Source organism: Tetrao urogallus (genome assembly GCF_951394365.1).
Source record: "Tetrao urogallus genome assembly, chromosome: 5".
Classification (NCBI taxonomy): Eukaryota; Metazoa; Chordata; class Aves; order Galliformes; family Phasianidae; genus Tetrao; species Tetrao urogallus.
Window position 1 is genome coordinate 45,045,564 of NC_136818.1, and position 144,179 is coordinate 45,189,742.

The 144,179-nt window shown below is 42.2% G+C and overlaps 6 protein-coding genes across 6 annotated transcripts; 2 read left to right on the plus strand and 4 right to left on the minus strand.

Moving 5' to 3' along the window:
• Nucleotides 1-5,982: 5,982 nt before the first annotated feature.
• LOC306946304 (neurotrypsin-like) lies at nucleotides 5,983-20,091 on the minus strand (the record flags this gene model as incomplete). The annotated part of the gene is made up of 15 exons (XM_079535300.1): nucleotides 5,983-6,293; nucleotides 8,105-8,385; nucleotides 8,916-9,038; nucleotides 9,208-9,286; nucleotides 9,826-10,031; nucleotides 10,209-10,350; nucleotides 11,100-11,299; nucleotides 11,973-12,114; nucleotides 12,371-12,549; nucleotides 13,297-13,444; nucleotides 13,966-14,141; nucleotides 14,823-14,946; nucleotides 15,838-16,074; nucleotides 17,884-17,929; nucleotides 20,020-20,091. 15 exons carry the CDS (start codon nucleotides 20,089-20,091, stop codon nucleotides 5,983-5,985), a joined length of 2,466 nt encoding a protein of 821 aa, XP_079391426.1.
• A 6,001-nt stretch (nucleotides 20,092-26,092) lies between these two features.
• CHCHD1 (coiled-coil-helix-coiled-coil-helix domain containing 1) lies at nucleotides 26,093-28,170 on the minus strand (the record flags this gene model as incomplete). The annotated part of the gene is made up of 3 exons (XM_079535974.1): nucleotides 26,093-26,206; nucleotides 27,189-27,307; nucleotides 28,029-28,170. 3 exons carry the CDS (start codon nucleotides 28,168-28,170, stop codon nucleotides 26,093-26,095), a joined length of 375 nt encoding a protein of 124 aa, XP_079392100.1.
• A 7,755-nt stretch (nucleotides 28,171-35,925) lies between these two features.
• FUT11 (fucosyltransferase 11) lies at nucleotides 35,926-43,757 on the minus strand (the record flags this gene model as incomplete). The annotated part of the gene is made up of 3 exons (XM_079536218.1): nucleotides 35,926-36,073; nucleotides 41,181-41,806; nucleotides 43,014-43,757. 3 exons carry the CDS (start codon nucleotides 43,755-43,757, stop codon nucleotides 35,926-35,928), a joined length of 1,518 nt encoding a protein of 505 aa, XP_079392344.1.
• Nucleotides 43,758-46,293: 2,536 nt separating this feature from the next.
• Nucleotides 46,294-72,598, minus strand: SEC24C (SEC24 homolog C, COPII coat complex component; the record flags this gene model as incomplete). The annotated part of the gene is made up of 23 exons (XM_079535440.1): nucleotides 46,294-46,434; nucleotides 46,850-46,939; nucleotides 47,372-47,563; nucleotides 48,198-48,377; nucleotides 48,710-48,828; nucleotides 49,265-49,403; nucleotides 49,874-50,019; nucleotides 50,314-50,410; nucleotides 50,774-50,944; nucleotides 51,413-51,529; nucleotides 52,900-52,993; nucleotides 54,040-54,231; nucleotides 54,463-54,587; nucleotides 55,655-55,770; nucleotides 57,264-57,402; nucleotides 60,060-60,187; nucleotides 61,369-61,480; nucleotides 64,410-64,537; nucleotides 65,226-65,675; nucleotides 66,247-66,425; nucleotides 67,386-67,521; nucleotides 69,365-69,454; nucleotides 72,424-72,598. 23 exons carry the CDS (start codon nucleotides 72,596-72,598, stop codon nucleotides 46,294-46,296), a joined length of 3,456 nt encoding a protein of 1,151 aa, XP_079391566.1.
• A 9,536-nt stretch (nucleotides 72,599-82,134) lies between these two features.
• On the plus strand, nucleotides 82,135-112,100 carry SYNPO2L (synaptopodin 2 like; the record flags this gene model as incomplete). The annotated part of the gene is made up of 4 exons (XM_079535640.1): nucleotides 82,135-82,239; nucleotides 94,129-94,280; nucleotides 96,414-97,075; nucleotides 109,771-112,100. 4 exons carry the CDS (start codon nucleotides 82,135-82,137, stop codon nucleotides 112,098-112,100), a joined length of 3,249 nt encoding a protein of 1,082 aa, XP_079391766.1.
• Nucleotides 112,101-123,342: 11,242 nt separating this feature from the next.
• Nucleotides 123,343-136,072, plus strand: MYOZ1 (myozenin 1; the record flags this gene model as incomplete). The annotated part of the gene is made up of 5 exons (XM_079536605.1): nucleotides 123,343-123,418; nucleotides 124,671-124,852; nucleotides 133,148-133,382; nucleotides 134,510-134,666; nucleotides 135,512-136,072. 5 exons carry the CDS (start codon nucleotides 123,343-123,345, stop codon nucleotides 135,741-135,743), a joined length of 882 nt encoding a protein of 293 aa, XP_079392731.1. The 3' UTR covers nucleotides 135,744-136,072.
• Between the last annotated feature and the right edge of the window lie 8,107 nt (nucleotides 136,073-144,179).

A 144,179-nucleotide genomic window follows, 5' to 3' on the forward strand; every position in this document is an offset into this window, starting at 1 on the left:
CCTTCTGATTTCCTTCTTCAGTTTCAAAATCCAAAGCCAACTACCCTACAGCTGTCAGTCTACTGTGAGTAAGCTAACTGTACTCTGCTTGAGGTCTGTTCACAATATGAAAGCAGCAGTCAAGTACTTCAGTACAAAATAAGAGACCTGACAGATTTGTAATCTTAACTTCAGTTTCAACTTTGTTTCTTTCCCAAGCATTACCTGCTTTGGAGCTTACTTGGTGAAACAGTGCCTAAGACCACTAAAACGCCCTTAACTCAGCTTTGCCCACTGATATGTTCACGCCAGACACTCTTGCAAAACCTCAGCCATGAGCTCTCAGCTTCACACAAGCAGAAGCAGAAACATGTAGGTGTAGAAACCTCAAAGTCAAACAGGAAGCAAGGGAGGTGTTAACCACAAGCTGCGCTCTCTTTAGCAAGTGCACGTAGGTTCCCAACAGGAGACTGGAGACAGCATGCACAAGAAATTGTATACTATAATATTTTGTACCTGCAGCCATCACCACATCAAACCCCAGACTAACCCTAACAACTTAAAAAGTCACTGGAGCAGTCAGTGGGTTGCTTTTCTAAACAGACCTTTTATACAGTAATGCAATTTCAGCTTTGGAGGGGAGGAAGAAAACAGTGTTCTCACATCAGTGTCTCAATCAGATTATGTTTCATTCCTCCTGGTTCTTATTCAAAATTTGGCTTTGGTCCTTCACTCAGTGACACATGAATCCTAGCATCAAATGAGACAAAATCATGCTGAACAAGTTCATTCAAAAGTAGTGTGTAAAGATCAACAACAACAATGAACTAGGAAACTGATATATCAAATCCTGTTTGTTTTGAGCATGAGTTCATCTGTAGGTGCCCTCTGCCTGTCCCAAATGGCCACAAAATGTGGCATTTGAAGAACTGTTGTGTTGCATTTTAATGGTAGCTAATAGGATAACTGACTCTGTAACATTCTTTCACATATTAAAGCTCCTCTAGAAATAACATTAATACAAAAATTTAATTAGCATAATTCATTGCTGAAAAAAAATCCTAAAACCTGCCCTTGGAACAGGTTCCTATACTAAAAATAAGACAGAACCCCACACAGTCACAGCACAATTAATTTATTAGCATATCTTGTGAGTCATTGGTTTTGATCCAGGGGACATGACAGTTTTGGCACTAGACTGATTTCAGAGCTACTCAGGCCCCTGTTAGTAGAAAGGGTTTTTAATAGGACTGAGTGGGCTGAACAAATGTTCCTTCTTGAAGTGGGGAATTAAATATTTTCTTGAATAAGTAAAAACACAGCCCAAGCCCTTGCTCCAGGTCACAGTGCCTCATCCCACCGGGAGCAGTTCCAGGCTGGTTACCATCAGTGACCATTCTATTCCCATGCCCACAATTTCTAGCTGCAAGGAACTCCCAGAAAAGCTAGCAAGAAGATGTTATGTTTTGCACTGCAGTTCAGCTACTAATAACCTTCCTCTTATATACATAAAAATGTGTCTTTCAGTGGTTGATGGATCACAACAGTTACTTCGGGGATGAAGAGTCTTCAGGATATTGGCTTCAGAAAATAAGGCAGACAGACATAAAGCAAACCCTGTTTTCCTATCCCTGAGACAGCAAATACTCATGTTCCTAGTTCCTAACCAATCCCTCCGCTAATACCTTTGAGGAACTGATTTGTTATTCTCTGCTACAGAGGTACAAGGATTACAGGAGTAATTGAAATCCTGTTCAGGTTCATAAATAGCTGCCCAATTAATTACACCATGGAAACATAATTCTTATAAATCATCTGAAAAGCATTCAGCTACAGGAAATGGATAAGTCTTTAATCCAGCTTCAACTGGCCAAAGCCTGGACTGGTGTCAAGAAAGGGCTGATGAGAGTACCCATGTAGCCCCTAGAGGGCAGGAAGGCACTAGCACTGGGTCCGCCTTTGTAGAGCACCGGGGTATTCTTGTAGGAAGAGGGCTAACAGGAGCCATGTTAGGTGCTCCTTAGACACTCTATCTAACAAATGCTCCCCAGTCACAGAGGCACTGTTTTTCATTCAACCAACATGCACCACACTACTGCAGGAACTTGTCTTACAAAGCATCCCCATAGTGCATCGCAGATGCCAGTAACTGAACTATCAGTTCCTGGAAGGGAGGAATGGGCATTAGCCTCAACCAGACAACGAATGCTGCTAAGGACTCATCAGGTACCCCCTGCCCAGAGTCACATTCTGTTCCACAGATATACCTACAGCAGCTGGCTGTGCTTGAAGGGGCTGCTGCAGCTGCCAGACACTGGGTGAATCAACCTTGGTTGGTTTTTACCTTGCTGTAGGAGGGCTGCCACTAAAACCACACCAGCAAGTTCAAAGCTAGCATACATACATAATACACACACAGCACTGAACACTTACAGCATTGCCTACTATTGAAAATACTGAAAGTAATCAGCAGATGGCACATCTTCCCCTCACAAACTGTTTTCAGTTCTGCTTACCAAAGCTTAAAGACCCAGCAGAAAGAGAAGGCGTGGACAGACAGCTCGTATGTTATCAGGTACCTAGGCAGTTTGGAATGAAGAGAGACAGAGAAGTCACAGTTTTCAAAAGACTGTTTGTAGCGTAATGGACAAGAGTATAAAGCAAGGGCTCTCATTTCCTCTCATAGTTGAGAACCCAAGGATAGATGGGATTCAGTAAAAACAAAAGGCAATGCATTCAGGATCTATAAAAAGACAATTGTACTGTGGAGAATGAAATTATATTGGTTCTCATTGTCAGAAAATACTGAGGCTGTAGAGCTTAGTTGGATTAAATAAGAGATTAAACATTTATGTGAAAGACGAAGGATGTTTACAATATTTTTTTTTTTTTTTTTTTTTTTTTTTTTTTTTTAAAGTTTGGGTTATAAACATTGATACTTCAGAAAAGAAAAAATCATGAAAGTATAGCACATAGTGTTTGAACAGTACCTGGAGGGACAAGTACTAGTACTTTTAATTTGAACAGTGATAGCAATGCAAGTAATTAACATAAATGGTCCAAGAACAAGATTTCCCAGAAAAAAAGAAAAAGGCTGCTAAAACTTGTTCAGTACAAACGCACACGCACTGTGCTTTGACATGTCTGCTGCTGGCCAACGTTAGGTACAAAATACGATTTTGGAGTGGCTGAGTGCTGGTCTTCTGATCAGATAATTCCAGTAATCCCCTGTGGCAAAGCATGTGAGTTTGGTTTGGGCCACAAAGAGGAACAGTGATGTTCTGAACAGGTTAGGACAACTCACAAGTGTGTTTGCAGGTTTGCTTAGCACAAGTAAGTGTAAAACTAGGTGAGGTACTTCCTCCCTTCCTCCTAGCTCACTCAGGACTCACAGAATGTTAAGCACTGTGATTCTCACAGCTTTCATGGTGACAAAATACAGGGGAAATATTTTGAATTGGAACATGGGAATCACAGAATGCTGTGCCAGGTCTGTGTCTCACTTACGCTGCATAGGCATTTTTTCTAACTCCTGAATGGCAACAAGTTAAGTAGGCTTAGGGAAAAAACCTTCAATCCTTTCTATATTTCTAAGCCTGTTGGGGTTATGAGTATAAGCTAGAAGTTCAAACCAGGTTAAACTAGAGGCGTGACAGCACTGTGTTTGAGCTGATGTAGCATTCAGGCTTGGGGGAGGCTGAAAGTGAAAACTAAATCCCTCCCCATTTCCCAAACAGGTACTGTTACTGCCACTCTGGAATAGAGAGGTCTGTAACATAATTGTCCTCGGTTCTCCTCTCATTTTAACTCCTAAGAGAAAACCAGCAGTCTAGCCTGCAGCTTGTGCCTTAGGGACTCTCCGCCAGCAGCCATGGACAGCACAGGCAGCACGGAGCCAAGCACAGCACTGCAAGGACCAAGCCTAGCTCTTCAAATAGAGTCATCAACACAAGCACACTGCAGACATTCAGCCCTCAAGAAGGGGCACTAACAGATCAGGTCTGTCTCAAAGGGCAATTTGCAGGTGTTCTAACATTGCATGTTTCAAAGATTCCTTTAATTCTTTAAAAAAAAAAAGTTTCCACGTACGATTTTCAAAGTCCATTAGAGCACTTGTAAGCCAACTGTACAGTAATCACTGGAGAAGGTAAATTAACTGTTCAGTTTAGCAAAAATCAGACACCTGTGCAGGTCAACACTTTTAGATTAAGCTGCTTTGTAGAAGAGAAATTAAAACTTCTGGCAGTCACTGCTTGTTTAACTCAAGGCAATTTCTAATACACTATCACTACTTGTCCTGTCATATGACATAGCTAATCCACAGGTTGTGCTGTCTTCCATTCTTGCCTTGATAATTCCCAGGTACCAAACAGCTCAGTGCCTTGAGCACAGACCTTGCAGTCAGCAGGCTAGTGTGTGTGACTGAGTGAATCCAAAACATGCACATTTGGCAAAAGTTCCATATGTGTCAGACTGTATTATTACTCCATGTTTGGATCATTGGTTGTGCACCAAGGCTGCTCATGAACAGACCTGTCTTCTCTCTGGCTTGGCTACACGTATACAGAACACACCACTGTGAGCTGCACAACTGTTAACACACTTAGCTCTTCTGCTTTTGTGTTTTTCTCCCTACTCAAAAATAATCAATTAACCTAGAAAGTAATTAAGGCCTCGGAGGAGGAAATTACGTCCATTTGTTTGAATGAGAGAAGGAAGAAACTGAAGTGTTCAATAACACTTGTATTCTCTCAGTATTATTTATGTCCCGGTTGAGAAGGTCTGACCCTAAAACAGTAGTAGCTTGATGGCACTGCTTGCAGACCCTTAAGTCAAGCCAACCCAATTCCACTGAGATGAATGAAAAGAGAAACATAAAAAGAAGAGAGAAACTGTTGTACAAAGGCTGCATATACTCCAGGAATGCAGGAAACTGCCTTGCACCTCAAGAGAACTACTCACTCTAGTGTTTGTTTGGTGTCTACACTCCAGAGTATTTCCATGCTTCACAGGAGGACTATGAACACAGAGATACTAAAGGCTAAGATCACAAAGGGCAGTTAATAATAATGATGAATAAAATATCAAGATAAAGTCCCTGCAGTACTGTTAAACTATGAATCAACACCTGAACACTTAACGCTATATTTGGATTTAAAGAAAAGTAATGGTGTCTATTCCAGTCACAGTGAAGTCACATTTTTAAGTCATTCACAGTAATCATGAGAGCAAGAAAGCTATTGTCTCTTAAAAACGAAGATTTACTCTCACACAAACAATTGATTCCAGGAGACGCTGCTTTATGGAGAAACAAAAAACAAACCACAGAAGAACCACAATTTTGAGAAAGCAGCAATAAAGCCGTAGCATCTGACCAGAAATGTGTGGCACAAGGATTACAGCTGGAAGGACAACCACCTCTTAGCAGGGACAGACATTTTAGAATCTAATATTCAGAAGAGAAAAGGTTCCCCCTAGAGTCATATCAGGGGAAAAAAAAAAGGCCAATTTTTAGCCTGCTCCTCAGCTCAGGTCAAATCTTCTCATTTCTGGAATGGAAGAGAGACATGTTACGAAAAAGTATGCCAGAGCTTGCAGCAACTTACAAGCATCTCACCTGTCTTTGCAGTGATTTTCAAGTGTGTGAACATACAAAAACTGGTGAACAGATTTACAGAGACAGGCATATCTTCATTTCTACCATTTCCGTGTGTTGGGACCAAAGAAATAAGCACTGATTGCATTACAGGACTCAAACTTGTTGTCAGAGCAACACAGGCTAATTTGTCCTACCAGTGTGCACTTGCTTTGTCTACTCAGAGATTAAGAACTAAAGTGAGACCAAAGAATCAACCATAGCTGTTTTTCTCCCAGTTCTATGTTAAATTACTTTCCCAGTGTCCAAAAGAAAACATACATTTCCACCATTCCCAGGCCAGAAGCCACAGCTTTCAGCTGCTGCAGGGAGAAGGACAAGTTGAAGTTCCTGGGGCTCAGACATTTTCATTTTAGCTTGGTCACTTTCTTGATCCAGGGTACGTATCTGCTGACCTTTGTGTACACACCAGGGGAATCCTTCCGACCACACCCGTAACCCCAGGAAGTGATTCCCAAAATGATCCAGCGTCCATTTGACTTCTGGCACATGAGTGGCCCTCCGCTGTCACCCTGGCAGCTGTCCACTCGTTTATCTTCAGAGAGGTTCCCAGCACAAATCATGCGATTCGTGAACTTCTGTCCATAACGGACCTCACAGTCTTCCCGTGGCAGAAGAGGCACCACCCCCTGCAGTAGTGTTCTTGAATAAGATTTCCCTGGAACAGAACAGACCAGCTAAACCAATTCACATACAGACAACAGCAGCAGCCTAGAGCAACAGTTCTCTGCACAAAAATGGATACTTGTACATTTCACATCAAGATTGTGGCACAGAATTAGGCCAAACTCAGCATCTCTGAACGACCAGAACTTCAGAGAACTGCAAAACCAGACCACAAAAAAGAGCTGTAACATCAAAGAAGCAGGGAAGAGGTTGGAGAAAGGGGATAGATCAAAGGATGAGTCTTACTCCTGGTTCTGCCAACGAATAACTTGAACTTTGTTCAGCTTATTTCACCTCTTTGAGCCTTCATTTCTTTCTCTCTAAAATGACAGTGTTTTCACAAAGGAATAAATGAAGTAACATTTGTGAAATTCTCAATCCTCAGAGAAGTTTTGGAACACGTTTCAGAAGCATCCAAATATTATTCAAAGGGAGCTTACCTCATCTTTGGCCAGACTTATTTCTATTTGCTCAAATTTTGGTTACCATAGACTTGATCAGAATTTAAGGCTCGTTTCTTAGAGTGCAAACTTCTGGTGCTCAAGATTTAAAGTAATTTATGGACTTACAGTAAGTTCACAAGGTAGTTGTTAACTCATTGAGAAAGATGGGTTTGGTGTGTGGGAGAGATTCTAGCTGTTAAGTACCAGCATAACTTAAAGGAATTACATGACTAAATTACTCCTTGATCCTCTGCAGACACCCCAAAGTGACATGTGCACCTGGTATAACTGACTTCAAAGGCAAATCTGTATTTTCAATCAAACACTTGAGTAACAGCTAGAGAAACAGCTGGAAAGGATGGCTAAGTCCAAAAACAACAGAAAACTCCTGGGGCTATTTGTGTTTTGGCAGCAAGTCTTTCTGAACATATGGATTTTCTCCAGTCACAGCAGCCCAGAAAGGCCTCCTTTCCTTAAGCCCTGCTTTGCATCTATGAACCCCAAGTGGGAAAGGACTGCACAACTGGTCACAGCGTCTTACTTAGAGTTCAAAGCTGTCCCCAGACTAATGCATCCATGTCAGAACTGCACCAAGCCCAGCATTTTAAAACATTGCCTTGACAGTGTTAACAATTTAGTCATTAATACTTTCTAGAATATTCTCTCCTCCCTTTAACCTAGAAGTTTCAGAGTAATGTTGTGCAAAACGGCATGTACGGCAGGTTCTCAAAGCTTGTGCAGAAACCAATGTCAGAGCCCAGCTGTCCCTGGAACAATATCCAGGGAGATTCATCACAGTGGCTGGACTTCCAAGAAAGGTCACCTACTGTACAGAAAGTGCACTTTGTCTCAGCTCACTACCTAGGCACATGCTCTTTACAAGCAAGATTTATGAGGAACACTCCTTCCACTGCAAAGCCCTCACTTTACTACTGTGATCTATAAAGAAGGCAGGAGACCATGGAAACATGGGGACCTTCCTGAACAATATACAGATTTTGTGCACCAGCTCTGCATATGCAATGTCTCTGTTGTGGGCAAACATGCATGTAGAAAGGGGAGAGATGGAGAGAACTGTGATGAGCTGGCAGCTTTCCTCTCCCTCACAACTTCAGAAGATTGCTATGGCAACCAAAACTTCCATCATGGACAGGCTTCAAGACAACCTTAACATCAGAAGAAAACAGTGGCACAAAAATTGCTTTATTTCCTGTTCCTTGACACCATGCACTTGGCAGAAATAATAGGAGCATTAAAAACATGGCCTTGAATTGAACAGACGTAAAATAATTGTGCATATAGATTCCTCAGTCCAGATTCTCCCCATCCCTATCTTGCTCCTAAGACCTTTGTCACTTACCTGTGTCTCCCCAACCAGAGATGATGCAGGCTTGCCTGTTTATGTCAGACTTCTCTTTCTTATCAGGAAGGCAGATAGGCAGAACGTGGCTGTTGAAGGAGAGACAATGCCCCTCTCTGCCTCGCATTCGGACCAGGGCAATGTCATTATCGTTGCTGCCAGCCCAGTAGTTCCTGTGGAGGACAATCCGCTCCACAGGCAGCTCTCTCTCAAACTCATCCTTCACAGCTGTGTGGTAGTCACCTACCCGCAGCAGGTAGCGTCGCACATCAACACCAAACCTAGAGAAAAAGACATGCAATACCTTGATATTTCTACTAACAGAGAATTAGACTCATGCAAGTCTCAACTGCTTTGAGACTCAACCCACAAACTTATAAAGAAGTACCAGCTACAGGACTGTGGGATCTCTTCCCACAGATGTGATAATGCCAGCTGTTACAGTCACTGTTTACCATGCACAGTGCTTCTTTCTATAGAAAGGGTTACAACAGTTGTAACGGGCTCATGGCTTTTTCTTTTCACATTTCCTTAAAGTACTGGGAGATGATTCTATGATTAATAGCAAAATGATGGTTCCCTTTAAGGTGTAAAACTTCAAAGTTAAGAGGGCAGGTATAAGCAGCGAGGGATAACGTAAGCCTAAATTGAGTCATCCCCATAAGTGCTCCAAAATCACACACATCATAACCTGAAGGTCTTGGTTTAGAAACTTTGTTCATGTGTTTCCATTGGGTTGGGAGAACAACCTCATTTGAGGTTATCTTCTTTGTCTTTGAGAATCCCGTAGAGCTCCCACTTACAAACACACCTTTTGAAGCAGTGGGCTGCAGTCACTACCCAGCAACTGCTGATCAGTGTTGCCCCACAGAGCAGACGGGTATCTCTCTGGAAACCCTTCAACCGTAGCGAGGCCTGCCATGGCCAACCACCTCTGAAGAAGAAACAGAAGAACAGTAAGCATCACATACATGGGAGTTGTTGCTTTTCCCGTTCACTCTGCCCTATCTGAGCTCAGCTGACAAGCATTCTTCCCTAGACAGACCATTGGTTCAAATGAAGTTAGGAAAGCTGGAACCTGTTCTGCCTTTCTCAGCAATTACCTGAGAGACTTGTTTCCACCTATGATCCTTTTCTTGCGACGATGAAGCAGGCGCATGCCACACACACTGGACTCTGGACCTGCACAGTAAAGTTAGCACAGTTGGATAGACACCTTCAGCTTAAGTATCAACAACTGCTGTCACAGAGCCAAGATATCCCTCCTGTCCCCTGAAGGCATTAATCCTCCTGGTAGTTGACTGCATTGTGTTGTGCAAAGGAATTTATATAAGATTTGTTCCCAATGGTTTCCACAGTTTTAGTGGAGGAGCTTACCTCCAGAATCTGTAGTCCTATGGCAAGAATTGGCTCTACAGCTTTCCTCAGTGCTCCAAAGCCCAAAGTTTGCTTATAGTTACTGCTCTAAGGAAGAGTATAATGATATGACTCAAGGGAAGTTCTGCAGGCTCAAAGACCTGACGTGGCTAGAGCTCCTCTGACTAGTCTAGACTAGAAGAGACAGTGAAAACAAAGGAAGAGTAACCAGGAGCTGCAAGAGAGAACATGCTTATTTTGTAGTTAAAGTTTCAACCGAAAAAGATAAAAACTACAGTGAAAAAGCATGCAGAAATCCTAAACCTTGAGCCCCAGATTTCTGTGTAGAAGAAAGGGCACATCACCTGTTCTCCTGATATCCTGGACCTTCTCTTCCACATAGTCACAAATCACACCAGCATCTTCACTGTGCCAGCAACTGTGAATCCCAGTGTCAGGTCTGACACATTGCCCCAGAGCGTGCTCTGTGCCTCTACATTCTATACTGTCCAGATGGATGGGCCCTTGGCCTTCACCAAAATAAGCCATTGCCCTGGCTTTTGCTGCACCACTGCAATGAGAGAGAGAATGGCTAATGTGCATTAAGCAAGAGGCAGGTGAAACTGATGCACCAGCATGTTTTAAAGAGAAATTTCAAGGGAAATGAATCTCCCAGAAACAGGTTCAGAAAGAAGATTCCTCCTGAGAGCAATTTGTATTTATAAGATGCATGTACCAGTCATCTTACCTGAAGCCCAGTTGCCTGCAAACTACTGTAGCATCTCTGTCTGTCCAGCCATCATCACAGATGCTGCCCCACTGCCCATTCAGGAATACTTCAACCCGTCCCTCCTTGGTGCTTTCTCCATCCACCAGCCGCACAGGAGGTCCTGTGAAAGAAAAAACACAGGGGTTGCTGCAAGCAAAAATATCAAAGAGCATGAGGTGCCCAGAACTTAGTTTTTATAGGAAAAACTGAGGAGATGAGGAGGAGGTGAGAAGGAGAAGAGTGGTGATCTATTTGACCGCTATGTCCCTCATTTCATTGCCTTGCAAAATTGGTGCATATTAATTTATTAAATACACACTGGAAATCATTAGATCATATTTCTGAAAGCTAAGTAAAGAGGAGAACAAGAGCAGAAAGAAAGTTATTAGCTGCTGAGCCAAGAACGGACAAGCTTAAACATGCCTTGGAAATAAATCCATTCAATTATAAAAACTATTACATTATTCTAGGCAAGAAAAGTGCTCTACATCCAGGAAAAACAACAAAAAAATTGGATGGTGTATATTTGAATTAAAAAAAGAAAAAAAAAAAAAAAAAAAAAAAAGATGACAAATTGGAAAGTTTCCTGCAATAGAGAAAACAGTACCAGGCCTCATATAAACAAAGAGACCATCAACATCGTTCTCTTCAATCTCCATCTCTGTACAGGTCTGGCTGTACATCTTGAAGAACCACAGTTCCATGGCTCTGCCCCAAAACATCCAGGGCTTATTCCTATGAATCCTTCTCAAAAAGCAGTTCTAATCGAGGCAGCAGAGGGAAAGATCCCACATCTGCCAAAGTTTCCAAAGTATCAGACCAGAAAGTGATGTTTTCCCTCTGTCCAGAGCAAGGCACAAGTTAAGTTACCGAGGCTGCCAGTGACTGTGTTGCTCTCAGGGGAACAGTGGACTCCCACGTCCTCAGCGTGTGAGCAGTCGTGCTGCCCCCAGTTGCTATGGGGACAGTCCAGGAGGGAGAGCTCTGTGCCCACACAAGCCACATCATCCAGCAAGATAAAGCCTTGGCCAGCAGCATAGTCTGCTTCAGAGGCCAGAGTAGCAGGCCCACTAGAGGGAAGAAAGAGAACGTTAGCATCAAAGTCATTGTAACTCACTAATCCCACAGAGGGTCCCAAACTCAAACCAAAAGGAAAACTCACCTGGAGACATCTGCTGTGGCACTGGTGGTCTCTCTACTCAGCTACTCAGTGATACACTGGACAGCAGCCAATCAGCTGGCACACCTCACCAACTTCAGCTTTCATAGAGACCATTAAGAAATCCCTACCACTACTCTTTCTTGTTCTAATGGTCTTCCTTCAAGTACCAAAGCAGGTGATATAGGTTAGCAGCAGTGCAGACAGCTGATACTGTTTAGCAGGTGATAAAGCTTAGAGCAGACAGGGTGGTAGTGCTGAGCTGATACATCTCAAAATTTAAGAAATAATAAGAAAAAATTCTAACTTTGGTGGGGGATTCATTAAGACAGTACTAAGCCTGTTATCTACTTTCAAAACAGGTCAAAGCAAGAAATAATTAAGACAGATACATATATTAATTTTTTCCTGGGAAAGGATGTGGACACCTATTATTCTTTCCTGAATGAAACTGCGTAATGGTAATGACAAAGTACTGAAGGAAGTACTGAAGGAAGTAACGTCCAGCCCATACCAGTAAAGGGACATAGAATCTAAACCTTGAAATTAGGAAGTACAGATACTACAAATGCTCTCAGTCCTACCTGAAGCCCAGCTGCCTGCAGACCACCTGGGCACTGAGATCTGTCCAGCCATCATCACATACTGTGCCCCAGTCTCCATTGTAATAAACTTCTACCCTGCCTTCGCTGGGGCTGCGACCACCAGTCAGCCTTACAGTGCCCTCTGCAAGGGGTAGGAGAAGGAAAGATCAGCACTCAGACAGGGAGAGAATAAACAGCCTAAGCCCCACTGCTGAAAACTCTCTACAGCCCATGACAGGAAGAAACCAAAGACAGTTACCTAAGGATACTAAAAAAACGAACATACCTCAGTCTGTCCATACCTCAGCATTTCCACCTTGTCTGGCTCTGATTCATTTCCACCTACGTAATACAGGAGCAAGGCTGCATCTGACTGGCACAGAACTGTAAGTACATACCTGTGAAAGGGTCACAGGAAACGCCAGCATCTTCAATATGGTCACAGTTTTGTTGTCCCCAGTCACTCTTCTTGCATTGGTCGAGTGAGAGTTCATTGCCTGAGCACTCCACTTCATCTAGCAGGATGGGGCCAGATCCCTGACCATAGTGAGCCCACGACAAGGCTTTTGGGTTCCCACTGCAAGAGATGCATGAAAATTCAGTAAGGAAGGTCACAGTCTGATGCTCTTGGATTCTGTGTTTCCCAGAGTCTCTCCTACACTAATCCTTCCATAGCTTATCTGTATTTCTTACACAGTGGTGTTGTCGTCAACTGTTAACCAATATATCTCACTGGAAAGTTCTTTAATATGATTTGAGGACAATGATGTCTCAATCTCAGTGAAAGGCAAAACTCCCAAAGTAGGAAGGATCTCAAGCCTAACTCAGCTATTTTGAGCAATTATGCAGAATTGATTTAGTGTACAATAGTTCCTTGCATTAAGTGTCAGATAGCACAGAGAATGAGGTGCTCTCTTGCTTTCCTCCTGAATGAAGAGGATAAAGACAATCAGTGAAACTGAAGGTGTTTAAATTTAAACAAATAAAAGACTGCAATTAACCAGTGGAAGTCACTGCAAATTAGCACTGCAGCCATGAATACATGCATTATACAAGCATGTAAAAATAATGAACAGGGATAAACACAAACAAACGTTGGATAGGATTAAAACAACTCTTTTTTACACAGCATAAACCCATAAAACTGACTGACCTAATTAAGTACAAAATCCCATGACAAGATGTTCAGTCTGGAATTATCTTCCCCAAGATTTTCTTACCCTTCCATAGAAAGGAATGGTGCTATATGGTGAAGACAGATGCTCTCACATTCTTTATTCAGACTACTTCTATTACTACTTCATGTGAACAGTACGGAAAGTACCTGAGTCCCAGCTGCCTACAAACTACTTCAGCATCACGGTCATCCCATTGGTCATCACAGATGGTACCCCACTTGCCATCATGGTATACCTCCACCCGTCCTTCAAAGCTCTCCTTTCCCCCAACTAAACGCAATGGAGCACCTACACCTGTGTTTCAAAAAAGGAAAAAAGAATAAAACAGAACAAGATAGGGACAAAGCACATACAGCAGTTAAGGACATAGAGCTATTCACCAGCCAGAGCCACTTCTGGGACTCTCTTGTTCCATTCTACCATTTCCTCCCCTCCAAACTCTCTAGACAATGACTGCAAGCCACAGCAGGAGGTGCCACTAGTCCAGGGATGGCTCTTTAACTGGCTGCTACAATGACCAGGACTTTGCTGCCTGTGAACAAAAACCTGTTTTGAATGAAAAGGGATGTGGTCATAAGCAACAGCATCTTTCAGTGATTTTGGAAGTACGCTGAGTACTTGGGATTGGGAAAAAAAATGATTTTCCACTGGAAGGAAAGCAATCACCATCACAGCAAGTGAAAAAAGAATATGTTCCAATGATTTACTCTCCACACAGCATCATGATCTCAGATTTAATATCTTATCAGCAACACTAGATTCCAAGCGAACTAGGCACAAGTAAAAAGGGAGTTAACCTCCCTTTGGAGATTTACCTTCTGGAGGGACACATGTTACCATGGCGCTTCCCTGGTTACAAGTTCCTGACACAGCTTCCTGATAGCCACACTGCAAGAGGGTTTTTTCATCCCCATGGCAGTTTGCTGACTGCAGGTGCAGGGGAATAGGCCACAGTCCAGGACGATTCTTCTTCCCAGCTGTGCCAATCTCACTGGTGTGGAGAATGCAACAGAATGATGAAACTGTTGTACTGCTTAACTCACACTTGTTTTCCAGCCCAATTGTGGCATTTCATGTCTTGTGAGCCCAATTAATTGTGAGAGCTTAAAGGGATAGCCATTTCCAGTCTAAGCAAGCAAGCACGTAGTACTATCCCACCATGTAATACATGCTATCTTCCCTGCAGCAGAGTTGATCTGGTCAGAAATGGTACCCTCATTGGAGAGTGATAAACAAAGCCTTCAACAGATTGTAACATGGCCATCACATCTAAACATCTGAATCAAATTCTTCCTTCTCTGTGGACCTAATCTCTTTTTCTTTGGAAGACTGAAGGCCAAATAAGAGATTCCCAAAGAGGGTTCACAGTTACAACATTTTCTAAAAGATCAGTACAGTAATACTAAAACAATAATATTAAAAATTGAATCACTCAGCACAGCATTGAACATCAAGATTTAGAAACTACCGTTCCTGCAAATGCTGACTGGGGTTAGGCATAGCCATGGAAAGAACACATGTGTGAAGGACCCTAGCAAGTGGGAAGTCAGCCTACAGGACAAACTCCTCTCCTACAGCCTACATATTACTCCAGAAGGACAGTAATTAATGAGGCTGTTCTCTCAAAGAACCTATGAACACGTAACACTTCAAGCCACACTGAGGTTCTCACCTGAGACCTAGCTGCCTGCAGACAACACTGGCATCCCAGTCAGTCCAGAGGTCAGCACAGATGGTACCCCAGAGTCCACCAAAGTACAGCTCCACACTGCTATCTTCAGCCAACCGCACAGCACCTTCCAGGCAAAAAAAAAAAAAAAAAAAGAAAAGAAAAAGAAAAAGAAAAAAAGACATTTCAGATGAGCAAGTCTTGGACTTCTGAGTGTAGCTGAGCTGAATTGGACCCAATTCCTCATATCCTGTTTCATGGTGCTTTCACTGACTTGCATGAAGTAGTGTAAGGGTGTGGTAGGCACACAGCACACCCATGCTTGTTGTAGCCTTCACTTTAATGAAGCTAACTTTGAACTTTGAAGTACTTTGAATAATACTTGCACTGTTGAAGGAAGATATTTGTTGTCTCATTTATTATCCATTCTGCAAAACGCAGTTAAAGTCGGCAGATGAGGACAAACAGTGCACAAATCAGTGCACTGAGAGCTTCCTTGCATGCCTCAAAATAAGCAGCAGTCTTTGTTTTGGCACTGCAAGGAATTCTAAAGGAAGCTTAGGACCCACTTTGCAACAGAAGATTTACAAATCTAATCACAGAAGATTTTTCTGTATTTGACCTGTTACAATTACATGAGCAGAGTTCTGATATGAAGACTTAAGGAGTTGGAGTGGGTTGTTTTCCGCATAACTTAAACTGCTTTCAAAATAACCTAAGTTAACAAAAAAAAAAAAAAAAAAAAAAAAAAAAGAATTCTCCATGTATGAGAATAAAAGTATCTATAAAAGACATGGCTATAGCAACTTAAATCCACCCCCTAGTACATACAGATGTTTTATCCCCACACAGCCTAGCTTTTAGTCCTAATTCTTTAGACAAACTGGGACACTTACTGCACTGTTCTTCTTTCACAGGTTGTCCTAACTGCTACTTACTGGTCTGTGCAGCATCATTTCTGGCCTTAACCCCTTAAGACAGAGTAGCCCAGGCTCTGGCAGATAGGAAACAGTCTTACCTTGGTTACAGTCACAGTTAGCCCAGCTGATGGCCCCTGATGCAAGTCGGAAGAAGCACCAGGGTGTAGTTCCCCCATCTGGGTTTCTGCAGTGGTTGTGGTTCCCTAAGCCACGGTCTGGGTACTGCTGGACATAATCAGGGAACTCTGCCCAGTTCAGGCACTCTGCCCCAGCCTCAGTGACAGCCAACGAGCCATTGTAGTACCCAAGAGGTCCGATGCCACACCCACTGGACGCTGGACACAGAAAGAAAGCTGTTAGCTATACTTAAGGCATCACACATGGAGGATCAGACAACACCAGATGTATGAGCTCATCTCCTGAACCACCTTTTATGTCTACAGTCTTGAAGCTCTTCTTGAGACCCCACCTGGAATACTGCATCCAGTTCTGGGACCCCCAGAACAAGAAGAACAATGAGCGGGTCCAGAGGAAGGCCACAAAGATGATCAGTAGGCTGGAGCACTTCCCCTGCAGGGACAGGCTGAGAGAACTGGGGCTCTTCAGCCTGGAGAAGAGAAGGCACTGGGGGACCTTATAGCAGCCTTCCACTACATGAAGGCCTACAGGAGATCTGGGGAGGGACTTTTCATAAGGGCGTGTAGTGATAGGACAAGGGGAAATAGCTTTAAGCTGGAAGAGGGTAGATTTAGACTAGATATCGGGAAGAAATTCTTCACTGTGATGGTGTGAGATCCTGGAACAGGTTGCCCAGAGAGGTTGTAGATGCCCCTCTTTGGAGGTACTCAAGGCCAGGCTAGATGGGGCTTTGAGCAACTTTGTCTAGAAGGAGATGTCCCTGCCTATAGCAGGGGGGTTGGAACTCGATGGTCTTGAAGGTCCTTTCAACCCAAACCATTCTATGATTCTATGATTATTTTCAGAGCAGCTTAGGAAAAAAAAGTGTTCTGAAGATAATGAATTGCTTGGATCTTTAAAATGTGTTAATTGGACTCAAACACAAACAGTTTGAACTGGTTCTCATTGCCAGTAATTTCAATAGACATATGCCCTTATTCTGGCTTGCTTTTGAGCCTGGCACAGACTTTTCCCCTTTTCTACCTCCTTTGGTACCTGAATATGATGCTCTTAAATTTGATTCTAAGATCTTCAAAAGATTAATTCCCTGTCTTAATTGATTGAGACAGAGAAGAGTGGAAAATTGGGTGTAATTTAATTCTGTAAATCAGAAAGATGGAAAATGGCATTGTCATTCACTGTATGTATGCCTTTATACACATTAGTGTATCACCTCACCTGTCTGAACTTTTCTTTCCTTTGGAAAGGAAAGGCAACCAGTTTCAAGGTAGAGCACAGATGCCAGTGTTCCAGGCCAGTGTCTATACAAAAATCTCATGCAAAGAAATCCCAACATTTAATTCAATATTGTCTTAATAGAGAAAAAAAAAAAAAAACAAAAACAACAACTTCTCCAGTCATGACTCTGAAATAAGAAATAGGGAAACTAGAACAAGATTCTGTGTGAGGGTGTGTTTTTTAAGAATGTATAAAATGGATAAACTAAAAAAAAAAAAAAAAAGGATAACAGTTATAGCTCCATTCACAAAAAAAAATCAGAAAAATTCTTCTGCTATAAAGGCACGTATGATAAACAGCAGAGACAAATGACAGCTGAATATTAGCCACAAGGTACAAAAGTGACAAGCAATTACAGTTAGCTCAGTTAGATGCCTGGAAAACACACTGTGCTCTTTGGATTACCTGCGAGCGTAAGAGGGGAGAACACAAGAATTCAGTACTTACTAGGTGGAATGAGCATGCAAAAGAAGACTAGGGCAGAAATAGAGATGAAAGAAAAAGAACGGGGGAGGAACAGAGAAGTGCAAGAGTATTAGACATGATGAAGAGAAAGCAGTTTGGCCATGTTGCTAAAGGAGATAAACATTGAGGCATACAGGATAAAAGAAATGATGGAAAGAAGGGAAGAAAGCCAGAGAGCAGTGGTTCATCGTACCTGTGGTCTCAGATCACCACTGCAGGAAAGAATCTGCCTGATGACTGAATTAATAACTTCTTGTTCTTACCTGCACTCTGCAAATGGTTTTGGCTGGGCTGGGATCCCAGGAGAGCCTGGGAAAAGAAACAGAGCAAAAGCAGAGATATTATCCAATGAAATAAACATGGGCATGTCCTGAAAGCAGCTCGGCCTTTTGCTGCTTTAGGCAAACACACCCTGGTAACCAGCCTCTTCCCTGCTCTCTCCATTGCTCTTCTTCAAACCCAATCACAGCTCTGCCCACTGACAATAAAATGTATAATTGCTGGCCTGCAGAGATTTACCCTTGATCTAAGCACATAACAGGGCTCTGCTTGTTCTTTTCAAGGTTTCAGCCCCAATGCTCTCAGCGAATAAAATCTGACTCCAGAGTGAGATCTCTATGGAAAGAAAAGTCGGAAAAAAAAAAATCACTGTTATTAGTAAGGAAAAATAATGAATAGCTATTCACTCCCCCTCCATGCAAAGAATAAGCAATCCATGACCACAGGAGCAAACACAGCTCTGATGGGATGATGCCCCTAGTGTTCCGTGTTAAGATAGTATTAAACATCCATGTACCAAGTGGAAAACAACTGAAGAAGAAAATCTAGCATGGCTTTTTGAGGATTTTGTTTTTAAATGTATGACTGTACAAGATTTCATATGAGACTATTATCCAAATCATATTAAGTAGCTAAGAACAAAGAATATGAAATAAAGCCCTCATTCTAGCATCTTGTCCATCCCCAAAATTACATTTCCTCTTGTAGGCAGTGTTTTTGGTGGTTATAACTTGACTGCTGGTTGAGAGATAGGGATCTCCACTTCAACACAGTGCATGGTACGCAGGCAGGTGCAAGATCTTCACTGATCCAGAGTAGAAAGAAGAAACTACATGCTTTTGCTAGCTTCACGTAGTTTGTTTCATTTCTAAATACAGCCAGATATATATGAACAAAGAGTTTTAATTCACAGAGCAGAGGTGCGCAAATGAAGAGAATTAGCTACAGAAATGGCTCTGTTTTTCTTCAAAATGCACTAAATTTTGCTTCTCTCAGCCTCAGCTCTCCCTGAAAGACTTTCAGAATTAAACTGAACCCACTTCTGGAATAAGCAGGGATAGTCCCCATAGATACCAGACAAGAACGACACCTATTCATGGCTGATTTAATTTACAGATGAAAATTATATATAATGGTCAGCAGGTGTTCAGAGCTATGGCCAAGCTTCACCATCATCCTCTGGAAGTCAGAATATGACATTGCATACTGAAGATGAATTCCTGACACAGTTCAGAAAGAGCAAGTCAGAGCTCAGGTGCAAATGTACAAGAGGAAGCATAGATAAAACAGCAATTAACTGACAAACCATCTTCAGCCAAAAATCCACCTGTCTGCATGTATCCAGCTGCTCTGTAAACCAACAATGCTGAAGGACGCACGTGAGGATCTCAAAGCACTTTGCAAAGAGAGGAAAGTGAGCTTAGTGACACTTTTGTGACTGCCCAAGATAATACACAGGACAGGTGAGTCACAACCCAAATCCCCTAACTTCTGTGCTCCAGTGTGCACTTATACACACTTGTGAGCTAACATGAGAAAGAGGGATGGGTTGCTATAATAACTGGCCATATGAGACACTGAGCATACTCTTCCTGGAGACTGAGCATAAATGGCAGAACTCCAGTCCAAGTAATATGCTTCCCTTCTAACGAAAAGCTAGTTGCTGCCAGTTCCTGTAGCAGTTTCCAGAACCCCCCAGCAGTCACCATCAACACCACAAAATTTTAGTGCAACTGCCCATGCTGCAGTCGCTGCCCCAGCTCTATGGCTATAAATGGTATCTGCCCACAACAGCAATAGGGATCACCAGTCCATTGGTGAAGAAAAGAAACAAAGAATCTCTCATGCCAGGGTCACCGCAGTGCTTGAGTAACGTGGGGAACCTGAGCCAAAGCATCTGCAAGCCCTTGTGCATCCTGCTTTGTTTCCATTTATGAATTTCATATGCACAAGGAAATAAATCCCTCCCCAAGCCCCCAAGCCTTCCCAGAGACCACAGCTGCCTAGATACTTCTGAAAACATATTCAGTAAGAACACAATCCACTCACAATTAGGATATTAATATATATATAAAAATCTAGGTGACTTTTTACAAATAGAAGAATATTAGTTTTCTTACCTCCCTGCATCTGAGACATGGTAACAGACTCGAGAGCTCTACCAACAGCCTAAGTACTCTGGGGATCTTCATCCTTCCTGTATGAAGTGGGCAGCAGCTTCAAGCTTCACAGTCTCATTCTGCCGCTGGGCTCAGCTGCTGCCTCCTCTTCTCACTCTCCAGCTCAATTTCCCAGCGAGCTGGGTGCTTGCCACTTGGAGGGAGAGGGATGCCTCTTTCATTTCTGTGTGGGGAAAGGGATGAAAGGGATCAAAGTTCCCAACAGCATCTTATAATCTCACTTTCCCCGTCCCCTCCCCACCTCCTCTCCTTGATTCTTCTGTTCAGAAAGGGAAAAAGAAGGGGATAGAAGGGAGATCATGTCCCCAGAATCTATCACCTTTAAAACCAGCAGGAGGCAAGCGCAGACGGGCAGGGCGCAGCCCTCAGCCTGCTCCCGCACCTCCGCTGTCCCCTCCCTTTTGCTCGCTGTCCCAGCCTCTCTCTTGGCTCTAGGTACGCATCTCTCCTGACCGCCAGCATCCGCCTCCCCACCACCGTCCGCCCGGCAGCCCGGCCAGCCGCTCTCTCCTCTCCTGAAATTCCTTCTTTCCACAGCTGACTCTTCCTTCTCTCTTCTTTAGCACAAAAGATGTAGCAGTAAAAAGGATCTGGGGCTTCCTTCTGCAACAGCTCCAGCAGCAAAACTGAAAAAGGAAACGGCTTGTGCACGCACGCTCGCCAGAGATTATACTTGTTGGAAGGAATCTGGACTTTATCCTCCCACCGCTGCCTCCTTGATTAGCTGCTTGCAGCTTCCTGAGGTCACACTCTCCTTAGATTTGAACTCAGGTAAATGGGGCCTAGAAAACTACGTTAAGGAGCTTCCAGATTTCCAAGGAAAAATCAACTCTCAGGGGAGCATTCCCACTTCTCAGCCCTGCATCTTGCTATCCGGGGTATTGCCTCTTTACCCGTCAAGTGTTTCTTTGACCTTGGGGCGGTAACATTTTCATTTGACTGGCTGGGGCAATTTTCAGAGTTGAAAAATTATTGTATTGCTGTCAATTAATCCTTAAGCACTTTGGTGGGCTGTTTCTGTTTTTTGTTTTGTTTTGTTTGTTTTTAAGCTAGTTCATTTTGAATTTACTGCTCCTTTACAAAAAATACAGCAAACACTTTAAACATTAATCAAACCTAAGGAGGAGACTTGGTCAATTTCAAATTGTTTAATTTTGGAAATTTCTCACATTTCCTACACTGCTCTGCAGCTCAGTCTAATGAGCATTTACTACATTTATATTCTGATTATGGAGGGATTAACCCTTAGCATCCTGCAGCATGAACTAGTCACCTTAAGAAATGAGCTCATTCCTGGCCAAGCTTGCTGAGAAGCATTTTCAAAGAGACTTTCAGCATAAAAACAAGAAACAGGCTGATACAAATCCAATGGCTTGACAAAAAGCCTTTTTTTCCTTTCTCACTTATTGCCCATTAGTCACTTCACATGACAGCTTTGTGTTGCCTCATCTTTAGTCACTCATCAAATGCAATGAAATTCCACTACATCTGGATCCTTTACAGGAGTCACTAAGTGGTAGGAGGGAGCGGTTTGAGAGGATTCGTACCACACTGCATTCTGGACGTGATGGATTTGGCCAAGAATTACACTCAGTTAATTAGAAGCAAATCTCCTATATCCCTGTAGCACAGGAGGCAGATGATCAGGCCAGGTGGACATGGAAATAGCTTAGAAGCTACAGCATTCTCTAACTCTCAGGTGGCACAGGCAAAAAGGAGCGAAACAAAAAGCAAAGATGGAAATGTGTTGGAATTTTCTAATCACTTACTCCAGTGAAAACATAAGGAAAGAATGTACTGGAAACAATAACAGAAAAACCACTAGCATTCAGAGGACTCTATCCCTGACTGAGGACTACAGATGTTGTTGATGCTCCTTCTTAACTCCTAAAATGCTCACCTACTCAGCTCTTTAGGACTAGAAAAGAACAGCTCAATTCAACCTCTATCTGACATGTACTGGTAGGGTTTATAGCCTCTAGCAAAAGTCTGTACTGGATTTCTCTCACAGTAGCTTCCCTCTCTTAAGTCAAGGCTTTCCTAGGTATTTTAAAATGATTTACTGAAAAGGAAAACAGCATCAAAAGCAACAGCTGCTCAAGTTTGGGATTCAGCTTCTTGATGGAAGCCAATATATATTTGCAACAGACTTTGTTGTCTTTGCAACAGTCTCCTCTGTGGCAAGTCTGCAATTACTTCCTACTTGCTAAGACCTCCCCCTGGTTTTTGGGCACATGGAAGGACATTTCCCTGAGACAGAGACATTCAAAAAGAGCTTCTCTTACTATACTTCTCACTTCCTCCTTACCCACTTGCTCATATTCTGCTGCAATTCAAAGATCAAGAGTTGCCTACACCAAAGGATTTTTGCTACTTATCATAGTTCTACTGGTAGTTATTCTGGCAACAGCCCCTCTTGGACTGTTTCGGCTTAAACAACTTCCAAGATATCACAAGCTAAATTAGCTTTGTCTGTGTGTTTCAGATTGACTAAGAAGGAAATTACTCCAATATAACTACAGCACTAGAAACATGTTTTAAGTTATCTCTAGATACATGACATATTTAGAACTTCCCTGCGTGTGCTTATTCTTATTATTATGAAACAACTGTAATTATCCAAGTCCACTATTTAACACATATTACCTCCTCACCCTGATATAAACGTAGTTGAACAATAATAACAGTCTACAATTCCCAACAGAGTCTCTCTCTGTCCTATTTTTTTCCAGATTATTCTTTATAGACACTTACAAACCAAAAGTACGGCCTTCTAAAATAAGCTTGCTTCTGAGGAATTAAACTTACTACACCTGAACTGGCAGGACTACTTTTCCTTTAAACAAAACAAACAAACAAACAAAATAGTTGCCAGTAGCCATGCCTTCCCAGTAAAAGATATATCTCCATCTCTCTAGGCTAAGAAGTAAGGAAGTAATTCTGCTCATCACATTCAGAACAAGAAAGATCCACGTCAGTGCCAAGACGGACTTGGAGCCAAGAACTAGACCTTAGTGCTTTTGCTATTCTCTTAGCTCCGTTTCCTCAGCAGAGAATGCAGGACAATGTATTAGCTGTCAGCTTCTAATCTCTTAACTATAAGTCCTTCAGAAGGGGTGGTCCTTTGCTTTCTCATGTGACCATTATGATCTGTGTTTAGGGCGGTTCTTTTTGGAGCCAGGAGTTGGACTCCATGATCCTTATGGGTCCTGTCCAACTCAGGATATTCTGTGATTCTGTGTTTTTATCAAGAAAGTCACCTAAACGCAGATGCTACAGGCCAGCCTTTTATTCATGCACCTACTGAATGCTTGTTGGTAGCCTATAGAGATTGCTAATCTTGATCAGCTTTGTTTGCAGGCTACTAATAACAAAAGCACAGTAAATCTATTTCAAATTGTTAACTAACTTAATTGCAGATTGGAAAAATGTTTACAAATAGTAAAGGAACAACTCTTACTCTGTCCCTCTAGGGGCATCAAGTATGCAGATGTTGAAGGTTATCTACCAGAGAAACTAACAGATGGCTCATTTCCAAGAGGAGTATTAGGGAGCAAAGGGGTGCTAAAAAAAATTCGGGACAATCACAGCTGTTGTGGAAATCTAAATAAACAACAAAAGTCAATAAAGCTTCCTCTGGGAGCCTAGAAGCTACACGAGCTAAAAAGCTATTAAACCATCTTTTTTAACCTCTTTTAATGTTAGTCAAAATGACTAACCACATGGATGAAATGTAAGGTATGTCTTTATATCTAAGTATTTGTTAATAATGTCTGAGAATTTCCTACCCTTAGGTAGATACATTGAAGTCTGAAGTTCAGGAAAATATAGAAAAATCAGTGCTTCCTCCATAAAAGGTCTTCAGCGAAAGCCTAAGAAGAAAGGTAGTTAACAGCAATCACACACAGTGCTGGTAAAACACTCAAGCTATAAGGTGCATGAACAAGATCAAGGAATTCCAGCAGATTTGCTTAAATCCTATAAATCCTGCTTAGGAGAGTAGAACATCTAGTCCGCTTTGTGTAATTCTTTCCCCATCGTGCAATCACATACAGATCTCTGCAGCAATGTTCTTATACCGTGAGCTCAACACCAGCAGAAACAGAACCCAGACTTCTTTTGTGCCCCAACAACAGTACTGTGGAGTGGCAAAAGCCCTGAACTCACAAAGGACATTGCCATCTATATATGAACTAGTAATGGAATGACCCCCCAGTATAAATTACATCATGGAACACGACATAAGCTTAACATGAGATGAGGAAACTGCAGCAACTCAAATTGCCAAGGACAATCAGTACTGGGAGGCCTTTTTGGTTACAGCATGGGATTCCCAACCAAAAGTGCAGCTAGAGTTCTTCTAAAAGAAATACTGTAAAACTTTCAGAGTATACTGTATACTTTTCAGAGTATATCTGAAAAACATTCTCTTTCCTCCGTTCCACATCCAAACAAACACACTCCTTAAAACTGTCAGGAAAAACAGTAACTGAACTCAGGAAGCTCTCTATGAAGTAGTTAAGATCCAAGAATAAGCTGCCTACATTCATGAGAATTGAGAAGAATTTCAAAAGTAAAAATACAACAAAGTTGTTATTCTCTTGCAATCTTTTACACAATGACAGTCCTTCAAAGACTCTAGAATGATACATTTAGCACAGCACAGCTCCCAGCGGAAGAGCTGCAAAGCTATGTTTGATATTGTAAATTTTAATACAAAGAAAACTCATCAATATAAGAGAATGTAGAATTCATTCAGTTCTTTACTCCCAGCTTAGCTCACCTCTTTCAGAAATAAAGAATAAGCAAAGATGCCCACAGAGGGCATCTTTTGAATTGGAAATGCAAAACGTTACATACAGAAGCGTGTTCCCAAACTCAGGTGCAAACAGAATATTCTTACTCATCCCAGCTCCCATCTCTGAAGGACTCCTTCATGCCACAACAGGAACAATAGAATAAGTTACCTTGTGGGATAACTCATCAATGAGCATTTAAATAAACTATACAATCTTACACAGTCACAGTCTGCAAGTACCACTCTTTATCTTGATCTTTGCTTTGTCTTTATGCTCCAAAGACTTAGTGACATATATGATTATATTGTTTGTTCTCTGCAGAACTGCACTTTTCTTGCTATATATTTTAACCAGTTAGGTACTGGTCCTAAAACAGGAACCTACCTGCAGTTCTGTGCTACTCTACTGAAAGTTAACAAATCAAAACTAACAGTTCATTACACAGTTTCAGTACCACTACTTTCTTGAACTTTCTTCCCACCTTTTTTTTTTTGTTTAACTGAAACAATGGAACATTCTGCTGTAGAATCTGATTCACCCATGCCAAACAACAGTCTTGCATCATTTTATCTTTGTACAGGCAACCTATTTATCTGCCATGGCACCATACTCTTCTCACCTGCAAATCAGGGGGTTTAAAACCCTTCCCAATGCACTGTGCATTATCAAAGTATTTTCCTGGAAATTTCTTCCTCATTCCACAGCCTTCTTGCACATGAACAAGAATTTCAAAAATGTCAAGAGGAACCAAGTTGTGTATACATACATGCAGGAGTACAAGTCATTAAATTATTATCAATTTTAAGTTGGCTCAGTGTCTGGGTCTGAACACTTATTGACAGCAGCTAATAAGTTAAGCAGAAAGATTATAAACCAAAGAAAAGTCACCCTTAGCTTAGAAAACAGGTTTACACACATTCCTAGAAGATTTTATTTCACGGTGAGTACATTACTCCACACAGTGGCTGGTTGGACAATTCACTGCAAAAATCCTAAGAGCACAAGATCCAAGAACCTCATGAACAAACTCAGCCAACAATCAAGATGGAATTTTTTTTTTTCCACTCTGGAAATAAAATATGAAGTCGTAATCCACCCAGCAGTGTTTACAGACAGACATCACTAGACATTAAACGTTCATAAACCCTTTTTTCATTTATTTTCCAAAAACGCCAACTTTAACTGCTTGTCCACAGTCCCTTTAGCAAAGCACATTACACATAACGTGTAATATTAGGAAACCTCCTCAGCAGGCTGTTCACTTTGCTTGAAGGCATGTTTCCCTTGAGTGACAGAGTGTATTCGTCCTTTTTTTCCTTGCGCTCCTTCTGAAACAGAAAAAGAAAACTAAGAATATTACCTGTTTTTTTGTTGAATTGGCTCTGTAAAGACTAATAATAATTCTACTGAAATGCTTATCTGAAAAGAATGCTATTTCTTCAAGCAACATTCATAATAGCAGTTGGCTAAATAGTCGCAAGGCTTCTAAGAACTGCACTAGGCTTCTTTAAATGGTGAAATCAATGAGACAGACATGTGAGGATGATCTCTCCACATTTTCACTTAGCAATATTATAAGCCTTTAAATCAATATAATATAAATTTGTTTCGTTTTTATGTTCTTTTTTTAAATTGCTTTCATTATAATCTACCAAATAAAGCATGGACAGTTTCTCATTTATGCTGTCAAACGCAACAGTAAAAAGATACTTTATTAAATGACAATACTATTACTGAAAAGACTGAAAATCTGCCAACAGTTCAAGGACAAGTTCAGTACACGTACCTACCTTTAGACAGTTTTTGAAACTGACTTCATTTCAAACTTATTGCATGAGGTGAAAACTCAATATGGCTTTAGTAAATAAATCACAGCTTTATGTCACAGCTCTAAATTGTATTCTCCTTCATTCAGAACTTTCATGACGTATGGAGAAGAGCATGTTTACTGCTGCTGAAACTTTAGAGATTAAAAACTGGAGCAAATTAAGAGAAATGGCCTAGATTAGAACTGACTAACAGCAACAAAGCTCTACTTTTAGAATGTGAACACCAAAAGCACTACATGTGATTACTGGTTCAGGTCTAATTATAACATACAGGACACCTGGTCCCTTCCCACATTTCTTTACTGAAATTCTAAATACAAACAGAAGGGACTGTGTACCTGATGTACATCACCCTGAATTTCTCAAAGCACAAATCAAATTATTCACACAACACTGTTATGTTGGCACAAAGAAAATGACTGAAGGTTTCTCCGCCTTCCCTACTATTGGACTTTAAGAACACAAAAGAGATTATCATTACTTCTGCCTTTGCCACGCAGTCATAGAACGTCTGGATCTCCTCAGCACAAGCTTTATCATTGAAGTCATTCTGTTTCCAGCAGGCCATCATTACTGACATCTCTGTAAGACAGGTTGCCTCTAGAAGGGAAAGACAGGTCTATAAAAGCTGAAGTATCTGAGATTTCATGCCAACAGCCTCCACAGCACACAGAGTTCCCAACAGAATTTTAAGATGGTATAGAGGCACGTGAGAAGGAACAACAGAGAGGAGGACATCGTCACTGCTTGGTTTAGAGAAGAAAACTCCTACCAGAAGGCTTTGCCCCATCAGAGCCATCTGGTTGTTACATTTTGACATAGCATTTACCTTAAGAATTTACACAAAGATTATCATAAAATATAGATTTAGGGCTGAAGTACGGGAAAATGCGCTTTTTAGAAGAACTCACGCACTAATTACACAGCACAAATTAGGTCCCCTTGCCTGCTGGATGCCTCTGGTCTCATCCCACGTGCAAAGGCGCTGCTAACCAATTACTGCAGACGTTTTCTTTCGCTGTGTGTTTGTTTTTTTTGTTTTTTTTTGTTTTCCCTCCACATTTTCCGTGTACTCGGCAAACACCTCCTTGCTGTATAGCAAAATTCAGGAGGTCCCCAGGAGCTCCGTTCAGAACACAAGGTTCTTCCGAGCACGCACTTGTCCTTGCCGTCACTGCCACGGCCACTCCGCAGCGCGAGACCCCACGGGGCGACGCGGCAGCTCTGAGGGGCAAGGCGGGAAAGTCCACCGCCGGGGCTCAACCTCACGGAGCCTCGGGACGCTGCCATCCCGACCGACGGCCCGGTGCCGGCAACTCACCTCCCGCCAGCTCTCGGCGGTTCGCCACCTTGTTGGCCAGCACCAGCGGCCGGGTGGGGCGGATGGCCGGCGGCCGCTTCCTCTGCCGCCACTGCCCGGAGATCCATCGGCTCACCCAGGCCGGGTAAACGGGCGCCGCCATGTTCTTTGCGACAGGCCGTAGGGCGAGCCGGCCCGGGCGCCGCTCACGTGACCCGCCCGCGAGCACGGCAGAGCCCAGCGGGAGCGCGCCGCCCTACAGCTGGCCGGCTGAGCTGCAATCTCCGTCTCGCAGCACCATTCTGCTTCCCAGTCTGTGAAACTTAACATTTCACACAAAAACCCGAGCAGTCTTTGACCTACTCAGGGAGATGGAGACACTGGGCTTCTCGTTATCTTGGTTTAAATGGAACCACACCAACGCCAGAAAGTTTTCTGCGCCATTAACAGATTTTGCTGCAGCTGTATATATGTACATACATACATACATACATACATATATATATATATATATACACACACACACGTATATGTATGTATATATTGAATATATTCTGGCTTATCTGACCATAATTGTGTTATTTTTAAGCCAATATTTTCTTACAGTCCAATTTAAAAATAGGAGAAAACACATTCAAGTAAATAAAAGATTTCTTATGGTCCTCTTTTAGGAAAAATAAAACCCCATCTCCTTTGACTCAGTCTGTGACAGTTCTGAAGCAATTCACTAAGGGGTGTTTCTCTGCTTCCATGCTTTTCGGTGGGACAGAAAGCAGCCATCTCCCTAGCTCGTGTGGCGGAGAACTACAGGCAGATGCCTCCGAATGTGCCTGGGGGCTCACAGCCCAACACTGCAGTTCAACACACACAGGTGACACTTCAGAACAGCAGCCTCTGCGAGGTTCAGCTGCTCGTGTTTTTGCCTCTCCTGCTTACATCTCCGATTGCCATTTTTCTCTGCTGCATTTGACTGCTGCAATTACTAAGCCAGCTGAGAAACTGAACTGCAGTCATTGTAAATCACACTTGCTTTTTACAAATTACATTAGCTAATGGTGGCAGCACCTTCAGGTACCTTCACCTTCAAAAGCTAATCTCTCTTAAACAATTCCAAGAAAAATGGAGGGGGGGACTGCAGAAGAAAAAGGCAAACTACACAAGGAGAATTTTAATACCTTCCTGCCCCATCTATTGCTCTCTGCATTATAAACTACTTTTTTCTCTTGGCATTCAGCCTCAGATTGGAGCATCAGCCTATGAAATTTCCAAGCAGACAGAATAATGTACGTGATGGCGTCTGCACACACTATGCAACATATTAGAAGCAAGGAACAAGCATTTGTTTTAATGGAGAATGTGCAACTACAGGATAGGTTTGTTACTCAATAGCTGAGTCTGCCTGTAGCCTGTGTTTTGTACAAAAGGATGGGGCAGAAGTTCTGATTTTTCAGGGGAAGTCAGAAGCCCAGTTCCCTCAACAAACCCCACAGACGTCTCACTATGAATTCTGAACACACATCGATAAAGAGCACATGAAATTCAAACTGCACTTCTAACTTCTTTTTTAAATGAATACCATTAAAAGTTAAATCCTACCCTGCGTTTCAGCTGTGTTCAGTGTCAAAACCAAAATCAGCCAGAGATGAACTATCACCACTAGAACTGGAAAAGAAACCTATCACAAATGGAACAACAGCCAGTTACAATGCTGCAATAAATGCTACACTGTAATTATGTTCAATGCTAAAAATGCTGCAGTAAGATTCATCCTTAAAATGAGATTCCTGTATTAAATATCTTCTTAAGAGATAACAAATTATATCATAGATCTTTCTCTTTCTTGAGACCATCTAAAACTTCCAGGTACTTTTCAAAAGACAATTACAAATCAGATGTGCTGGAAGAAATGAATAGAGTCAACAGTGTCTTTCTGAACTGCTTGGATCCAGCTTTTCTCAAGTAAATTCTAACATATTCACCCAACTTTATCCTGAGTGCCCTAATTCTTCCCATACAACCTCACAATGCTCTTGCCTCTGGCTATTTATTCTCGGCTGTCTCACCCTGATCTCCTTAACCTCAATGTTAGCTGTCCTAGGGCATATCAGTTTAATTGGAGATGCCTTAAAAGACATTCCCGCTTTAACTAGCAGTACAGTTAACCATTTTGTGAACATTAGAATCAGTTCAGACTTACTCCCCTCTGCTGGACACTGTGCTTGGATGGTAGAAGCACTTAGTGCATTCATGAGCACAAAGTCAGAGGCAATTTCTTAGGTCACTGTCCTAACATTATAGTGTTAGCCTACCTTATCCTGAGCTATCTTAACCGTATCAGCCTCCCTGAATTATTCTGTTTACCTAAATAGATCTGAGCTGCCATCCCTAATCCCTAATTCTCAGACCTATTCAATTTCAGTCCATTCTATGACAAATTACCTGATGTCTCCTTACTTGTTCAGAGATGTTTCTAAACATCGTGGTCTGTTTTGATCCATTCCGAGATCCCCCAGATCATTTTTAGCTGAGCTGCTTCAGCATTAGATGAGTCTTTTCTGCAGGAAGAGCACATAGAATACAAATTAAGATGCCAGACCCATCAGGGCTCCAGAACAAACCCTGCAGTTCCACTCCTCTCCACTCTTCCTAATCCATCTGCAAGGCCATGTATCTCTCGCTGCCAGCTTAGAGACACTGAATCATAAGAGAAGCGCACTCTGTTAAAACTTGACACAGGCTTTGGCTCAGCTGGTCCTATCACTAAAAGGATTTTGTCTCTGATTAATTTTGACTTGTCAGTAGAGGTCTCTGGGCAGAACGAAGGAGGGTACCTTCCTGAATATTTCTGATTAATGCAACTTCTTAGGAGGTGCCTGGAAATCTATCAACAATCTTAATTAAATTCAACCAAATAGATGACAACTAATTATTCAGGGAGTGGCTCTTTTGGGACGATAGGTGAAGCGTGAGTCTGCAAAGATGTTACGGGGGGCAGATGGCCACTTGTCTAACATAGCAAAGCCTGTTTAAACAGTGATGTCCCTGACAGTGTTCCAATTCAATTTATACTCCTTCCAGCCCTGCAGGAGTTATTTTTTCCTTCACCACCTATTGTTTGCCAAAACAGTTAAAACTACTCTCTGTCAAGGTGTTACAGAACTTTTGCTGTGATTCTCCAGATGCTGCTCTTTGCAGACAGAAAGACTCTCTTTCCTTTTTCTCCTCAAACACATCCACTGTCACCTGGTTCTTCAAGTGTTTCATTCTACTTATCATTACAGACCCAGAGATCATTAGCTCTGTTTTAGAATTCTTAACTGGAAATTACTACAGTGACAGAAATAAAAAAAATTTCTCTTTTCATTTGCAAAAATCAATATTTGGTATCAAATTATTATTCTCCACTGAGGCTATTTTATTAGAAATTGCAATCCTTCTGAAAGAACAGAAAACACAGATTACCAGTTTAACAAATGAAATACCCAGCTTCTTCCTGAAAAAATCAAGCAGCACCTGCTACCAGTTTTGGCAGGAGAAAGATAACTTCATCTTGTCCAACACAATGAAATGGATTGCTGGATTTTTAACCTTCAATCAGACATTTCTTTCCCTCACCTCTCAGGGACCATAAATTATCCCAATTTTTCAAGTCAATTCTGAGACGCAGCATTAATAGAATCTACTACGGTTTCATATATACACAGTTATGAGGACAAGCTATCTATTTTTAGAACATTAATGCTAATGAATAAAGCTGTCTTGACAGCTCTGAAATCCTCCCTCTAGTCACACAGTAAACAGGAAAACGCATGACAAGCAGGGAAGTGACTCACACTGGCTAGTAGAGGACTGCCAAAGGGTGCACACAGGTAATTTTTTTATCACTTTAGTATTTGATATCATTTGCTAAAATTCCCAAATAGGCTCGGTTGTGGTTTTGTGATTATGGGCACCTGTGCACTAAGAACGGGGTTAACAAAAGATGGCTGTATACAGTGTTTGTGATAAGTATCATGCAAGCCCTTCCAGCAGTCACAACATGAGTGATGACATTCAGCCTCTATTTAGCTGGTTTAGATATAAAGCAGAGAAGTAAGAAATCCACTGCCAAGAAACCTACATGAACAGATACCTTTCTCCAAAGTATGAATAACTGCTGCAGTGACCTTCCTCCTTGCCTGCATTCATGTATTTGCGTTAGTAGAAAGACAACTAGGATTGTGAATTGATTTCACTTTGGATAACGGTGGCAGTAGACTTTGGACATTAAAGAGCAATCCCCTCAAAATGAATTACTGTCTAAATTAATCTCAAATTCTTTGTTACTGGTAAAAGAACTCAGCCTTGAAAACACCCATTCTCAGAAAGAATACTTTGACAAGACAGGAGGAAAATAAAAGCAGAATAAATTACACCAAAAAGTATATAAAAAATAGACTATCAGTTATAAATATTTTAGCTATAAGGGAGTGTTTGTAGAGCGATGGGTATTCTTGTTCCAGAGCTGGTGTAAGCTACAAGCAAATTGGACAGTGACAAGATGCATATGCCCTTCAAAGCTTTAAGACCCAGCTTCTCCTCCGAACAGTTGAAGAAAATGAAAGCAAAGTGTTGGTGAGGGTCAACATTTTTCTGTTCACAGGACTGGATGTTATCAAGGTCAGCCAGCAGCCTGGAACAGAACTACAATCACAACTCTTCAGCCAGCTGGGAAGATAACTGCTCCTCCTGCCCCTGAGGAGCTTGCCTGGTAGCTACAGAACTTCATACCACACACTGGAACAACCATTTCAGCCCTAGCACAATGTACACAACAAGTGAAACAGATACAGTGTGTTGACGTACATAAGCACACCGATTACAAAGCAGATGCATTAATTGTGACATACAGGAGAAGATACAGGGAGCACAATCTAACACTGCAGGTACAAGAGAAACTCTGGTATCTGAAGATACAAGAGAAACACAAGGTTTGGGGTGAATATCTTGGCTTCACTCTGTGCAGAGTGGTACCTGGTGCTCATTACCTTTTGAGAAACTCATCATTTGTGAGACTGAAAAAAAACACAGCTGTATCTAGGAAGACACTAAGAGCTTGGAAGAGAGAGCTATTGAAACTGCCTTAGCTAACAAACTTAAAGTTGTATTTTGAAAACTTTAGAAAAAACCCACAAAGAATATTTGTGATAAAGTTAGTTTCATACCTGTGCTACCTTCTCACCTGTGTTAATAAAGGATATGGTGATCAAGAAGTCAAAAATACTCATATTTGGCAACAGTCATGAAACTCAAACACCCTTTTGTACTATATATACACAGGGAAAAAAACACAAAATAAACTTGTTGGACTGGTGGATGTAATATACTGAGTAAAGATAAAAAATAATGGTGAAGGAATGCTTGGTTTCAAACTAGAAAATCCATATAGAGGGTCCTAAAGATTAAATTTTTACTAGCTACTCAAGTTTGTACCACCAGATCTTCAATTCTATTGTCAGTTGACAAAGACATGCTCATTTTGCTGTGCAGAAAGGTGAAGTGGGGAGTTAGGACCTCACTAATCAAGAATTAAGCAAGTGCTATGACACACGTGCTCGCATTGGTACTTAGTGATTATTACTGCAAGGACAATACATAATGTATATCATGTCCAATTTTACTAATGGCAGATAAATTATTAAAAAATAATAAAATACCTAGGCTTGGCAATACATCCCCCACTTCTAGAAATTCTACTTAAAATAAAGAATAAAATAGCAAAAAGCAGAATGTGCTAGCATGTGGACCTTACTTTTACATTTAGTATTAGAAGCAAACTCAGAATTTCTCCTGCCTACCCCAACAAAACTTGGATAAGAAAGGTTTTTGAAATATAGCTAATTAAGAAGACAGTCAATGAGGACCAACTGCTTTTCTATACAGATACATGAAATGAAGAGAATCTCAAGTAACTGAATAAATTAATTCAGACAATTTATTTAAATCTCTTTTAGCAGTTCAGCAGAAGTTCATATTCCAAGCTAAAGCAGTCTTAGTTCTCTTTATTTACTTCTCAAGCACACTGTGATCACTTCAATTCTGAATATACAGATCTATATCTTAATCTGAATTGAATAATCCACTTGAAAAAATAATTCAGATACATCCCTGTAGCCCAAATACCTGGAAAGAAAGGAATGTATACTGGTGAACGCATTTTAGCTGAAGAGCCACTTGTTACTTTATTACAGGAGAAAAAAAAAGACTTGTACAAAAAGTTAGGTGAGATCAGTGTGTTGCATATGCATTTTCCATACCCACAAGAATGCAGAGATTAATTGCGGGTCTTTGTTCACAATGCCCGGATTTTTACACTACAGCATTACTGTATCACCTCAGAAGCAAACACTGAGATGAGTGTCATCACTTATAAGAATATTATAGCCATAATATACCCAGAATACTATGAATTGGAATTTGAGAAAAAAATGAGACTACCTGATCCATACGCAGCTTAACAATAGATGACGACTTATCAGATCGTGGATTTAGTCCTGTTCCCAAACTGTCGAAATAGGCTTCTGGCTTGTCCCAGCAACACCTGGACTGCCTTACAAAATGAAATCACCTCAAAGATCCAATGATCTACCTTTGGCATAGATACATCCTGGCTATTTATCCAGTAGTTATTTCCAAAGAGAGAGGAGAAGTGAGAAATAGCATCAGACTGTTAGAAACATCACTGAAGTGTGTGGCCTGTGCTTTTAAACCCCTCAGACAAGAAAAACCAGTCTCCTTCCAATCCAAGATAAATTATTTCAGGAAGGTACCAGCATGGCAGGTGATGGCACATTTTATTTATCTAATTAAGAGATACAGGTTATGCAGCAAAGATGATTTATATGTGATCACTTACTTTGAGGAACTCCAGTCACAGACCAGGATCCTACTGCATTAAGATTAGGTACAGATACAAAGCCACCTCCGTGTTCCCCATTCTGATCATCCATCTCAGCACAAAAAGACTGCAAGGTTCATCTCCAAACTAGAGGAAGCACTGGAAGAGCACCACCATTAAAATGTATTTGTCTTTGCAGAAAGATGCAGATACTCAAGAAGAACAAATCAAAGGCCTTTGAATCGCACTGAGAAATCAATCAGTCAAGATTATTGTCGGATTTTAAGGTTTTACAGAAGCTTAAAAGAAACAAAGCTGCTCATTCTACCCTGGTTCTGCACAATACCAGGCAATACTCTGTTGTTAAATATCTGGTTCAAAGCTGTGAATTCAACAATCTAGACTCTTGTCCCATTTGTATGTGTCACCTGGAAAGTTAGCGTAAGAGAAAAATGAGGCAGAGTAAGTGACCTGCCTATAGCTGTTCAGTTATCCTGAGAAGGAGGAACGTTTGAGGCACATTCACTTGGAGAGAAGAGACTTTATTGCTGCAATTTCATAAGGCACAACTGCTCTCCACAGATATAAGTCTTCTTCAGAATTCATTCACTGGAAAAGCTATTTGTTAATATCAGGTAAAAGTATAACTTAATGAGGAGAGCATGTGGTAAGATATAAAAAAACAAGTGTTTTGAATATAAAAAAAGTTCCTGAAATAACTTAGGGCATTTGAGCAGAGTCTGAAATACATTCCTTCGAAATCAAGGAAGCCACATGGAAGCAACACCAAACGCAAAATTCCTCTTCTGCTCCTCCTGCATGTCAGGAGGAGCTTCACACCACAGAGCTGAAATTCAAATACAAGATTCAGTTGCTAACATCTCCACAGCTGAAACCACAGCAGAGGATCACTCACTTCATGCACCAGAAAAACAGTCTGCAAGAGTTTCTTCTATTTGAAGGCAAATATCTGGAGAGAAGTAAGAATTCTCAGTCACAACTTTCAATGCAATTTTCAAACCAAGCTCTTACAGGGATGGATCAGTGTTGCCTGGTCCTCTTGAGAAAAATCTCTTGCATATAATCCCAAAATCTTCCCTGATGTGACTCATTGTGATGAATCATAGCAGTGAGGGCCTCACCCTGATCAAGGCTTTGCCAATAGTCCTGAAGCCACATCTCTTTCCAACTGAAACAAATGAAGAAAAAAAGAGACATCATTTAAAAAAACAAAAACAAAACCAACACAAATGTGTCTGAGCTCTAACAGCATTAATATTTGTTTTTCCCTTTCATCTAAGGGGAAAACAGTTCCAGAGATGGTCATGACAATGTATGCTGTTTCTGTGCCGTTGTGCTCCAACCCACCTGAAGTAACTTGCTATGAAAATTCTCCATGGAAAGCAAGCTTGCTATTACCTTCAGACCACTTCAGAAATATCAGCATGTGAATAGCATTAGTCAGAGAGACTAAATCATGAACTGTGAGGAATAAAACCTGCTATTAAAATAAAATCCTGTAGTCCTCATACAACTTTAAGAGTAGCCTTCCATGGCCAGAATGTGTGCTACAGATATCAAGGTATCAATCTTTTCAGACAAGCCATTAAACATGTACAGAATTCCTGTTAGTTAGAACAGGGAATGCATGACAAGAGAGAGCAATGCTGACATCCCCCAGCTGGCTCTACTCTTTTCCTCCAGACCATTTTCAGTGCACCCATTCTCAACCTTCTTACTGCACACACAGCACACCAATTTCCTTCCCATTCACATTAAGGCAGACTATGTCTCTCATTTCTGTTGTATTGAGGTGTGGCAACAATTCGTTCAGCTAGTAACTACTATCCTTCTTTCCTGACAGACTGATTACCTCTTTTGTACTACAGCTGCTACCCAGCCCCATCAAATCAGCACAAATTCCGTACAGACCAAATGTGAGGCTCTTTTTAATCTGCTCCCATGAGTGCTTCTCCCTCGCAGACAGAAGCGCAGTACTTCGACGTTCACTCTCGACATCATACATTAAAGCCAGCATGACTGCATTGCCCAGAAACAGATCTCAGCCACTATTCCAGGAAAAGCATATGAAATGCAGAACACGTTACAAGCACTTTCATTCTGAAGCAGCATAAAAGTTGTATTCCATGAGAATTTGGTTTTTGTAGTTAACAGAATCATCTGTGGTGGGACATTTCTGCTCAAAATTAATTTGATTTTAATTTGATTGCAATATGAAGGATCACAGAGGCTTACTTTTGCATACAAAAACATCTGCCTACAGGTTCCTTGGTAAAATGAAGCACTTGGACACACTGTGAGACCGCTCGGCTTCACCACTCAACTCTTTAACCTTTGCTCAAGGAGCGCCAATGTGAGTTACATGTTTTTTGCAGCACTGAGTGAGGGCACCCATTAGTGAGTACCCTCACCCAGGCACAAGGCCAAGAGGCAGTGGGCAACAGAAAGTGACTGTTCTGTGGCTGAATTCTATCACAACACTAAGAGAAATCCCAGTATCCAAACAAACGTTTTGTCAAGCACATTAAACAAGAATGTTTTTGTATTTCTCTTTTCATACCATTCTTACTGTTTCCTACTGTTTTTAAAGAAACAAGATGCACTCTCATTCTATAACTTGGACAAAAACTGGCACACCAGGATGAACACAATTGCAGAAATCCCCTGAAACTACCAACTACATACACCTGGAATGTTACTACCACAAGCTAAGGATCCACCTTTAATCCTGGCTGGTTACACACATCTACTGCAAGAAATACCTTGCACTGTATGTGTGGCAAATCTGATACGCTTCTCAACTGTTTTTCTTGGTCCTAAACAAACTGTGACATCGCCATAAAATAAAAGTAGTAAAACCATGACAATTTCAAAATCTTATTGAAGACACACTGGCTTTTCTCTTCTTGAAAAGATCAAAGGAAAAAAAATATATATATAACCCCCCTCCCCCCCCCACACAACCACAGATTAAAACTGTTCAGGTGACTGGAAAGGTATTATAACACAGCCTTCTTGTATTTATCCTGTTAAAACCCCACTTCCTATTTGGGAAATGACTTTATGTTGTGGAAATAAACAAAACATTTCTCTTCACAAAGGTGAGAGAATTGAGACACAACAATGCAGTGATAATAATAACTGTAGATTCCAGTTCCTACCAAACATGTTTTCATCACGAGGAGCGCTGCAACTCCTGTCTTCTGCACAAAGCAGACTGGAGTTCTATACAGTACACTATATGGGGACTATATACTATACAGTGACTGACTTCATCCCAACACTCAGAGCTAAAGGACAGCAAAACAAAGATTCAGTGATGTGCTCTGGCTACAAACACTTGTTAGAGATATTCAGTCAACTCAGCACATTTGTCAATACAAAAAACTGGCACCTGTGAATAAGATTTAGAGCACACACATGTGCACAGCATAACCATGTAATAGGATTCTAACTCCACAATATGGAGACTTGATCTGGGTCTGTTGTTTGGTGTTCCCGAAGCTGCCAGAGCCCACAGAACATTCACAGTCAGACCTTCTATGTTGCATACCTTTTGCCATTTATATCCCTGCACTGTTTTTCCACAGTGGTGTTTTGTAAAGAAATAAATTAATAATTGATGGCTCAGTAGATGGTTCTCTAAATTGACTGAGTCGTTGTCAAAATATTCCTGCAGAATTCCTGACAAAAAAATAAACATTACCTGAACACGTTCTGGTAGCAATTTTGAATTTCTGTTGTGTTATTTGTAGTGATCATCTTACATTTTGGAGATACCAACAGTGAAAGCTTGGATGTTTATGGGACAGAAACCACAGTGCTTCACTGGAAATCCTCTTAATTAAGCCCCAGGTGTACATATATGTATCTTCTAAAGCAGATTGCAGATAATGGACAAGTTTCCCTGGTACAATATTTTGGAGACACCATTAAGCAGTGGGAGAATACCACGTTTCTGCAAGATATGGCAACTTCCCTGGGTTGCAGCTGTAGTTTGGGTTATCTCTACAAAACTCCGTGCTCATGAGCACTGCACAGGAAGTTGAAGAATTTAATGTGCATTAAGTGGCGTAGGCACCCCATGCTGTGTCTTCAAACTTATTTCTTTGCTGCCATCTGCTGCTCAAGTATAAGAAGATTTATGAAGAAGAGAACGCTGACACACACAGACTAGGATACTACAGAGCACATGATAAGAGAAAAGCACATTTTGCTATCAGGACTGATAAATCAACTAACCTCAAGAAAGCAAAGGACTACAAAGACAGGTCTGTTTTACATACCAGCATAACTTTTCTATTGTTCAACACAAGAATTAATTGCATCATGAAAAATGTTCCTTAGTGACATGCATGACAAGTTCTGTGGGATAGGGATATCCTAAAGAAACTGAACTACCTCAGCTTATTTTTCTTTCTTTATTTCAGCTGGCCATTTTCAAAAGCCCCCAAACATAGGAAGAAATAGCTCCCTGCCCTTTCTTCTAGTTACAGTGGACAGGTAACCTTACAAAAAAATTTTTAGAGCTTCAAAGCTACACAGAATTCAGTTTTAGGTTATAGACTATTTGAAAATTTGTATTTTCAACTCTGTTTCCTCTAGTATTTCCTCCTAAGTATTCAAGTCCTCAGTCTAGGAAATTATTAAGAAAGCTCTAAACTGATATAACTTACGATAGAGTATACTAACAACTTCCTTCTGGACAGTGTATCAGATCTTTTTAGTATTTTCATTAATCCTACAGTGTGACTAACATCAGCACGTTGCAGTGTTGCAACTGGCTGTCTGATGGCTCAGAATTGCAGACATTTGAATATATCCCTAGAAGGAAATCGTAGCAGACCACGCGGAGAACAATGACAAACATGGAAGAATGCAAGTATGCTACGCTAGCAATATGAACTACAAAGAGCACAGGTTTTAGGAACTGCAACAACCCTTCCATCCAACAGCTGACACTTCAAACACTGTCCATGGCAAAATCGAGGTTTGGGAACCCAAACACTGACTTGTTTTGTACCAAGTCAGTACAAGCACTAAGGATTAAGCACACCATGAAAACAAAACCAGAATCTTTCTTTCCTGTCAAAATTAGTTTCCTCTGCGTTGGTGTCCTTATCCCTGTCTGACAACCTTCAGGGCAGCTCCAGGGCTCACTGCAACAGTGGCAGATTCCAACAAATGTACCAATCCCTGCATAGAAGGACAAAAAGCACAGAATCTATTTTGTGCTGCAGGGCCCCTCTCCTGAATAAATGAGATTGTGTCCTTCAGCATAGGCCAAAATTTTGTTCCGATGCCACAAAATATCTTGTGAAGTACAATGGGTGAGCCATACTTCTGCTTTAAAAGAAGTCAACAGGAGTGAATGAGGCCCACGCTAAACACTGTAGCAACTCTATTCTTCAGGTATTAATTCAAAAGGAGATACAGAGCTTCTCCCAAACACAGGCTAGCAAGTGGATCTCTGTACAGGAGGGATGTGGCGATGCTGGAGTGGATCCAGAGGAGAGCCATGAAGATGCTCAGAGGGCTGGCTGAAGCACCTCTCCTATGAAGAAAGGTTGAGTGAGCTGGCCTTATTTAGCTTGCAGAAGAGAAGGCTCTGAGAAGACCTCACTTCCAGCCTTCTAGTACTTGAGGGGAACTTACAAGCAGGAGGAGGACCAACTTTTCAGAAGGTCTGACAGTGACAGGAGAAGAAGGAATGGCTTTAAACTAAAAGAGGGGAGATTTAGTTTAGATGTTAGGAAAAAATTCTTTACTCAGAGGGCGATGAAGCACTGGCAGACTGACCAGAGAGCTGTGGATGCCCCATCTCTAGAGGCATTCAAGGACAGCTGGATGGGGCCCTGAGCAGCCCAACCTGGTGGTTGGCACTGGGTGATAACTAATGTCCCCTCCAAACTAAGCCATTCTCAGTGCACTGCACTGAATAACACTCTCCCTGCAAACAAGTAAAGAGAATAAGGAAAAGGTAGACAAAAGAGAAACAAATTGCCCAAGGTCACAGAGCATCAAAACATATTATTGTGTGTCTCTCAACCACTAACCAGCACCACCGGCCAAGCTTTTTCTTCAGCCTCAGTGTTACACAATATTAGCAGAACTGCCATAGCACCCACAAGGCATAATATGAAGTATAACTGGAAATGTACTAATAGATGCTTTAAGTATCAAATATTATTACTTATATATTATATATAATATATATTACAATATATATTATTTAAAGCTTTTCTGCTTCAAGAAGTATTGTACTGGTAAGTTACCTGTCTTCCCCAGGGAGGTCTTCAATACTTCCAAACCCAGGGGTTGGCATAGGGCATCCCATGTGCTGGAAATGAGCTATGTGAGGTGCAGGAGCTGGAGTTTTCCCACCAGACTTTTTGTGCTCCTGCTCCGCTCTGACCCGGGCGTTCTCCCTGTCACAGACGAAACACTCGAAGCCATTCAGGTAATTGGGCAAAGTCATGTCATTCACACCCCACTCCCGCCTCTCCAAGCTCTCTAGCAAGAACTGGTTTTTGATGCCATCAAGGTTTTTATACTCTAGGTACTTCATGTATTCCTCTCCATTCTTGTCAAGGAAATCAAGATACTTTGCCAGCTCTTGGGGGCTCTCAAAGTCATCGATAAGAATGATGGAGAGGTTGTTTGGCATCCAGTCCCGCACGGCTGGGGAGCCTCGGTACACTGGGACAGCACCCAAATGCATTGGACGCCACAGCTTCTCTGTCATGTAGTCATTACATATGGCATTCTCCAAGGCCAGGTGGAACTTGTACCTGGCGATAAAAGCCATGAATTCGGGATCTTCTGCAGTGGCTGTTGAAGTGTCTCTCAGTCGCTCGCTGGGAAGCTCCCGGTTATGAAGGCATTTTCCATAGGAGTCAACCTATAAAATAACCAAAATAACAAGTCATCTACACAAAGTGATTTTTTTGCCTGGAGCTCATAGTCCTCCTAAAATTCCTAACTTTAATCAGTTCCTAACTACCTCAGTTGAGCCTCGCTTTACTCCCAACTTCATTCCATCTAGATGACTCCCAGATTTCCACTTCTCTTATAACAGCTTTAGTCATAAACTGAACACTCAGTTCCAAAAGCAGCATAAACTACAAGTAAGGCAGAGGACAGGAGAAACAAGATTTTACAGGAAAAAAAAAAAAACAACAACAAACGTATTTATTAGAGAACTAAGGAGAAACTAAGAGTTAAGAAAGGGCATTCAGCTTCCTCCATGTTGGTTTAAAAGTCATATTTCTACGTCACAGGGAGCAGATCTTTTCCAAACAATGATTTCACACAGCTTCCAGTCTCAGCAGTTTGGCAAAACTTTCCACTTGTTAGACTGAAAAAAATGATGGATGAAGGGAGCTGGAAGAGTACTGTGGAAAAACAAAGAGCACACTTGATCCAGGGTCTGCTTCGTGCTTTGACTATACAGAGGCAGGTTTCTAAAAAGATTTTGCCTTTGCTTTGTTACTTAACAAACAATGAACTTGCATAAGAAATTAATCACTGCTAATAGAAACAGCAGAATCAACTCAGAAGAAAACGTTTCTAAGATTTCCCCTATCGACCATCCTTTAGCTTTTAAGAAAAGAAAGCACTAAATTTGTTTCCACCCCATAGAAGCGGAGCTGTTTCAATTTGTGAAGCTGCTCTCCACAGGCGGTGCCCCAGCTGAGCCAACCGGCACAGGCACAGCAGAGCCCCACCACAAGGCAGACGAGGAGCAGACTCTCAAAACACGGCAAACTCCTTACTGCACGCCCATTCTTGTAAGTGGGAGCAAGGCTCGCCAATGGACTCGCAGCCTTCGTTCCCTCCCGCTCACCTAAAGCTCTAGATTGCAGCAGCGCACAGCGCTCGGTCCGCAAGATCTATGCAGGCTCGGCACAACTTTCTGCCGATCGCAAGCCGGCCAACCCCGCAGCGCCCAGCAGCTCCTACCGGCAGGCAGCTAGCCTTTCTGTCCGGCCTGCCGCTCCCCATTACGACTCACGTCTCGGCAGAACCGAGGACAAACGCGCCCCGTTAACGGAGCGGCTCGGCCAGGCGGGCCCGGCTCCCGCAGCGCCCCGCGCCGCCGCACGCACCTGGATGTACTTCATGAGCTCCCGCACGTAGCGGTCCCGGTCCGAGGGCACGTCGCAGTGGGACTGCACGTAGAGCACCGGCCCGTAGCCCCGCCGCCGCCACTCGTCCTTCTCGGCCAGGGGCAGCGCCGGGCCCCGCAGGTAACCCGCGCCGGGCAGCCACTGCAGAGTCAGCGGGTAGTCCGACTCGCGGCGGAAGGTGGCCGTGTAGTTGAAGAGGCGGATGCCGGGCAGGTGCGAGAGGAGGAAGTTGTTCATGGGCGACTCCTCGTGGAAGAGCGCCCACGTCTGGTGGGGCAGGCGGGGCAGCGGCGCCTCGTAGGCGCGGAAGTCGGTGCCGTAGAAGATGAGCGCCTTGGTGCGGCGGTGCCGCGCCGCCCGCCGGCTGCGCGTGACGAGGCAGGAGCCCCGCGGGCAGTCGATGCGCTCCGTGTCGCCGGGGAAGTGCGGGAAGAGGCTGCCGCTCCACCACAGCAGGATGGGCAGCGCCTCGTCGCCCCGCGCGTCGTCGTTGCCCGGCCCGCGGTACGACGCCGCGGCCGCGAAGGCCGGAACCGGCGGGACGGCGGTCTGCGCCCAGCCCTCCGCCCCACACGGCGTCCCCGCGTCCCCCGGCCCGGGCTCTCCGTCTCCTTCCCCCTCCCCCGCGGCGGCCCGGCTCCCCGCGCCCCACGCCAGCGCCAGCGTCACCCAGAGGCAAGCGGGCCGCCGCCGCGCCGGGCGGCCCGGCCCTCCGCCTCCCATGCCCCGCCGCTCGGCCCGCGCCGGCCGCCCCGCCGCCAGGAAACGGCTGCGCCGGGCCCGCCCTCGGGCGGCGCTGCTTGAGGAGGCGCGCGGGCGGCGGCCGCCGGGGCAGGGGGAGGGCGGGGAGGAGAGCGGGGAGGCGCCGCGCGTCTGCGCTCTGACGTGAGCAGAACGCACGTCCTCTCTCCCTCCAGCGCAGCGAGCGGGCCGAGCTCGGCTCCGTCCTGCCGGAGACGGAAGCGGGACTCCTTCCCGGCGGAGCCGCTGTTCTGAATGAGCTCACGTGTAGCTGCTCTCCTGCACGAGCCTGGAAATAACGCCTTTGGTATAGAAATGAAAGGAAAGAGGGTACTGGCAGACCGCTCGCTGCAAAATGCAAGTTCTGAAATAAAAAAAACCTCGCTGAGATCAAACAGCGCCTTTTGGGCATTTGCTCTCGTTGAATTTCTTATCGCCCTTCGCAAGAAAGAAAGGTTTTCTCCGCAGAAAAACAGGTTATGAAGGAGCACCCGGCCAGACTGCAGCCCTTCCCCTCTCCTCCCTCCCGCAAAATACAGGGTTTGGAAAAATAAGCAGTGTTTATTTACTAACAATGACATAAAATACATCTTAATATATTTTTATTTCTTTACAAATTAAAAGATGCATTGGAAAAAAACAAGTGAAGAAAATGAAAGGTTCATTTTACGATCTCATTTTCACCCCCCACGCCCCTCAGTATTAACACTAGAAATTAGTATCTGTGGAAAGTGTGGAAAGTTGTGGTTGCTGAGCCTTATATTCCTGGGAAGATTTTCCCCATGTGGTTAAAAATCCTCTAGCTCTTTTGGTTGGAGGCAATGCATGGAATAAAACGCCAGCCACATTCATACAAAAACAAGGAAGGTTTTGTCAACTACTTTGTCAGAGTTTCTCCATACTCCCTTTTCTATGCAGTGATGGGAGGGAAGACAAATCAGCAGCGTCGTAAGAAAAATGGATTTATATACATGCTACAGGATATGGAACTAAAACCACAGCCAGATATTTTTCTGATCCCAATAAGAACTTTTCTCTGAAGCGTCAAGCCCAGACAATAACTCATCTAACCACCCACAATTTTTCCTCCCCCTTGTAGTGCTCAAACTCCAGGGAAGTTTAAGAACACTTGTTAAGTGCCCAAACTGCTACACAATCCCCCTTCCCATAGTGAAGGATCAAAGCCCTTAAAATTCTGAATCTGATTTGCACTTGCTCCTTCTTCACAGAATTCTTCTCAACCATCCCCGCAGAATGGAGTGGCAGAGTGGCCAACGTGGATGGACTCGTGTCTGAGGTATTTTAGTTTAACAAATAGGCTTATAAAAAGGATTTGTGCAAGCTGATAGGTAGAATGGAAAGCAGGTATAAACATCCAGTGATGAAACTTCACTACTGCCAAAACCCTTCCCAGTAACTGAAATCAGGTACTTGCAATACCTAATACAGGGCAGTCTAAACCTCAGTTTTTGTCCCCTGTTCCTTGTAATCCAGGGCACGAAGCTGTCTCAAATCTGGGTCAGTAGAAATCATACTCCTGCTTGTCTGCTATGAATTACAACAGTGTGGCCCAAAGTGGCCAGTTCCTTATCATCCAGCTCCCACACAGCCCCAAATCACCTTGTAACAGTATTTTCTGCTCAACTTTCAGAGGATTTTGCTCTCACTGCCATCTGGATAGATTCTTCTGCAGAAGAAGAGAGGCTACAGAACATGGACTGAGTGGGATATTATCACAGGGCTGTGAAATGAGAAAGAAAGGAGTCACCACTCATACCAACAAGAAGCACTAACTACCCCTGTGCTGTTCAGAAGCTGTTGATAGTTACTGAATTATTACTTCCTCCAGTGCAGATCAACTTACAGTACAGGGAAGAAAGCAGAAATAAATCTGTCCTGCTGCCTACTGGCTTTCTATGCTTTTTTTTGGGGGGGGAAGATTTCTGGTTCAGACAAATACGATACACTTGTGCTCTGCAATGTCATTTTTCCTCTACAAAGAGAAAGGAAATGTTTGGCTGCTTCAGCTCCCATCGCCCAACCTGCCTCTTGCCCTCCCAACCTGCGCACCCTCTGTACAGTAGGAGCATGCCCACGCGCCCATACAAACACACAGCAACTACTAGAAATTTTGAAGTTATCGCTTTTTCACCCAATGTTGAATCATGTACAGTGAACTGAAAAAAAAACTACATTCATTACAACGGGATTAGCGAGCATGGGGCGGGGGGTGAACTCCTGCCAAGCACAGGAAACAATTTAGATACAAGTAAAAGACCTGGTATCAAAGGCCCTTTTTTTTTTTTTTTTTTTTTTTTTAGCCCTCACCAGGAAAAAGAATTCATCTCTCATATGGGACCAGGAGAGGTTGAAAGGATTTCTGCGTATGTCATGTGTATTAAAAATTATGGAATTGTACAGATTTCTATGTTGTCCTTTTTGAGGGCGCTGGACCTTCCGATCAGATCATTAGAGAAGACTGAAATGTCACTGCTGAGTTCCAGCACCACTCCCTCCTCTAGCTCAGTAGCTGCCGAATCTCCTTGTGCATGTGACACAGGAAGTCCACATATGAAGCCCCCCCAGTTAGGCTCTTATCCTCCACCAGAAAATGTTTGAAGAGCATTTCCAGCTTATCTTCTTGCTTCACAATTATTAACTGCCAACAAAAACACGATAGTTAGCACAATTCATGCTCTTGGGAAAAAAAAAAAAAAAGCTAGATAGCTCAAAATACAACCAAGACAACTAGAAACACAGCAAATAGACCTTCTGTGCTTTCACTTTCATACTTGTGTTAAGTCTCAGTCATATTTATAAAGAAAACTTCACATACGTAGTTTGTGGAGAAGTATTAGATTGAAAATCGTTAGCTTTAGAGCTATGGTAAGCATGAACTCTAAAACTAATACCAGATTTTTTTTTTCAGATCCTTGAAAAAACATGTAAGTTTGAATCACAGTTGTTAAGACTGTGGTCAGCATTAGGTTTTACATCAACAGGATTAGCATCACCTGCTTTGCCAGGAGTAAAAGAGGTGAATAAGAGCTGTGAATAATGATCAGCATTTTTACCTTCATGTATCGGGATCTCTGCAGGTGAAGCATGTCAATAATAGACCGTACTTTCTTTGAAAAGGGGTTTTCCAGGACAGGCAGGGTACTCTGGAATGGAAGATATCCAATCCCCGTTAGTCAGGTGGAGAAATATAACAGCATTAAACAAAACCAGCAAAAACAAAAACAACACAGCAGGACTGGCATATTATTTAACATTACAAATATATTTACTGTCACAATTTCCTTGACTTCAGCTATTACAAAAGGAAATGTCACATGGTATCAAAACTAAAGATTGATTATTTTTGTATCAGCTGTTCTCCTTATCACCAATGGCAATGTGGCTTGCCAGATTAAGCTAGGCAAAAGGAAGTGTATATGCTCAGACTGGATGTCTCCACTACTTTCATACACCCAATGCTTCTCATTGTTATTAACACAAAAAAGTTAAAATTATTTTCTCAACTTGCTTTCTCAACGTTTCAACTACTGGGCGACTATCACAGACAGCATCTCCCACAGTGCCACCCAGCTCACCAAGGTGTTGCTAATCTGACTGAAGGATGACACTCCAAAGAGGTTCTGGATCAGGCCTTGCTGCACGTTCACTCCCACCCACACAAAGATGTTCAGCCCATTCTCCAGCAGGTAGATGTCACCCTTGGAGAGACGTTCCTCTGAGTTTCGGATTGCTGCCGGTAAGGAGTCACTGTCAACATCTGCTTTGGTCTGTTTTAGAGTGAAAAAATCAGAGTTATAAAACAAAAACATTTAGGAAGTCTGGAAAATTTCTGTCACAAGATCCTAGTGGTTTTTTAATGTTTATAACACTGCAGTAGCTGTGACTGAAGTATCATCTTTCTTGACTAGTTTTCTTATTGAACAAGACACTGGTAAGAGACTACTGGTTAACCAAAGAAAACAGAAGTTGCTCTGAAAGTAATCTCTAGTTTCAATACTGCTTCCTGGAGCATTAATGTAATTAGTATTTAGTGTTATTTCAACAACTACAATACTGGAAAGCGAGAATAGTAAGAGAAATTTCCCTGCAACAACTAAAATTACAGCAAGATTACAAAAAGCCTTACAATTTAAAAAAAAAAAAAAAAAAGCTACCACAGATTTAAAAGATTTTTCCATGCCACTGGTTACGTGCTCACAGCTCAGAGCAAATCCTCCAACCAATTCACAAGAGGCAGAAATACAGCTATCACTGAGTGAAATTAACCCAAGTATCTCAATGGATGCCAGATCCCAAATACCTCTCAAATGGCTTTCCACTGATAAAACACAAATGCCAGTCATTGGGACAAGTCAAGACAACAGTGAATCTCAAGTGTTACGAATGTCTCAAAAGACTCACCAGGGGCAAAAGCCTGGGATAAAAGAAGACATTTGTTTCTGCCACGTCCATGGATGTGACTAACTGACGAATGTAGGCACGGTCATCTGTTGTGACCTCTGGACCAGGCTGAAGGACGTCACTCTTCAACACACAATTCAAGTAGACAGGAAGCAGCTTCATGCATTCAGGAAGAATCAGCTACAAGTCACAAGCATACAGAAGTTGTTCAGCTGTCTTGCTGAGTAAGCTTATGCCTGACAAAACAAGCCTAGAGTGAACCAACAGTATGGCACAAATGCGAGAATAGAAAACTGACAATCTATATACAATATGGACCTGCAAAAGTAACATAACTGGAGCAAGTAGTGCTTTCTGAGCTCCAGAAAATTGTCCAACAAGCCATTCTCAATCATAGTTTCACTTGTACTCTCCCTTTCTATTTTTTTGAACAGGCAAAATAATCAAGGAATCTGCTAAAATCACATTTTAGTATCTGAGTCCATGGTTCAAATTAAAGCATCAGAGTTTACCTGGCCAGCAGAAGATGGACTAGCACAGTTTTTTCGATAGCAAGCCAGGATCTGGGCACACTGATTTATCAGTGAATCTCGTACAGCCTTTACTGGGCTATTCAGAACTCCACGATATGCTGCAGAGAAAGGAGAAATAAATGGGACAGTTACGAAATGACTGCTGACAAACAGTTAAAAAAAAACCAACACTATTTCCACAAAGTAAGTCTAAACAACTATTGTTTATAGTTTGGGAGTAGTTCAAGTACAAACAGGTGAAGCATATTTTTGGACAAATGGTCCAAAAATAAACAATTATGAATTCAGACAGCTTTCTATACAAAGCTCTAAAAATATAAGTAACAAGTTGTAAGATAAGGCTACACCTTCTACTTGAAACTCTTGTCCTAAGCAACAATATTATCTTCACAGCTTTGTGCTCTTTCTCCTAAGTGGCTGAAGTATGAAGATTGCTCCCTGACACTTGATTCACAAAGACTGAACAGGTGTCACTGAATGACAATTTGAACAGCAGTTAAAGCTTAGGATTCTTGTTAACATATCTATTCTTACCATATTTAGCCAAGTAATTTATAAGTGTGTCTGTCTCGCAGTTTCGATAGAGGTCAGCAAGCTGTGTACAACAGTTCAGTGAGAGGTTGTGAATCCGGAGTCGCCGCTGTCCTGCACAGCTTGTATATAGCAGAGCACACTGTATGAGACAAAAACACCAGGGTATAGGAAAATGAGACACTGTTACAATAAGCTAGGCAGGGCTTGAGCATACTTCTTTAAAAATTAAGACTCAGATGCTTTAATAAGCAAGAAAATTACGTAGAGGATTTGCACAATAAGCTAAAAGCATCTGCTAAGAATCAGCATCAATGAAAGATAACAAGTGGCAAGCATTTTTAATCATAGAAACTTGTCTTGGAAAACAGTCTGTGGATTGAAGCTTTTGAGGTCATCCTAAGGCCATATATCCTGAAAATTTAGGGGAACATTAATGGACAGAAACAATGAACAGTTCCTTGAGGGAATGTCAGTTTCAAAGCAACAGTCGTCCTCTTCAATTGGCACACTACCAACTTAGGCTTTGGTTCTGGCCTTGGCACACTTCTGATAAGAATTCTGAATTAGTTCCCTTCCTTTTTCTAGAAAGCCTTCTGCCCTCCACCTCACCTGGAGGAGCGCACCACTGTCTTCACTCAGTTTGTCATCATGCTTGAATTCAACTGTGATTGTTTTGTCACAGTCCAAGCCTGCCATCTCCACATCAGTTGTGTTGCTCATATAAAAAGCTCCAAAAAAGTCAGTTGCTCGAATGCCTACAAAAAAAGGATACACAGAAGTATATAAATAAGTTGTACTTTTCAGCAGAATAACAAGACAGCCTCTGAAATCCTGAAAATCCCATCATCAGGAAAACAACAAATTATCTCAAGAGGCTTCAGCAGGAATCTTTTTTCAGTCTTTACAAAATGTTAAAATGACAAAGCTTTAAGAGAACTTTTTGCATAGCATAGTCTCAGAAAGTCTTAAATAAGGGCAAAAACTGTTACTTCCCATATGGTATGCTTTAAGTGGTTAATTTATTAAAACTTACTCATGCTAACACCCACCTGTGCTTGTACGTACTCTCATCACAGCATCAAACCCCACTTCTTTCTGGACATCTCTTCTTAAGTCATTCAGGAACCTATCTTGGTCTGTCTCAAGCTACAACATGATAAATAATTCAAGTTTCACCATAAATCAGAGCCGCTATGTAAACTACAAAGTAATTTTTAAAAAGGCATCACTGCAGGAGTACTTGAAAAAAAAAAAAAAAAAAAAAAAAAAACAGTCAGCACGCTGTGCTTAGCCCTACTGCTATATTATCATGCTAGAAGTTAACAGAATAACTTGTTGTTCTTCATACATTCTTTGTGTAAAGGCAAAGCTAACAATCTTTCGGCAAGATTCCTGCACCACTTTGGAGATGAAGTGTTACTTCAATTTCTTCTTCACTATGGTTTACACCACAAAGAATAGTAACTTTTATTCAGACCAAATATCAGTCTGATTCAACAGGGCTCTTACCTGGAAATACGCATACTTATAAATGGAGCCTCCTGTCTGGTAAGTTACTACACCTAATGTTGCCACATCCAAATACTGGTTTGGAAACAGGAACAGATCCACACAACAGCCCTGGGCTACACAGTCCTTGGCCAAATTGTTGTAGAAGCTTGTCTGAGGTTGAAACAAAGCCTAAGAAAACAAGTCAGAGACAATACAAAAAGTTTATGGTTAAAGAAAAAGAAAAGTATATGGGGTGGGGGTTATAATCACAATCAAAACAATCTTATGCTAAGTCTCACTTAAGGAAACTCAGAGTTATATGAAAGTCTTCCTAAGTCTGCCTTCGAAAAACAATGAAATGTCATGAAAATTACTTCACACGTTGCTTTAATCCTGAATTCTGTTCACTTTAACACACCTGTAGTATTTTATCCTGTATAATAAACTAGGACATACCTTTTCTTCTTGTACCAGAGCTGTCTACATATCTCTGATTGAGAGCAGAAGATAAAAGCAGAATGTAGAAAGATAATAGCTTTGATGGTTACATTATATGCTAGCCCCTTCTCATTCTTTCAATGAGATGTCAGGTTAATTTTATCCCATGTAAAGTACAATGTAGAACTGTACCATAAGCATCATGCAAGTCATTGTTACCTTCTCCTTATCTGTGTTGATCAGTTTCTTATCATCTCTGTTCTTTAACTTCCCTGGGGCCTCTGCAATGGGCAGAGAGGTGTGGAAAATGAAGAGCTTGCCAGCACACTCAGCTGCCTGTAGAAAAGAGGGGGTAAAGCTGCTCAGGTTAGAAACATTTAATAAAAATCTTCAGGGAAAATGTGATTGAAGGACATGCATACAAGCATCTTTGTTGCTTCATTTCTTTATGTAAGGAACTAAACATGCATCAGACACAGATTCAGTAATTATTTGGTTATATCAGTAATACCTAACACTGGGAGCACAGATTCTTGATCAGTTACAGAAAATGAAGTTTCCGTTCTTCTGAACCTGTGCTAGATCCCTGGTAGGGAGAAAAGAACTAGCTACAGGATGACAAGGAAATCTTAATATTCTAAAGCAGCTAAAAAAGGTTTTGCACAAATGAGTTAGATTGGTTTATTCTGATTTACAGCTGCTGAGCTTGTAGAAATAGAAAAGTCACAGAATCACAGGGGTTGGAAAGGACCTCCAGAGATCATCGAGTCCAACCCCTCTGGTAAAGCAGGTTCCCTACACCAGGTCACACAAGTAGGTGTTCAGGCGGGGTCTTGAGTATCTCCAGAGAACGAGACTCCACAACCTCCCTGGGCAGCCTGTTCCAGTGGACAGTCATAGAAATGGTAAAGGACTTTGTAATCTGACTTCCGAGAAATCCTTAATTTTAAATAAATTAATTTTAAATAAGCCTATATGAACATTAGCAGTTTTTAGTAGATTATTTGCTCTGCCAAATTCAGTATGTGAGAATTCAACTGTAGTTAGAATTGTATCTTGACTGAAGGACTGCCACCAAATTTAAGCATAGGGGATACTTCTAAGAACATACCTGAAAGACAAATAAAGCTATAAGAACAGATCTGGGGAAAATCATACAGGAAATTAACTTGATCAGTACACACAAGTCTGAGTTAAATCACACATGCAGTCACCTAGTACTGGAATGGAAGAGTTTTGGAAAAGTTTTCTGGGTTAACACATTGGTATGGGTAACTCAATAGATTGCTTTCTTTCCTTTAACTAAAGATTATATTTCAAGCACAGCATTAGAAAGATACCACACTACAGAATGCCTAAATAAGACATGATAAGAGTTCAGCACTGGGTTTTAATGCTGGAAGGACGGGGTTTTTTATGGTAGGTTCTAGAAACTGCTCAGAGCAAAAATGCAGCCAGGTCACCAAGGTTAAGTCACATTTCTTGCGCTTTGTGCAAAAATGCTTTATGAAAATAAGCAAAAAAAAGAGCCACCTACATAGAACTGGAAGTACATATACCTTCTTTAGCAGCCAAGTACTCCCTACACGTACCAAGTCTATCAACAGCAAGAAGATTCAGAAAAAACTTCAGATTTTTCTTAGAAGTGTATCAACATGAACTTCAGAGTAGTGAAAACAATTTGCCATGACAACACATTTACTAACCTTTAGTGCTTCCAGCCCTGCTTGGATCACAGGTCCAAAAACAGTTTCTGTTTCTCTTGTGTCTGCAAACATTTCTGGAATCTGGTCCAGCAAGCTAACAAAAAACAAAAGGAAAAATTCAGGAAGATTAAATTTAAATGGTAAAGCCACATAGAGATGCTGTTGGTGAACTACTAGACTAGGTGGCTTAAACAAGTGTCCCTAACAATATATCAAGTGTGTCTAAGTCTATATACATAATCACTTATTCTCCCCAGTATTTGGCATGTCATTAGTTCGCTGTAGAAAAGAACTCATGCTTTGTCATCCCTTACTGACTTTCTCAGCAGCTTCAGCTGATGCCTATATCAACAACTCCTCTGTATTCTTGCTTTTTTTAATATACTCCAATGTATACTGCTAAATAAACTCTTAAGAAAGCCTAGCAATACTTTGCACCTCTTTGCCAAAATCTGTGTGCTACTGAAAGATTAACTGGTTTAATGGACAGCTTTGTATTTGTTCTTGTTAATGCACTACAAAATATACAGCTATAATTTAAAAAAAAAACAAAAACCAGAACAACAAAACATGCACTGTCTAGTTCCCAAAATCAATTTAACAACACATCACGGTTTAATTAATATTAGTTTGCCAAAGTTTTGTCAATTTCCTATTCTTCCCTTCTAAATTTTATTTTCTCTATTCTGCTCATTTAATTTTCTCCATAGAACTAAAGTTGGAAATATCTGTTGTCTTACTTCACAGTTACTCAGGCAACTGCCTTAAAGACAATGATTCAGTATTCTTATAAATTACACTCTGCATCACATTAGTTGTGGTTTTTTTTTGTTGTTGTTTTTTTGTTTTTTTTTCTTCTTTTCTTTCAAGTTTGCTTGTTCACCCATAAAGACCCACCTGCCCCAAATTCCATTATATGCACCCCCTGTCAAGCTGGACTACAAGCCAAATACGCTCTTAAAGAATTGTCCTGTTTTGTCCTGCAAGGTTAATCTGAAACAGTATACAAAGCTAATATATAGAGTGACTTCTAGGTGTATAACAGGACAAAGAAACAGTGAACATTACACTTTTAAATGCAATGCCTGAATCTATCAAACTAGACATTTCCTACACGCATCATAACTCAATTTCAGTTACCTGGCAATAACTGTCCTGGACTCATTCACATTCACCAGAAAGCCATCGAGGAGTGGCACAAACATGTCTGCCACATCTGAGACAACCATCATTTGTGGCTGTGCCAATGAGCTCTTCACGTTATAGAAGTGTAATACTTTGTTGTAAGTGACAAAGCCTACTCGAATGGCAGATTCCTCCATGTTGCCTTCCCTGTAAGAGACATACATCACATCTAAGTAGACGGTGAGTGAAATCATTATACATGATACAGCACAGTAAGGGATAAGGGAAAAATGAAAGGAAGGAAATCTGTTACAGCTAGAAAGTACTCAAAGATGTCCTGCTTGATCTCATTGTGAAAATAAGCTTCATAGGCTTTTTTCCAAGGGAGAAAGTAAGATTCCTCCATTTGGACTGGATACAATTTACAATGTACCTTACCTGGGCAGATAATCTAGGATTGACTTTAATTCTTCACATATTAGTCTCACTAAGCCACTCTTCACAGCATTGTAAGACACATCAATCATGAAAATGAAAGCAGGTGGACTGGGAAACTTGTTATTCTGTGGAAGAGGGGGAAAGAAATCACATTAAGTTCATCTAATAGCTCTGTAACATGAACAAATGAATGCTGGCCCAAACTCTAGTAACTTTCATGTACATTCCACCCATGAAAAGCAATTGTTTCTTCAGATCACTTTCCATCCCTGTCCAACTAACGAAGTTGGGTAAGCACTCTACACTTGAAACAGATCAACGTTACATGTCCCTGACAGATTCTGTTCAGTGAACAGCAGCATAGCCACAACTCAGGACAGACAGTGAAAGTCGAGTGTGACATATCCTGTAGTTTAAGACCCTGGAATTTGTCTAGGACTTGCTCTAGATGATTTCTTCAATACAGAGCAAAACATTTTCCTCCAGGAGCTGCAACCTTTCCCTTCTACTTAAATATCAAGTCTACTTTGGGAAAAGAACAGCTTTCTGAAGTCTGTAGATCATATTGAAAAGGATGCACATAGAAAAAAAGGAAACCAGAATTTTCAGAAGAGCTAGGAAGACCACATCTCATTTGACTTAAAAATGTATCCTAAGCTGTTAATTGCAACATAATGGATTTTCCTTTCACTAAACCTGAAGCATCAGAAGGTATCTAGTGTAGAATTGCAACATTTAGGTATCTATTTTTCCAAGTTTTAAGTTGCTTTAACATGCACTGCACAGATGTCACTCTCAGAAGTTAGTTAGGATTTAAGTCTTCAATCAAAAGTGAGATAGCTCTAATAATACGTATTTCCATTCTATTCTTGTGTTTTTAACAACTATGGCAGTAGCTGAAATGTAATTTCAATAGGTAAAGGTCGTTTTCCATACCAAGTGGCACATTATATCATCACTATTACTGCATTCTTCTTGAACCTCTTTTACCTTCTCCTTGTGCCCCCAAAAAATAGAGACACTTTCTCCTGCAGAATTGCTATGGTGACAAAACATATCCCAGCTGTAAGTGCTTATATAGCTCCAGAAGAGAATGACAGAGGCAGCTATAACAAAGTACTATTACAGTCATGGAAAAGTTGTTTTATATTTAAAAGCAAAATAAAAATACAGTAATAAACACATACTGTACCTTGCAGTAGTCAACTGTTGCCAGAAACTCATATGAACCCAGTGATAACTCAGGTCGATCATAGAAATCTACTCGCTTTCCAGTATGATCCAAATGCTGGAAGTAGTGAGCTGGCACTGGGGGAAAAAAAAAAACAACTTCAGAGATGTGACCGTGATAAACACTGCTGCTAAAGAGCTAACGTGACAACAGCTGGTTCAGATGAAACTTCAGGAAAACTAGCTAGTTTGCAAGCATTACAAGAATCACTGCTCCAATTTAAGAGTGTCATTAAATCCAACAGATACAGATGAACTGCTTCTAGTTTGTCTTATGCACAAACTGGCATGCTGTATAGTCACCACTGTGCTTTTCTTTAATCTCCTTTACATTCTCATTTTACATTTCATATCAGAAAGATCACTGCAACATGCTCTTCGGATTTTTCTGAAGGATTTAGTCCAAAGGAAAAAATACCAGTCTTGTAAAAGCAGTAAAGAATGACTTGCAATAGAATCTGATGCAAACTGTAGGCTTCAATATTACTGATTCTGTTTAGGCACACCAAAAACTGAGCCACTCCTTTTGCTATGAGTTACTCAAACCACTCAAAATTTCATCAGTTCAAAACAAAGTGATACCATTAAAACTGTATATATAAAAAAAGAGATCACTCTCTACTCTCCAAGTATACACTCAGGACAAGCTGTTTTGTTTTTTTTTTTTTTAATGCTGAAAATAGGGATTGTTCTGAAGTATTAGGTGCAACTACATTATACTTCCACAGCATTTCTTTCATTGGCTGCCTCTGAGCTTCCTTCCCTTTTCTACAGCTGCTCAGTTGTTGCAGGTACAGCCATTTATAAAGCTGCTGAGTGCACAATGTCAGAGAATGCACATGGGCTATGAAAAATCATATAAAAGTTTCTCTTGTTTGTTTCTTAAACCAGCCATTTCCAGCCTCAGCCAACTTCCTATTTTGGTTTGCCATGGACACGTTACGCAGAGTAACTGAGGTGATGAAAACAAAAGCCAGCAGTGCTACCAAATGAAACCCTCAAAACCAATGTTGCTGCACCCCGCATTTCCACTGTCCACACAAAACAAACCCACAGATGCCAGCCCACAAACAGCACACAGCCGCTTCTGCTTAAGAGGGAACGTGCTTTATATTGATTTAGAACAACAACAAATACTAACTGGCATATACTGAACACTCCTATCCAGCCACAGCAGATCTACCTGCAATCTCACCTCCAAATAGTGTCCAAAGAGGCTTTGCAAGAAAAAAAATCCTAATTCATGCTACTGTCTGAAGGTTAATCTCAGTACCATAAATAATTTCTCAAAACACTATACATCATGCAACAAGTATTTCATGTTCCAAAGTTGCAGCAATAATGCTGCAACGAATAAGCACCTACTTAATTTGAGCATCATTTCTGAACTGAATATTGAACTTTTTTTGGGGGGGGAGAGGGGGGGGGAGTTGGTGGTTGTTTTCCCGAAAGTAGATATGCTAAAGCATAGCATACATTATAAATCACTGCAACACAATTAAGATTCATTGCTTTGAATCTTGTTCAAAGATTAACAGTGCCCAGAGTCTGGTTTTCAGAAGAAACCTTACCCTCAGTGACACAGCTGCAGAAACAGCACTGGAACCTCCTTCCGCCCTCAATAAACTGCATAAAAGGGCACATGTAGGCCTTGCACCTATTGCATCGGACAGGACCAGATTCTCCATGGTCCACCAAATAAGGAAGGGTCTGTGCAAGCAGGGAAAATAAAAAGAAAGGTCATATGATTACAAATAAAATTGACCACACATACTGCAGAGCTTAAAACAATTTCCCTGTACATTGTACAGGATTTAGCATTTCAGCAGCTGTGGGAGAGAACACAGAGGAAGCCTGAACAAGTATTTCAAAAATGTTTTTCAACTCAATCTCTCAACACAGCAGTTCCCTTGTGGGCTGCAGTCACTAATGGGCTATCCTACTTTGACACAAACAAGTACTGCTGCATGGTCCTGCACTACCTTATATAGTAGCTTGCTTGAAGAGCAGGAGTGCCACACTCACAGCATGAATGGATCTCAGATGAACACAGAAGACTGAAGTTATGCAAATAACAGCTGTGATAATTTCACAGGAGTAAGCACAATTTTATTTTATTTTTTACTTCTTGTTTTTTAAAAATAATTCTCTACCTCTTATATTTCCCCTTCATAAAGAGCAAGATTAAAAAAGTAGAAGTCAGTGATTGCATTCCACATATTTAAGAATTTAAAGCATCCAAACTAACTTCAAAACTCTAAACTGATCACATTCATTCTTGAAGATTACCATGAATTGAAGCATATCTGTCAGTTTTGCTTGCCCTGACCCCATTATATAGCAAGTCCTTTAAAACTGCTGTGTAGCAAACCATTTTTAAACCATCACTGACAAAACAATGTGTTTGTGGTCAAAACAGATTAAGATGTTTGGCAACCTGTGCAGCTTCTCAGTCTCAGAATGAGGAAGACTCCCTGTAGAATGATTAATACATTTTGGAAGCTATGATATCTGTATTCACAGTTTACCATACCTTTCAAAATAATCAAGAATCTAGCACAGTAGGTGTAACTGCTTACTTTTAACTTACATGACGTTAATGGTGTCCCAATTTACATTCTTTCAGTCCCCCTAAACTTCTCACTGTTCTTGTACAAGAACATACTTTATGAGCATGAGTCGAACAAACACAAGCACTTTCTTCCTCTTCATGACACAGACCCCGCTCTCATTCAACTCCAGGGGTCGTTTATTGATGATACAATGGCTCTGTGACCAGTTTTCCCAGATCCTACCCAGGCTGACCTCCTCTGAGGAAACCAGATTTCAAGTTTTATTATTGCCAGCAATGTTGGTATTGTGCTTCCAAAGCCTTTTCTTCAGCCTCTGCCCACCCAAAAATGCAAGGGTGCTGTAAACATGTCTTACTCTATCTAACTTGTTATTAACCACTTATTCCCAGAAGGCAGAGTTTCTTCTTATGGAGTCTTAAGATTTGCTATGTAAACTGTGCATTAGCACAGGACAAAGGCTCTGTAATTTCACAATCATGTCCTGTATTTTGCAGATCCTAGATTTATCCAAACATTGCATTCTCACCAGTCTTACATATCCTCTCACTACTGATACGTTAAGCTTTAGCTTTATTTACAGTCTTACTCCTCTGAACAGCTGAGCCTTCATGTGTCATAACGACCCCCTTCACAGGGAGCTTGCCCTTGTCATAAATAACTTTCCAGTGATGGAAGCTAACCAGTCTCCAGAACAATTTTCTGATCCTAGATGAGTTTTTTTTCCCCTGGGTATCAGAAGTGTTTGTCCAAAGCCTAAATACAACATAGAGCTGTTAAGCAGTGGTTTGTAACTAAAAGGAGCAAAAGAGGTGAATGCCATCCTGTTGGAGAAACCTGCAGGCACAACAAGACAGCATTCACTTCTTGTGCTCCTTTTAAACCTCACTGAAATGCAGGCATTAATTTCACAATTCAGCTTTATCACAAATCAATTTTCAAAATCTAAATAACAGTTTAGGAAGATTAATAAAATGAAATAATCCCTACCCTTAAACTCCAGAGGACATTCCTTGCCTTAGGAGATGCTAAAGTTAATTTTAACAAGGCACAGAATACTGCAAATTTAGATTAAAACTTCACAAGTTTATTTATTTGTCTTTATGTCACTGCTCTAAGTAAGCTAATGCTACACAGTAACCACAGTATTTGTAATATTTTTAATACAGTTTCTAGCTCCAATATTGTTGGAGCTTTTATCTCCCCAGATGGAGTGGGTAGAAGAGGTAACCAGTCACTTATTACAGCTAGAAGAAAGGGCTGCACAGAATGAATGCAGAAATTCAAGCACAGTTCAGCAGAACCTGGTGCTCAGTCTTGCACTGTCAGTTAATCCACACAGTGCTGTGCATGTACACAACATTAGCTTAATGAGTGCTACCTGATACACTCTCATCCAATTCCACAACTTGATACTCCAGGCAACACTTAATGTCAGTGATTAGTAACAATCTAAATATCACAGGGCAAGAAAGAAATGGAAATAATTGCAAGTGCATGCTTTGTTAACATCCTAGCATTCTGGTCATTTGGTCAGAGTAATGCTTGACACTTACTATAAAAAAAAATAGCAGAAATTAGCATGGCAATCAAAATACTAAACATTTTGAACACAACACTTGTCTGCTTCTCTATTGCATATTTACGGAACAAGCAACATCTACCCAGCTCTCCTTACTTAAACACATCTACTGCTGAAATTTAAACAAGGCATCTGTTAAACGTGAACAAGGAACGACGCTCCCCTGACAAGTTCAGACAGCATACAGTACATGTGTAACTGCATACAGTTCTCACCTCCTCTGGGGGTAGAGTAGCAAGCGGCTTTATGACAGCAGCTAGAGGAACCTGGGACTGTTTGGCCATATCTGAGGTGCAGGGAATATTGTAAGACGTGCATCTTATATAGCGGGGGCTTGCGTTACCTGGAGAACACAGGAACAAATCCCAACAAATTTCAGAACAAGTTTATATTCAAGAACAGAAATCAAGATAGCTTCAGCAGTGCTGGACTATTCCTCTATAAATGGAATTTTATCCTCAAAATATATAATACTTTGCTTCAATAAATACTTCTGCTGTGATCATCATTTTGCACGTGCAAATTTCTGGTTTCTCAGCTTCACTTAGTTGGTCAGAGGATATCTTGATGACCATCAGTGTGCTTTGAGATTCATTTATATCAAGTACACTTTAAGATTGCACTTGAGGTTTTAAAATACAGATGATATTCTGCAAAAAACATCTATTAGAAAACACTGGACTGAGTGAACAGAGGATCATACATCTTCATTAAAGCTTTGACAAAAGGAAGGAGACAACATCCCTATTTTCCTTTGATAAAAAGAAATAAAACACAGTACCTAGTTTCATACGCAACTGCATATTTTAAAGTTATGTACTTAAATCCCACATGAAATCCATTCTTTACCGATTCTTGTGCAGTGAAATTTCACATTACAAACAAGCAGGTGGACACACAGACACACGCCCAGCAAACAAATTTACCCTTCTTTCTGCACTACAGAATCACCAAGTGAAAGAATGAATATCCTGAATTGGAAGGAAACCACAAGAATTACATCAACTTAATTCCATAATTACATAACGCTCAATTCCAAATTGAATGTATCTTTACGATTAACACTGCATAATATAAGCCTCAAAAATCAAACCAAGCAAATTTGACTCAAATTTAAACCTCTAAAAAAATTTATGTTCCATTCTTTCTGCAGAGTAAATCACAGTATGGGCAAAAACCTCAACTCAGACATTCCTAATTTTTTTTTTTTTCTTTTTTCCCCCCCAAGTCCGGCTGAGAAGAGAAGCACCCAACCATAGTGTTGGACTCTGAAGTTTTAAGGGAGTTTAAAAACTCCAAAAAAGTGTAGGAAATAAAGTTGGAATATTCTTTCTCTATGAAGTCTATGGACCAAATGACATCCCACTTATATGCTGTTTTCAGATGAATTCCAACAATATTGCTGGTAAATTTCAATTCTGAGCTATCATGATATAGTTCCACAGAAAAAGCTTCATCTGCTGCTTACGCTGCTCCCAGGAACCTGCCTGGGAAACATTTTTTGCTGTGGATTGGTCATTTTACCTTGATCCTTGACCAGGAAATTGGTAGTAACGAGAGGTGGGACCTGCCCTCTCACTCCAGTGACAAATGGTTCTGATCCACGGTTACTTCTGTCATCTTCAATCACTTGGATCTACAATGGAAAACATTGAGTTAATATTTGGAGTCTTGGATAACCAAAAATTTGCATCTGCAAGGCAGTGGAAAGGGAACCTGAGGCAAACGTCACTAGCTCTAAAAAAGGAACAAGTCTAAAGCAAATAAGTTTTACCAAGCAGTCACCTCTCAGCTGGATTTCAGATAATATTGAATGACTAACAAATAACATTGAAGTTACACAATTTTCCCAAGTATTTTGAACAGTAGTATACTTTGTGTGCTATGATCTGATCTGAACTCAAGAAAGAAATTTAGATCAAGAAAGGAACTTCTGCTAGTATTCCTTTTTTACTGATCTTAGCCAAATTAAAATCAGAAGCTTATTTTAGCCTCAGGCTGAAGTTGTATAGATGACCTGGCTTTTCCTTGCTGTTACGTTCATGGTGCTTTTTGGAGATGCGGAAAGTGAAGTTTCGATAGAGAGTTATCAATGATTCAGTCTTAAACTTCACAAAACAAGTGAAAGTTTTCATTTTTATTAGAATGACAATTTTGAAATTAATACAAATGTACTACAGAGAACAGAAAAGCACTGAACAGTTTTAATTGACTCAAATACCTGTTGAACTTTGCATAAGAACAGAAGATTGTTCTTACGTAGTTTTAATTACCTTTACTATATTGGTGCTTGAATCAAAAATTAAAACTAGCAATTCTTCTGATCTTACTCTGCCACCACCTGTATCTTTGATTAAACTGTGAAATGTGGAACTGTGCACAGCAGAACTTCCACCCTTTCAGTACAGATTCCAAGTTGCCACAAAAAACACCACCCACAGCATCAGACTTCTCTCACTTAAATCGAGTTCCATCTCAAAAGTCTACAGACTGATTGACATCAATGACCTCACAGCTTGTAGCTGTTCTATGACCAAATTTAGCTAAACAAGGAAGAACTGGTACAAGGGTAATTGTTTTTTCTCCTTCCAGCGCAAAAGGTAGCTGCTTTGTCTTCAGATAAATTTCTCAAGACACAACCATTGTATTTCCAAATTCAAAATATAATGGTTACAAATTAGCACAGATAATGAAAGAATGTTTCTAGCTCCCCATGCTTCATAGTAGTCAACTAGAAGATTTACATCAGCAAGTAACATCAAAAGAAAACAGTGTTTCCTCACTTGTAGCAGTTCAAAGCATTAGCCCAGTATTGCTATCAGCAAGAACTGTAACCAAATTCTGCTCAGAAATGGTAAAAGACATGGCTACAAAGGCTCATAAGGTGTGCATGCTAACATGGAACACACTACACGGACAATTACACTGATGACTTAACACTTAAAATGCCATGTAATCTGTATTTTAAGGAACAGATAAAGTGAAGGGGAGACATTCTTCATGATCTGCTTCTGAAACAATCTACTTTCTATTGCCTCACCAAACATCACAGAAGAGACTTTAACAACCTCTCATGGTGTTATACTCATTTTCATAAGGCAAGCAGGACATAGCAAGGAAAGGATATAGGATTAGTGATGAAGGGTTAATGAGGTGAAGTTCAGGTTCCATGCATGCACAGATGGTCACCAACACAGACCACAGTTGACATATATATAGCACTTACTGGACTAGGAATTGCATCTGGGTCTATTCTGTGTCTGGGTTTCTGCTGGGGTGGCAGCTCATTAAGTTGCTTTTTTAAAAAAATATGCATATAAATAAAAAGTAAAGAGTGCCACCAAAAAAAAAAAAAAAAAAAAAAAAAAAGAAAGAAAAAGAAAGGGAAGAGAATAATAAAACAAAAAGTAACAATGTTACTTCTCTCTACTGAAACTCGAAGCACTGCAATTAGATATATTTGGACATTCACTCATGCAACAAGAAACACATCAGCTTCTGCAACGTACACCAACCCCAAAAGTCAGTATTGCTGCGATACTGAGACACACTGCTATCAGATGTAGTAGCTCACGTGCTCATTTTGGTTAGAAATTGGGAATTTATGTTTCAAGAACATGCTGAAATGAAGGTAACTGATAAAAGCCATTTGAGATCTCATTTAGTGGGAAAAAAGAAGCTGATAAGCATTATACATTCTTACTCTCGATGAAAAAAAAAATAGTCCTAAGCCTTATATAAACCTGAAGTCTAAATAGATCATCTTTTTTGAAAGCAGTAACTTCTGAATAGCAGCAATTAAGATCTCAGCTGTAATTCAAAACGAAATTCTTTTTAGAGTTTTTAAGAACCAGTTGTAATCACTGCTATGGAAAAGTTCCCTGTTACCAAACAGTTGCGGCCTTCTGAGACAGTAACAGCACCAGGAGCTGTGGAAGGAAAGTATAGCAGACCAGTGGCAATAGCACATCCAGGCTTAATATTACACATCACTGCTAGCCATTGCACATCATCGCTCGTCTTTTCCTCAGAACCTCCATTTCAAAAGATAATCCTAATTTGTGAAGCTGTCCATGTTTGATTGAAGTAGCATCCTGACTTTATGATCCAAAGAAAACTAACCAGGCAATAGGAAAAGAAAAAACATTACAATCATCTCCTGTGAACCTTAGTTCAAGCTTCGATCATGCAGTTCATAGATTGCTACCTACCAGCAGTTAGTTCACCTTGGAAAGTAATTAAGTTAGAATTCAGAAATGATGAAGCAAGCTTAATCTAAGCCCTCAAGGATTCCTAAAATGTAACATAGTACCAAAAAAGCCCTGAGGAATTAAAGCAGTGATACGTATACGCAGCGTCTTTCTCCAGTTGTCAAGGGAAAAAGTGCTTCTGGGCTTATTCATAACAAGTGACAGAAGCTGGATATAATAGAGAAAAGAAAGCAGGAAAAAAAAGACTGTTGCTCTTTGGAACAAGAAACCTGCTTTCAGCTTTGGTCCCTGTCAGTTTTGTTTAGAGTAAAGACACTACAGAAAAGTTCACACTTAAGAACAAAGTAAGCTTACCGGGCTAGGAATTGAATCTGGATCCAAGCGTTTTGGTGGCGGTGGTCCAGGCTGACTTCCATAATTTGGTGTGCCTGGATAGGCTCCGCCATAGTTTGGCTGGGGGCCCCTCACCTGTCCAAAGGAACCTTGCAAGAAAGGAACAATAAATTAAATAACTGCTAACATAAGGCAGTTCCTCATTAGGCACTTCCCATTCGTTCTGTCATCATAAAAATAACAAGAATCCTACACGCTTTCCAGATAATTAGGATTAAATTTTTCTCAGTATTTTAGCTCAGTATATCTCCACCAGTGATTCAGTAAGCTGACACAGCCCTCCTTAAAACCAGACTTAAAGAAACATGGTTAAGACCAACATAACTGTTTTCAAAATAACAGGATTAAAATATGTATTAAGATGTGTACTGTCAACATTCTGCAGAACTGCCTAAAAAAAATTACACACAGAACAGCCAGAGAGTTAGTGGATGATCCCACAGTGCCATAAACTAGAGTTGTGCAAAGAACTCTCAGGTAGTTTTGACTTGCCTGAAGTCACAGTAATAGGTTAACGTATGGTAACTTTTTTTTTTTTTTTTTTTTTTAAAAAAACTTCATGAGGTCATTTCATATCACTGGATTAAAACCCGTAAAACAAATAGCTTAGAATGGTAAATACTACTGTTTATCTTGGATTTGTCCTTTATCAGAGAGAAACAAGAGCAAAGCTTTGAACTCTAGCCAGAAGTTTCCAAGTTACAAACCTGCAATCCATTTCTCTGTAGCACACAGAGAATACATCTAACAAACAACTTCTACGTTAGGAACACTCACCGTTCTGCTGCATTTGGTATCCTGGCTGAGGAGGATGAGTGGGTGGAGGTGGTCCATGAAGGCCACTCATGGGAGGCCCTGGGTGAGGCCCTGACAGAGTTGATGGGGGTGGCGGTGAGGACACATGATTAGGCTGGGACATCGGTGGTCCAGCAACTGTCTGCCCAGACAGCGGTGGGCCGGGCATGGGAGGCAGCCTTGGGGCACCTGTGGAAGGAGGGTAAGAGGAAGGTCCAATCCCCGTAGAAGACGGAGGCGGAGCAAAACCAGGGACTTCAGTAGGTAAGCGCTGAGTTGGTACTGGTTGACCAGAAAAAGGAGGCTGTGCCAAAGGAAGACCCTGAGGCACACTGGGAGGAGGGGGTCCTTGGCTCGCAGTGTACGGTGTGTAGAGACCAGATCCTGTTGCACTGAAGCTCCCTGAGACTGGGGGAACCGATGTTGGGGGACCTAATAAGAAAACACATTACTATCATTTTTTTTTCCTTCCTGATTTCCTCTAGAAAATTAATTCCAAACTCAAAACAATTCAAACAGTACTCGTTCACTCACAATTATCTAAACCGATCTACCGCTTTCACCTTCAGATGGACATTCCAGTACCAACATAAAAACCTTAAGTGAACATTCCTCTAAGGGATCTGAAAACTCTCCCCCTTCCTTATTATTATTATTTTTTGATGGAGCTGAGTGACAAGGAATGTAGACTCTCAGCTCACATACATGTAGATGTTTCTGTGTGTCACACACAGATTCATTTAGTAATACGATTAAAGAATACAACAATATTCCTCCTTGTGTCCTGTAATACCTCCTGCACTGACTCCTGCAGTAATATCAGCTCTTTTTTCCCCAGTGATGATATCACCAGCCAAGGAAACTACTGTTTACAATGGCAGATATCAACATTCAGATAATCTCCATCAACATATGGCAATGAATCATTGACAAGAGCAAAACTTAATAAATAACTAGCACAAATTGAAAGCAATCACATATTTCTACAGCCAGAAAACCTCACCATATCCCAGTCCAGCTGGGGGAGGAGCAGAGATTGAAGTACTGCCAATTGTCATCCCTGCCATGTGATTGCTGAGTTGCTGTACACTGGATGGAGGGGGACCATATTGCTGGAACGTAGATGGCTGGCTGACAGGCGCAGGTGCTGAGCCTGGCAGGAACGGCTGAGAAGCAGGCGGCCTGAGAAAGGGAGATGAGAAATTTCACTGATATTCCTTATGCAAACAGTTACAGTTCTCCATGCCATTAAAAAGTTGTTCTAGCATAAAAATACTAGACAATAATTTACATGAAGTATAAATTCAGCACTGTTGTTAAGTTTCTTAAAAATAATTACGTACACCCCACACAGGTCTGAATCTTTTTCATCATAAAAATCTGTTGGTTCCTAAAACACAAATTCTATGTCTAAAACTAATTAAATTTTCTGTTAATTCCATTTCAGTTCATGCTGTTAAGGAACCAAACACATCTACTACGTGGAAGCAATTGTTTCCAAACAAGACAGATTCTGGCAACCAGGAAATTATTTAAGGAAAAAGAAAAACTTTGGAGAAGTGGTTATGATTAGTCAACTGATGTCTATACATATAACACAGGTGCATTAAAAAGCACAAGGCAGAGGTCAAGGGAGGCGATCCTCCTTTACTTCGCCCTGGTGAGGCCACATCTGGAATAGTGTGTCCAGTTCTGGAGTCCCCAGTTCAAAAAAGACAGGGATCTCCTAGAAAGAGTCCAGTGGAGGGCAACAAAGATGATAAAGGGCCTCTCCTGTACAAGGAAAGGCTGAGAGACCTGGGACTCCTCAGACCAGAAAAGATTTGCTAAGAATTGCTAAGAGAGGATCTCATAACTATTTATAAATTTTGAAGTGCAGAAGGTCAAGTTGATGCGAGTGGACTCTTCAGTGGCAAGCAATGACAGAACAGAAAGAAGGAGGCAGAAACTGTAACACAGGAAGTTCCATACTAACACAAAGAAAAATTTATTTACTGTCAGAGTGGCAGAGCACTGGAACAGAGAGGGCAGTAAGATACAAAAAAAAGTCAGCATCCACCACAGCAAAAACAAAGGATCTAAAGCAAAGTAAATGCCAAATGGCTGAGACCTAGCATTAAGATTTTCTCGTCTTGTATATACCTCTGCATTGGTGCTGTTGAGGTTGGGATCCCATTCTGCACATCTCCTTGTCCAAACTGACTGTACCCCTGGTGGCCAGAAGGAAGAGATGTTCCACTGGCTGGAGGGGGAGCTCCGGAAGTTGGAAGGGCTCTGACTGAACCTACAGAAAAAACAAAAACCAAATTATTCACAGGAATAAGAACTTGAAATAGCTACCAAGAAAAATCAAGGGAGGAAAAAAGTGAAAAAGAGTTTGGATGGCCAAATTAATGTATCAGTACTCTCTCAGCAGCAAGTTATTTACGCAACTATGTTAGTAGTAGCAAAACTGAAAACAAATATTTTAGCCATTGTCACTAGCCACATCTCCACACAGATCAAATAGAAAATAGGCACTGTGGAAGACCTTCAAAAGACATCTTTATGTTTTGATAAGAAAACATCTGTTTTCTTATCAGAAAGATGTTAAGTTCCTCCCCCTTCAAATCTAATTGTTTTTATCTGCAGGAAGGAGAGTATTTACATAAACCTAGCATTCATTATGGGTTAGTTTTCCCGTCTTGAAGACTAAGTGTAATGTGAGTAGATTCAGTTTTGAAAAATTACACTCTACTGGCTGTTTTTATGCCCAGCCTAGCAAGGAACATCACAGGCTATTCTTCCAGCCTCTTAAGCTTGGAGAGTAGCAGGAATACTTTCTAGTTTTTCAAAGTAAGCTGCTTCCTATAGCATCTACTAAAAAAGCTTCTATTTGATTAAGATTATATTAAAAGCTCTGATAATTAGAACTATATGACTGTGCCTGCAAACTACAGCTACAGGTTTACAGTTGTTTTTTTTTTTCAGCTTTACCAGGCACACAACTTGATAAATGCATCTTTAATTCCAAAAAAAAAAAAAACCCCAAAACCAACTGAGAAATCTTATTTTTCCTAATCCTTCTCATAAATACACTTCTCTAACCATTAGCACAGACTGCTCAAATAGCCACTGAAAAAAAATTACTTGAAGGGATATGAATATCTAGTGGTTTGTTCACCTTAAGATTCATTTTTCTTGAGGAACCTTTAAGTCCCTCTTCAATACCTTTGAGATACTGTCCTTACTCATCACAGACCTCAAAATAGAGGCAGACTGCAGGATAATGGGAAGTGACAGCGATCTTATTCAAAGTCCTGAGATTACATGAACTTGGCCCAGCTCTGACTGCCTACTCTTCTAACAAAGACACTGATGGAAATAGCTCTTCCAACATACCCTTCTTTTCAGGGTAAAAAGAAATTTTTTCCCTTATTTTAGGGAAAAATACAACATGATTTCTTGCAATGTTTCTAATTTCTGCATCTTCATTGCTGACTTAGCAAAAATATTTCCTTATTCAAGCATCAGCTTTCAGAATTAGAATTATTCCTAGCAAATAGGACTTTTATGCTATATTCAAGAAGGCTAAAAGTTTTTTCCTTAAATGAAAATCCAAGTTATAAAAATCCTTCAACTTCTAAGACCAAATTCCTGGTGGCTGGGGAGGTTTTTTTTGGCTGGTTGTTTTTCAATGTTGTTTGTTTTGTATTTCTTCACTGCAATGCTTTTATTTCAGACCTCATATTTTAATTCTTTCCCAAAGGGAATGGGATTTGTTTGTTTGCTTGTTGCATTTAAAAAAAAAAAAAAAATTAAGGCTTCTTCCTACCAGAACTCCCTGGGCCAATTCAGGTTTCGAAACAAGCCTTCTCAAAACATTAGTCACAAGTCAGTTTCTATCTACGAATCTGCAGATATAAGGGATTTACACTACAACTATTTCTTCATATTGTATTTGTGATTCTGGAACGCCGCTGACAAACAGCGTAGGAAGCACCCCATCTACCTCTGCCTGAATAACTGAATACCCACACCCTTGAGACAAAAACCCTGCTGAACTGGAATGTGGCACAGAAGATGGTTAAGAGAACCACCCCTTCCCCACAGTAGGAGTGGCACAGCACACACGCTCCCACATTTACCTATGAAATTAGGTGCAAGAGAAGTGTCAGAGTTGAGAGAAACAGGAGAGCCCTTCGAAGGGAACCCCAAGGAAGGAAAATAACCTGGAAAGACAGAATACCAGTAAATCAAGCCTGAGAGAAAGCACCAAGACAGTGTTTCCAATCTTAAGGACAGTCTGCAGTGCAGAAAGTATCACATACATAAAAACCCGTGTCGCATTTACTGCTTCTTTCTTATTCTCCCTCTCACTGTTCTACCGCCCATAACGCACGTTACCAACACAGCTCATACATTAACATGAATACAAATGTAAATATTGTGAACTAAGTCTAAGCATAATAATCCAAAAGCAACCTAATTGTTACTGGTAGACAGACAATTGTATTTGTACTTTCAACTGCATGATCTCATTAGAAGCAAAAAGCCGATTGCAGGAGTGAAAGACTGATGCAAAATTATCCTGGTTCTTTCAGCGTTTTTACTGTGCGAAGAAGCTATGCTCAACTAACAGTGCAATATTCCACTTCTGCTTCTAAGCAAGTTCTCAGCCTCTGGCACAACATTTCCATGTTTCTATCAGTTAGAGCTAGGGTTTATCATATAAGTCAGATGCAAAGTTTCCCTGACCAAGGATGGCAAGTGCTGCCAATACTTCTCCAGTCAGTTTTCCAAGCACTTTTTACTTATTATTTTTCAAACACGTCCTTAAGACAACTACATTGATACCACAGAGTAACATCAGCAGTTCTTTCATCCCTCAGTGTTCTCAATGCCTGTCACTCTAGCATCTCTGAATTGAATTCTCTCCCCTCTACATAATATGGTTACAACAGGCCTTGCTGCAAAGACTCATAACAAACACCACGACGAAGACAGCAAAGATGGAGACGGAGACTTTTTTCTCTATTGCCTATCTGCTCTGTTAGTGCACCATATGTGTGCCACTCTTTTCTACCTGGATCTCATTTAGCACCTATTAGCAAGTTAACTTCTGGCTGCTACGCTTATGCTCTGCATTTACATTCCCTCCCTCTAAAGACAGAAATCCTGAATTTGTAAGAGCAGGTATGAGATGTGCGCCCTGACAAGATTTCCTTTGTGCAGTCTGTTAAGGATTTTTCTCCTATCTTTAGGAAGGGAGGTCTTATAAGAAGAAAAAAACCACAAGAGGCATCTCCACAAACCACAAGTGGCCTTTCCCCAAGACGCTGCTGAGGGACATAAGGACTGCAATACGTCTCTGTTGTCCAACATGTTGCCATCAGTGTCACGCTACCACTCAATCACTACTGGTGCATAAATACCAGACTGTTTTTAATTTGCAAAGGTTTATATGTATATTAGAGGATTTTTAGGCACATTCTTACTGATCAGTCATGAACGACATTTCTGCTGCTCTGAAATTAAAAAAGCCAAAGTAAACAATTCAAAAGAAAACCAGGTAATTTCCTTAAAATGAAATGCCTTTCAATCTTGCAAGTAATTTTTGATGGAAAAAGCTCACTCGTTTCTTTTCACAAAGATCCTAACCATTCTTCACACTACTGTCAATCAGAACTTGTTTGTTCTAAAGAGCAGAGCAGATAAAGCTCTACTAACAGATCTACACTCTTTGCCCTTTTTGAATCTCCTCTCTCTCACTGAATTAAGCCGAATTCCACCCCGTTCCTTTCATGCAATGGAAAATACTAGTTAGCTGATGCATACACTGAGCAGCAAATGTGCCCAAAGCTCTGTCTTGTGCACTCCCAGGAAGCAGGGCTTCTTTTTGCCTCATACTGCTGATTTTCATAGCTTTTATAAAAATTTAAACCCTCCATGAAATTAGTTCAAAGCTCATTCATTAAAAGTGATGCTGAAGGAGATTTCCTAGAAAGAGGGGAAGAGGATTAAGGAAAGAAGAGGAAGATGGAACAAAACAGAATAATCCAGTTCTTCAGCATACCACATGCTCTTCTTCTACTCCACTACTGTGCTAACTCCAGCCAAAATAAACAGCAGGGGAACCATTCAGCTCCCCCTGGAAGTCTCTTTCTCAGGACATGTATTTCAGTCTCCCACTTCTGCCAGTTTCAGTAAGACAGTGGGTATTTTGATTGCTCTATTTGTCTCATCAAGTCTGGCTGAAATTCCACTTTGCAAAAAATTCGAAGCGTATTTGTAAGGGCAACGACACAGAGATCATTAACATGACCAGTATATTGCTCATTTCCTTAGGAAAACAGTCCAAAATCTAAAACCTTTCAGAGTGAAAGTCTGTGTTGTGCTTACCCTGGTGGACCTGAATTCATCTGTATCATTTTAAGAGGTAGATATACTTCTTCTCAAAGCTATAGTATTTTATCTTCTACAACATTACTGATGCTAAGGCCACTATTCATCTCCCAATAGAATTTGGGTACTCTAAATTTATAAGAATTTGAGGATATTTTGTTTTTACGTTAGACTTGCATTTGAGTACAGAAAGAAAAAAGAATTGAACTACTTTGTTAAAGAAAAAATACACAAGCTTAGGCTTATTTTGCCATTCTAAAAAAAACTGACATGATCCTGCAAAACCAGGAGAATTCTGGACTACATTAGCATACCCACACATCCATAAACTTTCTGTTGCTTTTAAAGATAGTAAAGAAGCTAGTTCCAAACATGCTTCCTATCTAAAGTTATATATTTTAATCCTTTGAGACAGAGCACAGACCCTGCTATGCAGTAATGTAAAGCAGCCTCTGCTACAAATCTGTTACAGTCTCTCACTGCTGCCCCCAACATAACCTCTTCAGGAATACTACCCCATTGGGTTGCTTCAGTACCATGGGGGCAGGGACACAAAAAGAAAGTAATAGCTCACTTTCTTTTGAGCCTAAGAGAAGAGTAAGCCCTACTGAGTCAGACAAGTGACAGGAATAATCTGAGCACATACAGAAAGAACAAGATTCTTAACATCACGTAAGCTGTGTGCAGAAGATAAATGCTATCAAGAAATACAAATGCAGCGATAGGAAACAAACAAAAATTCTGTAAATGCAACAATTCACAGATTACCAATCATGATGTTTTGGTTGAGAAGTACCTTGTGGAGGGACTGGCTGTTGGTATCCTGGCATCGGACCATTATAAGCTCCATACTGTGCGTGAGGAACCCCTGGCAATGGCTGTCCTCCGTAGGCAGGCTGCTGGTAGCCCTGATATCCAGGCTGAGGTTGCCCATAAGGAGGCCCCGCGTGAGTATGCTGGTTTACACTCATTGTATTCACATCCCCAAACTAATTTCACCTGCAAAAAGTGGAGGGGGGAAGGAAATGGCTTTTAGAAGACATAAAACCAAACCAGCCAATTTCTCTACTGCTTTCACAGAAATTAGAGATCCTGAGATACTACAGAAGTTAACACTTCAGCAGTAATTTACTCTTGCACAGTTTTTCATGGTAAACGCTTTACAAAAACTAGCTAGAAAACAATAATCTAATAAACTGTTTCCAATCAATCCACTCATTCACTGTTCTGTTCTAGTTAGACTTGTGGTCAGCTTCTTAGGGAAAAAAAAATCTCATAATTTGCCACTCCAAAGCAGAATTACGAATCTTCCTGAGACACTCCATGAATTGTTTCCCCCTTCAAAGAACACCTTCATGTTACCCTCCAACCAAAGCTATTCTGTGATCCTATAACAAACAAACAAGACTCAGAAAACAACTTAGATGAGAGATTCCTTAACGTAACACTTCACTAATACTCCACAAGTTTATCTTTAAGATCCATGTTGTGCTACTAGCTCATGCTTCCTTGCTGTAAGTGACACACAAATCAGTACCACACAGTCTGCTTCTTGAACTGTTTGAAAGAAACCAGAACAGAGACAACAAAGGATTTGAGGGCTTTGCTTTATTTTTTAGCAGTTAATGACTTAAAGTCCTTGCTGTACACATAAATGTCAGAAAGCTCAAGTACTCCACAAGCAGCATGCTCATTTAAGACAGATGTTCAAAATGGGAAAGCGTCAGAGGCTGAAGCGTCACTGTGGGAGCTTTATGAAAGGGAAAGAACGGAAACAGTGTCAGAGACAGGAAGGAAGTTCCTCAGAAAAGCTGTGCAAGAGACCTTCTAATAGATGTACTCCCAACTCCTCTAACTTTATAGAGACAAAACCACAAATGACATTGGAGTCCCCAGACCAAGGAGGCAGTTCTTAGAATACCACGGTAGCCAGCAGGCAGATAAGCCACAGAGCCAAGCAGATGACTTCATTGAAAGGAGCCTTCCTCATGGTCTACTTCTCAGAGATACTTTGCAGCCCCTGGGCTCCTTCAGACACTCCATATGCCACTTACTATCCCCTTCAGGTAAAACTGCATCCACAGTAACAATGTACACAAACATGTGTTCCGAGAGTTATTGACAGACCACAGTTCACACAAAAATGCAAAGTTAAGGTAAAGCAAGTAACTAATTTTCCCTTCATTTTTCCCCAAATCCCACGATGAACTCCCTCATTGAAAATAAATATCGCATCTTAACACAGAGGAGACAAATACAGCTGCAACAGCTATCAGCCAGTTGAGTTAAATCCCAACACAGAACCTACAGCTTAACTGAAGCGGATAATAAATACCTGAGCTCTTTTGCTTATTCGTTGAATACAGCATGCCACCTAACACTACGGCTGCCTCGTTACATTATCAGAAGGATGACATCAAAGCAGTATTTCAACAACTGGCACTACAGTTACACACAAACAGTACTAAAATAACTACAGTCCTGTGTGAACCATCCACATACAAATAAATTCTTTCATGGCCAAACAGGGAGAACACATATCACAACAGAATGATCTGCTTGGTTACAGAAGACAGCTAGCTTAATACATGCATACCATGTTTATCTCCTCTAGCTAAGCAGTAACATTAATGCTAAGCATGCAAATGCTTACTCTGAAAATTACATGAAATGAATGAAGTTTTATATTTCTATTTTTCAAGCTGTGTAGAGCTTTTGTTTAAGATTCTAAATCGTTGTTTTAATAATAAAAAAGAAAAAAAAAGAAAAAAAGAAAAAGAGGGCGACTAAGATGATCAGGGGGCTAGAGCACCTCCCCTATGAGGACAGGCTGAGGGAGTTGGGCTTGTTCAGCCTGGAGAAGAGAAGGCTGCGGGGCGACCTCATTGCAGCCTATCAATACCTGAAGGGAACCTACACCCAGGAGGGGAGTAAACTCTTCATAAGGGCTGACAATAGCAGGACTAGGGGAAATGGATCCAAGTTGAAGGAGGGAAGATTTAGGTTGGATATTAGGGGGAAGTTCTTTACGAGGAGAGTGGTTAGGCCCTGGAACGGGCTGCCCAGGGAGGTTGTGGATGCCCCGTCCCTGGACGTGTTCAAGGCCAGGTTGGACGGGGTCCTGGGCAACCTGATCTAAATGTGTATGTTTGGTGGCCCTGCTAGGCAGGGGGGTTGGAACTACATGATCCTTGAGGTCCCTTCCAACCCGGGTGATTCTGTGATTCTGTGATTCTGTGATTTTGTTTAGGGGAAAAAAAAAAAAAAAGTCTTCTCTTAAATCCTTGAAAGTAATTTGCTGTTGAGAGTAACATACAGCGTCACTTACAAAAGCATGACAGTAGTTCTGATCAGTCCACAATATTTCCAAACACAACAACAGTGAGCAAGAGGGTCAGTGCCATATACTGAGGTTTCCCATTCCACCTCTGACTTAGCTCTGCAGAGCAGGCTACCTGGAGCAGCTGCAGGGCCAGGAAACCCAGACTTTGAGACCCATGTCTGCTCCCAGCTCCCCTGAAGGTTAACTTCTTCCTCTCCAGGCAGGAAACTCATGTCATCACGCTGCAGTCACACACCTACCCACATTCATTTTCTGTCCAGTGCAACCAGTAAAGCAGAACAACTCTTCTTACAAAGCAAGTGAGAACACAGCTGAAGACTGCTCAACCTGAGCAGCTCAGAACATAAGGCTACGAGGAAAGAAGGCTGCTTTCTCTCCTTCCTACCCCTCACTACTGCTTACTGTATTCTGCACGAGCAATTTGGCCTCCAGACACTGTTCCTACAAATGGGACCTCCTCTCAGGAAGACTTGCAGGCTAAGCAGCAGCACCTGGCAGGACACCTCCTGAGCTACAACCATGAAGGTTCCCTTTACAAGTCGTACCTACAGAACTCTGGAGTCACTGTACATTTTTCCTCAGCAAACCTCACGTTTGCCCAAACAGTTACCACAGAGCTGGAAAAGATCAATCTTTTATCCTATTGCACAACAGGGCAAAAACTCAAGCATGTCCCACTTTCACCTGATGGGAGCACACATTCAGTAGGTGACCCTACCTGATTATCATGAACTATTCTCTTGTCAGCCTTCCCCCACTCCCTCCTGTCAATGTCAGTATTTCCCACTTGGGTGGGCAGGGTTATCTGCTTCTTGCTTGCTCTTCAGCAATATTTGGAGACGCAAGCTCATTTAATGCAAATCTTCCAGAGGAAGAAGTCTTAGAATATTTACCCATATTGTATGGAAAACAGAACCATCTCTTTTGGGTAGTTACAGATGAGTGCCCTAAAGGCACCTCAAGCCTTCAGCTAGTCCCTGTGACAGCCAGAACAGGCCAACATCCCCTACAGCACAAGCTAATGCCTATGCCATTACAGCAGAGACCAAGGAGAGGGCTAGAAACGAAGACAAAGACTCAAGAATTAGCTTGGTGTTGAAGCTGCAGACAAGGCTGCTTCACTGACCTCAGTTGCTCAACCTGCTCTAGATGTAAGGTTTGCAGTACACTTCCTCATCACTGACGTGGAATACCACAAAGGGCAAGGCCAAGAGAATTCAACTCTGAGAAGGCAGAAAAGGGTTGCCACCGAGTGAATCCGTGTTTCTTTTCCCTCAGTACATTATTTTTACCAAACAGCATTCATTTTGCCTGCATCCAAAAAAATATAGATGTAAATTAGAAGCTGGTCGCTTGAAGAGATATGGGAAAAGGGAAGATTTCATGCTCTATTTCTTATGACACAAAGGAAAAAAAAAACAAAAAAAAAAACACACAGAAAGAATGAAATACATGCTCCAGATAAGGAAAAGTGGAGAGAAAGCAGCCTGTTCCATTTAATGAAAATACTGAGGATATTAATTTGTACGTGGTAATGCATTATGAAAACGAAGGCAAACATACTAGTACAACATGCTGCTGAATGTCATATTAATACTCATGAGTTACAATACAGAAAGCTGAAATAATCAGCACTGATGGGGAGAGAGGGACACCGTGACAAGTGGCTGTTACTATTTATAACTAAAATAATTTTCTTATGAAAGAGAGCAACCACTCTGTGCCATTTTCATCCATTCATCTGTACAAAGGCAAATGGCCATGGAAATTTCAGTCAAAACACCAGCAGTACGCAGTTAAAATTCATACTGGTATGCTGTTAAATAGACAACCAATGCAGAGTAGCAGCAAAACGATGGGAGAAAAATAGTAAAACAGTAATATGGGGAACAAATGTTTAGCTTTTACAATAGCACCTAGATTCCTTCTGATCCAAACAAAACAGACTACAGATCAGTTTTTACAGCCTACTAAAAAATAATAATAAAAAAAAAAAACAATGCAACAACACTAGTGATGCATATGAGTTTCAATCAGGAAGTCTCCCCAGTCATGGAGAACTGCAAACTCATCATTTTCTCTGGTTTCATTCACTGTTAATTCCCTTTTGAAACTGAGGTGATGGATCTCATTAGTTCTTGACTGCTTTCTAAAGGATGCAGCAGAACAACTTTCCTTCAGAAAGATGCTAGAGCCTTTTCTTATGGGTCCTGCCCCTTTACTTCACCTTCTAAGGAGACCAGAACCTTGGTTCTTGGTTGGTTTTTGTTCTGATTTTTTTTTTTTTTTTTTTTTTTTTTTTTTTTAAAGAGGAGGATAACACAGCCTCTGTATTTCGCTGGAATTGAAAGAAATATGATAAATATTTCTGTACAGAGAAATTAAAACCCTTTCCAAAAGATGGGAGAGAAGGGGACAGCCAGCATCCTCTAAGACCAGTTTGGAATATTACTCACAGTGCTTTTATAGCATCTCTTCTGTAACTTTCTGGAGAAACAGTTATACCACCTCAACAGCCTCAACTCTGGAGCCAAGATCACTCAGAAGGGGAACATGCTTTTCTTCAGCTATCACTTCTTCTGCACACGCACAACATTTAACTCTTCAGATGCAAGAAGCACCTCTTCTGCTTTTCTATAGAAAATCCTGGAAGAGAAGCTCATACCCTGGAAGTCAATGACTGGCAATTGAGCTGGAAACACTCAGGCTGGTACAACAGCATGCATCCCATATGTTTGTCCAAATTAATCCAAGTGGCTCTACTGGAATTGACTCTCTAATTCAGTTGTGGGGTTTTTTGGATTTTTTTTGCTTGTTGTTGTGCTGTGTCTTTCCATCTCAGCAGATTCTCAACTCCTTACGCCATCAGTAACATTCTCTTCACCCATGCATTCTGAGTCACAGCCGTAAAACAGATCTGTTTTAACAGTTCAGGAGAGGTGTAAGACACCCACTATTCAAAATGAAGCTTTACAATTTAATACCAGCGCAAGTCCAGAAGCCTCAGTATTTGCACAAAAGAGCTCCAAAAAAGCATTTGACAGATTATAGCTGCAGAATTATAGCTATAGAATTTGTGCCACAACAGGTTCTGGAGAAGAATTCTGGAGGCCAGTCTTTCCTGAAATCCTTCAATCTTCAGGACAAAACAAAAATCATTGTTCACATCTAAGGTGTGATCACTTTGTGTACTTCTAAATAAGAGCCACCTTCAACACTATTTTGTGAGGCTGATTCACCATCTCAGGGAAGGTCCAACATAACATTTAAGCCACAAGGGTGTAACAGCGGTTAAACACAGAACTTAAAGTTTTACTCTTGATCTAACTTTAAGTCTGCCACTATTTCCAACCTTTACCATCACCACCAGATTTTTATTTAGATCAAAAAAGTGTATAAACCTGATTGAGATCTCCTGGTGGCACTGATTTACATATCTTCTTCTGGAATAAAAGCTAAAACAAAAGAAAAGAAATTCTGAAACACACAGTTCTGGGCACTGCTCCTGGAAAGCAGTGTAAGCAAAAGTCACTGAAAACATCACATCAGCAAAACACAGTGAAAGACTTCTCTCTTCCCCAGCTGTACCTCCACATCCATGTTACACTGTGTGAAGTCATCTGACTCACTTCTGTGAGCCTTGCACAAGTACAATTAATCAGAAAAAGTTGGAAAGTAGTTTAAAGATTGGAAAGGAGGCTACAAGAATGGATAAATAGGCAAATATAGAACAGACTAGACACATACCGTACTGCTACCCAAGCTTTCTGCACACAAATTGTAACACAGACCTTTTTCATCCAAAGCTTCTATACTCTGACTTCCTCTACACAAACATGCATTATGCAATTCCCACCACTCACAATAAACAAAAAAGCTCAGAATTAGCTTTTCCTAATGCCTAACTGCCCAGTTCATACATTTAGTGATTTCTATGTGAACAATGAACTTTGCTGAACATAAAAAACAAGGTTTATCTTCACAAGTCATTGCTAATAAAGATTTTCAATCATCCACCTTTTTCTCTACTGTGAGACCTTGTTGATTATTTTTAGTCACTCTTTGTACCTTGCCCTTTCTTACCCAACCATTATTTTTTCCTTGGAGTTTTGACCCTCCTTCTGATGATAAGTGTTACAGGAAGAAGATTTAGCCTTACAGCGGCAAGAGAAAACACTCGAAGATGTACAAGCATCTAACTCAAAGAAACAGCCCTTTACACATCTGTTCACTGCTAGAATTCAGCTTTTAGCCATACAGTTAGAATTTGCAATGACTATCTCAGCATATTAAGAAGTCGTAATCCTTATATCAATCTCCATGTGTCTCTATAGTAATAAAGGATTCACTTCAAGTTGTACCATTCAGAAAGAAGCAGACACAGAAAACCTTTCCTGCACAACAATGCATAGAGATGCTTATGTACAGAGAAGGCAAATCACCTCTTTAGACAGAACTTTAGGCCAATAGTATTTCTATCAACCCCATAAGCCAACGTGACCTGGGACAACTTCATATTAATGAAGAGTAAGGCCAAGACAACATTATCAACAAGTCACCTCACCGTAGGGATACGATTTCACAGTCTGTATACAGAAAATGGCACTGCATGTTGTATGTCAGATAGCATTTCTCTCTCTAGCATCTCTCCAAAACATTTAGTGAAGAATCTTAGAACAGAAAAAAACAAATGTTTTTATGAAACTAACACATTAATGGCTGAAATTAACACTCTCTATTCCTACATTAGCACACAAATGCTAACAACTGTGGCAGACACTTCTGATGTCAGGGTAAGTAATTCACCTGTGTTTCAGCAACAACTTTTCTCTGCCTCAGTTTAAGAAAGGTTAAGCAGAACTCTAGCTACAATGTGACAGCTCCCAACAAGCCCTACCGTTGGTTTTGCAATGCCTTTTAACTGCAGGAAGATTCAGAGTTGGCTCAGACACACAACTGGACAACACCTGACACATGGCAGGAATCAAAGGAATTTTCATCCTATTCCAAAGAACACTGCTCGGGGGAAAAAAATAAATAAATAAATAAGAAAAGAAAAAAAAAAAAAAAAAAAAAAAAAACGAAAAACGGAAGTGAATTCCAACACCACACAGAACAGCACACACGAAACCTGGCCTAGCCTCTTCCAGGAGCACACTCGTGCTCTGGCCGCACCACCTCCACCCCCACCTTCCCCCTGCACTTTCAAGGCCACAGACGGTCACCCTCTAAGTTCCACCGCCTGTGCGGGGATAGCCGCCCCTCACGGGCTCAGCGGCACAAGACGAGCCTAGATACAACAAGCGGGGCCGACCGGACGAGGGCCATGTGGGAGCGGCCGCCCGTCCCACGGCCCAGCGGCTGTCAGGGCGGCGCCGTGGTCCGGCTCGCAGCGCCCGGGGCTCCCGTCTGGCGGCCGACGGTCGCAGAGGACGGCCCCGCCGCCGGGCGCCCCGAATGCGGGCAGCGCCGGGCCGCGCTCCCGGCAGGCCGCCGGGCTGCGGTAGCGCAGGGCGTCGCGCGTCCTCCCGCTGGGCCTCGGCCCTGGGAGGAAAGAGAGCGGCGTCCGGGCCTCGCGCCCGCGGCCTCACTCACCTCCTCCGCCGCCTGCCGCTCCTGGCGCCGCTGCCGGGCCCGCTTCCGGCTGCCGGGCCCGCCGCTCCACCGGAAGCGCCGCTCCCCCGCCCGCCGGCTGCCACGTCCGCACTGCCCGCCAACCCCCGGCCGCCGCCGCGCCCCGCCCGGAAGGGCCCGGATGCCGCGCAGGCGTTCTGGCACTCGCGGGGTGACGTCACTCCGGACGCGAGCCGGTCGCCGCTCGCTGCCGTGCGGACTCGCCGTGGCGGCGCTCGCGCTTCGTGACGTCGCCGGGCGGAAGTGCGGGCGGAAGTGCCATCGCTGGGTTGGCCGGGCCGAACCCCCAGCGTTGTTGTCGCGGGGCCTCACACGGCCCTGTCTCGCTGGAGCGGTTGCGGCAGAAGTCTGTGTATGGCCCCGCTTTGGCGCCGAAACGCAGTGGCGTTGGAAGAGCGGCTGGAGCGCGCAGGCAGAGCCGTGCTGCATTACTGCCGTGACCGAGCCGTAGTGTGATGCGAAACTACGTCCTTTGAAGGGTTAGCCACGGTGTCCGCGTCACGGGACGTCCCGTGCCCGTTAGCTGCTGAGGGCTGTTCTCAGCGCGTGCGGAGCAAAAAGAGGTCAATTTGTTCTTAAGGCTGTCAAATAAAATTACGTCTTAACCCAGTAGCATAAGGGGGAGTGTGGATTTGATTTCTCCTGTAGCTCCCAAGCGCCAGGCCTGCATGGGGTGGCCCGGAGGCCTCTTCCGGTGTGATGCTGAAGAGAAGCTGGTGGTGCAGGGCCTGGGTGCTCTGCTCTCTTGGCCATCGAAGAGGCCAGACGTGATGTCCCCTGCTGAGAGCTGTCTGAATCCCATATGTGTGGCTAATCCTGGCTATTCTTGTCCCCATGTCTAATACTAGGACTGGCTGCAGAGCGTCTGAGAGTGAGGAGCACATCTCCAGCCTGCCCGTGGTTTTCAGGACACTCCTGTGTAGTTACACCAGCTGCATAAGGAAGGTACAAGTGGAGAGTGTTGCCACTTCCTGGCTACTCTGGTTCAGTTTCTCAGGTTTGGGTGCCGTCACCTGATCTTGCACAAGTTTGTGCTTGTGTCACATCTATACCCGAAACTGCCATGCTAATGAATCCTCAGTGCTGGGTTACTCAGATTCGCATTTGGAAAGGGAAGTGGAAATAAAATTTTTACTGAAAAGCTTCCAGCTTTGAGAGTGCCAGATGAAGCTCTGGAGGCAGGAGGTGAGCTATTTTCAGCCATGCTTCGGTGAGAGATCCATGCACTGAGGGTGAGATTGACATGACACGTGTGCAGAACAACTCTGGCCCTTTACCAACAGCAGAATCAAATGTCTAATCATAGGCAGAGCAGCAGCTGAGAGTGCAGAAGAGCAGGGAAGGCTGGGCTTGACAGTCTCAACTCTCTTCTTGTGTGTGTGAACTTGAAGGAAAAAGTGAGAAGAGGGCCTTTGAGGAGACTGGAGAATTGTGATGTGAATGGTGAAGATGGGAATGGGAGATACTGCCTGTTAAGACCTAGAGCCTGTTTCGAAGTTGGGAAGACAAAATATCCAAAGTACAGAAACCATGGGAGCCGAAGAAGAAATGCTCATCACTCTGTCTGGAGGTGCCCCCTGGGGCTTCCGGCTGCAAGGGGGCTCTGAGCAGAAAAGACCCCTTCAGGTGTCAAAGGTAGGACCTCCAGGTGTGAACTGAAAGGGCAGGGTTGTTCTGCTGAAGTCAGATATCCTTCCTGATAAGGCATCTTCTGCCAGTAAAAGGAGTGTCTGAACTCCTTTATGTGACAGCAGATCTTAAAAGGAAAACTTGGGGGGAATGGTCAGGCAGGGTGTGGGATGGGATGGATGCTGCTAAGGTGGAAGTGTCAGGTGAAAGGTGGCCTGCTTTCTGGATCGTTACGCACTTAATGTTCCCCATTTGTTGGCACTGATCAAACAATGGTGACAGTTCAGGAAAAGAGCTCACATATGAAGGTTTAAGGACTTGTGTAAGGCATCCAACTAAATAAAAAATAATTGAAATCAAAGCAACAAATGCCATATTGCAATTCAATGTAACTGTCTCTAACCCTTCATTATATTATCAGTTTATTATAGTTCATTATATTATCATCAGTTCATTATATTATCAGAAGTAGATGCTCATTTCTTACGGTCTGCTATTTGTGAAGTTTTCTTAATGCTGTCCAAAAGGAATATTTTTGATGCGTTCAATTGAAAGAAGAGATGAAAAGCAGTTGTTTGCAAGTGAGATGAAATAACAAAAAAGAAACAAATATGAATTCTGAGTTGCACTTGTGTAAATCCGTAGCTGTTACTGATTTCCTGACAGGAAGACTAGAGGTTAGGTTAAAAATTAAGAAAAAAGAAAATGGTCCTGTGTTTAAGCTCATAACAGCTGCATTATACTTGATACATTGATATGTATGGATGTCTCCCTGGAAGACACCCAGCAGCAGGAATGAAAAAATGCTATGCCCATCCCCATTCTGTTTTCCTTAAGTCGATTGTGTCTCTGACAGAGAACTTCAAAATGAAATGTTCTATGACCTCAGGTCAAGGAGTGTTTATCTGTGAGTTCTGCCAAATGGCTTGGAATCCCATGGCCTGGCCCACAGTGGATGTTTCTTACATAGAGAAAGATTGTTTTTCTACAGGAGAATCACATATTCATAGAGCTTCGGGTACTGAAGAGAGATAATCAGTACCCTTGAAACAGGTATCTGGAATCGGTGGTTGTTAGCAAAACAGGATTTTCATTGGCCACGTAAGCTCTGTGGGGTTGTTTTGACTCACTTTTTCTCCCAGTACACAAGAAACTGGGATTGAAGTGGCAGGACATGCTGAGTAACTTAGAAAGATTTGTTATAACAGAACAGCAGCAAGAACTAGCCATTACCCATGCTAAGCTGCACCTTAAGGTGAATGGAATATTGCTCTCGGTTTGGTAGCTTTTTCAGAAAGATACTAAATTGAGCTCGCTCTCACCTCAAACTTGGTATCATGCCTTAAGACTAGCAATGAAAATATACATATTTTTACAATACTTGTATATATGGAAAATATAATTGATACAAATCTAAGTGTAAAACATTCTTCTTGCAGGACTGATTTTATGATTTTACTTTTTTTGCTATTATTATCCAGAATTTAATAGCATCCAGTTGGCCATAAATGCTGTTGTAAAAGCAATAGCTTAATCAGTCTCCAAAGAAAGGACTTAGGGATCCTTACTGGGAATCTTGTAAAATGCATAGAAGAAAATAAACCCCCAGAAGGCATGCAGTGTCCTGACTGTCTTCTGAATGGCCGTGTTGAGAGTAGAAGTCTGAATTCCAGTTTTTGTGTCTTTGAGTTGAAAGCTCACATTCTCATTCTTCTGCAGTCTGCTGTTAACATTTGCAGGACGAAATCTGGGCCAAAATGCCAACGATGTAAAGCATCTCCCAAAACCTTAACGTCATTAGCGGTATCTGGATATTCTAGGAACTGAAGATGGGAATGGTCCCATCACTAGGGAATCATGTCCAGGGATTGTGGCCGTATGTCACTGCACAGAGAAATAGGGCAGTATTATTTTTTTGTTAGAGCTGTATTGCTTTGTTAGAGCTCCATTGGTTTGCTGGAGCTGGGTTTCGTTGGCCGTGGATGCGCAATTTGTTCTGTTCTGCCTCCATCCATGGGATCAGTGGCATTGCATAGCATCAGGACATGGGGTCAGGGGGAGGTGTCACTGAGATTGAGCCTGCCTCACAGAAGTAAGGTCAGATAACACAGTGTTTGTTAGTGTGGTGAAGGATGATTTGTGTGCGCATGGAAAGACAGATTAGATAAATGAGAAAGGTCTATTAGTAAACTGAATGCTGTCACAGAACAGCCTCTTGGGGAAAAAGGAGAGTGCTGGACCAGGAAAAGTTTGGTTTAGCAGAACAGAAATTATTATTTTTGCTTTGATTCTTACAGAAAAATGTATTTGGACAGAATGGTGAAGAACAGAGCAGGAATGTGTATTAATCTGTAGGAAACATGAAAGGAGATACAGACGTGAGTATCCTGTACCTCCAAGGAAATACTACATTGGTACAGTTGGGCGTCTCTAGTTGTCATTTCAGGCAATTTCAACTTCTAGACTATAAAAATAATAGGAGTAGCAGTAAGGGAAGATGCTTACCATTGGATGTTGAATCAAATTGTTTCAAATTATCAGTATGCACTGTGAATGAGAATTAACAATGCTGGTGTTTTACCCTATACGTAAACATAATTATTTGTGAACAGAGTTTTACTTGTTATACAGTTTCCCAGTAAAGATGCAGTCAGGCATTCCAAAGACTAAATGTTGCACAACATAGGATTTCCTGTTTAAAGTTACTTTCCTGTTGTATTACAAATCCCTGCACATTTCATTATCTTACATGATCAGTTTACACAGGCACCTCTTACACCTCTTGCCTTTCTTCTTTCCAAAATTTACATCACCATCTTCTTCGCAGAATCACAGTTAAGCTGTTAGATGAAACAAGAGACCAATTCTAAACACACTCTAGTCAACAACAAGGGGTAAAAAAGCAGCTGGATGTTCACACACTGGATTCACCTGCCAAAGTGCTTCTGATGTTTCACTCTCCATGGGCTATGAGTTCAGGGACATGCCTGGAGCAAGATGCTGCAATTACACAGCATGTGGACAGTTCCTTGGGTCAAATATTACTAGCCTTGTGTTCAGGTAACCTTAATGGAGTCAGATAGCTCTGTCTGCCTCAGAATGAGGGAAAAACACTTCTTCCATTCAGCGGCGCCCAGGGGATACTGATGAAAAAAATCGAATTTAAATAACATGATCAGGATTGAAATGCTAATATTGACTTCAACTGATTACACGGTTCCAGATCTGTAACTGCAAACATCTTTTGTTTTAAACTTTCCTGCAAGAGCACATACTAAATATTTTGTTCTGCCCTAACAATCATTTGCAGTGTCTGTGTGCTAAAAATGTCTGATGTGTAAATGAAAGACAGTGGTACCATAACAATTCAGTCTCATAAAAACAGATACTGTAGGAGTGGAGGGTGAGATGAACAAGAAGCAAAAGAGTATTTATTAGTGCCTGGGGAACCCTCAGTAGAAAGAGTAGATGATTTTTAAATTAGGGTTATGTTAAAATATCAATTTGGTAATGAGTAAGCCAGAGGAACAACAGACAGTGATATGCTCAGCAGGCAGAAACACAGCAGGATAAAAGATCAACAGAGGACATGAATAATTCTGCAGAAATTATGATGTTTGAATAAGGGGAACTAGAGAAGCAAATAAAGGGAAAGAATAAGAGTAAAGAACTGAAAGAGGAAAGGAAAATCGCCATTCTGTTCTTAGCTACAGCAATGTTCTTTCAATTGAACTCAGTTGAATTACTGTGCTTTCACATTTGGCATATTATAATTTGTAATTAACTTATTTAGGAAAGCAGGTAAAGGATAATGGGAATTCACACTACCCCTTACCACACTGATGGTGAATTTGTATAGCTGTGTGGTAGTAACACAACAACGCAGCAACAGCACACATCAAATCTTTGGCCATCAACAGTCAGCTGTTGATGAGTAAACAAGCTTAATAGCGACACACAGAATGGCCCCATTGATGGAAAAGTTTTTATTTTAGAAAGGCTTAGGAAAAAGCACATTGCCCTAACACATACAGTATTTATTGTAAGGAGAATCTATAGTGATGAGATTCTTCACCCATTCTGAAAAGAGAGTACAGTAAGGGAGAACAATACCTTCAGGTTCTTGGAGGATTTCTTTGAGAGAAGGGGATGTGCATCAGATGCTCTTGGAGCTAAACAATATGTGAAATGAGTAGTCTGAGAAAAGTCATCAGGTAAGCATTATGCTTATCAGCAACCAAACTAGGAACATAATATGGAGCTGTATTAGGGAAATAATTTCTACAATTAACAGGGCAACTTTCAGATGGTGCAAGTGCATGCAAGCTGCCCTTTGGAACCTTCAATAAACAAGATTTATTCTATGAAAAAGAAACGCTATAAAAAACACAGAAGGCCCTTGTGCTTAGTTTGAAAGATGCTTAGCCTGGTTCACAATGAATACTGAAGAAATAAATGGAAACTGGAAGCTTTCCAATTGCTACTGATAGCAGAGGAGGAAGATCTGAACAGGCTGCCCAGAGAGCTGTGGGTGCCCCAGCCCTGCAGGTGCTGCAGGCCAGGCAGGATGGGTGCTGGGCAGCTGTGCTGCTGGGGGCAGCCCTGCCCATGGCCGGGGCTTGGGGCTGGGTGAGCTTTAACGTCCCTTCCGACACAAACCATTCAGTGATTCTGTGTTGTCAGTGACTCACATGAAGATAATGAGCCAGCGAAATTATACATTTCTGGGGGAAAAAAAAAGGCAAACAAATGAGCCTCAAATGAGCCTCAAATGAGCTGTGTTAGGGAGACGCTGGTGTTACTGACTGCTGGTACAAGTAAGAATTCACTGGAAATATCACACCTATGGAGCTCTTTCCTCTTTCAAAAGAGGAAATTCAAAAATTAATTCAAGATAGAGCAGCTATAGAAAAGGAAGGGAGAAGAATTATTTCACTTAGCGCAAAGACTGAAAGATATGATGTCTTTCTACAAATAGATGCTGAGCAAACATAATAAATAAAGGACAAATAAAGGACAGCATTGTCACTGATCAAGTGTGCACAGAAAGACCTGGGGTAACTAAGCAGGGCGGTTCAGCAACAACTTTCCTTCCAATCCTGACAAACAACTAAAAGCTTTTTTAGAATCAGGTTAGGTGGAGTAAACAATCTGGTATCCGAAACAACAGGGTATTGGCCCTGAAAGCTTGAGAGGCTCCTCTTTTTTCTCTGTACAAACACAGCAGCAATTGAGTGAATTGTTATGGGAAGCAGCGACACTGGAGTGTATAGGTTTTAAAAGCAACAACTGTTTTGTTGCTTAAGAGCAGTTCATCACAACCTCCTTTCTCACCTGTTGCATGTTTCTCTCCTACAAACTCACTGTTTCTCTTTTCTCCTGTGGCAGATATCCTTGCAGCCTATGTGCTACAGGCTTATCAGCCAGGTGCTGATGTCTGTGATCCACAGCCTGGCTCTCTGTCCTGTTCACCTTTGCTTGCATGATGTTATTCCTGCTGATAGTTGCCAGCTCTAACCCAAATAGGCCTGAAAGCTTGCAGATTTGCAAGCACTCTGTGGAAGGTGGATAGACTGGTCTCTACCTGATCTCATGGGCGTTGAATGTCACACCTAAGAAAGTTGTGGCGACCTAATCTACAGCAGTCTAGTCTACAGCAGTCACTACTGCTAGTTTTGGAGGACCAAGTATGTCCCTCGGTGCTGTGGAAGAAGTGCCTCAGGCAGTTCTGACAGTGCTCCTGTACATGTTTTATGACCTGTCAGCACTCAGACAGGTGCCACCACTGGCTGCCAGCAAGGGAGTGCTGGCTGTGGTGCCAGGAGACTTTCTGAGGGGCAGATGGGCCACAGTCTCCGTGCACTGGAAGGGGACGTGCCTCCACCACTGCTGTCTGGCCAAGGAGCTGCAAGCTGTGCACAGCACTGGGACAGCAGTGAGCAGAGAGCAGTGCTTGGAAGGGAAGCTCTGCCCTTCCTAGCAGAGATGAGGGGATAGGGCCTCTGGGGCAACCGTAAGAAGGTGGCCTGAAGAGAAAATTGTATTGTCATAGTTGCAAATTACCATTTTTGATCACATCAGCCAATGATCTGGTTCACAAATCTCTGTGCATCACTAAGGCTTGGAGTTACCGGCAAGGGAAGTAGCTTTACGCAGGCACTCCCTCTCATTAGCACAAACAGCGGACTGTGCAGGATTGCTCACTGGGAGAATCAGAATTTGGTCCAGTGCACTGTCTTCTTTCTCCAGTACTGGAATAGCAATAGTCCCCTTACCAGTACACTCGAGCTGGTAACAGACTAAAGAAGTCTTGTTTGCATTTAATGGATTGTCTAGCACCAGCATCCTCTGCCACTACCAGGTTTCATCTCCAAACCCCTTGTCCAGAAACCACCCAATCTGTTCTGCTTGCTGGTCAAGATACCTTATTTCACCACCCTCCCTTTCTGTGTTCATTTGCTATTCCAGATGTATGTTTTGTCCCTTCTTTCACTAGATAAACACCTTCTACTTAACCTTCACTGTAGATGACCTTTGACATAGGTCTGCAGGAACTGCTTTACTAAGAGAAAGTACATGCAGTAGTGCCTTTTAAACTGAAGCAAATCGTTAGGCAGGAAGTTATTGGGATTAAATTAAGAAGTGTAATTATAATAATTAGTGTAATTATAATAGCTTATAGTAAATATTCTACTCTAATAAAAATACTGAATTGCCATGAAGATCCTTAATAGGCAAGGCATAGAGAAACTATCTTAATGGATCTTTATGTTCAGGTGAGCAGCTGAGACAAAGAAAAGAGTCAGAGCAAATGACTACTGAAGTAATTCCTGATTACCAGATTGCAGTCATTTACAGCTCACAGTCTGAGAGTTTTCTCTAAGACCACACAAAAAACTCACCCAGGTCTCCTGAATGCCAGTCTAGTGCTTTAACCACCAGGGTATCTGTCCTTGCACAAGTAAAAGATTAGGCCCTAGCCTAATCAAACCAAATTGTTCCAGTAACTGAACTGGTGTCAATGCAGATGTGCCAAAAGAAGAGCTGGAGGTGTTTGCTTCTTCTTTTGCAGCTGCTGTGTTTGTAGTTCAGCTGAGCGTGTGGTTCTGGGAGGAGCAGACCCAGGTGTTAGACAACTCTTCAGATTCTGCCTAAGTTCATTTCTTTCAGTAATGCTTTATACTGCTTTATACAACAGGACAGTTCTTACATCTCCGCTGGAACCCTGTAACAGGACTACATTTCACTTAAATGGGAATGAAATTTAAAAGCTGCCACACAGCCATAGAGCACTGCATGGACGGCAGCCCTGTGATGTGAGACACAAGCAGAGAGGGAAAGGGAAAGTCCAGTTGTAGTCAATATACAACTCTTACTTGGCTTGAGTTTGCTTGGTTGCTGCTGGAAAGATTTTAGAGATTAGATGGAAGACCAGTAATATAATTTGTCTTTCTGCTGTACAGATTATGCCTGAGGGAGGAGGTGGGAAATGCTTTGGAGACACAAGGGGGAAGTGCCTATTACAGTTCATTCCTGAAAGGCACTACAGACCTTCTGACTACCATAATACCTTTTTTTATGAAGAAAGTGTGGTGGCCAGCAGAGAGGATGGCTGCAGTTTCAGACAGGTTCCCTGGGCTATTCTCAGGCAAGATGTGAAGCCACTGAGTTACTATCAGGATTACTCTATTCTTAGTATCGCAGCGTGTGTTCACTCCCCACATGCCACCACCTAAATATAGTCCATACTGAAGAACAGATGCTGCCAAATTGCATCTGACCCCTTCTCCCTTGCATTCTGTTCCCAAAAGCTAGGCTGAATTCACCCGAGACACATCCAATAGCCAGGGCGTCCTTTTGTTTCTTCGGGGCTACACTAAGAGAATTCTTCTCTAGCCAGATCATCATCCTAGCCTTCTTGGCCTAGCACTGGTCTTCCCTTCAACATCTTTTCTTCTTCCCTGTACTTTTCATTTGTTGCATTCACTCTTTTCATTTTTGTCTCAGCTGCTTCTGTCCTTTCTCTCCCACCTGATTCAATATGATCAATTAGAGGAACAGTGCAATGTAACAAAGGAAAAGAGGAAATGTACATGCACATACATAGGCCCTGTAAACAACTAAACAGGTGAGAGCTGTTTTATCACAACAGAAGTCTCTGGTGTGAATGCAGTGAGAGGGACAATTTTCTATGTGCAAATGTGTTTCATTAAGTTGTATTTCCAGTATTCCACACTAATTTATATTTCCAGTAGCATAAATCAGTAAGGCTCTGATATTGAGATTCCATAAATGAAGCTGTAATCACAGAATAATGGAATTATTTGGGTTGGAAAGGAACCTTAAAACTGACGTAGTTCCAACCCCACTGCCACGGGCACGGATAATGTCTGCTAGACCAGGTTGTTCAAAGCCCATCCGACCTGTCCTCGAACACAACTAGGGATAGAGCATACATAGCTTTTCTGGGCAACCTAGTCCAGAGCTTCATGACCCTCATAATAAAGAATTTCTTCCTGAGATTTAAATGTATCCTTCTTCAGTATAATCTAAGGAGGACATTTCTCCATCATGAACCAAGGTGTACTGTGGGGAGGGAGGTTTCTACAGAGACAAGGAGTCAAAAGTATAACAGATAAGTAGTTACAAGACAATTTGTGAGGTCTTCCCCTCCAAAGGGAGAGGTCAGTCCTTGCCAGAGATCAGAAAGTGCAGCTCCGTAGAGCTACTCCAGGCCACTTCTCAGAGACCCTTACTGCTGCCTCTGGCTTGCACAAGAAAGTGTTCAGGGATCTGCTTCACAAAGCAGAGGGGATTTCTCTTTGAAATGCCACTTGTCCCATCCTTCTAGAAGGATTATTTTCCCCTCCTCTCCCATACCGTTCAGGAGAGCTGCTGGGTGGCACATCCTTTCTTCCCACAGCCTGTACAAGCAGCTCCTGTCAGCGGCACTCGCTGAGGCTGCCGGGCGCCCAGGAGAGGGCACCTTCTGGACATAGGGAGCAAGTAGTGAGTCTGAGGGCAGTTTGACCTTCAGGGTGGGCAGCGAGCCTGGCTGGCGGCATGAGCTCCCAGCCTGGCCTAGTGCCTCGAGGACTCGGTGCTGCCCTCCCTGAGAGCGAGATGTGCAGGCTGCAGGGTGTTGTTGTTCAAGGTCTGCATAGCACTGTGCTGGCAGTCACACGCTAACTGGCAGGCTGATGCTGCTCTCTGTCCCCTGGCTCTGGCAGACTGCACCCTGCTGACAAGGTCCCATCCTTTCTGTATGGCATGCTGTCAGCCTCCTCACTCTGCAGATTCCCCTTCTGCCTTTCTCCTCTCCAGCAAATGCAGTGGGGGTAGGAGTTGTCATTATGAAGCTGTAAATTGTTGGTTTCCCTCTGCCTTTGGGAAGCAGATCTGTAAAATTCCAAGGGAAGATTTACAAACCTGTGGAAGACTGACAGCCAGGAATGCTTACATGCTATTTCAGACTCTGCAGGTCCTGGGCTTGCCACTGGTCCTGTTTTCCCAAGGAGGAATGGAGAGAGGCAGAAATCTCCTGAGTTTCAGGGCTAGCTTGCAGCTCCCACAGCAGCCCTGAAGTAACCACAGTTACTTTTGCACATGAGCCCTCTGCTGCCCTGGTAAGTTCTGACCACAGAGCAAGCCAGAATCACTGGGCTGGCACCTCTGCTTGCCACAAAATGAATGGGTTGCCTGCTGGCATTGCTCAACCTACACAGGACAGCACATGTCCCAGCAGCCTACTCTGAGCTAAAGGTGCTTGAGGGGGCAGCAGGAGGCTGCCTGCCTGGGAATGCCAAGTGGTTCTCTGCAGGTTCCAGCAGGGCCCAAGGGCTCGCAGAAAGCTCATGAGCCTCTCGTATGGGTGGTCACCAGCCTAGAGCCAGCTGGCTTCAGTGAGCATGGAGGAGTACTATGGGATGTAAAGAATGCTCTCAGAACCTCCAGACAACATTTAACCTCTTCGTTGTTCCATAACTGAGAGACATACTCAGTAAGTGTGTTCTTATGCAGAACACAAAGCACTTGGCTGTGGAGCAGCAGCTGTCCTTTTGAGTAATACCAATGAGATACCTTTGGTCACCCTCCCTACAGCCCTAACACTAACCCTCTGCATTAGCTGCTGTTGCAGTAGGCAGCACTGGAAAACACGTCTGCTATCTCTTCTTAGTTAACAGCTGCACTTTGAGGGAGTATCAGGAAGCAATATTTGTACTGTAACAGCAGAAATGTAGTTCTTCAGCATTGCAGACCCACATGTTCTCATTCCTAGTTTATATTAACAAGAAGAGAGATAAAAGGCTAAGATGACAGAAGTTGATGGCTGTGGCAGCTGGGATGAGCGAATCCCTATTTTAAGCATGCAGACAAAATTTGGGGTCAAGCTGGAGAGGCTACAGAGGGATAAAGTGCCAGTGAACATACAAACAACTCAGAGCATAGGGCCCCTCTTTCTATCTTCTTAACACTTCTCAGTCCTGCTGACAGGCTGACCTACAGGCAGTACTGCTCTTGCCTCTTGACATGGGTGGGCAGGGCTAAGCCTGGTCACATGCTGATTATGCAGAGCCTTCGGTTCAGACCAGCCAGCCATGCCGAGGGATGTCCTCAGGGCTTCAGCTCTCTTCTGCCCCTTGAGGGAATGACAGTAGAGTAGCAATCCTCTCACATCTCCTTCCATGGTAGTGAGGGCAGAGAAGCTTGTAGAATTCCACGCAGACTCCCACAGCATTTTGTCTGAGTCCAGTTGCTTGAGCTGCAAGGCCGTAAGGTGTGGGAGAAGGTGCCTTGCAGTGCATTACATCTCTGCAGGAATCTGTCTCACTTCTTTCACTGAATCTTCTGTCAAACAACTCTGCACAGATTTGTTTCTCACATAACTGCAAGATCTGAAGAAAATATATAGAAGCATTTATAAATCTAGCATATTTCATCCTGATTTACTCTTATGCAGTGTTTTTGTCTGGCTATTTTTGCATGTGCAAACTAAGTGCATTATGAGTGCCAAGCTGTCCTATAAGAAGGTTGTCACACTGCTGATCTACATGAGAGGTCTGTGTTTTTGAGCTCAGTGGACACTTGGTTTGCTTGCTAGCCCCAGCAGGAACCCTAGACTGTGTTGGGGGTTTCAGTGAGAAGTTCAACACATGTCATGGAACAGAAGAAAAGAGTAAATGCTTGATGTGTAATGGCCACAAGAGGCCAGACTGGGTGCTAGTCTGACACTAGAGCCTCAAACTCCATTTTCAGATATGGCAATGCATATCCTGCACAACTCCTGTTAAGGCTAAAGATTTACTCCAAGTTTACACTTGTGTAACAGGACACCATGTGGCCTGATACAGATATCCAGAAATATTTTGGCCAAAGCCACTCGAGCAGGAATTCTTGATGGCAGGAAGTGCCAGAGGGCCCCCAACTCCTCCCATTCTCAGCATCCCCAAGGACGGCATCCACAGGGACTCTGTGTGCACGTCATGGGTCACACCACAGAAGCACAGTCGTGGGTACAGCTGGGAATCCTGACACACAGCCATGTATAGGGAGAGTCTGGAATAAGCTCCCGTTCCTTCTCTGAAACACAGGCAACTTAGGAAACAGGGCATGAGAGATCAAGAGCAAGGTACTCCAGAGTTTTAAATTTGCAGTGAAGGACTCAGACTAGGTTGGTGTTCAGGTCCAGCCTATGCTGGATCAGGGAATACAGAAACAGAAGGGCATAGGCAACCTGGTCTTCCTTCAACTTGGCAGCGCAGTTGTCTTTAGGCCTTATTTTATTCTTTCAGGGAGAGAGCAATAGAAACGCCAGCAGGAGATGAACAACTGAACTAAATGGCTACTATTCTTCCTTTCATCCCTATTCTTTCACTCTCTTTTTTTTTTTTCCAGATCCGAAAGCGAAGCAAAGCATGCCGTGGAGGCCTGTGGGAAAATGATGTGCTGGTATCTATCAACGGGAAGTCATGTGCTGGCCTCTCCCATGCTTCTGCCATGCAGATCATCGACTCATCCAATGGCATGCTCAATATCCGAGTGAAAAGGTAAGCTGTTTCCAAACACCAGGACTGTGACAGTACAGGCAGCAGAGCAGCTTCATCCAGCACAGCAGCTCTCCACATCCAGCAGGAGGAAGGCAAGCAGGGAGCCTTTAATTTCTCTATACTGTAAAGTGTACTAAGAGGAGATTCCCATGGCTAACACGGCCATCCAAAAGTTCAGCACTATCTCTATGCTGCTCTCCAAGAACCTGGTACTGGTGCTGAACAGACTCCATACCTTTATGTTCCGCCCCCTCCAGCTGGAAGAAAACGTTTGCAATGTAAGAAATATGCTGTTAAAAATGAACAATATAGTTTCCAAACAAACAGTTGACATAGGGCAGTTTACCTCAGGAATTAGCAGTCTCCAGTTCATTCTGGGTAAAAAAAACTCTTCAGTAGAAATAGATTTGACTATATATTGGATAACTGAGCCACCAGAAAGTCGCACAAAGGTTACCTGGATATTTACTACAGCAGGCCACTGTATTCCAATATGATATGAACTGACTTCTACAAAGAAGGGGGTAGGGGAGTCCTTTTTCTGGGAAGATGTATCTCTGCTGAGCTCTCCAGCAGAATGTTAGAAACAAGGATCAAATTTTAGGCATACAAACGATCCCAGTAACTTTGCTGTTTCTACCTTTGTGAAAGCAAGCCCAGTGCTTCAGAGCATGTTAGATGAGGGCCAAGCTGTAAATCAATCAGGTAAAGACGAAGGCAGCAAAGCTGTGTGAGGACCTAACTAGTTCACACTACCACCAAAACAGAAACTGCCCTCAGAAAATAAGACCCTGGTGAAGGGATCTGGGAGATGTTATCCTCTGTAGCCCTCAGAAGACAGAGCACTGTGAGCAAAGGGAAGGGAGAGCCACCCTGCTTACTGGCATCTGCACACTGGGGGCCAAGGAGAGCAATGCTCAGAGAAGGAAGGAAAGCAGGAGCATGTAGGCTACTTCCCTTGGCTACAGGGAGGGTGCCGTGCCTTCTGATGTGCTCACTCTGTCAGCCAACTGTGATGAATTGGGATGAGTGAGCCCTGAACAGGGTGGCCAGAATAGCGCCTGGTCCCTAGCCAAGGCCTTATCTCACCCCTTTGGAGCCCATCTGCAGCCAACAGGTGCCTAGGCAAATTCTTTGGGCCAAAATCAGCACACTTTGAATTAGCAAAGTGACAGGCTTCTCACAGGATGCATGGATCAGCCCTCTGGGAGCCAATATTGGATGGATTGAGAATAACGTAACCAGTGAATAAAGTTGGCTTCATTTTGGTGTAGCAGAGAACTCATCAAATATTGCTTTCTCAACACATCTTTATTAACACTTCATATCTATATTCCCAGGGACAACACCAATCAGTTGCTTTCAGAGAGGACAGGTGGCTGGAAGACTGCAGTATGCAAGGTCATATATGCATTTCTGCTGGGGAATGTTTGTAAAGAGACAGGAGAAAGAGGTCTGAATGGATAGTCCAGAACAACAGAAAATAGCTTATAAGCAGCAATGATTTTCATTTATCTGTTTATGTATTTAAAGAAAAGAAAGAACATTTCTGTTTTGCCTGAGGAGCTTTGCATTTTCTCCCCAGTAGGAATTCATACTATAAATATTATTAAAATAAATAAACTGTCAGGAGAATTGCCCACAGTTAGCTTCCACCAAGGTTTGACATGAATATAAATTTTTCACTGTTCAGAGGCTGGATAACAAACAATTGATATCATGAACCCACAGCTTTACAGAGGCAATGTTGTCTGCCTAGCTTCCCAGTAAGCATGCTCAGAAGGCTCCTTTATAATTCTAATGAATCCTCATGACTCTGGCAAGGGGAAGAAGTTCCCCAGCCCAGCTGTGTGGTTTCAGAATCAAACTGATTTTGAGCGTTTAAGACTTGGTTTCCAAAGATGTCATGAAGCAGAAACTCGGGATGAAAGCACACAGCTGATGTCAGAGATGAGTCTGCCCTTAGTGTCTGTACTGTGTGCACTGTAGATATCTGTCCCACAGAAAAGACACCTGAAACACCAGCTCAGCCTCTGTCCTTCCCTGTCCAGCGGGCTCCCTCCTCACATGCAGTTTCCTTCCAGCTCCCCTCACCAACCAGACCTCACTCACTGCTTTTCCTTCTCCCCGCAGGACAGTTGGTGGGGACCAGACTGGCCCGCGGCTTCAGCGCTCCCCTTCCCCAGGGCAGCGAGTGCTCTCCCCACCATCCGCACTCAGCCCCACGGCACAGCTCCTGAGCTCGGCTCCGGCAGGAGCCCCAGCCACCACACAGCCCTCACAGCCCCGTAAGCCACAGAGGCACCTGGACAGCCTCACCTCCCCACCGGATAGCGAGGCCTACTATGGTGAGACTGACAGTGATGCAGACAACGTGGCCCAGGAGAAGCACCGCCGGGCCCGCAAAAAGTCCCCACGCTCCCCGCCAGACGGCACCAACAGCAAGGCAGATCTGCCCCAGGACGAGGTGTCCCTGTCTGAGCAGAGCGGCTATGAGAGCTTGCCCGAGGCTGCCATGCAGAAGGAAGCCAAGGAGGCCAGCTACAGTGGGGTGGCCAAGAGGGAGATTGCCTGTCCACCCGGCAGCCGTGCAGACACCCCTTTCTCAGAGAGTGAGGGACAGTTGCGGCCGTCCTCAACAGAGGGTCGTGAGCCTTCTCCAGAGGCGATGCTCCTACCCCATGCCACCAAGGCTATCCGAGCAGAGCGCCATCTCATCCCCATGGTGGGGCCAGTGGAGCACCCAGTTGATGAAGATCTAACCACCACATATGCAGAGAAAGCCAAGCAGGCTAGTAAGTGCTTTGCACCTTGCCACTCATCCTTGCCCTCTTCCTATGCTTGATCTCCTTCTAAAATCCTTGTTCCTGCAAATGTCAAGTGGGTTAGCTCCCCTAGCTTGTGAAGAAACCAAGTCGGCCCTGCAGAGATGGGAGCTTCCCATTGCACATTTGCCACTGGGGTCTGGATCACCAAGGATGTCCCAAGCACTAGATGAGAAAAAGGGCCTAGGGTCCAGGAGTCACTTCTAGGACTCCAGCCATACAATCAGCGATGTAGCAGCTAAGGTAGAATCAATCCACATGAAGTATTGGCAGCAAATATAGGTGGGAGCTGGTAAATCAGTTAATCTGGCAGCTCCTTGTAGGGTGGGTATCTCTTGAGACCTTTCCAGGTAGAATAAAACACTGAAAAATTTAGAGTATTTCTTGGGTGATGGACCAGAAAGTGACCTCAGTTGAGAATATCTTTCCTGGTTTCTGCTATATATGGCATTTCAAACTCAAACATGATGACAGGGTAAGATGTTATTTGATTTCACAGTGGTGATCTAGCCAATAATATCAAATAAAAGGTAATAATATATATTTTTTTCATATGAGTATATCAGTCAAATGATTAACTTCTACTTCTCTGAGCCTAGAAATTAAGCAGGTTTCAAAAAACTGACTTAATTGTGGAACAGACTGGGAAACTGAGACATAGAAAAGTTATTAGACCGAATCAGAGATAAAACACACACTAGACGTCTTTTCCCCAGACCAGATAATATTTCAAAGCTATTATTACACCACTCTTCCCTCTTTTTCTTGGTCCTTTAGAGGTAACTGTCAAATCGAGGCTGTATCTGCTCTACTCTGTGTTGAGGACAGACTCAGTTGAGTGCTTTATGTCAGGCCCTGCTTGGCAGTACAACTGACTTGATGCCTTGTAGTAGTTCTTCCTAGTCTATAACATTCACTTTCCCTAGAAGAGCAAAGAAATCAGCAGTTTCAGACTCTCTGACGATGAAGCTATTTTTTCCCCATTTGAATAATGTACAAGCATGAGGTGAATGGTGAGAAAGGCATGTTCAGCTGCTCCCTGCCATCTGATAGTCCTAGCACTGGATGAGCAAATGCTTTACATCAAGGCTTATTTCCATGGATAGTATCAGCACACAAGGCTCCCAGGAAAGCCAGGTGTTTAATGCAGAACATTTCTGATGGCAAAATAATACCCCATGGCAGAAGGTGATGCAACTGCACTGCCAGCGAGAGGTAGGGCTCCTAGAAATATTAGAGGCTGAGATGGTATTTTATTCTCGTATTACTCTTTCCACCCCTCATCCCCCTTCTGGATCATCTTTGGCTACGAGTGTCCTTATGTAAGAGTTGTTCTGCCATGGATTGCAATTCACAAGGCCAGCTTGGGTTTTTCTTGAGTTAGGAATCTTGGCAGTAAATGTGAGGGTAAAACTCTGTCTTGATTATGCTGGATTACAGTAGCCATTAAAAAAAAAATTGTGGGACTGCAGAGAGGCACTGATTCCTGCAAAGGGACTGCTTGTAGAGATGCCATATCCATTGGAGGTACCGCAGCCATTGCCAGAAAGATGCAGCCTTGCAAGGATATTTGTACATGAATTGGCTTAGCTCCTACGCTTGCTCCAGGCTCTTATGGAGCCAGAGCCAGAATCAGATGAGTTTTAAGTTCTGTTTCTCTGCTGTCTCTTAGCAGTACACAAAGCACAGTAACCTACTCTGGGACAAGGGGACTTCCAGCTTTTGCCAAACCAGAACACAAAATCAAGCTCATGGCTTAGAAGCTAAACAACTTTTTAAAAACAGAGTTATGAAGAGTAGCTGACTTAGATGATCAATCACAGGAGCCTAGATCTTGATATAGACACAGGAGACATTTAAAAACCATTCTGACTACCTAATCAGATGTTTGCCTTTTGGTGCACACCCTCCTTGCTTTGGCCTGACCATCCAGGCTGGATGTGGCTCTGAGCAGCCTGCTCTAGTAATTGGTGACCCTGCCCATGGCAGGGGGGTTGAAATTATATGATCTTTATGGTCCTTTTCAACCCAGGCCATTCTATGATTCTATGACCTTCACTTTTGTTATGGCTTCCACCACTACGCTGTAAGAATAACTCTTTTTTTTTTTTTTTGAATTGTCAACCAACTGGTTCCTCACCTTTTTTTTCCTAGAATGTACTCATATAGCTTTCTCATGCTTGCTGTGATGTTTTCTCCAATTTGTTTTTTCTTTTTTTTTTTTCTCTTTCTATTTGTATTCATTCTTTTTAACTTTCACTGTCATTCTTAAGCTGCATTCTCCCTTTCTTATCTCTTCCTGTACCTCAGGCAAGCAGCACTGCAGATTTCTGATCTGGACTGATTGCATACTCAAGAACATTAGTGAAACTATAAAATGCTTCCCATATTCCCCTCATTCTCTTTCCTACCCTTATCATGAAAGATTACCAGTCTTTATTCTGTGGTTGTTACTGGTTCATTTTCTGTTAATTTTCACATTTTTTCAGCACACACTCTTTTTTGCATCAAATTTACCAACTTTTGACAACCACAGTTTATTTCCCTGCTGAGTTGTTACAAATCATCTGGCAATTGCCAGAGGTGACACTGCTGTCTGATGCCTGCTTTGAACAGCAGTAACACACAACAAATGTAGCTCACTTACTCACTGTAGCCAACAGTTTGACCCCAGGAGCAGAACATAGCATAGTGGCAATTAGAAACAGCCTGAACAAGGATTTGGCAGAGGATGAGATGGAACAAAGGAAGCACACTGGGGGGGGGGGAGGGGGGCAGCAGCTACTGGTGCCATCTTAGGATACCCTGTGTATAGTCAGCTGCTGTGTTGTAGCTCTCCTTTCCCAGCAAAGGTGTAAGGGCTTAGAGTCTTTTCAGGCAACAGGTTTGAGCCTGTCTCTTTTCAAAGTTCTTGCCCTATCACAGTTTGCATATTGTGATTGACCCAGTTTTTTCCCAAAGTCTGGAATAAGCACCTGTATCATCTCAGCTCCCCAGAGGACACACAGCTCAGACACGCCTGCTCAAAACTCACTCAGAGTATTGCTGATGTAGACTGGTGGGGTAGAGTGGGGAGCCACATACCCTCAAAGTGTGAGGAACTTGCCCTACAAATAATAAGACTTCAATTTTCACTGCTACCCAGTGGCTACTGTGCACCCTTACGCTTTGCACAGGAGAGCAAGAGAACAGCCAGCAAATGGAGACTCTTTGCTTCTGCATTTCTTTCAAATGAACTACAGGAGGGCATTCGTACTTGTAAATAACCAGTATATTGCCTAATCTGGATAAACAAAAGTGGAAATTTGTTTATTTTTCACTAAAGAAGAAATTTTCTCATTTTAAATAAATTAACCCTTGGAGAAACTGGGTATCTTTAGGATCTCCATTTATACTCATTGTAATGGGCCAGTCCAAATTCTGCCTGATATGATTTCTGTGCTGTTTGGATAATGCAAAAAGAAAGGAAGATATAACTGGGCTTGGAATCATTCTGTAGCCAGAGCTGCCTCTCCTCTCTAAGGTGCACTGTATTCTCACCCTCAATCTTCATTTGTCTCCCAGGTGCAATGGGCTCAGGCTTTCTCATAACAGCAGATACCAGTTGCTGTCAGAAGACAAGCATACCAGGACAGCAGTCTGGTCCTAACTTGCTATCACATAGGAATTTATGTCAGTGCAAGAAGTGCTTCAAAATATCTCAATTTAAGCTTATCCACTGGACTATTTTTAATTCCTAGGACTCAAGAGCCTTTCCATATACGGCAGGGGAAGGGAGGGAAGAATGGGTGGGGAAATTTCCTCTTCTGCTTTATATGGGCCTGACTGCAGGAGCAGATTCATCAAAGTTGTTACATTCTGTATCAGAAAAGGAAATTGTTCTTGTTTGAAGCGGATGTACAGCAGCATCACTTGATGAGATAGGATGCTTATTTATAAGTTGCCTGTTCATTGGAGGGTCTTACAGATTACCTCTGCCAGCAGCGTAGTCACATTTCTCTGCAGAGAGTGTGAGAGCAACAAGCCAGCTATCAGCCTATTATAACGCATATGGGTCACAGGAGTTGTGAAGAAGATAAAGTATCTGAATGGCAGTTTGAACTTATTGCACCACATTTTCTACTTGGCTTTCACCTTCAACAGCTGTGACTGATAATTGCAGTTACATGGTTGGTAGGCTAGCTTAATCATTTTGCAACTCTCTGCAGTGTAGGAGACCCAAAAGTTTAGGTCTCTGTCCTTTCTGCTTAGAAATAGAGCAGAAAAACATTTTACTTGGCCCAGGAGCTTAAAATTAATCACGTGAACTATTGATACATTTTTTTCTGGAATAAGCGCCTGTATCATATACTGATCTTACAGGAAGTTCGCTCCTTGCAGTATGAAGCAACGTTGAATAGCCCTTGGCCCTGGTGCCCAGTAAGCAGCCAGCCACTAGGGAAACAAGGACAACAACCTCCATGGGTGAATCACTGATGAAGGGTCTGATCTCACTTCATCATGCACTGACCTGGGAATTGCCTTCACTAGGGAAAGCAATTTACATACACTGGTGTATGCAATCTAGTCATATGCCTTTGCTGCCTTTGCTTATGAATCTCTCAGTATTAACATTCTTTTTTTTTTTTTTTTTTGCTTCAGATGTATTTATTAACAAAGACAGAAGTGAGAGAAATGCTGTGCATCTGGAACACTTTTTATCCAGCTTTAGGTTTGAGTATGGCATTTGAGCTTACACCTTTGGCTTATATTCTTCTACCACAAGCACAGAGGTGTTATTTTCATGGTTGATGTAATAGCTGCTTGGGCAGACAGAAATTGCCCGATAATTGCTAGGTTCCAGGATTTTCAGAGTTGAATTGGAAGAAATTATAATGCAAACAGACAACAAGAATCCCTCTTCCTGTCCAATGTTGTTTCCATCAGATCTGAAGTTACATGGGACTCACTGAAAACGTGAGGACAAGTAGGCAAAATTACTCAGTGGCAACAGAGAAATGAGAAAAAATGATAGTGATGTGGGAGAGAAAGGCATAAAAGGGTGAGTCATAAATGGACTTTGACAAAGGGCAATTAAATAATGGAGTCATTCCTCAATAAGAGAAAATTAATGGTAGGGAGGAGAAAAACATCATCTGGCAAATATTATTCTTCAGTTTACCTTCAATCCATCACAGGAAAAGAGATCAGTTTGTTGTGAAATCTGTAAAGCTTTACTGTCGTAAGCGTATCTACTGCTTATGTTAGCCAAGCAACTGTCCCTTAGTATAGAGGAAAAGGAAGCAGGAATAAGGGGGACAAGATTCAGCACACCTTGATGTTCTGAGTGTACTGAAAAGGACAAGTCTAATTCTTATTCTCTCTAGAAGTAAAATGTAAGGAATTACTGAAAATTGTATCAGAATGACCCTCAGCTCTTGGTTAGTACTTCAGAATAATGGGTAGAGACTCTGGGAAAAAGACCAAGAACGTCACATTTCTTATAGATATGGGTTTTGGTAATGACTAAAAAAGGTTTAGATTCAGTTAGCTGAATGAAGTAACTATTTTGAACACATTTCATGGAAAACAAAACGATCAGTTATGAAATGAAAAAAAGAAACCAGTCAGTGACCTGTTCAGTAAGGTAACATACTTTGTGGCTAAAGAAATAAGGTGGACACAGCATGCGTTGACTTCTGTAAGATATCTGATATGGTTCCACATGACTTTTCCAACTAGAGAAATATGGATGAGATGGGACTACTGTAAGGTGACCACACAATTGGCTAAGAATAGAACAGAAAACATAACTATTAATGGCTCATGATGTCAGGTTAGCTAATTGGCTAAGTTGGTAGTAGTGTTTCACTTGGCTTCTAAATCCAGCGGGGCTACCTCTATATTTTCACCCATGGAGCTTTGAACATGAACATATGTCAATCAAATGTCCTCTCCACCTCAATGTTATATGACTGGTGAAAAGACAGATGATTAAAAATCCCAACCCTCCTCTCTTCTATTAGAGGATCTTGTGTTCTGGCTACACCTAGACAGAACAGGCAGCATGTGCTGTCGGACAACCTGCAGCCCCTAAATTGCTGTTATTCAGAACTGGACCTGGCTCAGACACCTTGCAGCTTTCTTCTGCTCTTTCTTCCCTCAGAAGCCCAGGTGTGTGGGGAACATTGGGATGGGAGGTGGTTTACCTGGATTGGGGACATCAGAATTGTTCCCAGGTCTTTGTCTCTGCTTTTGAACAGCGAACTCTTCCTAGTGAAGCTTTTAAAATATGTTTATTTCTCTTGAATGTGTTTTACCTATCAAGCAGTAGTAGCAAATGGCAATAAAACCATTTTTAATGGATGACCTGAGGACTGAGTAGAGACTGTGAAGTGTTAATCAGAAATTGTCATAAAGCATGGAAAGTCCATATAGTTGTCTTGTGGAAGGCTGGATTTTTAGAATGAGATGGGAGCTTGGCAGGTTGCAGAAAGGGACTAAAATCAATTGGATAATAAGAATGTATGACATGTGCCACAGGATTAATCAAGTCACAGATGGTGAACATATGCTTCTCTGTATTACCAGTGTGCATGCTGGAAACACTGAAGGACGAAGAGATGATGAATCGGTACTATCCTGCTGTCAGACATCAATTTGTGAGCAGCAGAATTAACAGATCCTGGTGTCCTTTTAATTTGTGTCTCAGACTTGATATCTCATTCTGTAGTAGATGTGAATCTGCCTGATGGTTCTCATACAGGAGCTCCTAATCCTTTGTGTGTTTTTCATTTTTTGGTGCCCAATTAAGACCACACTCAGGCTTTCTGCTTCCTATGGGGGGGTCTGTCTCTGTCCAGCCATCTCTTTTCATGTGAACACAAAGGAGCTTTGTAGCTTTGTGAGTTTGGACTAAAATTAACAAATGGTCTCAAAAGCTATTTGGATGAACCAGACAGATCAAAAGATGTAAAGCATGACTGCATAAACCTTTCTTGGGCAATCAGGCTAAAAATGCAAAAGGCAGATTCACCAGTACATCCAACAGGTGCTGTCCTGGCACTCTTGTTGTAGAAGGCTGTGTAGGGAATATCAGGGCCTGAGAGTGAGATGGCAGCATAGGAATGCTGACCATGTATGCTGCCTTTTGCACTGAGGACACATTTCCATCCAGCTCTGGAAAAAAAAAAAACAACACAAGCTCTCTATCATGTAAAGGAGATTTTTTTGAGTGAACAAACTATTCAGATCTCCAGCAGGATACCATGAGACTAATACAGAAACTAATACAGAGACTAATTGCAGCCATGCATACCATGAGCCTTCTCAGCCTAGCAGTGTTCTGCTGTAGCAGTGTGGGAATCAAAGAATGGCTATAAATGGTCCAAAATCCACTAAGTTTGTTTGTTTGTTGTCCCATGGCCGTAAATTCACCTGCAAAAAAGCTTAATTTCTTTTTTTCTAAAACCAGGGGATCGTAATGGGGCAGTGTCTCACTTGGAACTCTTTCAATCACCAACCAAAAAACATACTGGTTTGCTAAGTACTGAACTATACATTAAAATCTCCATAGATAAACTTAAATGTTGTGAGACTGAATGTCTGTAGCATGCTAAGTTGGAGGCAAAGCCCGTACTTATGCCTTATTGTTTGCACAGTTTATGTGATAAAAGTACACAAAGATACAAGGATGAGAAAGAAATGTTGTGTCCCCAGAGTTACACCATAACTTCTAAGTGAAAGAATATATATATATATATATATATATATATATATAGTCTCCTTCCTTATTCTCTGCAATTCAATCATTGGCATAACTTTAAAGACTGGCTTTTGAGAGACATATACTTGGAAAGCCCATATAACCTATTCAAATCCTGTTTTGAAAGGACTCCAGGTATGAAGAGCATGAAATGTCTATATCCTCCAGTGACTTACTGAGATACTTGCAACATTAGCCATGGAAAAATGACCTTGTCTAACATAAATAGCTAGAAGAATAAAATTCTAGTTGATCCCATATGGAAAGGTAGTAGACAAAGTAGAATTTCACCACACATAAATTTTTTTTTAATTTCTGAAATTAGCAGCATCCTTATTTTCTAGAAAAGCCTTGGTATTGGCTTTTCTAGAATGTGGTCTTTAGTAATAAAATTTACCAGCCTTATTTCCTAGTGAAAACAAACACTACTTGACATTGTATAAGCCTGCTTGTTCAGTAGTTTTCTTGAGTATGCATTAAAATTCTTTTCTGCAATGGGTCCTTATCCAGAAAAAATGTATAATTTTTGCACTTCTCTTTACTGAAATCAGTAACTTAAATCATTCCACTTCAGTGGGCTTTAGCTAAATCAGGGCACAGAAAAGTCTTTGTAGGCTTTGGCTAATAGATTATTTTTTGAAGATTACTTCAGCAGAACTTCAGACAAAATTTGAGTGCTTTAGAAGTTAACAAAATGTTTTCTATAGAAATTTTCCACCACGTCAGCATAATTCAGGAGCGTTTCATAATCTTTCTGTTTACTGTCTTATCTAATCCATTTGAATGTTCTCAGTATTTTGTTCAGCACTATAGAGCTATATTTTGATTTCCAATTGCATATATATAATAAACCTTGTTGAAAACCTTGTAGAATCTGATATACTCCAATTGCATATATATAATATATGCAATAATAATGCAATTGGAGTATATCAGATTCAACAAGGTTTTCTCAAAGAGATTGTATCCCTGTATATATAAATATTAATCAGAGAAGAAGGAACTGAGTAACTTTCTCTGCTTTTGCTGTAAAAGCCTTTGTATGAGGCATGACACGTCTCCATTACAGTAACTCTGCCTGAGGAAATCATCTTCCCTGGCATTCAGCGGTGGCAAAGGGATTTTAGGAGGCATCGTGTGGCATTTGAGGGACAGGGCTTAGTGGATAGTTTTGGCAGGAGGTAGATGCTTGGACAAGATTATCTTTGAAGTCTTTTCCAACTTTAATAATTCTATGATTCTATGATTCTGTGGTCAGACCTTCCTTTTTCTAACTCACTAACACTGGAGATGATGTTCCCAGTGATTTGTAGATTCCCAGCACTCTCGGTTCCCTTCTCCTTTGTCCACTCCAGTTCTTACTATCATCATCTTGTCATTCATCACCTCTCAGTCTCTGGTGCTGGAGCTCTGAATGGTGCTGCCAAAACATTTGGTCTCCAAACCCTTCATCGCCCTCCCTGAGCATAGCCACACTCTTCCTTGTAGGTAACAGCCTTTGCCATTTTAATTCAAACACTTCACTACAGGCACTCAGTATCCTAATGCTCCTCTGTCAAATGTCTCTTAGTCCTGGCATACAGCAGGAATTGGTATCATGAGCTGATACTCCTCAGATGTGGAAGGAAATTGATGTATAAAGGAAAAGAAAGCCTCTCCCCATCTTCTTTTGTTCCTTATATTTGCCTGAAGCTGGGTGCTCCCTGAGCGTTCAGAGGAGAAAAGTTTCTTTCCTCCTGAGTGGATTTCTCTACTCTGCTGTGTTGGATATGTTAACCTTATCTGTTTGAAAGGTCCATGGAGGTACCAGTTAGAAACAGTTTCTAGCCTGAAGCTTGCACCACAGAAGCAGTGGGAACAGAGAGAATATTTTCTTATTTTAAGACAAAAAAAAGAACAGGTTATTTTCCCAGGGATTGGAGGGAGGAGAAAAAAAGGAGAATGCTTAAGTGCCAGGTGATAATGTCCATCACACTGCTCAGTGATGAAACTAAGAAGACAAAAATAGACAAAGTGACCTCATGGCTTTTGGCAGCAATACCTACTAGACAAAAGAGAGGCTTTAAAAGGCTTGTGGAACTGATAGCAAAGGGCTTGGACACCTCAGAGTTTTTGGTTCTGATCCAGCAGGAAGCTGCTTTGCTTCTCTCCGATTGCCTCTCTCTGTTTATGGGGAGCTGTGAGTTAAACGGGCTTTGTGACATGCCCAGCTCTCCAGGTCTGGACTCTGCCTTCTCAAGCTTGGATCAGCCTTATGCAGGTACAGGTGTCTCCTCATTTTTCTTTTTTTTTTCTCTTTTTCATTTGTCCTCTCCTCTCCCCTCCTCTCCTCTTCTGTTTCCACAGATCTTTGTTCCCCATTCATTTCTCTGTTCTGCTTTCACTCTTCCTGTTTTTCTTCAACAAGTCATCTTAGGAAGATTCTGTTTTTTTCTTAAAACATTGTGAGAGATTGTAGCTTGAATACCGTGATCATTTTTTCTGTTGGGATAATGGCTGTAGTTTGTTCTGCACTCTAACCTTGATAAGAAGGAGAATAGGGAGAAAAGGGAAGCAAGTCTCAGGTCTTGCCCTTGCCCTGAGAGCAAGTCTCACAGCCTCAGTTTCCAGCTGCTTCTGAGCATAGAGTAGTTCAGACCAACATCCTAGGGAAGCTATGTGTAGATTTTAATGCTGAGTCTGGCCCAACTGTTGGTGGAGGCATAACCAAGACTATCTACAGTATTTGCTAGCCCACACTGTAGAGTTGAACCCTTTCACAGTGTACTGCTGTCGAAAGAGGCTCAGGCACTCACTCTGGCTGGTGTAACTCCCTAGCTGTTAGCTCCTGATGCACAATATCTTCCTGGGAGTCACTCACACAGAATTTACATAGTGTGAATGTGATTTAAATTCTGTAGCAATGCTCTTTCTCTTTATAAATGTAGAAGCGAAATATGAGCTTGGTGAGGTATAGTGACTGGATGCTTGTAGAAAGAAAGAAATGTCTTGTTTCCTCCACTGGGAACCCCCAGCTTCCCCTGGCACAAGCATGCAGATTTCTAAGTGGAGTGAACAGACCTTCAGGGATTGTAATTCATTTCCATCATGGACAGCTGATCTTTGAGGGAAGTCCACAACTGTTCTGAATAGCACTAAGTCTCCACAAAATCCTGGTCACTGTTAGTCTTGGTTCAGCAAGGTGGAGTCAGTATGTAAGGAAAGCTTTTCAGAGAGCCTTTACTCTCCAAATGCAAGTGTAAATGATGAGCCATTTGCACAGGTTAGAACTGATTTGGCTTCTTCTAGATTTCTTGGTGCAAAGGGGAGGAATGGACTGAGCATCCAGCTCAAGTAACCAAACAGGTGCCCTTGCTGAAATCACAGGGTAGCAGCATGTGCTGTGAATGGCTTCAAGCCTTGAGATCGGTCTTCCTTTGTCTTTATCTTAAGCTTCTGCAAGGATGACTGCTGTGCAAGTTGACACTTTATTTTCCACCTGAACTATGAGAGGGAGCTCTTTTTGCTGTGGTTACACTAATGCAGTATAGAACATACCACACCTGTAGCACCTAGACAGGTTTTGGGGAATATCTGCAGCCCTCAGGAAAACTTGTGTCCTTCCCAGCTAAACTTCCTCTCCCATTGCTGTCGCCCAATGCAAGTAGCTCTGCACCATTAACTGGTCCTCACTGAATGAATGTTCTGAGAGAAAACAGTCAAAAGATTGGACAAAGTGATGCAGTTTTTTGGCAATTAGAGGCAGGCAGTGGATGGACTTCTCATCTGTACAGCCATGCTGGGAAAAAGACAATGGGAGTAAGGAAAAGAATAAAATGAAAAAAACTGGAGATTATCTTGTGGCTTGGGTTTGCTCTACCTTTTTTCTCTGCAAGATTAGTGCTGATTTCTTGAACACTGATTATAGGGAAGTCCATGCTTTTCTCAGGGTAGCTGAGTTTGGTTTTCTGTTGAATCTTGCTCACACTATGCTTTCTCTACACATGGGGTAGAGAACACAGTGTTCCTCACTGGGGCTTTGCTGTCCACTGGACTGGCAGAGCAGATGGAAAACGATTATTCTGCACTTTCATGCCAGTGTCCCAACAGGTGTCAGCTTTTCCAGGCAAGCCTGTGTAAGTAGATTCCTTCTGGGCTGGCTGATCGGTCATAGAGGTCTGGGATTCTTGCTCAGGAGCAAATGGTCTGTTTCCTTGCTGGGCTTGGGGCACAGACAAGGGACTGCAGCAAGGGTAAAAGCATGCCTCCTGCTGCCGCAGGGCTGCTGCAGGGAGCAGTGAACAGCCCTACACACGGTGTTGATGTAAGACACAGACTATAACTGTCACTGCGGGGCCCAGGCACCAGCTGTTCCTGCTGAGCACCTAAAAACTATGACTCCTGTTGCACACACACATCTGAACTAACAGTACTGATGGCTCCTTTCCAGACCTCTAGAGGAACTGCTTGCTCCTAAGTATCCACCATATGGCAGGAGGAAGATCTGCATATCACAGGGCTCCACCTTCAGGGTGATAAGTAACAGGGTGATAAGTAAATGCTCCAGATACCCAGGATCAAAGACACAAATTTCAAACACACTGTGAAATACAGCCAGGGACTCTTGTCCACATGCTGCAGAAGTAGGAAGTCCCAGATCTGACCAGAAAACAGAAACCGTCCTTTAAAACAAAGCCAGTTCTCTTTCTGCACCCATAGAAACTTCACTGATAGTGTTTGCATGGAAAGAGGAAACTGACCTGGGTTTCTATCAGCAGTTACAAACAATGCTTATCAGCAAAGGTTGGACAGAAAAGATAGGGCAGATGGTGTCAGTATGTCTCCTTTTTTGAGCGCTAGAATACCTACAGCCATATCACTGCCCATCTTTGCCCATCTAGCCTCTTGTGGAGCTCTGAGCTTGTCTTTCTGTCTCTTGCAGAGCTTCACCGCCACGAGAGCATCCAAGAGAAGAACGTGAAAGAAGCCAAAACCAAGTGCAGAACCATTGCATCCCTGCTGACAGACGCACCCAACCCCCACTCCAAGGGGGTGTTGATGTTCAAGAAGCGCAGACAGAGGGCTAAGAAATATACACTAGTGAGCTTTGGGAGTGTTGACGAAGACCGTTCCTACGAGGAGGAAGACGGAATTTTTCCAACTAGTGAGTCTGAATTTGATGAGGAAGGTTTCTCTGACGCCCGAAGCTTAACAAATCACTCAGACTGGGACAACACTTATCTGGACATTGAAAAGTCCAAGTCAGTCTCTGAGCAGAAAGAAGAGAAGCAAAAAGGTTTGAGTGAAGCCTCGGGTAAAGGAGCACGGTTATTTGAACAGCAGAGGGAACGGGCAGGGAAGTACACAGTGGAAAAAGTCCCTGCACAGAGGAGCCCCCAGCTAACCCCAGCTGCCCAGCCACAGCCGGGCATGGTGAATGGAGATATGCCTGTGCCACAGAAGACAGCCAGTGTGCCCCTCAGCATCCACCTGGAAGGTGTGCAAGTGCCCAGCAAGATGCCAGCCACCACACTTACTCAGGTCCTGGCTCCCCCCAGCCCCACTGTTTTCCCGCACCCCCCAGGCACACCTGACCCCTTCTCTTCAAGCACTAGTATGTTCAACAGATCTGCACGGCCCTTTACTCCTGGTTTTTCTGGCCAACGCCCAGCAACATCCTCAGTCATCTTCAGGCCATCTGCACCCAAAAAACCTAGTGAAAACCTTGGTGGACAAAGCACGGTGGTCTCCCCTTCCTCACCTCTTGCTCCAGGAACACCTGCCAGTGCCACAGCACCGACACACCGTGGTCCAGTGAGCTCCTCCACATCTCTGTATATTCCTGCACCAGGCAGGCCAACAACACCACTAGAATCACAGCCAAGAGCTGGAGGAAGCACTCCAGAGACCAAGCCTTCTGCCAGCCCTGCACGGACATCCACTGCCTCTATATTCCTGTCAACTCCCTCAAAGCCAGGAGGGGAGGTGGCCTCTGCAGCATCTCAGCCCCGAGTCCCTGGAACAGCCTCTTCTTCCTTGTATATTAGCCCAGCACCAGCACAGCATATGGTAAGCACCTCCCCGCTGCCAATGCAGCTTTCTGCCAACTCAGCAGCAACACCACGGCCTCCTTCTGAGCCCTTAACTTCCAGGGAGCAGAGGATTGCCGTGCCAGCTCCCCGCACAGGCATCCTGCAGGAGGCTCGCCGGCGGGGCAACAAGAAACCCATGTTCAGTAAGGTTGAGGAAAAGAAGAACTCACCCAACCCCGAGCTCCTGTCTCTGGTGCAGAACCTGGATGAGAAGCCGAAAGGTGACCACGTTGGGGCAGGCTTTGAGTCTGGGCCTGAGGAGGATTTCCTCAGCCTGGGTGCTGAAGCCTGCAACTTCATGCAGTCCTCAGGCCGCAAGTTTAAGACCCCACCTCCAGTGGCTCCTAAGCCTCAGCAGCAAGATGCTGGACTGGTAAATGGGGCCCATGACATGCCTCAGCTTAAAGGCAAGGGGGCACAGCTCTTTGCCAAACGCCAGAGCCGCATGGACAAGTTTGTGGTGGAGACAGCAGCGAAGCCAGAGTCCAAGCCCAGGACCCCTTCACCTTCCCCTTCTCTGCCTTCATCCTGGAAATATTCACCCAATATCCGGGCTCCGCCTCCGATAGCTTACAACCCAATGCATTCCCCTTTCTATCCTCTGGCAGCCAGCAAGTCTCAGGCTAGTAAGGCAGAGAGCAAAGTGAAAAAGGCACCTGGCCAGAAGTCAGGGAACAAGGCCTTTGATTTAATGCACCATCAGCCCTATCAATTAAAGTCAGCCATGTTCTGTTTTGGTGATCCCCCGAGCTCCAGCACTCAGAAGTCTCCTGGTCAGCCAGGCCAGCAGGCCAGCTCGTCCTTCACTGCAGCCAAGCAGGTCCCTGTGAAAACAGCCAAAACACAGGAGATTCGTCGCTTCTCCACCCCTGCTCCCATGCCTGCTTCGAGCAGCTTGGCACCCACTGTGCTTGTGCCCCGCTCAGCCACCACGTTGGATGAGCCCGTGTGGAGAACAGAAATGGCTTCTTCTGCTCCTGCTACCCCAGCACCCTTCCAGATGGAGCTCAGCCAGTCCCCTAAGCCGTATCAGAGTTCCCCAGAGTTTGGTCAGGCAAGCCTGGGGCCCTCCCCAAACCCAGCTTCAGCCTCTCGTTTTCAGGTGGCCAGGCCCAAATTCTCAGCAGCCAGAACAGGAATGCAGGCGAATGTGTGGAGGCCAAGCTTTGGCCACCACTGAGGCACGCATCATTCCCATCCCATCCACGGCCCTGCAGAGGTAGTGTTCATTTTGTCTTTCTTGTCAGCTCAGTATGTTGAGGTGGTGTGACACAAAATGAAGAAAAGAGAAAAAAAAAAGTACTCCCCTTCTGCACCACCTTCTCCCCCCACCTCTCTTTGAACCTGGATAGGCAGCTTCGTGGCAAGGCTTATGGCTGTGGCTACAGATGAAGGAAGAATGTGCAGAGAGGGCATGTGTGGTACTCAAGGACTGGGAACTCACATACAGCAGCAAAGCACACCTCTGGAGAGGTGAACTGTAGCTGTTGTCTCACAAGAGGATATGAAGTGGTTTTCCTCTGAGGGCTTTGGAGTCAGCTTTGAATGAAGAAGTCTTGAGGGGACAAAAGCCTTGCTGGAAGAAAGGATTCCAATGCAGAAGTCCTACCTTTCCCATAAAACTGTTTTTTTAAAAAGCCAGTTAGTCTGTACATGTGCACTTGTATGCCCACATGTACACACACTGAATAGCAGTAAAGCAAAAGGAGAAGTGGGGTCTGCCATGTACAGTTCTGCCAGATACCCCTTCTGAGAGGCATGGGAAAGGAGGTAAGGGAGCAGAGCAGGAGTGTTGGCACGCACACACAGAAGCAGCATGCACTGTGCAGGAGGATGACTATGGGTGCCTGTTCCTCTAGTCACCAGGGCTGGAGTTGAAAGGGAGTCATCTAGCTGGCACTAAACACAGCTGTAAGGTCTGGGAGCAGTTTGACAGTGGGGCCTTGAATGTACTTGCTAGGCTACCACAACCTGGAGGAATCACGGAAGGAAGTGTTAAATTTTGGAGATAAATAAATAGCAAAGCTGAGCTCAGGCTGTGGCTGGTAGGCTCCAAGCAAGCCCTGCAGCACTGGTCCCACTGAACAGGAGATAGATTCTGTAAGTATAAAGAAGGATTGTGTAGGAAAAGGTAAAGTTGCCTTTAAAAGGAAGCAGGATTGAATATGCATTTATACATGAGCTTTTTGTTTAGTTTAGGAAAGAAATATAGCTAGATTGGAAGTGGTTCACTACATAAAACTTCCTTAAAATTGTTGCGCTGGAAAATATATCCTCTCTACAGATAGTCTCAGCAGGAGAATGGGAGACAGAGAAATGGAGTCATCAGTGAAATTTCATACTAAATGACTTAATTATCCATGAGATTATTTGATAAAAACTGAAGTGCTTTGAGATTTCCAGAGGATCTGCATTCTTACACATGCATACAGAGCTCAATCTGCTGGCAGTGCTGGGGAAATAGGACTAGTTATTCTTTGAATGTCCCAGGCTAGATCAATAGCGTATAAGAAGAAAGTATTCCCTTTACTAAGGAAGAATTCAGGGTATCAGTAGGGTTTCTTTGCATTTGCGTGTGTGTATCACATGTGCTCTGGTCCACACATCCCTGTCATTTGCTTTCCTGCCCTTTCTCCTCCTTTTGTAGCAGTTCCACACATTGGGCTGGAGAATCTCACTAGCAACTTAGTCCTGGACAAGTTTGAGAGGGAGAGAATGAGAGAAAAGTAAAAGCAATACACAATCCTTCCAGATCTCTTTGAATCCTTCAAGTCTGGCTGGGCTTGCTTTGCAGACCTGTGTTTGCAGCATTCATTGATGGGGACCCTGGAATGTAGAAAATCATGCTGGAGAAGGAGGAGAAAAACAATTACATCTCTCTTGGCAAACTATCAGCTGTGGGAAAAGATGGAGAGAAAACCTTTGGGAATGTCCTGCATTAATAAGAAAAGGGATGCAACTGGTTGTATGACATGAGAGCAGCCAACCTCAAATGATGAGGTGATACTTTTTCTTCCTGGAAAACCTCAGAGGGGAGGTCTTAGCACAAGTCTTCATTGCAGAGTTAACTCAGACCACCAGAATCCACTTCAACTGTGGTGAGGGAGAGCAGCCACGCTACAAAACCTGACTTGCACCATTACTTTCTCGCTCATCCTATGCTGCACTGCATTGCCATCATGTCAGGAAAAAAATATCAGGTGCTTAGCAAGCTAAATCTCTGTGATTCTTCCCAAAGAAAGCAAGTCTTCTATTTTCCTAGGAAAACCATGGAGAGGAACTGAAGGACTGGTAGTGCTTCAAAAGCTTCGTCTATAATCTTTTTGTGGAGCACCGGCTGGCTGTCACTGGCTGATAGTTTTAGCCACTAGCTTTAGACAGACCAGCTTGCCCAGGCAGAAAGTATCAGTGAACTCAGGTGTAGAGAGGGGTTATGTGGACCAGAGAAAAGGTGCTCAGGATAATTCTGCAGTGAAGAAATAATCTCAGAAATTCTGAATCTTACTCTAGCGTTCCTGTCTCTCATGGACTTAAAGATCAAGTGTTGTCAGGGCCTGAGCATCTAAGGAATTTCATTTTGCCACTAGAAAAAAAAATAAGGAAAAGAGAGAGAGAGGTCTGGCTTTATCACACTTGTGAGATTGCATCTGGCCTGTATCTGGGTGGTGCTTCTCCAGATTTCTAGGATACACTGATGATGGCCAAACACCGTGGACTGTTACATGACAGGATCTGAGTGGAATAGCTGGATTTGGTCCATCCTTCCGATAAGTCATGGAAAGAAGATGGAAAAGATTCAGGTCTGACTGGAGAACGGATATTGAACATCAGAGCAAGGAAAAGAATCAGGAGGCTGGGGACCCTGCATTTCACCTCTACCATTCTTGGTTCAAAGCCAGGTTTGGAAGGAAAGCTACCTATCCTATGAGGACAGAGCAGGATCCACAAAAGCAGAAGGTGCTGCAGATGAGGCCTATAATGCTTGTGGAGTATCCCAAACAAGGCCTGTAGCTGCAAGTAATGTGAGATGTGAACTAATGCTGAGATGCATCTGCTAAGCTATAGGGAAGAAGCCTGCACAACTGCTGGCTTCAAGCAGGTCTGCTAGGGTCTGCTCATGAAACTAATGTGGCTGCCTGCTAGGTAACAGCTGAATCATATACAGTTCACTTGAACCTCTCCAAATTTCAAATTCTTCAGCTGTTAAACAAGCACAGATGTAAACAGTTGTCGGACAAGTTTTAGTTCCCACCTGCTAATATATGAGCTGCAGTGGTAGGCCATACCCCGGCATCCCCTAGTTAAGCATCTGAAAACATCTATGTGTGTTCTGATTTAAAACTGCTTATCATCCCTCCTCTCTAGCATGCTGCTATGGCAATTATGAGGGTTTATCTTGGCTTCAGAAGTCAGTCTCTTCCCTCTGAATGTATAGGAACACTTGCCAGGGATAACCTCAAGTTCCTGTAGCAGCTGAGAGGAACTATCTCAGAAGAGACTGATGTGATGAGGAGTCACTTGTCACCATACACAAGCACAGTGCCATCCAGGATTGTTCTCTGATTGAATCTACTCCCTTTCTGCTATAATATCCAGCACACCCTATCAGGCCCTCTTCATAGAGGATCCTCATCAGTGCTCTGAAAATGGGAGTTCCACAGCAGTGCTCTGTCTGGTGGCAGATGTGACCCCAAAAGGTGAATAGATTTGGTGTCTCTGTTTTTGGAAGTACATTTTCCTTTTCTGTTTTGTCTTTTTTTTTTTTGCAATTTACAGTCACTTTCTATTTGTTTGTGCAGAAGAATAAACTTGTGATATGCACTTTACGTGTGGCATTTTGTCACCTTTGCTTGGCACCCAGAAGGAAGTACTGTTCACCTCACATGCAGTTTAGCGCTACCACAAACTTCTAAAGCCATGAGAACATAAGGAGTCCAAAAAAAGGATAGGAAGTCTCGACAACAAAAATACCTGGGCTTAAGTTGGCCTTAAAGCTTCTACACATTAAAAAAAAAGACCCTGAAAGCAAAAAGTTAAGTGAGATGTAAACTTTGGTACTACAAGTTATAAAGCACTCACTTTCTAGTAAGACTAGACTACTTATTTCCTTATGGTTGGTGTCACAGCCCGATACAAAAATCAGCTCTGCCTGTGCTTGTCCACTCTCAGCATAGCCTTTCATAATCCTGCTCTGCTCTAGCCCAGTGATCTATGTCTACAACAGAAAAAAATCCAGATAGGAATTCACAGAGGTGCCAGCTGTGAGTCTTTTCCAAATGCCTCTTCTTGTCTCAGTTATAGAACAGAGAGGAGTCAGTGTGAAATCTGGCCCTGCAAATTCCTGTTGTCCTAAGCTGTAGGGCTGTTAACAATCCCATCCTAGCAAAAGATCAGTCCAAATCTTTACGCTGCAAGGATGGGGCACAGCACCTGGCACAACCTAAAATGTGTGTAGTCATCTTTCCCAGGCTCAGCCTGCATTCCTCTACTATCCCCTGCTTGTAAATCTGGTGTTAACAACAGTTTGTCAGCTCCAGTAAGTCCAAATACAAATCTACATTGTACAACCATTCAACTTATTAACTGAAAGATCAGAATATCCGATCAGTCAGAAGACCAAGTATAATCCACTAAGGATAGACTCCAGCTCTAACACTAACCCAGTTCATGTTAAAGTCTGTTCAATTTGGGGTCCTGAGAGTTTCATTGCCCTCAGTTTAGGTCTAGTGTTAGCAGACCTTTTTTCCTAGATGTATATCACTCACAAGTAGAAATTCCTGAGCCCTACTGGAGATGCAGGGGTCAGCTGTAGGATCAGACTTGCAGACTGGGCTCTGGTATAGCTATCATTTTATGGATGTTTCTCAGATTAATTGCTTGCATGGTGGTCTTGAGGTGGACCTTGTAACCATCCAGCATATTTCTGATTGATTTGTGGATGGGAAACACACAAATGAGTAAAAAAGTCTGCTGATGCCAAACTGAGCTTCAAGTCCAACCAGAAACTCAGTTCCCAAAGAAATAAGTCTACAGATGCACAGGCTACAGATTAGGACTGCATCTTGTTTTGCTTAATAAAGCTGACATAGTAGGATTACGAGCTATTCCAGATGGTTTAACACATTGCAGGACAGTTGCTGTGTTCAGGGCTCTGATTAAATTCCCTGTTAACCTCTGTAACCTTCTCAAGTGAGAGTCATTTCTTCTCACAGCAGGTCATGTCAGAAGGAGCCAGAAAAACAGACTTTCAAATGTGGAGGGGGAGCCAGCTATGAGTTTACTGACCCAAAGCAAAGCCAAAGGATTATTGAATGGCTACACAGAAGACTAGGGATGAAAGTGGACTACAGTGTGCTACTCAGCATTTTGAAATAAGAAAGTACCAAGGTGCTTAGTAGGGATACCTGCCTCCAAACAATCATTCTAGTTGGAAGGAGAAGTGTCCAGCAAAGTGCACGCCAAGCACGTATACAGAATATACAAAGAGTAAGGATATTTGCTGGCAGTACAGACCTATGGCTTTAACGGCCACTAGATGTTGCCACTGTTCTTTTCCAAATTATCTGGAGTTTTGGCATTCACCTGATGTGGTGTTAAATCTGGAGGGTGTAAAATCGTAGGAAATCCTTCCCTCCTAATCTATCCTGTTTTGGCACTCACATACGACATTTCTTAGTACCACGTGCCAGAGGAGAAGACCAGCCTCATACCAGGGAGTTTTGGCAGTGGGAGGCCTGATGCAGCACGGAGGGCATTCCTGGGTTGCAGCACGTGGAGCATGCAGACAAATAGGCTGCCCAGCAAGGAACACCCCACAGTTACGCCAGCTATTCTAACACCCACTCCAGCATTGTGATCAAATCCTACATATTTCTGTCCCAGCCCTAAATCTCATCATGCATTTAGCCCACGTAGTGGCAGGAGAGAGCCTAGCATTAACTATTTGTCCTATTGTGTTGCTACAACAAAATACTGTCAAGGCAAGTCTGCATAAAATTGGAAGAGATTAAGCATATAATACATATTTTAAACTATCAAATAAAATAACATAAAAAGACGTATTTGAAAATAAAAAAACTCCTTCCTCAAAAACCAACGTGAATGTTTTGCAACTTCTTCTAGAACAGATCAAATTACATTGAAGTCTGCTGCTTATGAACGTATTCACTGTGTTATAGTCCTGGGCTCCAGGGAGAGAAAGGAGCAAAGCCACTCTGTATCCCTGGAAAATTAAAACAGTGAAGGTTATTTGTCAGACAAACTCTGCCTGCCAGGCTTTCACATAGTCAAAATCTGCTTGGGAGACAGCCCTGCTGAGGACTGGCTCTTACTTATGCCCATCTAGCGCTACCTAATGAGACAGATCTCATCTGCTGCTCTTGAAATGATTTCACAGACATCAACAATTAGGAGTCAGATCGTTTGAAATTAGGCACGTGGGAACTCAGCACAAAAATGAATGTTGAGTATACTGGACAGAGAAAGCAATGCTTTGTGCAGGCTGTTCCTGAGGCCACTTAAGTAAAAGGTATTTTTGGAAAGAGGGAGGTGGCCACAGTGACACGCGGGCAGTTCCTTCTATGATTAAAAACTCCTCCTTGAAGTACTGCAATGTCCTGGAGGCAGGAAACATACTATCCTTGCTGACCTACGTGGAAACTCCATACTCAAGCAAGGACTGAACTTGGCCCCCAAATCTCACCACGATCCAAGATGGGGAAAAGCAACAACAACAAAACAATGCAAAGAAACAAACAAAAACACAAATGAAAAACAAACAAAAAGAGAAACAAAAAACACCCATGCGACTCATCAAGCAAGTCTTCTAGTGATTTAAAGCTTCGAGGTTCGAGTAGAGCCCTACACTACTTATTATCTACATTGTTTTCATCCTATTACTGAAAGCAGAGATAACAGATTGAAATAGTATCACCAGTGGAAAAATCCATTAAGCTGCTGAACCTGGCAACATGGCGGACCACAAGTGCAGTCTCTCCTAAGCCTGCCAAAGATGCTTCTAGATTACTGAACTACATATTTCTATTTCCCAGGGAAACTGCATAGAGAGAAGGAAGGAGCAGGATTTAGTTCTCAGCCTGGCAACTGAAAATGGAGACATATAGTTTTATCTGAAGACAGAGTAGGAGGTGAGAATCTCAGTTAAAGATGTGCCTTGGTGGTGAAGTGTCAGACACAAGACTGCTTTATCCAAATCGCCCTACAAATCCTGGTGCCATACTAATAGGATAAATCCTCTCTTACATTCCGTATGTGTTCAAGGCTCTGGCTCTGTTCAGTATGCTCCAGCTGCAATCTTAGGTCCCACATCTCACCGTATTTGCCTTGCCCCTAACCTCACTTGTCTCTTGCATCTTGGGATGGGGATAGAGGATTTTGGTCTCCTGGAGGTATAATTTGTGCACATGAAAGCACTGGAGATGACTGGAAAAATAATGCAGCAGCTATAAAATGGCCTGAAAACAGTTGCTAGAAGCAAGTAGAGATGAGGCCGAGTAAACACTGTCTCAGCAGCTGCAAGAAGGTGCCAAATAGTGGGAGCTGCATTTCTCAGCTTTGTGTCCCATAGTATAAATCACAGAATCACAGAATTGTAGGGGTTGGAAGGGACCTCCAGAGATCATCGAGTCCAACCCCCCTGCCAAAGCAGGTTCCCTACAGCAGGTCACACAAGTAGGCATCCAGTCAGGTCTTGAACATCTCCAGAGAAGGAGACTCCACAACCTCCCTGGGTAGCCTGTTCCAGTGGCTTGCATTCGAATCGAATCAAATCACATTCACTAGTTGATTCGAAAAGAAATAGGCCCCCATGGGTCATTCTGGTGTATCTGCTGTTTTCAGTGAAGAATGCAACACTTGTCTTGACAGTGGGAAGCTTATAGCAAAGCGTTACGTGTTACTCCAGATGTGAATGGAGAAGATTAAGTGCTGTGCTATAGGCACAATGTGTGGTACACACATAGGTGATTGTGGATACAAGTGAGGGGAAAATGGGAAAATTTAGGCTAGCAGATTGCCAGATGTGCCCATAGGTCTCTACTTCCTCCTCACATATAAAGGGTACAGCCATCTTAATGCTTTGTGCTTTTCAACACACTGATCACTTTGGGAAGTTTTATACTCATTTGGTGCATGAAGAAACAGCTGTGCAAAGAAAAAGAGAAAGTGCCCATATCCTGACAATATCAATTTTACTTGCAATTCTGCATGCTGAAGACTTTCTACTACAAACAGTGCTGTGTTACTTTTCCCCCACTAGATTCTAGGTTTATTTATTGGACAGCTTGATTCTGATCTGATGTGAAATGGAGGAGACAACATTTTCTCTAGGATTTCTGCTTTACATGAAATCTGAAAGGTATGTACACCTTTGGGTAACCTAGTAGGATGAGATACATTCTCTCCATCCTAGAAGGAAAACCCAAATGATTATGGGGGAGCAGGTAGAGTTGCCTCAGAAGAAGCAAGCAGGAGCTAAAAGAGAAGAGTAATTTGCACACACAGAGCTACACAATGTGCAGGCAACCAATCTTATTTCTTCCATGAATCCAGAAATGAGTCTCCTTGCAGTTTGATTCTTCTGGGTTTCCCACACACATTGCACAAGCTACTTCCTAAGTCTCTCTAAGTAGCTTTCTAGACTTTGCACTACTTCTTATTTCATGCATATGATTATTTTATTTCTATGCTTTCTGGTGCATTATTTGAATGCCTGGCATTTTAAAAGTTATATATAAGAACCTAGAGGAGGTTGAGTTTAATGATGGAGAGGGGAGGGGACAGAAGATGGATGTAAAGAAGAGCATGACCTCAGATTGTTTTTTTGAGGCCTTACTGAGAAAAAGAATATTGAGAAACTATTACTAAAATGCAATAGAAGGAAGGGAAGAAGAGGAATGGCATATTGATTTGAACAGAAGGAGTGAGGAACGTATGGAGTGCATGGCCTTCCTGAGTACTCAGGCAGGGACTGCAGGAGGTCCAAGGAGCAACCTTTTCCTTTCCCCTTTCCTCAGGGCTTGTGGCAGTGCTATCTGAGACTCTGCACTCTGAGCTGTCAGTTATTAATAACCTCAGGATGCCTGTGCAAACAGACTTCAAGAGTCGAATTCATAGCACTCTGCATCAGCACTTTGTGCTGGGCAGAGCTTGCCTGCACCCAGGAGGTACCCTGGGTGAGTGGGGCTGCTGGAAGAGCCTCCCCAGCAGTATCCACAGACAGGTTGGGAGGAAACGGCCCACTGCTGAGCTGTGGGGCAGGTGCATGAGCTGGTCTGAACGTGGCACTGCAAGCCTGAGGTGAGTTGACCTGGAAAAAAAATAATTTAGAGTAGAGGCTGGAGAGTGTAATGACTAGTTTGGTTTGTAGCAAAAACAATCAAAATGACTGCTGCAGAGTCATGTAGGAAAAGGCAGAACAATTGCTCAAGGGAGAAAAGAGTAATTGTGGCCTGACTTTGTGTATGGGATAGCAGGGAAGATGGGGACTGAGGCTCCAGCAGCATCCCATGACGGGGTAGCAGGAAGAGCAGTAGTCATGGTGCGGATTTGGGCCCTGCCAATACTGAAGACGGCTGCCATTTTCCTATGCTAAACTCATTCCAGGTAGTAGGTTTTCTACTCCTCAGTCCTGATGGATCAGTGAGGGACAGCAGAAAGGGACAGACTGTTCCATGGGAATTAATATACTGGAGGGGCACAATTCCCTAATGGTGCCAACTCTTCCTGTCTTGCCCCAAGGAATCCACATTTGGGGCATGCAGACGATTTCCCTCTGTTTTGCCAGTCTTGTGGCCCATTAGATGGGCTGTAACCTTCCAACCCCTGACTCTTGGCAGTATTGCCCCTTTCCTGTCAAATAAGACCTCCTTCTTTTATATAGCCAAGCAGATGTCTGCCTGCTCGAGGAGAATGTGCAGCGCATGCTTTATGGCTGCACCTGCTCACATTTGCTTAGGGAATATGCCTGGGTGGGCTCTTCTACAATATGAACTACACTGGCAGCATCTCAGTAGAGAAAAGCTTGGAAATCAGAAAGGAAAACAAATAATCTGAGAGAGTATCTGGCAGTATGATCGGAGCTGTCTTAATGGGGCTGGGCTTTCAGCTGTTGTTGCCACCTCATCACAGGAAAATCATGTTGCAAAAGGAGCAATGGTGGAATAAAACTGCAAAACACATGGAAGATAAAAATGGCTCAAGCACAACAAGGGCAGCGCGCAAACTCCTGGAGCTACTTCTTTGCTTGCTAGTTTATATATATAACTGTATTTATAGTTATATAAATATAACTCATAGTTCAGTGTCTTCTGCTCTGAAATTTTAAGCAAGTAAAGCTGCAAGGACAGAGATGATCAGTTACCATATTCTCTTGCTGAAGCCAATGGATAATTACTTGTTTATATTTCCACTGTACTGTATTATATGAGGATCTGTCTCCCTGTATGCTGTTGTTTGGGCACTAACAGTGCTAAAGTGAAGGCAAGACATTAGACCTACTTATGTTATGCTGCGTTATGTGTGATAACCCCCAAGAGGGACTGAAGATGCCTGAAGTGGAATTACTGAGATTTCTCTGAGCTTTCCCTGACTTTAAACTACTTTTATGCCATCTGGGGACAAAGATGGAAAATAGAGTACAAGACAAAATTTCCCTGTTCCTCTCCTCCCCCCCCTCCAAAATGATACATGATAAGATCAGTACATAAGATAAAGGAGCAACTGACTTCAAACAACTTGGACAAACAAGTTTTGCTCTAATAGGTTTGCCTGTGCCTTCTTTCTCCAACCCTCCTGCAACAAATCAGAACGACGCAGGGTTTTTTGTTTGTTTGTTTTGCAAGAATTGTGGTATAGTGAGTTTCTGAATATTCTAATCATCATAAAACTGTCAGAACATCCAAATCAAACTGGCACATTATTCAAAATGCTCCCAGATATCCCATGGACAGACCGAACATCTTTATCCAAAATCATATATAACCTCCAAATGATAACTGCATGGTATTATAGCATGTTATGACAGAGCAATTTTTCAAACTGATGCTTTGTTATTGCAGCACAACAAGGTAACAGAGTACCACTGTGGCACATCTGTGTGCTGGGAGACTGCCACATTGCAACTATAATGTCTATTTTGGATGGAAATTGCTATGTGATGCTGTTGCAATGCTTCTGCTGTGACCTGTTGCTGTATTTTGTGTCCTAATGCAACGTCTCCAAAGAATACCATAATATTCTGCTCCTTCATGCGGATGGGACAGAATAGAACCTGTGTGTGAAATGAAGGCCATGTGTCTCTTAACTGTAGATGGCAACTAAAAGATAGGCAAAAGATACCTTTCCAGTGTTTCATTCTCCATTTCCTTGTGTATTTAGAGCAAAGCAGAGAACTCTTTGTGGGAATGCCCCTAGCAGGGACTCCTGCTCCTCTTAAAAGGAAAAAGCCCACAAAACTCATTGGGAAGCTGACACACGAAGGTAAGATATGCAAAACTGCACACATGAGAACTGTTTGGATCTCAATCTGAATTTCAGCTTTCAAAATTTCACACTCTACATGACTGAAATCCTAGGGTAAGATATGCATTGAACAAACCAGGAGGCAGGGCCCCAGATATTATTAAAGCTGAGCCTTCAACCACAACACATTTTACAACTTCCTATTAAACACTTCATTTACACAGTACCTATGTGAATAGAAAGAGAATATTATCTTTTCTGGGCATTGATGCTGCAATGTCTACTTATATTCCATTTTAATCTCTTTCTTAGAATCTTTGCCTCTAATTTCTTTTTCCTCTTTGTGAGAGAATTCCTTTGATTCCAGCACTCATTTATGGAAAAAGACAATTTCTCTCAGTGGGGGTAACAGCAGAAAGAGCATAACCCAGGACACTTTTCTTTTTACAGAAAACATGAATATTGAATAGGGTGGCATTTAACTGACATCATCTCTTTACTTTTAACAGTATGGGCAATGCTTTTGGAGGTTTGGAAAAGTAATGATTCAGTGCTGCCACTTCCTTCAGGTCCCCAAACAGACTGTAGAAACTTCTGTATTAGGGTACTTGTATTTATTTTTCTATTTTTTCCCAATCCTGCAATGAAGTAAACAAGTAAGTAAAAATCCAATTTCCAGTTAAAGGCATTTTCTCCTATTCTAGAAAACAATGTCATATAGAACTGGTTTGCTAAAAAACAGGAAATTTCTCTAGAGGACATCTATCAAAATGAGAATGGACTTATGCCAATGTTATACCAGTTTAATGATGAAGATTTATTCTCTGTTGTGAATGAGAAACTGAGGCAGATAAGTGGTTCAATCTTTGCTTAATAAGGATAGGAAAAAAAAACATAAGTCAAGTTGCTTGGTTCCGGATGGAGGGCTCTAGCTGCATCTATGGAAGAATTTTATACTGAAAATGTTTGAATCCATAGCTTTGACAGAGAATTGGTGGTACGAAATTACACGGAAAGCAAGTTACCTAGTAATCAGCATGTTAAGTCTTGAAGAGAAGTTCAATCACTTTGCCTTTTAAAAATTCCCCTTAAAACAAATGAACAAAAAGATACAATCACATCATTAAATCTTGCCGCGGTTTCAAGGTAATGTTTAAATGAAAGTTTCCTAAAAAAGTTAACTTACATGAGAACTTGGCTGCTTTGAAGCAATGTACAAGAGAGCTGGAGCAGAGCACTTCCTAACATGTTCCATTTGTATGCTTTGTAGTCATGCCGCAAGAGGTGACCAAGCTGAACCTGGGGAAGAAGATCAGCATCCCCAGAGATGTGATGCTGGAAGAACTTTCTCTCCTCACTAACAAAGGATCCAAGATGTTCAAATTACGTCAACTGAGGGTGGAGAAGTTCATTTATGAGAATAACCCCGATGCCTTCACCGACAATTCTGTGGTAGGTTGGAAATTAAAACTGCAAAGCTGCTCTGTGCATCAAGGGGGAACAGGAGTGGAACGTTCACAAGCTCTGTTCTTTCTGTCTCTACGCATATGGGCAAAGAAGTGCAGAAAAAAAACCAAACAAATTAGAGGAACACATATGCTTTTTGTTTCACAGACTCACAGAATCATAGAATGACCAGGGTTGGAAGGGACCTCAAGGATCATGAATCTCCAACCCCCCTGCCACAGACAGGGCCACCAACCTCCCCATTTAATACTTGACTAAGCTGCCCAGGGCCCCATCCAGTCTTGCCTTGAACACCTTCAGGGACAGGGCATCCACAGCCTCTCTGGGCAGCCTGTTCCAGAACCTCACCACTCTCTCTGTAAAGAATTTCCCCCTGACCCCTGATTATCCAACCTAAATCTTCCCTCCCTCAACTTAAAACCATTTCCCCTTGTTCTGCAGTTATCAACCCTTTCAAAGAGTTGATTCCCCTCCTGTTTGTTTCTTTCGGCAGCAGCTTTAGTTTCCTTCTGTGAATAGTTTGGTATCATGCAAACAACAGCATGGGAAAACATAGTACTGAGTGATGAGGGAGGACTGCATGTTTATCAGGCATTCAGAACTGCACAGGGTGCTGTACCCATCCCCATCCCCTTTTCTCTTTGCAAGACGGAAGCAATCCAGTCAAGTCTGACTTCAGCAGCAGTGGGTGAGGTTCTATGTTTAGCCTTGGATACAATTTTATTCCTCCTACTGGGCACAGTCCCCTTCTTGTTTCTGCACAAAATTCCATAAATGAAAATTCAGATAGAAATTTCCAAGATGACACTGCAATTTATTCACTTAATTTGCTGGAAGCTATGGCTGGCTTTTTTCTAGTGCATCTTCCTATTAGACACAATGCCTTTTTTCCTGTTTCCCATGAATTAGTTCTTTCATTTAATCTTTCTTCAGTTACTTGCCTGAAGTAAAGTCTTCTGAAGATATTGGAACTCTTACAAAAGGAAACTCTCCTTTTATATAACGTTAGGAATTCAGTAAAACAACATTTGGATGCAGCATCTCATCTTCTGATGCTCTTTAAGCTTTATTTGGTGGTACAATTTTGTCCCTTTGTGGCATCTGTTTTCCAGTCTTGGAAAACTTGAGCAAAAGATGAAAGTCAAGCTGAAGAAAATGTTCTGCCAAAAAAAAAAAAAGAAAAAAGAGAAAAGCTATTCTTCTATTTTTTAGCTCTCTGATATTTTCAAAAGTAGCTAGTAAATCTTTGTATTCGACTCCCAGAACTGACAATTTGGGAAGCAGGATGTGGAAAGATCTCTGAAAAGAAACATTAAAATTGTAGCAGTGGGTTGGATTATAGATCAGGGATGACAGATCAGAGATACAGCAAAAACGTATCATGTTGCTAAACTGTGGCAGTTTCTTCATCTCTTGGTGCCTTAAGGCAGCTCAATCAGCTCTCTTAGAAAAGATGTGAGAACGAAGAGTGTGTTGAACTCTAGACTCTGCAGATGGAAATCCTAGAGAAATGCAAGTTGATCTTATAAATACTCAGCAATCCCAGAGCTCCTAGAATGTACTGAGGGCCAAGTTCCTATGTCAGAATATGAGGGTTGCTGCAATGAGGATGGCAGGAGGAGTGAGAAAATAAGGTGAGGGAATGAAAAGACTGAAGTCCAAACGTGCAAGAATTTGAAGGTGTCACTTAGGGGTCTCCAATCAGAGAAATACAGCGTGAGTATACAACATGAGTTGTGATAAACTAGCTCAGAATTGGATTTGCAAAAACAGAGGTACTGCAGTTAACAGAAGTACTGGGTCTCTCCAAGACTAATGCTACAAAGGCTGATGACAATCACTAATTCTCTGTTAGCTGTTTTTATTTTTTCAGTAAGTTTATTCATCCACATCTGACATTCATTCCATACCCTTTCGTAGTGAACCTGTACCTTTATTCTGCAAGGACATCCATACTCTCCTGCTCTTTGAGTAAATTTGCTGTGGAAAAATGTATTTGGGAATTAGACAAGGTCTTAACAAGGCTAGGATTTTCTTCATGGCTTTGTTATATGGGAACAATGTAGGGTCTCCAAAGAGCAGCTGGTACTCCACATTAAAATCTTCTATGATTTCCATTCAGGGCTACCTTTTCTCTACGCTGACAGAGCAAGTAACAAATCTCTGTTGGTCAGTGCAGGAAGACTTCAGTCTGCCATACTGCCCTTGACTGAGGCCATTTTAATAGGACCACAAACATAATTGTTACCATTTGCTGGCTGCCCTGTGCACTTTGTGCAAGGACTCTGCCAGACCGCATCCATTGCCTTTGTAGATGACTGTTCTAATCATCACAGCCAGCACAAATTAGCACCTCAGCTGGCAGCCAGAGCAGCAAGAAGAAAACTTGAGTGATCTCAACAACAGAGCCATCCCCTTGGAGGGTTGGTTGCTATCAGGCAGCTAGATAAAAGCAGCAGATCTGTGGCCTCACTGCTATCTTCCAAGCCATCAGGAAAATGCCTGACCTCTGCATCAAACCACTTTATCAAAAAAACCTTTTGATTGCACTATTTGATTAGCAATCTGGTCCCTTCAATTCTTGCTCCTGGCTTTGCTCAAAGGAGGATTAAAAGAAGGGTTAAATGAAAAGGAACAGTGAGAGGAAGATAACAGCAGAGTAGAGAATTCCTACTACTACTTCCAGTCATTTCCTCCACCCAGTTAATTTTCATGTCCTTTGCTACTCATCCCTGAGTAGTTATTTTGCCTTCAAGTTGTGAAGGGATTTAAAGCTGGTGCTGTGTTTTTTTGTTTTTATATCATGGATTTCTTAATGGTCTTAGAAAGTTCTCAGGAAACACTCAGCAAAGCAAAGCAAGAAAGGGTTGGAATGGAGTACAGATGATTTCTCTCCCTCCAGAAAAAAAGGTAATGTAATATAAAAACAAGACAAAGTGAAAGGTTATTAAAAATAAATCCAAACCATATAAGGGTTTCCAGAACAGCCTGTGCTATGGCCATAAACCTTCCACACAAGGTGAAAGATCTCAGCAGTCATGTCATTGATCCACTCTCCTGCTTCCACCCTCCACCTCCTTTTCCTCGTCCACTCAAACAACCACACAGGGCAATCAGATCACTATCCTTACTTCTAGCAGAGAAAACATACGCAATGCATGTGCATGAATGTCAGATAGCCCATGTAAAAGAGAACATGTCACACTCCCTCTTATCACTGCTACATGTCCACCTACTGTGTATCAGTCCTCAATATTGTGCCTCTTCTCTTGAAAATATACAGCATACAGACATGTTTTTAGCAAGAACTGAGTTTGACATTTTTTAGCACACTGATATCCTGACAAACAGGGAGAGTTCATGTCATGTTCTCCCTATTGGTACCATGCAGGAGCTCTGCCTGGCTCTGGCTACTAAATCAGAAGGATTTCTTCTCCCTACCTCCTTCTGTGCCACAGTGTTGTGGGAACTATGATTCATTCCATGTCTCAGAGAATATTATCAACCTCACTGTGGAGTTGCAAGGTGCAGTTTGTTATTTACTAAAGAATATTGCAAAATTCTAGTTAGCTATGTGCTTGATTGCCATAGCATCTGACAAATCACTACAGGAAGGAAATACTTCATTCGTTATTTTAAAAGTGAAACTGAGGCAGAGAGAGTCTGAGTTCTACCTCTGGGTCTCCTAAATTGCACTTTACTGCTCAGAATTAGAACAGCAGTTCACAGACCTTTTCTCCACATCATAATATTTATATTTTTGCCCTCAAATACATCAACATCAATTGAAACTACACTTTTTAGCCCTGCAGCCCCGCTTATTTTTGCCCTTACTCTTTACAAAGTCCCACCTCTGCTTTCAGAAGCTTTGTGAAAGACCTTCCTGGTATCATTAGATGGGAACAGTTTGAAAACAAAATCATAGTTATGCTTTTGGGATGTTGCTATCATGATGTCTTTCTTCCAGTGAGACCCCTTAAAAACAGTCTTTCTGCAAGTCAAAATTTGTGGTCTGATTTGAGCTACATGTGGAAAATATGTCTTGTAGAGGGATGTGATTTGTGTCTATTTTTTTTCTGTTTCAGTTTTGCCTACCACATCTTAAATTTGAACCATTAGCAGGGTGGAATAACCAATATCTGCGTAGACAATTACCAGTTGTCATGCATCTGAAAAAAAAAATAGTAATAATACCCACAAAGATAAAAACCCACCTTAATATACTCTCGGCACAGCCCATGAGTTACAGTAAAGGTAGTTCCCACATCTTGACAATGTCTGTGTGAAGACAAGCTGAACATGTGTGGACAGGTAGTTTCTACTGGACTTCAAGTCAGGAGGGCTCTTCAGATTGTGAACAACGTGAAACAAAACATAGGCATTGAAAAAGGGTTAAAGAACTGGATTACTGTTCTTCTGCATAGTGACAGGAGACACCCTGTATTTCTTTTGCAGCTTAACAAGAACCCAGTGGAGTAAGAAGAAGTGACAGGTAGAAAATGGAAGTGATTATGTTACAATGCCTAAAATGGTGCATCGCAGCAGACAAAAATACACTAACAGCCTCACAGATCTCACATGTGAAATGGCCAAACGTTATATAACATTTCAAGGAAAGTATAAGGGTGGAAGAATAGGAGAGCGACCATGCAGCTACTTGACTTGTGTCACAAGCATAAACTGTTGGCTCTGTTCGCTTTTTAATATATGTACTTAGTGGAATGCCAAAGAAGATCACTGGCGGTAGTTTTAAGTGAAAATATTAGGAAAAACACTCTTTTTAGAGGTCTGTTCTGCTGGGAATATTAAACTCCTTGAACAAATCTTACTGAATAAGCTGAGATATAAAAAACTCCAAGGGTGTGACATGAGTGGAGTGAGTCAGTTGAGATATAACTTTTCTAATAAAATGAGCTTTGCTGTGCTGGAATTGGATTGGGGCAGAAGACCTAAAGAAAGACATAGAGGTCCCAATTTAGTCCTAAACTGTATAAAAGTGAATATGAAATCTGATGGTTTCTTGTTCAAGAGGTAACTGGCATGGAAAAAGTAGAAAGGTGGAGAGGAAGAGACATTGTTTCTCCACAGCAGTTTGTTGGAGCGCTGTGAGAAAAGTTTAGACGGAAATTCAGAAACTCAATTTCTTTCATCCACAGAGAAAATGTAGAAAGGATGACAAAAAAACACGCAAATAAGATATTTTAAAAAACCTGTGGCATGAGATAAAAACTAACATAATTTCGATGGGTAAAGTCAGAGAGTGAAGTGAAAAATTCTTTCTGTAAAGTTAAAAAGCAAGTCAGAAATAGAGCTGGAAATAGAAAGCAGGAGCTGAAGCAACCTAACTGCCTCTTGGGGGAACATGATTAAAAAATCAAAATAGCTTAAGATACTTTAACAGCTGAGTTTATATTCATCCTTTTATAAAAAGTGAATCACAGGCTTAAGGCAGTGCAAAACCAAATTAAGGACTGACGGACACCCCTTTTCCTTATGTTTTCATAAAAACATCAGGCAGTCTTATCCAGTGATCCCTACTCTCAAATTCAAGCGTCTAAATTTTAAATCAGCCATCCTACCATAAAGGAACATTGGAGTGGCTGCTACTGAGAGGACATAGTCACAGTAACTTCAGAACTGTTAGTAACCACATAGGCATCAAGTCTTTGGGAAGCTCTTTATCACTGAGGCGGAAATAGAAACACATATGTTGGCCTCAATCATTCTCTTTAGGGCACAGCAAGGAATTGACGGGAAGCACACGGTGTCTCCTCCCGGGGACTGCCTGCAGTGACGTCAGGGCATTGAGATACTTAGAGATCTCAGCTCCATTAGCTGGATCATCTTTCATCATCTATTTTTCATGAGACACATGCAGCAGTCCTAGAGAATTCAGAATTAATTTGATCCAGGCACTCAGCCTGCAGAACCAGACTCCCACTAGTGCTAAGGTCTTCAAAGACACGAGCACAAATTGTTTAGGTGAGCCAGGAGACTGTGCATCACATGAAGTTTCCACAACTGTTCTTTTCATAGGGCAAATCTAGGGATGCATAAGAACTGGGACTGTTTCCTACCTCCAGCAACACCCAAACAGAGTTAACCATACCACAACACAGAAGGTCTGTGATCTGTCCCCAGGGCCAAGAGAAAAGGGTTATCAGCTTTCTCAGTTGACACTCTTGGGCTTTTCTCCTGGGACTTCCACCAACAGCATAAGTGAACCCTGCAAGGTGACTTTTATGATGTGAATATGCATCTTGAATATGCAAGTTGCCACCAAAGGCACAAGCCATGCATTTCACCCAAATGAAAGCCATAATTCTCTCTGAAGACCCTGACCAGAGACCAAGTTGTACTTACTAAACTTTGACTATGTCAAAGCTCTGCTCCAAAACTCAGGATTTCAAAAAGATAAGATCGCCTTTGCCTTCTATTATATAATAGATTTTCCTGTAAATTTGATTTAAGATAGTCCATTGTGGTAGCCAAAAGTAAAGAAAACAATTTATTCTAGTAGATGAGTAGAGTTGGGGTATTACATGGAAAATGGTTTCCTATCTGAATGGTTACATCTCCTGAACACAGGATGTTTTGCTAATGGGTCAGTGACGAATCACAAAGTAGGCTGAGACCAATCAAACTAATTTAATTTGCAGATAAGCAGGATTTAACTGTGGCTTTCCTGAGGCAGACTTTGTGTTTCAGAAAATTTCACTTCTGTTCAGTGGTAATACTGCAATTTAAAATAACACAAGATGGCAATGATGCCCCTTCCTGGTCACACCAAATACTGCTGTAGTGCACAAACTCAAATCAGCTCATTTTACTGTGGTTCAGGTTATCCTTATACTCCTAATGCTTTTTGATCCTTTTTTTTCCCCCTCTTTTCTCTCTCTCTTTTTCTTTTCCCCAGAAAAGTGAATGTAAGTTAGCACAGGAGAAGAAAAACAAGCATTTAATTCTGAGGAAGGGCATGCAGCGTGGGTGAAGCTTGAAGGAAAATCCTGCTTTGAAATTACTGAGCATATCAGTAGAAGCATTAATCTTCCGTTTCTATTAAGCTTTTGAGAGTAACCTCATTCTGACCCCTACCCCTCAAAAAAAAAATCCTTGTTTCAGCTTGCCTTTTTACAGTTACATAGCTCCCACACATAATTGAACAGATTGCCCTGCTAGATCCTGTGTACAGCTTAAGCTTCACACTCACAATCCTCTCCCTTCTTAGTGTTTCCTGACATTCAGGGGAACATTATCAACTCTACTCCTAAAAAGGGAATTCCCTACAGCTAGGAGAAGGACGGACAGTCCCTAAAGGCCCTGGGGGCACCAGCTCTGCCACTTCAGCCTGCAGCTGGCTCCCTGCCTGGGTTGCAGCCTGGTGACCTGCTGTGAAACCCTGGACACTGTTGTTGGAGACACACGGAGCAGAGGGTTAGATAATTCTTCTGCCTAGAGCCTTGTGAGGCTTTTACTTCTCATCTATTTTTAGTTGACCAAACAGCTGGCCTTGGAAGCCTGTTTACAGCCTGGAAAGCTGCTTTTTGCTAAACTGTACTAGGTGTAAGAGCCCTGAGAAAAACTTAACCCCTTGGGAGCTCTCAGATCAGCACTTCTGCCTCCCAAGGACTGGCCATGAGGAATTTACACAAGCAGAACTGCAGCATGAGGAATGACAGATTCAGTAACCTTCAGCTTTATTTCTGGTATGTTTGCATACTTGTAGCCTATCCTCTATTCCAAAAGAAAAGACATAAACCAGGCTTCTAGCTCTTTAGTGTAAATCTCAATGTATAAATACCTCCCCATGCTGACTTTCATATATATGGAAAACAGCCATACTGACAGTTATCTGTCAGGCTTTTATATTGCCATAGGTACCCTGCTGCTGTTGTGCTTTCTAATGCTTAGCTCCCACATGAAACAATTTCCATCTCTTGTCCATTTTGCTCTTCCACAACTTGAACAGTGTCTCTGTTTGAACTTTCACCTTCTCTGGCAAAAGCTGTTATTTCCTTCTGTATTTCATATAGATCACTTCTGGGAACAGTACACAGAACCGCCCAATTAAAAGTGTCCTTCAGTTGTCCGTGTTGCTAAAACTGTTTCTAAACTGAATAAAGAGAATAACTCTCACAAAGTTCTGCCATCGGTTTTGTAATCAGGACAAAGCTGGTTAGAACCCTGGGAGTCAGGGGTTTGCATTCTGGGACTGAATCCTGCAAGTGTGAGTAACCAGTGTCCTGTAACATGGAATTCTACTCTTTTCTCTTGCCTTAGGATCACTTTCAGAGGTTCATCCCACCAGGAGGGCATTATGGAGAAGATGCTCATGGTTATGGCCACGGGCGGATGGTAGGAGGAGTGACAGCAGGGCATCATGGCTCCAGTAAGCAACACTATTCCACCGTTCCTCCTAGGCCTGGAAGCAAAGGAGGTCCTGGAGACAGCGAAGGAGAGCATGCAGAAAAATCTGCTGGAAGTGCTGGAGAAGGAGGTCACAGTACCGAGAAAGGCAAGTATCTCTCTGCAAGAGCAAGAAATAGATAAAGCTATCAGAGCTTGTGCCAGTCTTACTCTTGGAGACAAGTAAATGAAATTGACTAAAACCTGTATTATTACAAACTAAGTTGCACTGCAAAGTTTAAGATGTTTTTGACTGAGTGTTTCCATGTTGCTCATTCATAAACAAAAAGCAGAAAAAACTGCCTTGATTGAACCAAAGAAATGATGGGAAAATCCTGAGATTTTAAGGTTAGTAAGCAATACGCCTGTACAGCACGAGCTAAAACCTTTCCCTTGAAGGGTTTCACGTTGAACACTGTCGGAGACAGCAGGAGTAGCTTTTTAGCTCAGTAGTTTGACCTGACACATCAGTCTTGAGAATATCAATCCTAATTTCAAAGTAAGGTCTTCACCTGAATGAACAGCATATTCTGGGTAATATTAAGAAAGAAACAGCAATATCTCTAAATGTTATCTACTAATCATCACTTAAAGCAATATCTTTATGAGGCAGAGTATCTTCCACTGATTTTAGTCCTGATTTATTTTTGTCTTCCACTGAGTTTCACCAGAAGGCTCTGGAATCAAATCCCTTGCATGAAAATCAGCAGATGAAGTAATTATTTTAACAGTTCCAATGGCATTTTAACAACAAAAAGCAAATTTGCTTGGAAACTGCGAATAGGTACCATAAGTGACCAACTACTTTGAGTGACTTGTAAAATCCAAGGTTTTCCATTTACATTCTGGAAGAATGTCCATTTTATATAAAATCTGGCTTTTATACTTCTGGATATCCCTCTGAGAAAGAAATCTGTGAAACTAGATAGCATTTTGCCTTTCCCAAGAATTTTCCCTGAAATAGTGAAGAGATGAGGGTTTTGAGCATCCAGAGGGAACAGTGAAAATATAACTCTCAAATATATGCTTTAAAATAAGTTCCTGAGTGAGTGGCTCTTAGACTGTGATACATCTGATTTTGTGGATAAGGACAGAAGTAGCTCAGTTAGAGAAATCTAACCATGCATTCTGGGTGCTTCAGCTTCAATGGCAAGACAGATTTTCAACAGCAAGAAAGGTGTGGTATTTGGGGCACTTGTCATCTAATTAGATGGTTTTACTTTCATCTGTTTACAGATGGAAAATCAGGAGGCAAAAAACCTCTGTTTAAAACTTACATCTCCCCCTGGGAACGAGCAATGGGTATCAGCCCTGAGGACAAAAGTCAAATGACCATCGACTTATTATCATATAGTCCCAAAGCTGATTTCCCCCATTACAAGTCTTTTAACAGGTAAGTCTTCTGGGATATAGAATTCCATTTACTTTGAATGAAAATAACAACCACAATAGTTTGGGGCATGGTTCTCCTGTGTTGTGCAACGTAAATTAGTATTAGTTGCGTGTCATTTTACTAATTGCAGTCTCCTGTGGGTGAAAAGATTGGAGGCCTTTAAAGAGAAGATACATTAAGAACTAGAGATTTTAATTCAGCTTATAGACCTAGGTAGTGGGATAAGAGGACTTTAATCCTATTTCCCTTTCTTTCTCCTCACATTTGGCATGCCACTGCTTATTACTGTAGCTATTTAAAGTTCAGAAGTTCAGGAAAAATACTCCATATCAGAAGCCATATACTTGCCAGTACTTCAGATAAGAATCAGGATCTTCCTGCTGCTTCTGGTAAGAACTGAAAGTTTGTAGTGAATTGAAAGTTTAGTAGATTGTTGCTATCTCTAGTGCAGCAACAATCTTATGTTAACCACTCTATGGTTTGCACTTACTTTTGTAGCTTTAGAACATCAGTACCTAGGAAATAACAAACCCCATCCTTTCTGCAGTAATGCAGCCTCTGCCTCCAAAACGTAAAGGATATCTTCAGGTGTGAAAACTGTATGCTTTTACAGAGGCTTATGCACCAAAAACTAAAGAAGTGCACAGAAGCACAGAGAATTTGTTTCCTTTTTTGTTGTTTTTCTAAGCACACAGACGATAGATATGTATGCTCTTGGGCAGGATTTGGTAGTTAATTGCAACAGCAGTAAAATATACCATTTCTATGTATTTAATTCTTTATTTTCTAAATCCCATTGTTTACTTATGTTCTCTGCACTAAGTCCATTGTTTCTCCTTTGCCAGGACTGCCATGCCATATGGGGGTTATGAGAAAGCAGCCAAACGGATGACCTTCAAAGTGCCTCAGTTCGATATTTGCCCTTTGCTTCCAGAATCTATTGTGTTATATAATCAAAATTTCAGAAACAGACCCTCCTTCAACAGAACCCCAATACCTTGGATGCCTTCAGGAGAGTCCTCTGAGTACCACACCGACATCAATGTGCCGAGAAGTGGTGAAACAGAAGAGCTGTAAATCCCTACCACAAAGTCTTTCTTTTTTTTCTTAGCCCTTTCTATTTGCAAGATGGTAGAAAGGAGCTGAAAAGTGCAACTCTAGTCCTGTGAGTCCTTTCCTTTTTTTTTTTTTTTGCCCATAGCCCCAACAAGTTCCTGGTGATTTCTAAGCTTAATGCTTGCTGTGGTGTTAATCCATGTCAGAAACAGTTTGAGGGAAAGGAGTTTTTATTCACCGGGGCATAAAAGGGCAAAATTAGCTATTTGTTTTCTGTTTAGCAATGCTAAATACTGCCTGTCTGCTTCATAATGAATTTGTCATATATTCACAAGTAATAAAACACCAAGATGAAATTAAAAAATTCTGCTTTTTCTCTTTAAAAATGCCGCTGAATCAATAGCAATAATGAAATCAGTAGCAATAATGAAAGATTCAGTCTCACAACAAGGCTGTTAGCATGAGAAGAAAGGTCTGGGACAGTCATAAATAGGCAGGTGTAGATCAAGGCACGAAGGTATACATACATCCTGGTGAGTTGGATAAAGACCTTGGGTGGTGAGGAATGATCTATTTCAGAGGGAACGATACAAGTAACAGCATCAGAGATAAAGTAGCAACTGAGTCTCTTGATGTAACAGGCAGATTACAGTACTGTAGTATCATCTGAAATACCCCAGTTCTCCACAGTGTATCATAAGCAATAGCTTAGAAAAAGAAGGCAACGGGCTGGAAGAGAACAGAGGCACTTTGACACGAGATCACTTGTCTATAGCTACAGATCAAGCAATAGGAAGTCTTCATTACAACAGAAATACTTTGACAACCACCACAGTGCAACACTTATTCAAACATGCCTCAGAATGGATTCAATTTCTTGTTAACAGTTGTATCAGTGCAACACACACAGGAAGAAAGCCAGTCACTGTGAAAAACAAATGAAGAGCGTTGGTTGTCTTCACTGAATGCTTTGTTTCATGGATATTTGCACTCTGACACACGACACACACAGCACTTTCAACACTGTACCCTGGCTTAGCCTGCAGACTCTGGTTTGCAGCTCCTTCTCCTGCTGAATTCTTTGGATCAAGATTTCCTCTTACAAGCAGGGCAAGAAAACTTATTTGCAGGTACAGTTTCCACTGAAGTATTTCTTGTTCAGAATTTTTTTCCTCCTCGATGAGAAATCCCTATAATAGTGTATGTTTTTTATTGTTTATGTAGCTACAAGGTTGGCTTTGTTCCTCTCCTCTAAATGGCTACACCCAGGGCTACCTGGAGACTTCTTAAAAATTATGCTAACAACAACATCAAGCTGCAGAAGTGATGAATGAGTAGTTTCCTAAACATTCTGCTGAAGTTTATTATATGTCTTATTTAATGATAAAGATGTATTTGGAACTCAGTTTAGTGAATACATTTAAAAGCAATAAGGCCATATTTCTTTCCTCCGGAGAAGATCATGACCTCGTCTTACACAGCACTTGAAGTTTGAGTTGAAAAGACTAAAAAAGAAGGACTAAATAAAAATGCAGGGAAAGGTAAGAATTGCAGAAATAGCACAGTGCTCTCTGGCTCTGCGTTCTCAAAGTTCCTTCATACAAGGGGCCAACATCCACCAGTAGGTCAAAGGACTAGATACACTTCTGAAACTCTCTCTGGTTCATAATATACTGTTGGACAAGAGTTTCTGTCCGTATGCTTCTTTATTCCAAACCCTAACTGGGGATAAGAAGTTGCAACATGCTTGGAATTAGTATTGTATAATTGCAAATTATCGCTAATATTGCTATCATTACTAATATTCATAAGAGGATCCTTCAGTTTTGGTAAATCTGCTTAATGAGGCATACAGCTCTTCTTTTGAGAGTACACTTTCAACCTCAAATCCTGTTAAGTGGAATTTATGTGCTTTTGCTTCTAGTACAAAATGGGAAATCTAACATTACATTTTGTACAACGATTCAGACAACTACTATCTTTCTGCTTACATAGTGTAATTTATATGCTACCTCAATCATTATCCAGTTTAATGTCAAGAGTGAGAAGAATCAGTAATCCAAATTCTGTCTCAAAAATCATTGGCACAACTCTGTTAATTTCAATGAGGCTTGCAGCAAATGTAATCAGGGCAGAAGTCTGTCCAAAATGTTCAAATATTTAAGAGAATGTTGGTAGCTGCTTCTGCTCTGTTTTCCTTGTGCTATGATGTAGACTCAGGGGAATCGCCTCTGTCAGATATTTACTTATATTGTGAATAAGAGGATTTTCTAAGATTTAATTACACTGGATTCCCTCCACAAACTAGAAGCTGCAAATGGAAACTCAGCCATCTGCTTTTAAGCAGGATCATAGCGGTCACAGATAAAAAGGACCTAACAAAATATTGTTCCCACCCTTTTGTAAAGGCAGGATACAATCCCCTCAGACATTAAACTTACATTCCATGGAACAGCAGCCAAAAAAGAATTTAACAGAGGGGGCTGACCCATGAAAAGAAAGATTGGTTACAATTTTGTGACACTCAATTTTAGAACAAATATCTTCTAACATTCTTAGTTTTTTTCAGTATTATCCTCTTGTTTCCAAGCTCTGAAATGCTTCCTCCGTGTAGTGAGACTTGTATAATGAAGAATCATCCAAGCCATACTGAAAACATGTAAAAAAGTACTCCCTGCATTTAATACAACAGAAAGGAGTTGAACAAATCTCAATATTACTATCCATAAATACGTATTAAAATCCTGTCTGAAGTTATACCTGTAAACTGTAAGACAGGTAGTGGCACAGTTGGTATGCTTTTCTGTGTTCTGCAGAAATTCTGCCATTTGACTGCAACATATTCCCTAATCGAAGGCCTTCCATCTCATCATAGACTGCCTCACATAAGCAGCTCATCCTTATGGTGATGAGAATATAATTCATACAACTAACATCTGGGGATTACATTTTGTTGTTACTGACAGAGCATTTAGAGGAGATGGCTTTGTCATTAGGCTTAGTGGCTCAGAAACAAAGCTTAGAACAGTTTCTAGCTATTAGTAGAATATGGCTTCGTTTGTTTGACTTGTTTTCTTTATTCATACTGTGAACACATAAAATGTATTCATTTTACAATATACAAAATGATATATATTCATTTTGCATATGTATAAATGGTATGCATACATTTATATATATTCACATCTCTTCTACACAGGGGTAGCATCAGACAGGCAGAGCACGAAACCAATTGTTCAGTTATGTAGAAAACATGTTTGTACTTCGCCCTAGTCTCCACACGTGGAGTACTGTCTCCTGGTGCAGAGCCTGAACATTCATTGCACTAAAGACTTTTTTCTCTCCTACTTAGCTTGCCCTGACTAAAGTTTATGTTCTTTTCCACAGAAGACTGACTGCCACAGGTGTGACCATCTGGCAAACATCCCACATCCAAAGGACTGCTCCTTGGCACAGCAAGCTGGTATGAGCACTTCTCTGGCAACTAACGGAGTTCACAGCTGCCCATCAACAGCAGCTTGTATGCTAACTCCTCTTGGATATGTATTAGACAAATTTGCAAGCCAGACTGCAAGCTCAGAGCACATTAATACGTTTCTATGCAATTTAATCTATGCCAAACTCCTCAAATTGCAGCTTACTGACTTAAAACAAGTTGTTCAACACGTCTTGGACATGTGCCTGACCAGAACCACAGATAAGCAGAATCTGCAGACGCATGCAGAACTGGGTTTTTGTGGAACCTTACATCTTTTCTGAGCTGCTGAGTATGTGGGATTCAAGCCATTTAATTATATCCATGGCATCATATAGATATATGATACTAGTAAAAGTATCTTCAGCTAGTGTAATTAATTAGCTGTGCCTCTGTGCTACACCTCTTGCTCTCTATGTATCAATCACACAGGAAGTGTTATCATCTCCCTGATGATCATCTTCTGTTTGCAGTATAGCTTAAATGATATTCTAATGAGTCTAAGTTCTTGCTTTGATACATGCTGTGCTAACACATGCAGCAAAGGGGAGAGGACTACACAAAATACTCTGAAGGAATGCTAAAGGTAACCACTATTAGCTTAAAAAAATATCTCACATATAGGCTCTCATTTAAATTTTCAATTACATGTTCTGGAAACATCACTTACAAAGGTCATTCCGAAAGTGATGCCTCCAACTTATTTCTGTGGAAACACTGGGTGATAGAGCAAATTGTCAGCAACAAAAAACACGACTTTTCAGCATAGTCACCACCATTAGCCATGCATTTAATGAGCCTGCTTAGCTATCTGGAAAATGGCTCGTCTTTCATGTTGCTGCTGCCACTGCTGAAAAGCATCACCCACAGCGTCACTGTGCTCACATCCACTGTTTGCTCTCCATAAACATTCAGCAAGTGTCACTGAGCATCAAGGGGTGCCATTTTTGCTGCGTGGAGGAATTTCACGACACACCTTTGCTTCATGCGTGCTTCCATGTCAGACACAATTTTGTCAGACTGCCCCTCTGCTGCCATCTGTCGCACAGCAACAAAACGTAGCAGAATATTGCTGGGAAGGTTCAGCCTCTATTGCCATTCCACCAACATCTGCCACTGATGTTGTGAGCCAACATAATAAAATAGGAAGTATTATTTTTGGAGCAGCCATCACATTTCATATCAAAACTCTCAATGTACATTTTCCAACTCTTTAAAAGAAAAACTGCAAGTTCCTTTTCTTTTTGTTCCCATTATTTCCCTATAGTTCCCATTAATAATAACAAAATTGTGCAAATATTTTTAGTTTCAGTTTTTCATTTAAAGAAAATTCTATGGAATCTACTTTCAGACAGAACTGGGACAAAAAAAAAAAAAAAAAAAAAGCCAAAAAACAGAAACAAAAAAAGGCAGATAATGACCACTGCCTTTTAAAACAGGTAGGAAAATATTAGAGGTATAGTTGCAGCCAGAGTTGAATGAACATTTTCAAAAGGCTACAGTGAACAAATACATGCATGAAATAAGGAGAAATTAATTTATGGTTATAAGTTCTGCTCTTAGTGCCAAACCAAAATAGTTTTTCTTCTTTCCTCTTCTAATAGGGCTTACCAGAAACAGATTTCTTGGAAATCTGGACAAGGAAGACATGACAATATTATGAAAGACTGGCAAACATCTAAATGAGCCATGGGCAGCACTGCTGCTTCTCTCCTGGTCCCTGCATTTGGAGCCGAAGAGAAGAAACAGTACAAGGAGGGCATTAAGAGCACTGAAAAAGGCTATCTGATAAACAACCCCCTGTACTGAAAAGCATTTTCTGCAAAATACCCCACCACAGAAAGGGTAAATAAGGACTCTGTAGATCTCCCTTTCTTACCAGGGGAAGTTCCTGCCTTAAGCATCAATCTTATTATACATTACTCACCACAGAAAAACAAAGTGGTCCCTGGAAGGATAAGGGAAAAAAAAAAAAAAAAAAAAAAAAAGAACTTTTTGCTGACCAGCCTAAGGACAACCTACAGGCCATATTGCACAGGAACTCCTTGCTCACAGATGCTGTACAAATTCAATTACACTGAAGAGTGCTTTAGTCTAACTCCACAGTGCCTGGATGAATGAATCAGATGAATAATTACTTCCATATTATATTATAAAAACAGTCATATTATAATGGGCTTGAAGCTAGCATGGATTCAGGGCTTCATTATACCCACTCTCTCTAAATGTTTCTCTTAATTATCTCTGGTCCCCAGGAGAGATTTGAGGCCTTCTTTATTTGCTCTCTCTCCTAATATAGTTGGCTTGATTCCCGAAGCAAAAGACTGAAATGGAGTAGGAAGTCACGAAGAGTAAATAAGTATCCTTCTAAATGCACAAATAATTTTTGTATTATTTTAGTAGTGATAGAAATGTCACTGCAGCAGCTGCAGATCATTCTATTGTTCGCAGAAGAAACAACAGTTGAGCAGACACCTATATACACTGTTCTAGTATGCTGTGTTTGCTCTGAGCAAAACAAAAGGTAGTCCCAGCATATTTTACACATCTGGTATACTGTTGAAGATAAGCCTGAATTATCAGAAGTTGGTAATCCTGGCATACAGACATACATCCTTTGAATAAAGGACACTGGCATCAACTCATTTCTTATATGTTAAACAGGGCTCAACAGCTGGTTAAAAAGAACTTCTTCCACAACTTACAGAACTGGTGGTATGCCTCCCGGGATTGTTACAGTATTTCTAAGACCTTGGGAACACTGAAATACAAGGGCACAAAGGAAAGAATGCTAGTCCTCACATCTTCACGTTATTGTCAGATAAATGAATTATTGAGGTTATTTAACACTAACAGGGACGTATTATTTGCCCAAGGTAAGGGCATTCCCCCCAGTCATCTTCAGTCTATTGTTATATGCACAATCCTAAATTGATAGGAAAGCCGCTGTTTGCTCCAGTGAGCTCGAAATTTGTTTCCTGGGTTCCGCCAAAACTACTGCTGCCTGAGAGTCAGTATTTTACCAGCACACTGCACTGGTAACAGGAAAACTACAAAGTGCAGCTAATGCAATCCAAGGAATGCGAGCTAAATACTAGTATTACCTATTCAGAAAATCAAACCACAAATTTATTCAAGAAGCATTTTGAATTCTCACAGATCTACTTTATGCCCGCATTACCTGAATACGTGGTGCTGAACACATGATGCTATGGCTCTAACCTGAACAAGTCCATCTCTGACATGAATTCCATGCAAACTTCTGGTAGATGTGACCGTGTTGGCCTGCTCCTTTTAGCTATGGCCATGTCCCACAGCGCTCATACTGCACTTTGCAATCGTTAGGAATTACACACGCTCTGCAAGCATGCTTAATTTGCCTCTGGCAAAAAGAAGACATTTATATCCAGGCAGCTCTATCCAGCAAGCTCCACTGCAGCGGCTCGGGGCGCTGATCCTACAGTGAAGTGCTTCGAGTAACAAGCAGGCCGGGCCTGCACCTGCCCAGAGCGCAGCCACCTCGGCACTGAGGTTCAGCTCGGCTTCCTGGAGTTCAGCCACCCCACAGGCACATGGAATCGCTACAGCTCGCCTTCCGATCCTCGCGGGCGCAGCTGGAGGGCCGCGTTAGGACAGGCTGGGTAAGGCCGCCCTGCCTGAGAAACGCCGGCTGCGGGAAACAGGAACGGCACGGCCACGCGCGAGGCCACAGGCGGCCACACGGGAGACCGTCTGCACTCTCGCGAGAGGAGGCTTCCCGCCGCCGGCGCGGCCCGCGGCTCTCGCGGGAAGATGGCGCTTCTCGCGAGAGGCTGCCGGCGCGGCTCCCCGTAGCTATAGCAGCGGGAGATGAGGGCGGCCGAGGGGAGGGGCGCGTTGCGTGTGGCGGCGGGACGCCGGCAGGTAGGGATTCGCCGCCCCGGGGCGAGGCCGGGCTCAGGGCCCGCTCCCCACCCCTCTCGCCTCGGCGCGTTCCCGCCGCGGCCGCGCGCGGCTACGGCTGCGGGGGTGAGCGCTGCCCCGTCCCGCCGCGAGCTGGTGGGAGCAGGAGGCCGGGGCGGGCAGGTGGGCAGGTGCCGCTGCTTCCCCGCTCGGGAATAGTTGCGGTCCGCTCCCTTAGGTATAAAAACCCCGGTGAGGGGATGCTCATACGTGTTCGCGGAGCGCCGCCGGCGGGCGTCTCGGCTCTGTGCGGCAGCGCGGCCTGGGGGGCTTCCGTGGCAGGGAGCTTCTGAACGAGCAGCCCCGGTGCTGCCGTGTAGCGGGTAATGACTTGGTCGCTGCCGCTGCAACTTAAACTTACGCAGAAGTTGTTGGTGAGAAGAAGCTGCGCGCTTGCATTCACTCTAATGAGGCTGAAGGAAAGCAAAAGCACGCGCTTGTTTTTACTTTTAAAGCCAGAAGTTGTTTGCTTCTCCTGTATTTGATTCCATTTGAAGCCCGTTGTTGAAGAGGAGGATTACGTGTGGGATTTTGAGGATTATGGCCCTAAATATAAACCACACAGCACTCACCTTCTGTTTTCAGAAAGTTGCAGATAATGGCTTTCTGGCCTTAGCCGAGGGCAGCTGCTCTGAGTGCTTTAGTGCCTGATGGTGCGTGTGGTGGGAATCCAGGCAGCTTTTCAGATTTCAGAACAAATTCTCCATGTTAAAATTGTGAAGAAAATGCACGCATGAAATATGGGAAGGGTAATAGTATAATCTCTCGTGAGGTTTGGAAGAAAAAAGTATGCACTGAAAACAAACCTGTCTATGGGTTTGTGTTGTTCTTGACTTGAGAACAAATCCAAGACTGAACATTTTATTCTGCAGAATACGTGGAGTTCAGTAGCAGCTTTGGAACACAATAGCAATTTAGATAGGCACATGCATATTGATGTGCAAAAAACTGAACTGGTGAGGTAATGTGTAACTTTACCATGGCGGTTTTTAAAAATGATTGCTAGAAATGTATTGGGGCTTAAAAAATGAGTGAGTCTT